Raw genomic sequence first — 114,788 nt, forward strand, 5'->3', positions numbered from 1 at the left:
CCATATATCTTTTGTTGCATTCACACTAATCAATGATACTGGAAGGCATATAAATTATTTAACAATTTCGAAGATAAATAAGGTTTAAACTTTTCATTAATATTTCAGTGATCCTGCTAATAAACAATAAGTATCTAGAGTGAAAAGTCATAGATTGTAACCTCGCTGGGTGCCACATGTCCTGAAAAGTTCACAACCTCGGACAAATTGCAAGATAATGGGGACCAGTGAATAACAGAGTAGTTAGACATGAGATAGACATCATGTTTTGAGGTTGCCCAAACCAAGTTCCTCAACTGCAGTGACAAAGAAAGAAAAATCTCCGGCTCAGTACAACATAAGCATATGCAACCAAAATCTTTTTATGTCATAATGCATCATTTAGAAAGAACTACATGCTTATAAGTTATATGTATAGAAAAAGTAACATCGTCGTCCATGGTATCCTCAAGAGTCAAGCTGCATCATCACCAAGTTAAAACTTATGCACCAAGGTCGTGTGCATTTAAATGATGTCACAAGCTATACGGAATCTCACAGAAATCACAACCCAAAACGGAAAATCGAACCATATTGCCAAGCTAGGTACTGAAAACTTTAGTAAGCAAGAGAAGAGAAATGCAGGCAACTAGGCATAGTCTTAGAGGCATTTGAGGATGCAATAGTTCACTCATCTAAAGCAAACAAGGGTTGTCCAAAAAATGTCGAAAGCAAATAATGTATTATAAATGACCTAAAGCAATTGATGTATGGATAAATTTAAAATAAGTGAATCATCAAAAATTAGTAAATCCGGAGAGAGTGGTAGAGTGAACACATGTTATTTAGATAAATAATCATCAAACTGATGATACAATGGGGAAACGAATCCCGACAGAAGTTGATAGCAAAGATAAATAGATTCAGATAAACACGAGGGTGTGTTAAGTATACATGTTATTTAGATAAACAATAATTAAAACGAATGCCAGCAGAAGGGATAGTGAAAATAAATAGACTCAAACGAACATTTGTGACATTTGTCAAGACCAAATATGTTATTCCAAGACACATAATAAAAAGTGCCAAATGCATAAACTGAAAAGCTCAATAGAAGCCTAATAGGTAAAAGACACAGATGACAGACAACAACATATAAAGGTCGCAATTCAAGTATACTGAAACATCTTATGAGATCTGCCTGCACAGTATATTGTTTTGTAGATTATGTGTATATCAACCTGGAAATGAAGAATTGTGGGCTTCACCGATCTTGTATTGTGCTGAAACGCGTAATAGTTACCTCCCTTTTCCATTTGCTTATACTCCTGTTAAAACCACAAAAAAAAAAAACAACTAATAAATCAACCATTGAATAGAAGTGCTAATTTAACTCCTAAATAGTTAATAATGCAATCAAAATACTTCAAATAAACCCACCTAGAAGAATCTAATCCTACCTAATCCATATGAAACACCAACTACAAACATGTATATCATTAAAAAAATAGTGTAGAATCTGTGGGTTAGTATCAAACCTTGTCAATGATTTCACCAGATGAAGGTATATTCTCATAATTCTTGTACTGTTCCATTCTAGTTTTTCTATACTCTTCCCTTGTTATACTCAATCTATCCCATGGGATTCCCTGGATATCTTTACCCCTCTCCACTTGTGCTGCAGTTGTATCTACTACCTTTCTCCACTGCTAAAGAAAACCCATCAATATTCAGGCCCTTAAAAAACAATTCAAATACAAATAAAAGAGGAAAAACAAGAGAGTAAAAACCAACCATATCAGAGTCATCAACTTCTGCTTCTTCAACATCAGAATCTGTACTATAGAAATCTTCATCCACAACATTAGCCATCTCTCCTTCATCAGCCATTTAATCAAACTATTTGTCCCTTAACTTAACTTAAATCGAGTTTGATTTCTAAGATTTGATAAAAAAGAATTCGATTTCAGATTTATAAGATCTTCATTTCTTCTAATTCTTATAAAAAAAATATCTTTCTTTCTTTCACTCTCTCAGCTTATCTCTCTCTCTAGGTTTTGACTTTTGAGTTTCTCTCTCTAGAATTATTACTATAAAGTTGGGATTTGTGAACACGAAGATGATGATTAAAGCAGACAAAAAAGAAAGAAGATGTTTAGGCCAAGACCCATTTATTTATTTTTTTTGTTAAGAAAGACCCATTTATTTAGTATCTTCTTCTTCTTTTGGAAGAAGTGATTGCTTCCGATATTAAATTTTTTGCTACAAATTTTTCACTACAAAATTCAGATTGTTCTTTAGTTTGTGGATCTCCTGAATCTAAGTAAATGAGTTCTGGTTTCAATCTGGTAATTTTTTGTTTTTGCTCTTCTTCATTGTCAACTTGGGATCTGTTTTTTGCTCTGAACCTTGGTTATTGAAGGACAATCTGAGAACCCATTTAACAGGGATGAATTTCTTCCTCGGTTTCTTTTTCTTTGATTGCTTCTCCTTCTTCTCCAATTTCTTCTACTTCAATTCTAGATTTCAATTCTTCTCTAGCAAAATCTTCTAAAATTTCATCTTTTCTTCGAAACCCATGTCTAAGAAATGGATACCAACTCCTTAAAACATAACTAAAAGATTCAAGATCAGATTTTTGTGAGAAACAATTATAAAACAGAGACTTTTGAAACCAATTATACCATTTTTTGGTACAACTACTACTAGTCGTTACTCCATTCTTTTTTGAGTTCTGTTTGGTGGATATTATAACTTGAACTTGACCCATACAAGTAATTTTAGGTACAACTACCTCGGACTGGTAATGACACTAACTCCGAGGTTCGCCCTGATTCAACCGATCTTGAGATGGGAAGATATTGACTCAGGATAAACTATTCGAATGGACAAAGTATTTTGGTTGGGGGTGTAATCCTAATATAGCTAAATCAATGGGGGTCATATACTAAAAATTAGGACGGGGGTATTTTGGTCAGAGATCGAGCATGTGATTCACATGACCATTACTTCACGACTATTTGAACGGAAAATGAGCTTTGGGGGTTAACGTCTAAACGAAAATATTTTTAGGGGTGTCTCCCTAATATAGCTAAATAAATTGGGTCATTCTCTAAAAAAACCCAAGAAAGATCATAATGGTTTAGACTAGTTGGGCTAGTGGGACCAATTATGTTTAAGGAAGATAAGATTATGGAGTTTGTTGGATTCATATACTGATCATTACTCTACTACCCCAGGCCATGATGTACATCTAATATCTGTGTTGTCTATATCCTCACTTGTCTACTAGTTGGGTCACTTTCATTTTTGTGTCACTACATCTACTCCACTGTTTGTTTTTTTTTTTTGATAAAGACTCCACTGTTTGTTCTATATGAATATTTTAAGGCAATACATAATGAGTAGAATGGATAATGATGAATTTTGCTATATAGCTCACTAATTATATAGTAATCCAAGGTCGATATAATTTAGTTACTTAGTAGTTGGTACGACATGAACTAGCCATACTTACAGCTCACTAATTATATAGTAACCCAAGGTCGATATAATTTAGTTACTTAGTAGTTGGTACGACATGAACTAGCCATACTTACAGCTCACTAATTATATAGTAATCCAAGGTCGATATGATTTAGTTACTTAGTAGTTGGTACGACATGAACTAGCCATACTTACATTTGTTTATGTTTCGAATAAATAAATGCATAAATATTTTCCATGACATTCTTGACATAAAGTTTGAAATAGGTAACTTTTTTTTGTTGAAATTGAAATAGGTAACTTGAATGTTCAAGTGTACCTCATGTTTCTCAACAAAAAAAAAAGAAAAAGAAAAGTGTACCTCATGTGAATGTTCAAGAATGATTTGACGTAGCAAAACAGTTAAAATTCTTATATAAGTCAACAGATTAATTTAACCTAAACGTTTAAATCTTAAACAATGAAGAACTACTATCCATAGGACCGAATTATAATAAACACAGTATACAATAAAACTTGTTTTTTTTGTTGACACGATTTTTTTACTGCATTTTCATTTATTATATTTTGTAGTTTCAAATTTTTTAGAGAAAATCAGGACCACAAAAGTAAAATTTGTTGTACAAATGTTGTAAGTTTGTTGTCTCAATAGAATGTACTCGAAAGTTACGAAATTCACTTTGTCCAAAAGTAACCCGAAATATTTAGGACTTTCTTTTGCACTTTACTATTAGTGACAAACTGAAGATTAACAAGACCCCCTAAAAACCCCCCAAAACCAAAGATAATTTCTCATCGCTAAAAGAAAATGGGTTTGCCATGGGATAGAAGTTTTGTTTGTCGCTATTCAATTTTTTCCAGTGAAACCAAAAGTCTCTCAAAACTTTTTATTTTCTGTCTGTCAAAGAGCGTCTTCATTGGGAGATTTGAGAACAAATTGAAAAGTTGTGTCGATTGTCAAAAGTTGATCTCTAGATTATCCTGTTCTTAGGTGGTCATTGAGAGATACTCAGATCAAAAATGTTCTTAGATTGTCAAATGTTCTTAGATTGTCAAAAGTTGATCTCTAGATTATCCTGTTCTTAGATTGTTAAACGTTGATCTCTAAATTATCTCTCAAAAAAGTGCTCTCGGGCGGAGTTGTTGTCCTTTTTAGTCAGTTTTTCCCGGCGCCACCTTCTATGGTTGTTCTCCTATATTTTAGGAAGTTATTGAACCATTTTTTCAGTTATTTCCCAATTTTGAATTGGTTACTGGCGGTTCTCCGCCTTTACATCCTCCTTTGCTCGATTTGGACTGTGTCAAAGTCCTAAATCTTCTAATTTATCGCTCTTTAGGGGCTTTTATGGTCGAGATTCAGTCTCTCTTTTGGTGTTTTAACAGTCTCTCTGTCAAACTCTGATTCTTATTCAAGTATGGATACTAGTGACAATCAATTCTTATCAATTTGAAGCATTAACTACGGAAGATCATACTCCACCGACGGTTGTTCAACATAAAAAAAACTCCACCGACGGTAGATGGAGAGGATATTATCAATGGGGACTTAGAAGTTATAAAGCAAGGAGTTATATGGTTCCAAAGTCCTAAAAAGGTCGATACAGACAAGCTATGTATCGACTATCTAGAATCATACATGGTCCTAACAAATTCACTATTTCTGAAGTGAAAGACAATTTGTATCTAATCAAATTTCAGACGGCTACCGAATTGGACATCGCTCTGGAAAGCTCTCATGGATTATTCAGGAAGAACTTATAGTTCTTCAACCTTGCGAACCAGCAGTTTCTCCTAATGATTACTGTTTTGACTCCGTTTAGTTTTGGGTTCAACTTCATGGAATACCCCCTAGTCACCTTAATAGTACCACTGTTAATCGTCTAGCAGGCTCTTTAGAAACCTATATTCCTACAACTCCTGAAGATGCCGCCAAATGGAGTTTTTTTGGCCGTGTTAGGGTAAAATTATGTATAAATCAGGCCTTAATTCTGAGAGTAAATCTGAAACTCTCTAATTCTAAGTTAGTCTCTATCGAGATTAGGGTCGAAAAACTTCCCCGATTTTGTATTTATTGTGATTATATACGGCATAACATAAAATTTTGTCCTGCCATTCTGGCCTTTAATGACCTTTTAAAACAGAATCTAACAGAAGCTGTTCGTAACAGGATTCTGAAAGAAATGTCTCCCAAATATCCTGAGACATTTAAGGTTCCTTTCTCCACTAGAAACCCATTAAAAGAATTGGGATCTTTTGGCCAGGAATTAATTCCCAAATTTTCTAATCTCAATATAGAAAATGATAGTGTTAATCATGTGGAAACAGTTTCTGCCAAGCATCCAAATATACGTACTAATTATGGTAATCTGATTCCTAGTCTCTGTCAGGCAAAACAAAGTAAAATTCAGACGGAGAAGTGTATTACTTCAGTGTATTCAAATGACCTCCATAAGGATTCTCAGGAAACACGACAATCGGAGAAAGAGACAGTACCAAGCACCTGTGGCTACATAGATGAGGGCATGCCTCTGGTTGATGTTCGTGTTAGAAAGCAGTTCAAAAAAACTTCTAGACAACTATCACAAGGAAAACTTGAAGAAAGTCACGGCAACCCAAATGCCGAAAGAGCCATGAGTATTTTTGCTTGGAATTGTCGGGGTTTAGGGAACACCCCGACAAAAGATACTTTGTTATAGTTCTTAGGAGCAATCCGGCCTTCGTTGGCTTTCCTCTCTGAAACTCGTTTAATTAATTATAGTCTTTTGCCTTTATTTAACAAATATAATTTGTCTGAATATTATCATGTCCCGTCTGTGGGACGTAGTGGGGGCTTACTGTTACACTGGTCTCCGGATCTGAATGTCACAGTGAACTCCCACTCTAGTAATTTAATTCATATTACTATCATTAGTCCGAATAGGGGTAAATCTTAATTCAACTCAAAATTTGATGAACGAATCCAATTTGTAAGCAAAAATTCCTTCCTGGTCTCTCATTAATTTGTCCCTCTAATCAATTCCTCCACGAAATTGTTGTTTTTTTATAGTCTTCATCACTCATTGGTGCTTTTCTTGCTTCTGGCCAAAGAGAACCGTGTGACTGTTCTCGATTACCACATACGCTAAAACCCAAGTAAACCTAAACTCATGATTGGAAGGTATACTCTAAAATACAAGCGAAAGGAAAGTTAGACCATATATGCTATGGCATCAAAAATAGTTGATACATTCTTTTATACACAATTTACTCCATTAATATGTTATTGAAACTCATTAGCCTATTCTTGAACTTCTGTAGATGTAACTTACAGTTAGAATTAAATTCATATGATACTTGAGCATAAATTCCTGCAGTTAAATGTGAAAGTAAGCGTGAAACCAACATAGTTCAAAGAATATGTCAAATTCAAGTAATATAGTACTTGCTAATCGAAATTTATTGATTTTCTTAGTAACAACTAATTCCATAGGTTTGTTGTTGTGGTTTTCGTGTGATTTTTCTTATGTGTTTCTTTGAATTAGTTGGAACAGAAATATATTCAAGTAATATAGTTTATTTAAGTATGTTAATGCAAAAGATGTCCCAATTAATGGAGAACCCTAAAAAGTAAATATATATATATATATATATATATGTATACACACGTATAATCTTAACCCTCGTATGGGCGTGTTGCCCAATCATTACTTTCCCTCTTCAGCGCATCGTGTTGTGGTACGCCGTACGTATTAACGTCAAACTTCTTGGTTTTGTCACCTAGAAACGTTTGATTTCCAAATTCTTCTGGTAAGAATAATGCTTTGTAATTTCTACCTATTTTAGTCTTTGTCCGACTCTCTATGCATATGATGTTCAAAAACTCATATTTTACATAAGAGAATGTGAAAGTACTTGCTTCGCTTGGAGGCTAGATATAGTTTACACAGAAACATGTTACAGATCTTAGTACTATGGGCTAATCCCATGGTTTGTCTCAAATACTTAATAGGTTGTTTACTGTGTTACTGTTGGTGAAGTCAATCTTTCTCATTTTTGGTTGAAATTCCCGTTTTTTTAGGAGGGTCGTAAAGAGGTAGGACCTATGTTGTATATCTTTGTATTCAGATTTCGGGATGGAATGGAAAGAGTGAGAGAAGGTAGAAGATAGTTGTTGTATATCTTTGTGTTCCAAGTTGGCTGAAACCGTTTTGTGTCCGAAGCTGTGGTATACGTGTTTGATGAAAGGAGCACTCTTCAATATGTTTAGTAAGTGAAAGTTATTGTTGCTTCATGAATCATCCTCGACAACATCAAAGACTTAACTCCAGTTATTGTTGCTTCATTAGGATGTATTTCAGTGCAAAGGATGAAGGAGAGATGATGTCCATTATAGATGATTTGCTATCTGAACTTGGTCACTGTTAACATTAAACATCGTATGTTTTTTCCAAATGTTACATATCGATAGTAATTTTTGTATATTTTGCATCATTATGTTGGTCGAACTACGAATATGTGCATCACTAAAATTCGCATGCATTATATATCAATGTCGAGTAATCTTTGTGATGAGTGTATGTCAGGTCCCAACAAAAAAATTGAGCATGATCCGGATACAATTTCATTATTCTAATTCAAATTTTTAGGAATAAACCTGTTATAAATTATATTAGTTTTTAAGTTTCATATTTTTGTTCAAGTCAGCAGTGTACGTGCCGGAGGCACGGGTCATACCTAGTTATATAATAAGATACAAACTTCCGCTTGGAAACACATATAACTTATTCAAAAAGTTGTTTTCTGTTATACTGAAGCAAGCTTGCATACGTCCGACTCCATATAACACCTATGAAGAGCGATTCATCGTCAGGACTGAAAGATACTCCAGAAATTTCTCCAAAGAAATCAATCTCTTGCCGCTTTTTGTAATCCAACTTGGTGCTGTAAACATGGACAAAATCTGCAGATTCTGCTACTGCCATGAACTGACCGTCCGAAGAAAAACGGATTGATCTAGCTGCACCTAAATTACCCTTAAGAACTGCGACGGGTGATGATAAGTTTCTAAGATCCCATACTCGGCATGTTTTGTCCTGATTTCCTGTTGCAAAGATTCGTCCGTCTGGGTGCCATGCCGAAGCAAATGAATAATCTTGATGACCTACCAAGGAGGAAACTGCCTGCAATTATTGAAATAATTCTAAGGTTACTAGTGAAGAATGAAGATGACAACTTCTTGGTGCACAAACAGGAATTTTTCTTTACATGTTTTGCCTCAAAAATAAAACTCTAGTTCGCATTACAAGGTTGAGTCCAGTAGTTCATAAATATACCACTGTGGTACTCTTCATTCGATGGAATTGCCCATGTTGTAGGCACATGTTGATATGATATACCTAGTAATCATATATTACAACTAGATTGCAGATATACCTTTCCACTTTGTGAATCCACGAGCAACCCATCGAGGTGATCTCCTACTACAGTAATTAGCTTAGCATCTGGACTCATTGAAGTGTGCTGCAACATATTTAGGTGGTATTAAATTAGCCAATCCAAATAAAAAAGAACCCGGGAAAATAAAAGCTTCGGGAAAATGAGAAGACTATTTCGATAATACTTACATTTACTGGCCAGGGGAAACGGAAGTAATTCAGAGGCTGAAATTTCTCCACATCAAATATTCGAATACCACAATCGTTAATGGATGCCATGAATTGGAGTCCACCACTGAAAAACAGTTAAAGATTAAACTATCTTCCTCCAACATAAACATAATATCATACAGCAAATTTTGACAAATACCTCAAGCCATTGTAGATATCAATGCAATTGGTGATTGAGTTATCGTCATATGTTGTTCTCGTACAAAAGCTAACTCCCTCTCGATCCAAACGCTACAACATCGCATGTAAACATTTAGAAGTTTTTTTCAGATAAACAAAACTCTGAACTTGATAAAAGTAAGGCATAAGAACTCTTCGTAAAAACTTATCGAGTAAACGAAAACTGAAGATCAAACTCACCTTACAAGTAAGTTCTCCCTGGAAACCCCCTGCAACCAGCAATTTATCCTTAACTGCAAGGGTACTGATCTGAGTTTGAGTAAAACCTTCTAACAAGCTTCCTGTGTGTTTCTAGATAACCGAACAACAAAACATTCAGCTTTGGAAGCATCAAATATAGGCAATAGTGTCCACGCAGTGGTTCAACATGAAGAAACAATCTAAAAAAAGGACAGAAGAAAGACAAAATGGTAACCATCTCCCATATATCTTTTGTTGCATTCACACTAATCAATGATACTTGAAGGCATATAAATTATTTCACAATTTCGAAGATAAATAAGGTTTAAATTTTTCATTAATATTTCAGTGATCCTGCTAATAAACAATAAGAATCTAGAGTGAAAAGTCATAGATTGTAACCTCGCTGGGTGCCACATGTCCTGAAAAGTTCAAAACCTCGGACAAATTGCAAGATAACGGGGACCAGTGAATAACAGAGTTGTTAGACATGAGATAGACATCATGTTTTGAGGTAGCCCAAACCAAGTTCCTCAACTGCAGTGACAAAGAAAGAAAAACCTCCAGCTCAGTACAACATAAGCATATGCAACCAAAATCTTTTTATGTCATAATGCATCATTTAGAAAGAACTACATGCTTATAAGTTATATGTATAGAAAAAGTAACATCGTCATCCACGGTATCCTCAAGAGTCAAGATGCATCACCAGGTTAAAACTTATGCACCAAGGTCGTGCGCATTTAAATGATGTCACAAGCTATACGGAAACCTCAATCTCACAGAAGTCACAACCCAAAACGGAAAATCAAACCATATCGCCAAGCTAGGTACTGAAAACTTTAGTAAGCAAGAGAAGAGAAATGTAGACAACTAGGCATAGTCTTAGAGGCATTTGAGGATGCAATAGTTCACTCATCTAAAGCAAACAAGGGTTGCCCAAAAAATATCGAAAGCAAATAATGTATTATAAATGACCTAAAGCAATTGATGTATGGATACATTTAAAATAAGTGACTCATCAAAAATTAGTAAATCCGGAGAGAGTGGTAGAGTGAACACATGTTATTTAGATAAATAATCATCAAACTGATGATACAATGGGGTAACGAATCCCGACAGAAGTTGATAGCAAAGATAAATAGATTCAGATAAACACGAGGGTGTGTTAAGTATACATGTTATTTCGATAAACAATAATTGCCGAGGAAAACGAATGCCAGCTGAAGGGATAGTGAAAATAAATAGACTCAAACGAACATTTGTGACATTTGTCAAGACCAAATATGTTATTCCAGGACACATAATAAAAAGTGCCAAATGCATAAACTCAAAAGCTCAATAGAAGCCTAATAGGTAAAAGACACAGATGACAGACAACAACATATAAAGGTCGGAATTCAAGTATACTGAAACATCTTATGAGATCTGCCTGCGGCTGCACAGTATATTGTTTTGTAGATTATGTGTATATCAACCTGGAAATGAAGAATTGTGGGCTTCACCGATCTTGTATTGTGCTGAAACGCGTAATAGTTACCTCCCTTTTCCATTTGCTTATACTCCTGTTAAAACCACACAAAAAAAAACTAATAAATCAATCATTGAATAGAAGTGCTGCTAATTTAACTTCTAGATAGTTAATAATGCAATCAAAATTCCAAAAATAAACCCACCTAGAAGAATCTAATCCTACCTAATCCATATGAAACACCAACTACAGACATGTATATCATTAAAAAAATAGTGTAGAATCTGTGGGTTAGTATCAAACCTTGTCAATGATTTCACCAGATGAAGGTATACTCTCATAATTCTTGTACTGTTCCATACTAGTTTTTCTATACTCTTCCCTTGTTATACTCAATCTATCCCATGGGATTCCCTGGATATCTCTACCCCTGCTCGCTTCTGCCGCAGTTGTATCTACTACCTTTCTCCACTGCTAAAGAAATTAAAATCACAACCAAGACAAAAATTACCACCAAATTAAACATTTTGTTACCAATCAATTCCATAGCTTTACCTAAATGTTAATAATATTATATCAGTTTTAAATTAAAATGATCAAAATCGAATCAAAACCCATCAATCTTCAGACCCTTAAAAACCAATCGGAGTCATCAACTTCTTCTTCTTCATCATCACAATCTGTACTATAGAAATCTTCATCCACAACATTAGCCATCTCTCCTTCATCAGCCATTTAATCAAACTATTTGTCCCTTAACTTAAATACAATAGTTTGCCCTAATTAAACCCATTCCTCTTCCAACTTCAAATTAACAGAACATCTCTCTTTAATTTCTCAACCTACAATAACGGATCGATTTCTGTACAAACATAAGAAAAAACAGACATTAAATCGATTACAAATAACAAAAGACAACTGAATCATAAACCCAAGAACAAAAAAAATCGAAAAATTAAACAAATATTACCTTAAAATCGAGTTTGATTTCTAAGATTTGATAAAAAAGAATTCTATTTCAGACTTACAAGTTATAAGATCTTCATTTCTTCTAATTCTTATAAAAAAAGAATCTTTCTTTCACCCTCTAAGCTTATCTCTCTCTAGGTTTTCACTTTTGAGTTTCTCTCTCTACAAATTATTCCTTATTACCATAAAGTTGGGGATTTGTGGACACGAAGATGATGATTAAAGCAGACAAAGAAGAAAGAAGGTTTTTAGGCCAAGACCCATTTATTTAGTAATCCAATATTAAATTTTGCACTATAAAATCCAAAGTGAAATTTTAAAAGGCCCCCCGTTTTTGTTAAAAGGCCTCCCCGCTAAAAGCGCCCCTCATTATAACTCATTTGATTATAGGGCCCCCTCTGCAAAGGAGCACCCCCCTCTTCTATATTTGACCTAACGGCAAAGTTAACGCCGTTAGGTCAAACTTAACCCAAGACCAAAATTGACCCTATCTCCTTCCCAAGTCCCAACCAGTTTCATCCCTTCTCTCTTTCTATCTCCCGCCTTCTCTCTCTCTCTCTCTCGTGCTCTAGGTCTCTCTCGTGCTCCAGGTCTCTCGCCCTCTCTCTCATTCTTCACCATTGTACCAACGGTTAGTATATCTCTCTCTCTCCTTATATCTTTCTCTCTCTCTCTCTCTCTCTCTCTCTCTCTCTCTCTCTGTATATATGTCTCTAGATTTGAGTTCTGAATTTAGGGTTTTTATTGAAATTTGTTGAAGGAGGGATAGTTTCATAATACATATGGTTCTGTTATTTCTGATGTTGATTTAGGGAAAGTTTGATTTTTACATACCCAATAGTATAGTTAGTTTATATTAGTAATAGGGTTTGATTGGATTGATTTCTGGATTGGACTGTATTAGTTGTTATGATGTTCATGATTTTTGTTTAATTTAGTTTAAGTTAGTAATTTTAATGCTTAAAAATCATAATACGGTCGTACCAGACCGTAGAGATAGAAAACCCCCAATTTTATCTTCACCAAACATAATTTCGGTTGAACCAGACCGAAAATATGACAAGTTACGGCTCGAGGTCACCGTAAAAATGCACAGTAGCTACTGCGCATTTTTACGTGGGCTCGAGCCGAATCTTGTGCACATTTTCGGTTCCAGCCCACCGAAAATATGCACAGTAGCTACTGTGCATATTTTCGGTTGGCTCGAGCCGAATTCTGTGCACATTTTCGGTTCGAGCCCACCGAACATATGCACAGTAGCTACTGTGTATATTTTCGGTGGGCTCGAACAGAATTTTGGGCATCTCACGGCTCGTGCCCACCGTATTTTGGCCAGTAGGTCAAATTTTTAGAAATTATACCCATCAATCTTTAACCTCAGATGAATGAATGATAGTAACTGTCATTTTAATATATATATAACAAGCTAGGGAGGGAGGGAGGGGCATATTTTTTCTTCTGAAATTCTCTCTCTCTCTCTTTATGTTTTTCATGATTTCTTTGTTTAAACAACAACAATCTCATCAAACCTGACCTGGGTGATAAAGTGATCTGGTTTCAAAACAACCTGCAATTTAAGACCAATCTGACGACTGTCCTTATGTTTTGCTAAGATCCAAGCTTCACGACAACTTCCTTAATTCTTCTACCTACTCTCTCCTCTCTCTCTCTCTCTTTAAAATCTCCCACTCTCTCTATATGAATCATCAACCTTGCCTCCTCAGAATGAATGAATCATCTTTTTTCTTTTTTCCAAGTTGTTTGACTTTATTTATATATCCTATTTTATCTTTAGTCATGTCTCAACGTGTCGCACAAACTGTAAGTGCGAGAAAGAGGAAGGAGGATGCTAGGAAGCAGATTGTCGACGGTTCGACAAGTGAAGCAGGTGCGGATCCTTTTCCAGGAGGGCCGACGGACCGTAGCGTTCTCAAGAACTATGAGAACCATATTGCTTACCAGATTTGGAATGGCAAGGTACGTGTATGTTTTTCTATTTTTCGCACTTATCAATGTTTAATATAATAATATATTGTTAACTTTCAATAAACGTAACTTTTATGTTTGTTTACGTAGGATCGTCCTGTTTTGAAACTACATAATCACGCAAGTGGTGTGCAAGTGGGGGCCCTTGAAAGTAAAAGTATACGGGATTCAAAGAAGGAACATGTCTGGGACATAGAACTCGAGTGTAAAGTAGTTCGTGAGAAGGTGGAAGCATCAGGACTTCTGCAAATCGCTAAATACTCTTACCAGAAACTTGACCGGGTTCTTATCACGGCTTTCACGGAGAGGTGGCATGAAGATACTAACACCTTTCACATGCCATTTGGAGAAATGACGATCACACTAGAGGATGTGCATCGTATTACAGGACTTCAGATTACAGATCACTCGGTTCATCTTGATAATGATCATGTAAATGAATGCAATCTTCTGGTGAAAGGTTTAGGGGTGACACCTGAGGCTGCGGAAGCAGAATTGAAGACGACTAAGTGCAAGAGTGTCCGAATGTTGTGGTTGAGGGAAATCTGTTCGGGTAGCTTAGACAAAGATGACGCACGGAAGAAAGACTTTTGCGTCAGAGGGTACCTTCTCCATCTTATGGGCTCGACTCTTTTTTGTAACAAGAGTGGATCGAAGGTGCCTGTTTGCTACCTTACATATTTGATGGACTTGACGAAGGTCCCTGAATATTCGTGGGGCACGGCTGTACTTTCTTATCTTTATAGGCAGCTCGGTCATGCTTCCACTAAGGGTGGACAAATGGCGGGTTATCTGCCCCTCCTCCAGGTATTTCTCACATTATTATAAGTTGATTAATTTAGGAGTCTATCTTCTTGGTAGTAATAATTGTTTTCTTGTTTAGGCATGGATTGACGAGCACTTTAAGCTTGGTCTGTCGGATTTGAAAAAGGATTTCGACATTAGGCCGGATTTGCCTCTGATGGGTAGATGGACGGAGCATGATACACATGGAAATCTAGATGACAGACTGGTTAACCTCCGAGAGATGATCGACGATTTAGAGGAGCGAGAGGTAAAATTCTATATACTATGGTATTTTGCATGTTAATTTGACATTGAATGAGCATCTAGTATAATAATTGTGTTATTTAGGTTATTTGGGACCCATATAGACTCATGGGCATTGGTGAGTCATCTCCCCCACTATACGCCTTCTACAGCGGTTGTATCGTATTTGATGATATTGCCGAGCCGTATCAACCCGAAAGGGTGTTGAGGCAATTTGGTGTGGTTCAACATATTCAGTCTGCCCCCATGAGAGCAACAAAGAAGAGAAGGAGTGAAGCAAAGGATTATGGAGAACATACATGGTATTGGGAGAACTGGGAACATCATGTCCTCAACGAGAAAGATAGGTCGCAACGGGTTAGTTCGGCTTGGGAGGTCGATGATAGATATGCTGAGTGGTTTAGTCGAATTTCACACCCGAAGGTCCAAAACCCAAACCATCGGAAGACGAACCAAGCACAAAGCTCACTCGGTTCGATTGCTTACTACGTAAGTACACATAAAGCATGTAATCTACTTTATTTAGTATTGATGGAATTACATGTTAACAGACTTGATTTTTTTTTCAGAAAGAGGGTATTCGGCATGCCCTTGCTGCACTAGATTTGTCTGGGGTGGATGCAGGAAAGGAAATTCTTCACCAAGTATTGAGGGAGGAGCAACTTCCAGAGGCACCCCAGAGGGTTCAGGAAGAAAATACAAGGAAGAGGACAAAAACAAAGGCCGTGGGCAGGAGGAAGACCTAGAACGACTTTAGATACTTTTATATTTTGAGACCTATGTCGGAAACTTTTGAATGATGTCGGATACTTTTATAATTTGAACGGCTTTAGATAATTTATCTTTTGATATGTTAAAACGGTTGGTTTTTTATATGGTTGAAATGTTATATTTTGATATGTGCCAAAAGAGAGAGAGATACAAAAGAGAGAGAGAGAGATACAAAACTCCGAGAGAGAGATACAAAAGAGAGAGAGAGATACAAAACTCCGAGAGAGAGATATGTGCCAAAAGAGAGAGAGATACAAAAGAGAGAGAGAGAGATACAAAAGAAGATACAACTTTTCGGTGGGCTCGAGCCGTTTTTAGCAACATAAACGGCTCGAGCCCACCGTATTTTTGCACAGAACCTACTGTGCAAATAAACGGTGGTCTCGAGCCGTTTATGTTGCTAAAAACGGCTCGAGCCCACCGTATTTTTGCACAGTACCTACTGTGCAAAAAAACGGTGGGGCCGAGCCGTTTTTAGTAACATAAACGGCTCGAGCCCACCGTTTTTTTGCACAGTAGGTACTGAAATTATCGGCTCGAGCCGTTCTTATTTTAAAAAATAAAACTATATCTTTGATCAAAAAACTTTACGTTTAAAAAAAAAACAACTTCAACTAACAGTTAGTACTAAAAAAAAACAACTTCAACTAACAGTTAGTACTAAAAAAAACAACTTCAACTAAGTTTTCATTCCATATCTATTGCTATTGCATTCGATGATGTGTCCCCTTCCTTCTTTATACTTGATGGAGTTTCTTCCAATTGCGGATTGAAATTATCGCCACTGTCAATTTTATGTTCGCAAATAGTCAACCACCTTCTTGCATCTAAAGTAGCGTATCGAGCCCATTGCCTAGCAATCGGAGGAAGTATAGTTTCGTTTTGTAGCTTAACATTAAGGAAATGACAATTGTTTACATAACCAATGCATACCATTGTATGTGGTTGAGACAAACCTTCGGAAGATGGTGTTGGTGGACCGGTGATTAAAGGTAAAAATGTCGTTGAATCATATTTCGCCAAATGAATCAACATTATATTAAAATGAGTGGCAATTAAATAACTCGTCTCTCCGTGAGTATACCAAAACTCATGTTCAGCTGGTATATCAAAATTGTTGGTCGAAACCAACAATTCGTCATAAAAAGACCCAAACATGGCTTTGTATAACTCTGGACGTGTTTCGAGTTCATTAAGAACACCTTTTCGGATCTCAATCCAACCTACCTCCGAGGGATACCCGAGACCAAGAGCGACGGCTCTAAAACCACAATGACCGTCTCCTGGAACGTTTGTAATAGTACTGATAAACGGATAAATCACCTCAGGCATTAGACGTAAAAATGAATCACCACTACCGCGAGATCTCCTGTTGGCTTTCCGTGCACTTTTAACCGATGGAACCGATGTTTCCGGAATACATTGTGCATACTCCCAACGAGAAGGATCTCTCTTAGTAGATATGGTTGCTGAAGGAGTTGAAGGAGATGTCCTTCGACCAAGGTGACAATGCGAACAATTTGTCGGATAGGACAATTGATGTGGAAGATCATCAAGTCCGATTGGTTTAGAGATCGTAGAGTTGTAGCTAGAGACCAACTACGATCGTCGAATTACGAAGTAATTCGCGGCTAACTTCGATCGGATCCTACAACGGGTTACATATAAGAGTGACAAATTGATCTAGGATATGACTAGTGGGAGTGAGATATAATCATGGGAGTGTCCCATAAACATATCTCATAGGCCTAAAAAGGAATTAGGCAAAGATAGTACAAAAAGGCCAAAAACAGGGTTTTTGGGCCTAGACCGGTTCGGGTACTTCTAGGACTCGGATTGGGCTGAATTTTGGAGGGTTAGTTGCTGATATAATAAACATTATATCTGCCAATTTTCGTGGTGTTTGGACACCTCCTCCTTAGAGAATTGAGAAAATACCAATAGTTGCTATTTTCGACTATTTCCCTAAATCTTATTCTAAAGGGTGTTTTAGGAAACCTAAAAGGAGGTGGATTCTTATTAGGGTTCTATATAAACACTCTTAGGGCAGAGAATAAGGTGTGGAATTTCTCTCTAAGCTTTCTTACTCTACCACATCAAGTAGAGAGGAGAAAGTGAGCTAATTCCCATTAACTATCAATCTAGTCAAAGAAGAAGGTGTTCTTCTTTTCCAACCACCATTGGTGTGCTAGCTATACAACAAGGTGGGAGATCAAATTGATTGCTCGTGTCCCAAGTAGAGGAGCTACACTTGAAGCTCTTGGTCTTCTTCAATCAATTCAACTAGTTCGAGGGAAAAGCGATTAAGGTAATCTACTATCTCCATTAGTTTAATTACTAGTTTTGCATGTGATCCTGGGAATACTAGTGTAGACATTAGATGTCATATTTCCGCTATAAACACTAGTAGAAGGGTGTAAATCCCTACAGTGGCGTCAGAGCCTCTTGCCATTAACTAGTTTTTGCTAAGAATCGAACTAATTAATATGCTTGATAGTTTGAAAATTGAGTTTATAAAAGTATTTTAAAAGGTGTTTTAAAAGGTATTTTTAACTCATAATTTGATAGGATTCAATAAATTTTCAAATTGAGAATCACATTGATGATTAAAAGTGTTTTAAAAGATTGAATTTCAAACTAATCCATGCTTGATTAAATTGATAGTTATGTTTAAAAAGAATTTAAAACATAAAATTTGATTAATTTTGAATTGGATTCAAAGATTTTTCAAAATTGATTTCAAAATTGTTCTTTGAAAAATTTCAAAAACCTAGATTTTGATCCAAAATTGGTTTGATTAAGAGTTGTTTTTAAGTTTTGGAAACTTTTGAAAAACAAAATTTTGGAATTTTAGAATTTTAGAAGAGTTCTAAAAAGAGTAGTTTTGACTTTAGGAAGCTCTCAAAACAAATTTGGAAAAATTTAAAAGTTTCTAAAAGTTTTAAAATTTTTTTAGAAGTGTTCTAAAAGGAATTTCAAAAATTTAAGAAAAGTTTTAAAATTGGAAAATAGCAACTTAGAGTTGCATAAGAAAAAAAAAAAAAATTCTTTCTTTTTGGAAACTAGGGTTTTGAAAAACCCTAGTGTCCGGCCAGGAAGCTTCCTGGCCGGACCAGAAGCTCCTGGATGCGTCCTCTGGACGCGTCCAGAGCAGCTGCTGAGACGCGTCTTGAAGACGCGACCAGCAGCTGCGACAGAAGCTTCTGGACGCGTCTTGAAAACGCGACCAACAGCTGCGACAGAAGCTTCTGGACGCGTCTTTTAGACGCGTCCAGAGCAGCTACTAAGGACGCGTCTTGAAGACGCGACCAGCAGCTGCGAAGGAGCTTCCTGGACGCGTCTAGGACGCGTCCAGAGCACTCGACCAGACGCGTCTGGGAGGTTCTGGGTGTCTCGGACTAGTCCGAGACACCTAGTGCTGGTCCGGTCCAGCACCAGACGCGTCTAGGACGCGTCTGGTACATGGACTAGCGTCCTGACTCCGGCCAGGACGAGACCAGGCCTTGATAGGCCTCGGCCAGGACATGCCGACCCTATGGGCCGTGCTATGTCCGGACCTTGTCCGGGCCCTTTTGTGGGCTTGGACCGGGACTTGTCTAGGACTTGTCCCGGGCTTTTTCGAGGCTTTTAGGACCACGAAAAGGGACCATCATTCGAGTGGGAGTTTTTGCCAAAATTTTTTCCGATTCCAACCAAATAATTCCAAAATCAATCCGGGCCATCCAATAGCCCAAAACGGATTTCTCTTTAAATTGATTTATGAAATCATTAAGAATCGAACCAATATTTTTTCCGAAATTGACCCGGGCTTTCTCGAGCCCAAAACGGAGTTTTTCTTAAAGATGATTTTAGAAATCATAAAAGATAAAACCGGAAAGCATCACTAGTAGAATTCTTCGAATTTAGACTTAAGGTCCGTAATGTGACATGTGATGTCAACAAAAGTATCTCCCAAGATAATTATGCATATATAATTCTTAGCCTTGATATATTATATGATTGCATGTGAAGTGAATGCGGGAAACTAGTATGGCCATAGATTTATTTCTTTATTCTTGTTTTAAGCACGGATGGGTGCATGCTTTGTAATTAATTTTAATTTCAAGTTTATACGATCTGCGAATCGTTAGAGTCTTGTAATTAGAGTTTAGGGTCTATGAGTCCATTGAACAAACTCGAGGATGAAATCCAAAGGCGAGTGGGAGAAATCAATGGAGGTTCAAAGATGGCGATCTAAGACGAACCAAAAGGCGAAACAAGAAGAAAACCAAGGGTGATTAGATCTTCTAGGTTAGGGGCCATACTAGGATCCATGTCTGCTTGATTTACTTTCTCGCGCGCATTTACTTACTTATTTACGCTTTATGTCGTGGATGTTAGTTAGGCTAAATAGTTCACTATAACAAACGCCAGACTAGCGTAAAAGTCCCCAAAAGTAATCTTGAGTAATCGCCTATCCAGATTAAGACACTCGTTGCGCCCTTGTTTGAGGAAGGTGGGTCGGCCTTCGCAGAGTACCTCCTCTACCTTGGGACAATGCGGGTAGGTCTATAGAAGAGGCCTACACGTCTAAATGGTTCTACTCAACGAGATCAGCAAGAGAGTCTTGGATACTCGAGGCAAAAGGATAGATTAGTCATTCATTAATGAAATCTATCAACCAAGAGTCATAAGGTATGATCAGTGAAGTAGTTCGCTCACCCGGAACGACGGAGTCAAAGGGTAAGGCCTTCGTCCGCTTTACTTCGAAGAACTGGGGTCTTGGAATCACTTATTCAATCGGGGACGATTTTATATTGAATAATGTGGGAAAACTAATGTTTTTCAAAAACGATAACGAGTTTTAAAACTTTGCCATTACTTTATGTAGTTTTAAAGATGACACAAGGAAACAAGTTCGACCTTGGAACATACCTAAGGAAGGTGTTAAACGAAAACATCCATGAAGGAAGGAATCGGGAGATACTTCAAATATTGGATGGAGAGTTTAAAAACAAGCTAAATGTCTCAGACTATCCATTTTTGGATTTTTTGACTGCTAAGGAAATAGAGCATCAAAAGGATGATCAAAAGAGGGCAGAACCAGAATCAATGACTTCTCGATTGTTATCAGCCATGGAGGCTACTCTTAACGAGAAACCTCTGAACATGGAAGTCCCCTCCATCACTCCGAAAATTGAGGATTCAATCCGAAGCAAAGCGAGAGTGGAGAGGTTTGATACAACCAGTAAATTATTGCGTCTGCGCCTCGAGAAAGGAAAACCAGTAGGTCCTCATGTTCGGCAAATGATAGAACTCTTTGCTAAACTAGAAGAGCTGGGTTCTCCTGTTAGCCAATCGGCGGCTAATGACATGATCCTCTATTCACTTCATGAAGGGTTCAATCTATTTAAGATGGAATATGCGATGAATGGATGGAACAAGCCTTTAGAGGAACTTGATGCAATGCTTCAGGCAGCAGAACGACTAACAATGGACTTGGAGCCAAAGAATAAGATTCTTGTGGCTCAAGAGAACAAGAGGCAGAAGAAGAAACCCGCGTTAAAAGGAAAAGGCAAACGTATTGCTAAACCTCAAAACAAAGGTATTCAATCTACGTCAAGATGTTTCTACTGCAGTGGCATAGGCCACTGGAAAAGAAACTGCCCTAAGTTCTTGGAGGACAAAAAGAATGGAACAGTGGCTTCCAATTCAGGTATAAACAGTTAACTTATCAAATACTGAAAATTCCCAAACCTTGGTATATGATACCTAAAATTGCCCTTTCATTGTGAATGTACAGGCGCAGCTGGGAACTGAGTATTTGGCTAAGGAAGACAAGATCCAAGATGGAGCAGAAGCCTCGACTGCTAAGGATGCTGAAAGGGATCGAAGTCTACTTTAGGCACTATTCTAGATTAATCGTTTTCTAGTTTTTTAACATCATCTCTGTACTAAGTATTATGGAGAATCAATAAAGAACTTTATTTCTAAATTGAGATGTTAATAAGTGCTAAATTTAACAAACTATACCAAAAGATTCTAAAATTGGTCAAAAACCTATAAGATAGGTTCATCCCAATCGGAAAGGGATGAGGACAACAAGTCCACTATAACCAAAACATGAATCAAATTGACAAGAAAGAAAGCCTTGAGTAAAAAACAGAGATTGATCTTCAAACGTACTTCTAACCTATCCATATTTGGAGTGTCCAAAAGGATTAAGATGAAGAACACGAATCGAACTCTATCCTCCAAAATCCATTTAGTCTAGACATAGCTTCTCACAAAACTACCAAAATTCTAACAGCTAAGCTTGTAAAAGCATTACAAAAACTAGCTAATATCTGACGCAATTTCTTTTGAAAGAAATTTGGGCTTCTTCCACAACCAATCAAGAGAACAAAGTGTTTGTTGCTCATGATAGTATTCTTCTAATAATTAGCACACCTGGTCGTCTGGGAGAAAAACACTAATTATTACAAGAATAAGTGGGAGAAAAGTACAAGTCGATTTAATTCGATCATGAAAAAAATCATGGAGGGTCATGAAGAACAATCATGAAACTTGTACAAGACGATTAAAGTCGACCAAGAGCAACAAACTGCGGCTCCTCGGAAAAGGAAAGGTTAAAGACATGATCTTATAAACCCACCGCACAAAAGCGAATGACATTCGCCGGAGAACTCTCAAAACAAGTGAAAGTGTCTCTAAAGGAATATCTTAAAGTAATTGAGAGAATTCCAAATTGTTGTTCAAAAGCCCTAAAAGGTCAAATCTCAAAGACACAGAAAATAAAGGTTATTTCTGAAGAGATAAAAGACCTGCGCAGAAACGGAAACTGACTCTAGATTTTAGCTAGAACCCAAAATCATCGTGGAATCCATATCTCGTCAAGACATGAAGCTTGATAATTTAAGTCAACAAAAGACCTAAATTGGTTTTCCAAAATAGAAAACTGAGAAGGATGGAAACATTCGTGTTTCCCGAAACGAGACAAGAAGAATAAAGATTCTTCCAATCAAGTTATGTCCACAAGCATGCTTCAGAAATCTATCGACGGATTAAAAGCACGCAAGAGTTAGAATCTTCGATTCAAAAGGCAATCAGAGAAATTTGATTCCTGGAGAATGAAGAAAATCTTGAATCACGAGTTTCAAGATGGTAAGTGGGAGTAAACAAACCTTCCGGGTCCGTATGCAGAGTACATACAAAAGATTGAGTACGACATAAGGTGTTGTATAACAGTAACGAACTGACTCAATAAAGGACCACACACAAAAGGATAAAATGCCATTTTGGGCATCTGAAGATCTATAAGCATAGATCAAAAGGATGATAGGATTAGAGAGACTCAGTACGCTGAGATGCTTGAGATCCGAAACAGAAAATCTAAGACTCGGAAAGTCTAAAAGAATTTCGACCCAAAAACTCATGACAGAGGGCGTTGCAAAACTCGGAGTCTAAAAGACACCGATGAGCTAGCACGCATAAGAGAGACATTTATGTTCGAAAACATAAAGTCAATCATGTTGGACATGATTAGCATTTAAACATCCGAATTCGGATTGGAAAACCGAAACACTACTTAGTACATCCTAGAAGGCTAAAGGATGAAGTAGTACAAAGTTGAACATGTCATCGTAGCAAACTTCCAGACATGGAAGGAAAGTAGGCTAAAAGTGTTTTAAGCTGGGAACTGTTGCAAATACTACACAAAGAATTAAAGGTCTTAACTCTAGTAAAGATTACTAGATATTATCAAGGTTGAAGATAGTAATCTTCAAATTAATTGATAATAAGCAAAGTTTAAAACCGACTACCACGGTAGTCAAACTAAACTGTCACCTAAGACATAGTATGAGATTCATACACAGTCTAAGGTATGAGGTATAAATTTTAAACCTCGACAAGTAAAACTGAGTGGGTAAAAGGAGTTTTACGGAAGAGGCTCAGATTTACAACTCTCGTTATCAGAAATAATAAGAATTATTTCACCAGTCGTCTAAACTTGGTTTAGTGTTTAAACGACAATCCATCGATAATAAAACGTTCCGAATAGGTTTGTCAGATACGTGATCTGATGAATGAAACCCTATTAAGTGAACTTGGAATATTTATTATCAAAAATCCCTGGTCCAGGTCATTGCATGGACAACAATGACTCACGAAGACTAGCACGGGAGTCGATGGGTTAGCGCAGTTTCATGGGCTATAGGAATAGTATATTCTATTCGACTACGTGGGTGTATAAAAGGTTTATACACTGGATAACCCTCAAATGAGAAGTACATCATTCGTGATGAACGTCAATACTTCTCATAAAGACAATTGGAGAGATTCCTCAAAACATGAGTGCTCCACTCATCTTATGTAAGGAATGCCCGACTTTGGTTCCGTTAAACGCCGCGCCGTAAAAGGAGGTTATAAAGACGGATACTGGGAAGGACAGGATAGACATGAAGTTAAGTGGGAGCGCAAGAATGGATTGTGTCACCCTAATCACATTAGGTACAAAGTGTCTCAAGGCCACTTGATGAGTAGCAACTGAAAATGCGTGGCCGCGCTCAAACGGATTAAAAGTTAATCGTTTGTCTTTTACAGTTGTACTCGGATATCAAGAAAGTCTGAATGATGTGACGTATCAGATGGGATACTAAATTGACACGGGAATCGAGGCATTGCACTTGTTCTAAGTCCAAGTGGGAGTCTGAAGGAGTTGAAGGAGATGTCCTTCGACCAAGGTGACAATGCGAACAATTTGTCGGATAGGACAATTGATGTGGAAGATCATCAAGTCCGATTGATTTAGGGATCGTAGAGTTGTAGCTAGAGACCAACTACGATCGTCGAATTACGAAGTAATTCGCGGCTAACTTCGATCGGATCCTACAACGGGTTACACATAAGAGTGACAAATTGATCTAGGATATGACTAGTGGGAGTGAGATATAATCATGGGAGTGTCCCATAAACATATCTCATAGGCCTAAAAAGGAATTAGGCAAAGATAGTATAAAAAGGCCAAAAACAGGGTTTTTGGGCCTAGACCGGTTCGGGTACTTCTAGGACTCGGATTGGGCTGAATTTTGGAGGGTTAGTTGCTGATATAATAAACATTATATCTGCCAATTTTCGTGGTGTTTGGACACCTCCTCCTTAGGGAATTGAGAAAATACCAATAGTTGCTATTTTCGACTATTTCCCTAAATCTTATTCTAAAGGGTGTTTTAGGAAACCTAAAAGGAGGTGGATTCTTATTAGGGTTCTATATAAACACTCTTAGGGCAGAGAATAAGGTGTGGAATTTCTCTCTAAGCTTTCTTACTCTACCACATCAAGTAGAGAGGAGAAAGTGAGCTAATTCCCATTAACTATCAATCTAGTCAAAGAAGAAGGTGTTCTTCTTTTCCAACCACCATTGGTGTGCTAGCTATACAACAAGGTGGGAGATCAAATTGATTGCTCGTGTCCCAAGTAGAGGAGCTACACTTGAAGCTCTTGGTCTTCTTCAATCAATTCAACTAGTTCGAGGGAAAAGCGATTAAGGTAATCTACTATCTCCATTAGTTTAATTACTAGTTTTGCATGTGATCCTGGGAATACTAGTGTAGACATTAGATGTCATATTTCCGCTATAAACACTAGTAGAAGGGTGTAAATCCCTACAGCTGCTTCCTTCTCTTTTCTGTTTCTTGGTTTCTTTGGGGCTCCTCGGGTTTTCAATTTTGCCAAAGGTTCTGTCATGGATGTCATTGAAGGACAAACAATACTCCTCAACCTTTCTAATATGGCTTTTCTCTCAGGACCGGTCGACATATCCCACATGGAGTACAACAATCCTAATTCGTAAGAACTCTGAAGTTCGTTATATACCTCAAGAGTAGGAATAATTGAGAGTTTAGTCCATTGTGGGTCAATGAGTGACAAAGATATCACCTCACCGCGTCTCATAATGATTTCCATCTCGTGAGCACAAGGGAGACCATACACAGACATATACACACATGCACACAAATTTGAATCAATTCCTATAGTTTTTGCCCGCTCCACCTCATCTGCCAACAGGTCAAGTGCATTGTGTGAGACATAACCCCTGAGTTCCCTAAAGGCGTTGATTTGATGAGACATCTTCACTGATGTACGACTTTTCTCGAATGTAGCTTTAATCGCAACAATCTCTGTCTCAGTCATTGAATGTATAGATTCCCCACATGTAACGAAGTTACCCTCGGATGTATCCAAGTTTCTTTTCAGCTTCGCATGTGCACCTTCAACCCTATTCGTTGTAGTATTACCCAAATGCATCACATTATCGGTCCATGCCGTTACAAAATGTTCCCTAAATGGCAACCAAGTCTTCTGAACATAAATAACATCAATGGCGTTACTCTTCGACCACGTTGTGACGAAATCTTCAACAGCGCGATTATAATCCGCCTCGGTTTCCGCAAACATGATTAGTCGAAACATTGACATGAACTTTCGGAATGGTTTGTTTTTCAAGTGTGGTTTAACCTTTCCAACCACACACTTATCTATATGGAAAGTACATAATAAACGATCTGCATGTGGGAAGACTTCACCTATTGCATTGATTAATGCTTGTTCCCGATCAGTCAAAAATACCTTCGGCATAGAGTTAGGAGGAAATAATGTCCTCAAACGATTCAAAGCCCAAGTGTATAGATGTTCTGCCTCTCCATCCATAAAAACCATAGCCGCGGTGAATGATTTCATAGTCGAAGTCATCCCAACAATCTCAAGCAATGGTTTCCCGTATCGGTTTGTTTTGTATGTACAATCAAGCATTAACACCGTGTGGAAGCACTTCAGCAATTGGATAGATTCCGGGTGTGCCCAAAATAAGTTGGTAATCTCCCCTGTTTCCTTCTTCATTGAATGCCAATAAACATAATTGTGTTGAACTAACAATTTCATCAATTGTTGCATAGGAGTTCTACCTTCTTGTTGACTATGCCGGATTCGTATCCTTTCGTTGTATATGGTACGCATTGTCGAGGTATTATCGTTGAATTTTTTCTTTATTTGAGAAAGAATTTGTCGTGGTTTTGTACCACATTGATATAGTTCTTCAACAAAAGCCTTTTCTTCATTATTCAATCTATTGGCATATGCATGCCCAATTAAGGTCACTGCAAGTTCATGATTATGGATCCCACACACAACTTCCACCTTCCACTTGTCTCCGTCTATCGGTATTCCTTTTAACTTGAAGGGGCAATTGCATTTCTTAGTACTCGTTTTTCTCTTTTTGGTGGACGGTTCTTTTGTTTTAGGAATTATTTCTGCCTTAAGATGAGAACGATACTCTCCACTTCTTTCACATCGTAAATCCATCTTCGGTTTTTTACCACCTTTCCGCGCAGCAGACTTACCAATCATAACAACCATCTTGTTTTTTATACCAATTTCTTTTGCCCATTTAACTAACTCGTCTCTCGTTTCAAACACTTGTTCAGTTCGAAAATACTCACTAACATCAATGCTGACAAAACCTTCATATGGTCTGTTTTCTTCTTGATTTTCTTCTTTCTTATCTGGAACTTCAATGTTGGGTTCTTCTTCTCCACATTCACGATTTACAATTTTAAGACATCCAAATTCCGATGATGCTTCGTTTTCTTCGACTGCATCATGCCACCTTTCTTGTGTATTAGAACCTCCAAAATCCCAAGTGTCTGTAGTAATTTGAGATGGAAGTTGAGAAGAAGCCACAACAGCAAAGCCCTATAAGGAAAAAAGAGAATTTTAGTCAAAACGGCCCGAGACCACCGTTTTATGTATTACTTTACGGCTCGAGTCCGCCGAAAATATGCACAGTAGCTACTGTGCATAAATTCGGTGGGCACGAACCGAATTAATTGACATTTTTCGGCTCGAGCCCACCGAATTTTTGCACAGTAGCTACTGTGCATATTTTCGGCGGACTCGAGCCGTAAAATGGCATAAATTCGGTTGTACCAGACCGAAAATACCCTCCGTGTTCAACAACCAAAAAATTTTCATACAACCAACGAATATATCATACAACTTGGAAAAAAGTGTTAGGATATGTTCATATACCTCTTGGGAGACTGAATCTTGTCCAGAAATTGATGATTTAGGATCCTTTGATGTTTCTCCAAAACTTTTGAAACTTGCTTCATCCATGGTGGTTTGAGAGTTTAGAAAGGGATAGAGAAGTGGTTTAGGAGTGCAACAACAATGTGAGATTGTTGCACAACTCCGATGAACTTTCCCCGTTGATGATGGTCGCCGGTGATGTTGACAATTCCGGTGGAAGAAGAGGGAAGAAGAATATAAGAGAGGAATTTCTAGGGATTTGGGGTTCTAGGGATTTGGGTTTTAGGAAGTTTAATAATTAACAACTAAAATCTTAATGTGGGTGAAATACACCCTTAAAGGGGGTTTTTTTCACCCATTCAAAGAGGGGGCCCTTTAACCAAGCCAAGTCAAACGTGTTTTACCAAGTCAACGAAACCATGGGGAGGCCTTTTAACAAAAACGGGGAGGCCTTTTAAAATCTCCCAAATCCAAATTGTTCTTCAATTTGTGGATCTGTTGATCTAAGCAAACAGATTCTGGTTTCAATCTGGAGTTCACTAATTTTTTGTTTTTGCTCTTCTTCATTGTCAACTTGGATTCTGTTTTTGCTCTGAATCTTGGTTAGTTATTGAAAGACAATCTGAGAACCGATTTAACAGAAATGAATTTCTTCTTCGGTTTCTTTTTCTTTGATTGATTCTCCTTCTTCTCAAATTTATTCTACTTCAATTTTAGATTTCAATTCTTCTCTAGCAAAATCTTCTAAGATTTCATATTTTCTTCGGAACCCGTGTGATAGAAATGGATACCAACTCCTTAAAACATAACTAAAAGATTCAAGATCAGATTTTTGTGAGAAACAATTATAAAACAGAGACTTTTGAAACCAATTATACCATTTTTGGGTACAACTACTTACTACTAGTTGTTCTTCCATTCTTTTTTGGGTTCGGTTTGGTGTGATATTATAACTTGAACTTGACTCATACAAGTAATTTTAGGTACAACTACCTCGGACTGGTAATGACAGGATCCACCCTATCATCGGAGTACAAGTGACACCTAGGCCAGAGTCACCCGCTGATTGGCTCTAGCTCGGGGAGAGTATGACCCAATCTATAGTCGAACCTCAGACTTATGAGACAGAGAACGTAACAAGGGTGAACCAACCGGAGTCACTCGTGGATTGGATCTAGCTCTGACCTCTGGCTAGGGGTGAGCATGACCCAGTCTATGGGCGAACCTCGGAGTTAGTGGTTCAACATGTAACTAGGGTGATTCAACCGATCTTGAGATGGGAAGGTATTGGCTCGGGATAAACTATTCGAATGGACAAAGTATTTTCGTTGGGGGTGTAATCATAATATAGCTAAATCAATGGGGGTCATATACTAAAAATTAGGACGGGGGTATTTTGGTCAGAGATCGAGCATGTGATTTACATGACCACTACTTCACGGCTATTTGAAAGGAAAATGAGCTTTGGGGGTTAACTTTTAAACGAAAATGTTTTTAGGGGTATCTCCCTAATATATCTAAATAAATTGGATCATTCTCTAAAAAAACCCAAGAAAGAATGGGAACGAGGAGAGAAGATATTGTGTTATTATCGCTCTTTATAGTGAATAGGGCTTCCGATGTTCATTATGACACGTGGATATTTGTATTACTGTGTTGATAATGTACTTTCAGGAGTTTTGAGATAACTTTAACTCGACCTCTCTGGGTTCACGATGAAAGTATTTTAGGTTACCTCCTAATTCATGGTGAATTTCTATGCATTACCCTCTATCTTTCATCAACTGCTTAGATGCTTCCTTTTCTCTGTCGGAGTTCGGGTAAGTTAAGTTTAACCTTCCAAAATTACCCCTCAAGGTTGTCATTCCAGTTATACCATGGTGTCTCCATCACACAATCGATGGACTGTGATCTCGCACGCGCGAGCGACACGTGATTCTCTCATTTTGACCAAGAGGGGGCAATAGTGTGGCCCATAGTTTGGTTGCCGCAATCAATCCCTTTGAATTCGTTGATTTCGAATTTAGTCTCTACGGTTAACTGGTTTACATTTTTAGACCTTCTTTTATTATAAAGCTATTTGTTTTAATTTAATGTTAATGTTATATTTATTCTTAAAAAAACCCACTTTAGTCGTTTCTTTGGTTTTTCATCCTATTGTTTCTTTCATCTAGTTTCTTCATTATTTTTTAAAATGGAGAAAAGTAAAGAATCATAATTTTTTTCTTTCAGCTCCTCACGTTCTTCTTCATCTCATTTTCATCTTTTTCCCCTTTCATCATCATTTCTTATGTCTCAACCTCTAAAGCATTTGTTTATCTCACTCCCTTATCTTCTTTTTTCACAAATCGGCAAACAATTATAGGATTATCCTTCCCTGAACCCCTGAAAAGAGGATCACCCCCTTCATTAACTAAGGTAACCATTCCTTTAGCAGTGAAGGGTGTCATAGGGAGGGTCGAAGGGTGAAATCTTCTCATTCAAGAAGGAGTTTCGACGAAGAGGACTTTCTTCGTCGTACTTATGAAATGAGAGAGACGGAGGACCATAACTTAACTTTGCTAAGATCTCTTTTTATCATATTCTCGTTTTTTTTAACCTGTGATAATTTAGATAGTAGTAGATAGACATGTAAAATTACTCCTGATGGATTTATTTTCTATTTAATATTATCTTTGGACTTAAAATTTTGGACCTAAAACCCATCCCCCGTTAATCAAATTATAACATGATAACTATAAGTTACCCTTAATTTGTTTTAGTGTTAATTAAACATCTCTTTTACTTTTTTTTTTTTTTTGTTGAACAACATCTCTTTTACTTGTTCACTACTTCACTTGATCTAAAAAGCATAAATCTCCAAAACCTATATTCATGTTGAATGAATTATCTTCATTTACATAAAGATCATAATGGTTTTAGACTAGTTGACCTAGTGGGACCAATTATGTGCAAGGAAGATAAGATTATTAAGTTTTGTTGGGTTCATATACTGATGACTGATCATTAGTCTACCACCCCAAGCCATGGTGTACATCTAATTTCTGTGTTGTCTATATTCTCAATTGTCTATTAGTTGGGTCACTGTCATTTTTATGTCACTCCATCTACTCCATTGTTTGTTCTATATGAATATTTTGAGGCAATACATAATGAGTAGAATGGATAATGATGAATTTTGCTATATATCTCACTAATTATATAGTAATCGACAGTCGATATAATTTCGTTGACGTTGTAGTTGGTGCGACATGAACTGGGCATACATACATTTGCTTATGTTTCGAATAAATAAATGCATAAATAATTTCCAATGCAATCTTGACATAAAGTTTGAAATAGGTAACTTGAATGTTATGTGAATGTTCAAGAGTGATTTGACATAGCAAAACATTTCTTTTTTTTTGTTCAGAATAGCAAAAACAGTTAATCTTTTTTTAATGGAGTTAAAATTATTACAGTATATAAGTTAGAACGAACAATTCAGTGGATTAATCTAAACTAAACGTTTAAATCTTAAAGAATGTAGAACTATTATCCATACGACCCAATTATAATAAATGCAATATACAATAAAAATTTTCTGTAGACACGATTGTTCAACTATATTTTCATTTATTATAATTTGTAGTTTAAATTTTTTTCGAAAAGACCTGGACCACAAAAATAGAATTTGTTGCACAAATGTTGTAAGTTTAATTGTTGTATCAACAGAAAGTACTTGAAAGTCACGAAATTCACTTTATCCAAAAGTAACCTAGGATTTTCTTTTGCATTTTTTTTTGAAACAGATCTATAATTTCATTAATAATCAGAAATTACATAAGAGATAATACATGATGGAATATTAGTGGAGTTCCATTCTCCATACAGATTCTCATGCAATACTAGAGCAGCCAATTCATGAGCGACCCTATTACAAGTTCGGGGGCAAAAAAGAAATTGAATTGATTCAAAATAGCTTTCATAACGTTCGATATCTGAGAGGAAAGGTTGTAACTGCCAGGGAGGATCAATGGATGTAGGTGAGATGCTATTGATGAAATTAATAATCAGAAATTACATAAGAGATAATACATGATGAAATATTAGTGGAGTTCCATTGTTTTGCACTGTAGTACTAGTGGCAAACTCACAATTAACAACACCCCTAAAAAAACCCCAAAAGCAAGATAATTTCTCATTGCCAAAAGAAAATGGGTTTGCATGGGATAGAAGTTTGGTTGGTCGCTATTCAATTTTTTCAGTGAAACCAAAGTCTTTCTAAACTCTTTATCTTCTGTCTGTCAAGGAGTGTCTTCAATGGGAGATGTGGGAACAAATTTAAAACTCTTAAGTGTCGATTGTCAAAAGTTGATCTCAAGATTATTCTGTTTGTAGGTGGTCATTTAGAGATACTCTGGAAAAAATCATCTTTAATATAAACACTCTAAAAGTCAATATTACATTAAATATTTAATGAGACATTGACACTTTAAAATAAATTCCTCTATGTCAGCGTAGTTTTTAATATAGCGTACCATTTTGTAGATGATTTTTAACAAAAATTCTATAATATCCTAGATGACACTTAAGTTTTTTAGAGTTTCACTATTGAGATGTTCTTAGAGCTATGTTTAGAAGTTTTGCGTAGGAACCTCTGGATATCAGTTAAAAGGCCAGATCTCATGTCGTTTCTCTAAGAAAACACTAGAGTTAATGGTTTCACGCGAAACCCTTTGCCTTCGTGGTTATGGGCCGAGAGAGTGTGTGCTAGATAGAGAAAAAAGGAGACGAGAACCAGTGGCGAAGCCAGAAACTTTTCTTTGTGGGGGCACTGTTGAACAGTAAAAAAAAAAAATACAGTCATTAATGACGAATTGCAGAGCTTCAATAGTAACCTCTATCGAAAATAGTTATAAGTCTAAATTGCGAAAAGAAAATCATATGTTTTTCAAACCAATGACTTCTATATGTCCATGCAATACTATCAACTAATTAGGCTACAACTAACTGTAACATGTTTTTACTAAAATCTAAACATAAATAAGTAACATTTGCAATTAAACTAAATAATGTTTGTATATATACATAAGAATGAAGAATTAATAGGACCCAAGTGTTATATGGGGATGCAAATAACTCAATCTGAAGTTGGATGAATTACAAAGAAATAGGAACAAAAGAAATTTGATAAAAAAAAATAGGAGTTAAAAAGGAAATTTGAGGTACTAACTAGATAGACAAAAATAGATTGAAAATTTTAGAAAGCCCCCTTATAAGTATTTGTCTTGAGGGAGGCTGTAACACTAAGACAAGGCACCTTTAAAAGGTCTCACAATAAAACACCTAAAAAACCTAAAAATAATAGTAAGACAATGGGTTTCAAACCCATGACGTGTTGTGTGGATGGCAAGGAACTCATCCACCAAGCCAACTACAACTTTGTGATACAAATAGACAATCATCTATACTATACCGAAATTCGACCCTGAGATTTTCACACCTAAAGACGTTTTTATCGCGGACCCGTGGGGGCCTGCGCCCCCACGGGCCCCTATGTGGCTCCGCCCCTGACGAGAACAGTGTGGATTGGAGAGCGACGAAAATGGACAAAAGGAGAGAGACATGAAGAGAGAGAGATACGAAAAGCGAGGGAGAAAAGTGAAAGTAAGAGAATGAACAAAGTAGATGGTTCCTCTCATCAAAGGGCTAGTCGGCCCCCTCTTCTTGTGATGGGTCTTTTTAAATAAAAATAAATTAAATTGGTTAGAATATATTTATTAATTTAATTCCTAAAGAATCTAGAACATTATTTGCAGTCACATATATCTCCAACTACCACTTTGATGTTGAGAGATACACTTAAAAAAATGATTATTTTATCATACGTACAAATATAAAAAACACACACCTATTCAAAGAGAACTCGATTTTCTCGGGTTGGTATTGATTTGCGACTGTATTTGATCGGGTTAAGCACATAGATGTCCTAATCATCCAATATTTTAAGTATAAATTAATAGCAATTTTTTCTACTAAATTAAAGAATGACATATACATTAAATCAATTTATTTTAGAGATTTGTGTTAGAGACACAAAGTCTTTAAAGAATTTATATCTTATTACTAGGAAAAAGAATCTCAATTGAAAGTCAGTACTATGATTTAAGTATTTCTATGGTATGATGTGATTTAAGGTTGTAGCGACAAAGGCCAAAACTGGAAAGGCGATAGCGCGACCTCAAACCCAATCATGACCCAAGGTCGGGATTTGATTTTGGATCAACGGATTAGGGTTGAGCCCACCTAAGTTGCAGTCTATCTAGTATCTATTTGTGGGGTTGTTTAAATACAGGATAGTTCTATTTTAACCCCCTAAAATGACTAACTCACTAAAATGTGCTCTAAAGACGACAACTTCCAATGTAACACATTTTTCCACTAGTAAACTCTATCCTTTGACATTTTCTTTCACTTTTTTCTTCTTTTTATTCAAAGAAAACCTTTTTATCTTTTTCTCCTCCATACCATATCCCTTCCTCCACCCAGGGCCGGCCCAAACATTTGGGAGGCCCCAAGCGAAATTGAAACTTGGGGCCCTAATATAGTGCATATTCGGAAAAATAGGTAAAAATTCTAATAATGCTATGAAGTGGAGTCGAACCCTTGACCTCTTCCATAAAGTCCATGCCCTTACCCACTAAGCTACAATTTAACTCCTGTCTAAATTCTATTTGAATTATAATTATTACTTCAAAGTATTACACAAAATTCGAAACTTGAGGCCCTTCACTACGTTGGGGCCCAAAGCGACCGCTTTCATTGCTTTGGGCCCGGGCCGCCCCTGCCTCTACCACGTCCAATGTGGAGATTTAATTTGCGATGAAATCCAGAGGTTCACTTGACTTGAAATTCTATATTTCAATTTATCGACTAATCTAAAGACTTAGGGTTTTGAAATGAACTAAAATCTCACTAAAATTTGAGATTTCACAGATTTACTTGAAACCCCACATTGTGGACGTACCCAAACATGGGTCTATAAAGATGTAAAGAGGAAAAAGAAGAAGAACAGAGAGAAGATGACAGTGGTGGACTGGCAATGATGGTGGTCGTACAACGATAGTGGTCCGTGAGGTTACGTTGGAAGTTGGTCAATTTTTATGGGAGGTCAGGGGAGGAGGGGCGTTTTGACGAATAGGTCATTAGAATTAGGGTTATTTCCCAAATGGCCCCCAACTTTAGACCAGCTTCCTGCCTGACCCCTTACTTTAGCAAATATTCCCGTATGGCCCCCTTTTTCCGTTATCTTTAACTGTCTGTTACTCTCTCTCCTCCATCTCATTTTCTCTATCTGCCAAGTCACCTATCACGCCACATCATCATCTTCTCCGGCAGGGGTTGCCGGTCGGCCAAATTTCCGGCCGGCGACCTTCAAATATTAAATAAAAAAAAAATTTAATATTTGAAGGTTGCCGGCCGGAAATTTGGCCGGCGACCCCTGCCGAAGAAGATGATGATGTGGCGTGATAGGTGACTTGGCAGAGAGAAAATGAGATGGAGGAGAGAGAGTAACAAACAGTTAAAGATAACGGAAAAATGGGCAATACGAGAATATTTGCTAAAGTAGGAGGCCAGGCAGGAAGCTGGTCGTAAAATTGGGGGCCATTTGAGAAATAACCCTTAGAATTAACATTGCCTAGAAATTGGTAGTAAGGGGAGGGGGGAACACTAAAACGGGTATTACGGAAAGTAAGGTGCTGTTTGTTTTTTACAATTTTCAGATCTGAAATCTGAATTGGAGTCCAATTCAGATTTCAGATGTTTGTTTTTTGTATTTAGTTAAATCTGAAAATTTTATCTGAATTATTAACTGTCTGAATTGGCTGAATAAAGACACCTTCATTTCAGACTCCAAAACAAGTCTGAAAAGGGAGACCAAAATCTGAAAAATGCAAAAGACGTTTTTACCCCTGCTTAACTTTAAAATACCTAATTAAATCCATCTTCTTCTCTCTTCTACCCAGGAACACAACCCCACCACCACCACCATCACCACCACAGCCACCACAGCCACCACCACCACCACAGCCACCACCACCACCACAGCCACCACCACCACCACAGCCACCACCACCACCGCCGTTAACACCACCGGACCAGCACAACCAACACCACCACTACACAATCACCATACACCACCACCACAAAATCACCATAGACCAACGCCACCACAGAATCACCATAGACCAGCACCACCACAACAATAACCACTACCACATCAAAACACCACAACAGATCTGAAAAGGACCACCACCAGATTTATTCTTTTGGAAGGAAAGGTAGAGAGGGAAACTGATGGGCCTAAAAAGTTTCCTAAATAGGTCTACACCCGCAAGTGCACGGGTGTCAAGTTGTAATAAATTCCGGTAAGACCGGTTCGTTCCTCAGAGACTAAGTGAAACCTATTCTAAGACTTGGAAGTAACTTGGTTTTTGGTTTTGATGAGGTTTTGGTAATAAAATAAAATAAATAAAATATTAAAATAAAATTACGGAAAGAAAATAATTACAAATGATACAAGGAATGGGGGAGAAACCTAAGGTTGTCGAATCCGTCCTTATAATAATTCTAACAATGATTCATTATGATTTAATTAATTAAAAAATTCTTTATATAACTCAGACTTTTGGTCCATGAATGGTCCAAAAATCCGGAAGATTTTATCGTGAAAAACAATAAAAATTATTAATAAATCGTATCGATAAAATTATTTATGAAGAACTTCATCTAAGACCCTAGATAAAAAGGTTAGTTACTCATGGACATTATATAAGATAAATTGGAAAATAAAATAAAGAGAGGAAGAAGAAAACTTAACTTTTTAGCTATTTCCAAACCAAACAGACCCTAAGGGAATAGGTTTCCTTTTGTTTTTACGATTTTCCAGCAAAACAGACCAAACAGACCCTTAGGGAAATCGATTTTCTCATCTTCTCGGAAACGATTTCCCTATGGGAAAATTATTTTCCAATCTCTTTTCTCGTCTTCTTCACTGAATTCTCTCTCTAGCTTTCTGTAATCTCTCTCTTTCTTTAATATAATCCTTTCTTTCTCTCTTTACATCCAATATAACTGAAAAGATTGAAGCTTTATTAATGAAATCAATAAAAAAAAAACAAGTTTTAGATCATAAACTTCTCTTTGTTTCTCTCTCTGTCTCTCTACAAACTCTTCCTCTCTCTGTCAACAATCTCTTCCTATCTTTGTGATATCTCTCTCTCTCACAAAGGAGAATAAGGAAAAAAGAAAAATAATCGAATCAATGGTGTACTTCTCTGTATTCCAGCCGAGAGCTTCTATATTCATCTCACTTTCTCTCTCTAATCTTTCTTTTCTGATTGAGCTTAAGAGAAGTGATCCCCAACCGAATCCGAGATGCTTTTAATCTCTCTTCCTGTCTTCTCTTATACCCGAGTCATCCCCCTCAATCCTCTAGATTTCTTTCTCTCTTTAAGTTTAAATTTGATAATATTCCCTTTCTCCCTCTACTTTCTATCTCTCTGTTCATTCTCTCTCTCTCTCTATGAAATATACTCAGCCAATATATCTCCATCTAATCCTTCTTTCCTTCTTTATCAATTTCTCTCTCAATCTTCACAACCGAATATCTTCATACCCAAACCCAGCTCTCTTTCTCTGTCTCTAGTATCAATAAAGATAAGAGAAGATAATCTCTCTTTCTATTATTTCCTTCCTCTCTACTAATACTCCTGACTTAATTTGAATGGGAGAGAGAGAAACAGAAAATAAGAGATAAAAGGAAAGAAATTGATTGGCAAAAGTCGTGGGATTGACCGACCGGTTATGCTTGGCTGTCAACAAGGGTATGATTCGATACATCACGAGACAGCGTAAGGAGGTGCAACCACCATCCGACCTGAGTTGTCCCGCTATCTGTCCGTTAGATGTGCACGGGAGTACCGTAGCTTCGTTGCGCCCCAGTACCGGATCTGGTTGCAAAGAAAAAGCCCAAGCGACGTCCCACTAATCCCGAATTCATCCCTCGCGCACACTTTGCCGTCCATCTGTCGCCATGTGGCTTTCAAGAGATCCATGTTGACCTTTAGTCAACTAATTCCGACTCAACTTTGACTCGCTCTATCTTTCTTGTCCGGACTCCGATTTAACTTCCGCTTTTTCCGATAAATTCGTATTGGACTCTACTTTCACATGAGCACTAATATTGACCAGAATACCCTTGTCATTAAAATGACCAAAATGCCCCTCAAGTATGTCTTTATCACGATGTTTTCGCATTGAAATCTGTAAATGAGATCTGAGAAAGAAAATCAAACAAATCATCAGAGTAACCACTCGAACTGTAATAACTAACCCGAGTTAAGAGATTCAGATGGGACATTTTCATGTCTCATCAGAAACCGAATTAGGAATCTACAGGAATTTCATGGAATCGATTTCTGAAACATCACTCGCCCATTTTACTATGCATTGAATCGATTTGGGTTGGGATCATGATAGGATTACTAACCGGAAAACCCGTTGGTGGTCTTTGGTCATTAGGAAAACCCTTAAAAAGTTACAAAAAGAAACTGAAGAACCAAAACACTATTAAAAGGAAAACCCTCAACTTATTAATGTCTGCTCATCCCTAAAAGTGATCAGTTCCTTTCCAAATTGAAGATTTTTGTGCTTATGTTTGGAGAGAGAGAGAGTGTGTGAGAGATTGAGGGTAAAGAGAGACAGAGAAAAGGAGAAAGAGAGAGGTGAGGGAGGGATCTAGGGTTTCTTGCTTTTAGGAATGTTTTAGCATGGGAGAAAATAGAAATTAGGTTTTTTGTTTTTTTAAAGGTACAAATGTCATTATTTTAATTCAGACTCATTGGTTCAGATTTAAAAACAAACACCAAAATTATAAAATAATTCAGCAAATTCAGATTCAGCAAATTCAGATTCAGACATATAAAAAAAACAAACAGCACCTAAGAGATATAAATAAGGGACCTGATATTAATTGTGTCAAAAGGTTGAGGACTTCTAACGCCAAATTTCTCTGTTTGGCGGGATGATATAAATCACAGTCTTATTCATAAGCCCTTCGAGTGCCGAAACCAATTAGGGCTTCTTCTTCACCAACATAATCCATGCTTACCGGAAGAGAAAGCTTGATTAGATTGATCGGAAAGCGTCGGAGGATCCTCCCCAACCGTGAATCACTCCTCCTCCGCACACATCCTCAGGCAATCTCTCTCTCTCTCTCTCTCTCTCTCTCTCTCTCTCTCTCTCTCTCTCTCTCTCTCTTCATCTCTTTCCGGTTCGGCACTCCAAGTTGATTTCAATCTGTTTATTTTTCAGAATGCTTCAGTTAATCCCAGAAATGAATCTGAAGAGGAAGTATCAAACATTGCAACAAATATTTCTGAATCCAGCAAATCTGGAAAATGTAGTTATGATGATGATAACATTGAAAAAACAGATTTTGTCACTTGCCCTGTTTGTGGAAACACCGTTCAAGGGTCGAATAACGTTCTTAACTCTCATTTAGGTATAATTTTTAATCTTAAACTAGTCTTTTCGATTTGAATAAATTATGGTTCCAATCAATTGTTTGTGGGTATAGAGATGTTTATGGTTCCAGTCAATGGTTTGCAGATATGTGTTTAAAAAGAGGAACAAAACGGAAATTAAAACAACAAACTCTTCTTCAGTTTAGTTTTAGCTCAAGATCAAAACCCAAATCTCAGGCTGATGAATCAGATAGTTTAGGAACCAATCCTGCAGCAATACTAAAGGATGAGGTTCTTGTGCAGAATAATGCGCCGAAACCTGGCCGGATTGATGATAATTATACGGGTGAAAATGAGTCGTCTTTGAATTCATTATGTGATATAGAAACTTGTGAGGAGGTGAAGGTGAATAGTTCTAGTGAAAACAATTCATATGAAGATGATAACGTGTACAATGAAAATGTTATCAAGGAAAAGGATGTGGATGCACCTTCTTCATCCGTTCCTATTGCGATGTTGCCACAGCTTGATGTAGATAAATCTGCAGATGATGAGTCTGTGGCAGTTTTCAACACTGTTATTGTTGGCCGTCGATTTGGGGATGAAGTTGAATTGAAGATAGGGGATGGCGTCTCTTTTTTGAGAGACCAGGATAATGAGAAGGATCCAAATGCTGTTAAGGTTAAAAAAAGATCATTATTTTTAATTTTTTTTACTTCAGTTTTCTATCATGGCTTGGAATCACATTAATTTTATGAATCAGGTTCTTTCTATGGACTCTGGTTGCCAGAAAGTGATTGGTTTTATACCTCGGAAATTGGCTAGGTATCTATCTCCTCTAATTGCAAAGGGCTCCTTGAGTTTTGAGGTATCACAAGTTTTTAACTGAAATGGCTGTGGCCTGTGGCTGTCCTTGAAAAACTTGATATTTTCCTTCCTTGATAAGAAAAAATAAATTTTGAATCGTGTATTATGTGAATTTTAACCTTATCAAATTTGAGTGCTTATAGTATCATGCAGATTTACGATATCTCAGATTCTTAACCCATGATAGTCACATTTATCAGTTGAAGTTTATGTTTCGTATTTGTATATTCGACGTACTAGCTTAAGATTTGCATACATTGTTGGACATACTTCAATTGAATTGTCTTTTGACATCATCAATCTATGAGATTAGAAGTTTTATGTGACCAAGTTATTGGGTTGTTTGCTTTCCGAAATGTTTTGCAGGGAAGTGTATTATCTCTTCCAGAAAATTCTCTTGATATGGTTCCCATTCAGATTGTATGCCAAGTAATTACCAGAACAGGTGAATCTAATGATCACCATGATAACTCTTTATGGGAAAATGTTCGTTATATGGTTGAATATGCAAAATCTTTCCTGCCTAGCAAGACAATGTATCAGCAAAATTTTCTCGTGATGATCCAAGAAGTCATGAAGAGAAACCATCACCTTTTCATAGATACTGAAAAGAATTTTATAGGTAAGTGATGTTTTTTATGTACATTTTATTGTACTTGTGGTCTATGTTCTTTCGATAGCATAGCTTTCTTTTCGTTTCATTCTTTATATTTATTATTTTATCATGCCACCAAGTTATTTTTTTCTTCTGTTTCACAGAGTCATTCAATTCACTCTCAGATGATAGTCAGAATCTTTTTGTTCGACTATATACTCGAAAAGGTTTCTCTCTCTTTATATCATTTTCTAAAATTGTCTTCTCACCAATTGATTGCTGCATAATCATGGTGTAAGAATTCAATAATCTGGTATTAATATAATCATAAGAGGATGCAATCAGGATATCCTTTTAAGTTTTAATCAAGTTATCTGAATTAAGTTAGGATGCATGAGTTTTCGAGGTTTGGCAATTCATGGGACTAATTGAACTTTACTGGAATGATATTGTAGGGCCATGGTTTCGGATGTCTAATATTTCTTATCCTGAAATATCAAATTTTCAAGAGGCTATTGGAGGACTTTGTGGTATTAATCTATATAAGTTTGTCATCTTTCACATGCAAGTGCAACACAAGAATCTTTAGAAGCAAATTTGCATGTTTGTTGAAAAAAAGAAAGTTTCATGTTCTGAAGTCTGAACGTTTAAGTTTTATCCTTATTACAGCGACAGGTTATTTCTGTTCGCTAGAGTCTACAAAGGAACCAAGTAAGTGTATAAATGAGGTGTTAGATGTGCTGACTGTTTCTGAACTACGAGAGATTTTGAGTTTGTCACATTCTAAGGTTTGTGTACGCCTTTTTATATCTTTAATCATCTTTTTGTAATAGAACTTAAATTTTTTGTTTTTCAATATGGAATAAATCTCAGTACCATCATTTATATTTTGCATCGTTTTACTTCCTTGGCATGCTGAGTAGGGAGGACAACATTTGGTTTGTCCAACTGTCGCAAATTTCGAATCATTTTGCCCATTGTTTTCTTGAAGTTGTAGTGTGTTGCATGGACCATTTATTGTTGTTTAGAGAATCGCCAAAACAGTACTTTTTTCTCTTTCCAGTAAGTTATATGCCTACTATTTGGAGCGTGATGGATGGGTAACATCTCAAGTCTGGATGTTGCCATAGTTTAGGCTCCTATATTAAGTTGTTGGCTTCTGATGACTGCAAAGTATGAGCTTTCTTTGCGGACAGATACGGGTCAAACATTTTTTAACCTTCTTGACCAGTATTGATAGGTTAGCATAATCATTTGGGCCGGTGATGTGATAGAATAACACCTTCCTTGAAAAAGGTTAACATCGTTTCGTTCACACAGCTCTCATTGGACTGTTTATGGACTCAGAAGTTTATGAGCTGAGCTTTCTTGGTTCACTGTTTGGTTCTCAAAGAGTTTGGGCGGTTTTCATCTTTCTACTTCAGAATCTTGACATTTGAATGCAAAGTCCAAGTTAAATGAAAAGAACTATACTTTATTTGATTCCCAGTTATGAATCTTATGGTGTTATTTTACCAGTGAGTATCACTTGATTCTGAATGAATTTAGGTGGCCACGCGGGAGATAGAGTTAACTATCCCAATTCCAGAGTTCACCTTCATGGTCTTTCTCAGTTGGAATCTCTAAACTCAAATTGTGGGTCGACATTAGTTGCTTAACACTTGTGGTCCTCTAATTGTAGCAGGGTCGTCCTTGTGAAACATGCTAAAAACTACATAATTTTGGGACTCATACGTGGCCTTGTGGATAATCCTGCTCTGTTCTTTTATATTACTTTCGCTTGATCTTCTAAAGTAAACCTTTTTTTTTTTTATGTTTCAATGACTACTTCAGAAAGGCATTCACTCAACCAGGAAGCAGGAATTGGTTTCATTATTATCATCTTCATTTAAAATCGGGAAATGGTATAAAGCTGGTCTAGCATTCATATTTTGTTATCACTGTGTTCGATGCCTTGGACATTAGTTGTCTAACATTATGGCTTCTTACTACCACTATGCAGTCCATCTCTCCTAAGCATGATTTTAGATAGGACAGGAACCTGCGTTTGTATTTCTTCAACTGCCGAGTTTCTTCTCTGGCGAATCCAGGTGTTGATTGGTGGTTCACTGGTTCCTTTACCAACTTTCAATACCTGCATTAATTTTTGCAATTCCTGAGTTTGTATTTTTATGTCCATCTTTGGTAAGTTTCCTTGCCTGTTTTGTTCACGCAGAGGCTTTTCTTCCTCAATGGTGAGCAGGATTTTACTGCCTTTCTAATGGTTGATTTGGGCAGAGTAAAGTATCCAGCTTATAACTGCATAGTTTCCAACCAAATTTTCCCAGATAGAACTGAACTACTTGCATATGAAGAGGTGATGATATGCTTCTGCTTGGATAGTTAACTATTGTGCCATTATTTTTACTAATTGTACAGTTATCTGTCTCAGGCCATTGAAGTAGCACAAATTATCGACGAATCCCTTGATCAAAACGACACTGACACAATGATGAGATGTGTGAACATATCTGACAGTCGCCTATTTAGTTGTTCGGATGAAGTATCTATGTCTTCCGCTCCAGATCTTAAGATGTCATTTCTTTCTACTTTCTCTGCTTTGTGGGTGTACTCGAAGGTGGTCACATTAGGAGTTTCATTTCTTGAGCGTGAGCGTAGGTATGGAAGTTTTTCAGTTACATATAATTCAACCTTTTGGTGTGTCATTCTTAAGCAAATAAGTAGATGATAGGAAGTGGTATAGCTTCACCGGTGCATATTTATTTCTTATTACGTTTTCAAGAAAAGGATTATTTCATCCAAACCAGTGGCCTACCTAGGTTGTCAAACTTGGACCAGTTTGTCGGAAGTATGTGCAGTTGTTTGACTGGAACAGGACATATGTACTACTGGTTAGAACTACCAAATATATTATTGTCAGATCCTCCAACCGAACTCTGAATCATTTTCAGGTACGAAGATGCAATAAGGTTACTGAAGCGGTTACTAGACGTAATAACATGCGGTAGAAGAAGAGGATATTGGACCGCACGACTATCAGTTGATTTGGAGCACATTGGTCGCCTCAATGAGAGCCTCTTAGTTGCAGAAGAAGGATTACTTGATCCATGGGTTCGGTCTGGTTCAAAAATGGCATTACAGAGGCGAATATTGCGCCTGGGGAAACCACCAAGACGCTGGAAAATTCCTAGTTTTGCTGATTCCATCAAGCGAACAATTAAGGAGGTAGTTTCATTTTTTCCTCTTCCAAGATTTGGAAGTTCCAAGATTTGGAAGTTCCAAGAAGAAATTGGACAAATGTAGTTTTATTTCTTTTACGAACTAGGTGCATATTCTGGGAAGACCTTTAAGCTGCGACATAGGAATGAAGAGCAGGTTTTACGGCGAAGATGGAGAGCAGTGTGGTGTGGAGCAGCTTGCTCTGCAATATTATGCTGCAGAAGAAGGTGGTAATTGGCAGGGTGTACATACTGAGAGTGGCATTTGGATGACCATTTTCGGGCTTCTTATGTGGGAAGCAATATTTGCAGACGTTCCAGATGTCTTCCGTAATAGATTTCAGGTAAGGAGGAGCGCTTAACACATTTTGCCTGCTATCATTTACTAAAGACCGGCGCTTCATTGACTGATTGACCCTCTAGTTGACCATCAACTTGGTTATCGACTTCTCACATAGATCCACGTCTAAAATGCCGAAAACTATTATTGGATGACCCGAAGGTTCAAGTGGAGGGTCAATTCTAGCTTCTGTGTTCACTAAATGCTCTAACGCACATTGAAGTCCTTGAATATATCATCTCTGTGGAGTGCTAGAATCATCACTTCAAGTTTTACCTAGAGTCGTAGTTAACACAATGACGGCAGCATCATACCTTTGGTTTTAATTCTTTGATACTTCAAAGAAACAGTTGATACTCTCTCATCATGAAGATTCTACAATCAGCTTTAGAGTCAAACTCTTAGTAGGACTAATGGTTATGATCGGAATTGTAGACTGAATCACATGAGCGCGAGTCTTAACATATAGTCGATTCTTGTTGCAGACATCCCCCTTGGACCTCGAGACTGATAACTTCTACATAGCAAGGAAGGATCTGATCGAATCTTGTCTACATAACATTTCCGAAGGCATGGCTGAGGAGATCCTCATCACAGCATGGGAATTACATTTAGGAACAGCATGTCGAGGTGTTAATTGGGACAGACATTCATTATCCGATTTACGAGCTGCTGTAACATGTGTAGGCGGGCCGTGTTTATCCTCACTATGCCGTCTCCTAACACAAGATTACAGGAGTTGGTCAAGTGGGATGCCAGATTTGTTGCTTTGGCGTTTCTGTGGAGAATACAGAGGTGAGGCTAAACTTGTTGAAGTTAAGGGTCCCCGTGATCGTCTGTCTGAACAACAGAGAGCATGGTTGCTTCTTCTAATGGACTGTGGATTCAATACTGAAGTCTGTAAAGTAAGCCCTTCACCTAAATCTTCCTGAAGCTGAAAGGAGGTTGGGTTTTTCTGGTATTTTCACCCACTAAAACATGGGCAAACAACAATCACCCACAGACCTCAGGCATTGGCGACAGCCACATGGAGTCCATTTGGCATTGAGGTTTCCAGACTTCGAACCCTCTAAACACCAGCGTAGGTTCTATTCTAGTGGGTAAAAGGAACGTTGTAGTCAGGGGCGGAGCCAGGATTTTGTTCTAGGCATGGCTAACTTAAAGAAAATCCGCGTATTAATTTGTATATAGAAGTGTATCAAAGCTTATAAAAGATAAATACATTTTTATTTAATCACAATTGCTTCATACGTTTATTCATTATATGATAATTTTTTCGTTTGTACTAATAGACATGTCTAGGATATCAAAAGTGGAAAAAAATATTACATTTGTAGTAAACCAAAAAAAAAAGTAGGACATAAACTCTTTTGTCTAACCATATTAAATGAAACAAGATATAATAAACGTTCTAAGCTAGTTGTCCATAAAGAAGAAATATTCAGACAAACAGGACTCTCACTTTCTCGACAATCACTGAGAGACAATAGAAAAGTGAAAAAAGACTAAGAGCCGGGAGAGAGAAACATGAAAAGAGGGAAATGGAGAAAGACGGAGAGGAAGAGAAAGATGAAATATATGAGGGAGCAAGATGAAGTGAAAGATAAAAATAACAAAACAATTAAAATACAACAAAGAAACACAAAAGCTAAATGGGGTCAAAAAAGAAGTCTTGACAAAATTGAGTATCAAAATGGCAGTTAGTCACCAATTAAGACTAAAATTATGACTTCCTTGTAAATTGGGGGCCAAAAAGTTATTTCCCTCAAATGGCCATTTCTAAAAAGAGAAAAAATCATTGCTCTCTGTGAGTTTCGAACAACGGCCCTAATGTGCGTGATACCAAGCCTTCACCATCCGGGCTATCCTCCTTGAGTGATGGTATCTAGGTGGGAAAAGCTTAAGACTGACCCAGGCTATAGCCTGGGTTAGTCTTCATACAGCTCCGCCCCTGGTTGTAGTGAAAAGCCATTACCTTATCTTGGCGATGCAGAAAAGAGTTGAGAGTGCACGAGGATTGTTTAAAAATTATGTTGTATAACTATCAGTGTTTTGGAAAGTAATATTCGAGGCGAGGTAAATTATTCTCCATTACCTGAACGAACAAAGAAATAGTTAATTCGAGCTCGTTGAGAAGGATTGATGGTTTGAAGATGTACCCATATGCCACTTAGCTTTTTTATTTTAGACCAAAAAATGGTTGATATGGGTCTCTCATTGTTTCAGGAATGTATTCAAGATGTACCCGATGTACTCATAGAAAAACAGATTTACATAAAAATCTCATTTAGCTCTCATGCAATTGTTTGTCTTTGTAGTTGTGTAATTTCCATGTTTTTTTTTTTTTTTTTGCCTCGTCTTTGTTTAGATTATTTGGCTCTAATTCACCATAAGGCTTCGTATGTCCAAAGCTTTGGAAAAATTTGATTAATTATGGGAAAGTAATTGAATCTTTCATGAGTAATTTATACTAGAATGGAGATGGCAGATTTCATGAGAAGTAATTTTAGATTTCTCTCTAGATTTTACTTTCTTTCTCTAGATTTTCTCGAACGTTTTGAATTTGGGAGATGAAAAATAGATGTGTTAAAGAGTTTTGTGAACGGGATAAGAGGGTGTTAGATGATAAGGTGATGGTGGTGCAGATGATAAGATGATGGTGGGTGGAAACTGTTGTTCTCGAAGATGATTAGGGTATTTTAGTCACTAAATTCCATCCTAACAAAACACATGACGGAAAACACTAACTGAAGGGGTAAAACTAAATTACCGTACATTAAGGAGGGTAAACTCAAGTACCAATTACTCCAAGGGGTAAAATGAAAATACCCTTTGATTGACAAATAAGAAAGTATTCCAAAACTACCCCTTATCTAAAATATATCCTCCAAATTCTCTCTGTGACAAAGCAAAAACTAATGGCTTCTCTTCATCACCTAACTTTCCCCCCAAAACCCACATACAACTCTTCTTTCCAACTCCTTTCTCTCTCATCTCCATCCCTTAAACCCTCCATTATCACTCCCAAAATCAAACCGAAAAACCCTAAAAGAATTTCCATATCAATCACATGTTCTTCTCCTTCAACTAAAATTATAAAAAACCCATCTTTAGATAGACAAATAGTGAATCAAAACAAAATCAGATTTGTTCAAAAACTCAAAACCCTAATTCTATCAAAACCTAAACATTACATCCCAATTCAAATTCTCTCAAAATGTCGTTCTTATCTTTCTCTTCCAAAACCTCGTTCTCTTCTCTCAATGATTCATCGTTACCCAACAATTTTTCAAACATTTACAATCCCATCTTCATCTACTCATCAAGATCATCTCTGTGTTCGTTTAACACCTAAAGCACAAACCCTAGCTTCTCAAGAATTAGCCCTAAAATCTTCAATTTCAACTGCTTTAGCTATTAAACTACAAAAACTTCTCATGTTATCAACTCATCATCGTCTTCTTTTATCAAAACTTGTTCATATCGGACCTGATCTTGGGCTTCCACCGAATTTTCGATCTCGTCTTTGTAACAATCACCCTGATCGATTTAAAACTGTTGATACTTCTTATGGGCGAGCATTAGAACTTGTTAATTGGGATCCTAATCTTGCTGTACCTCTCCCACCCATGATTCCTAAAACCCTAAATTTGATTGTTGATAGACCATTGAAATTCAAGCAATTAAGATTGAGAAAAGGGTTGAATTTGAAGAGAAAGCATAGAGATTTTTTGATAAAATTTGGGGAATTTCAAGAAATTTCACCTTATAATGAAGTGGTGGGAGGAGGAGAATTAGGGTTTAAGGGTGGATCAATTGAAGCAGAGAAGAGGAGTTGTTCATTAGTGAGAGAGATTTTGGGGATGACAGTTGAGAAGAGGACATTGGTTGATCATTTAACTCATTTTAGGAAGGAATTTGGGTTATCAAATAAGGTTAGAGGGATGCTTGTTAGGCATCCAGAGATGTTTTATGTGAGTATGAAAGGGTTAAGAGATTCTGTGTTTTTGGTAGAAGGGTATGATGATGAAGGTAGGTTATTGGAAAAGGATGAATTATTAGGGTTTAGAGAGAGATTGATAGAGTTAGTGAGAGAAGGGAAGATGTTGAGGAGAGAGAGAAGGAGAAAGGCTTGCAGTCCTCATTATCTTAATGATGATGATGATGTTGATGGTAGTAATGATGATGATGATAGTAATGATGATGATGAATATGGTATTGGTGAGGAAGATGGTTTTGAGAATTTGTTTGAGGAAGATGAATGGAAGGAATTTAGTGTTAAAGATGATGAAAATGATGAACTAGGGTTTGGTGATGGTAATGGTAATGAGAATTTTTGGTCTGTAGAAGCTGCATCTAGTAAGGATGGGAATGGAGTTGAAACTTGGTAATGTTGTCTATTACTCTCATCGAAGTTAGTAAACTAAACATGGTATCAGACCTAAACCCACGCTACTAGCTTCTGGTCATATCTTATTTTCAGAGCAAGTAGTTGTTAACATGGTGACCGAATCAAGAAATATTCTACGGTTTAGGTGAGATCAAACCAACTATTTGTTTGACTACAACATATTGTCAGTGTAAGTGAATTTTTTTGATGTGTTTGTAAAGTTCATTTTGATGGTAATTTACATATACTTTAGAGACAATGTAGTGAGGTTTAAGATGAGTGTGGTTGTATATTTCTATTGATGATTTAATGTCCTAATAGAAAGTTTGAGATTTCTCTTCTCTTCCCATTTTGTTGACTCTCTTTTATAGACCTCCACATTGACAATCTCAAATCAACAAGGTTATTCTCCTACTAGAGAACAAGTTTGGTGAACTGCAAATTGGGTTCATCTCTTAGAGTTACTAGAAGATAATGAATCAACATTTTTTATGGTTTAACCTATTGGTTTCATAAAATTAGGATCAAATTCCCAAAATAAGCATGCTTGGAAGATTATTTTCATTGAGGATTAACGAACTATTTGTCATCGTTTAGAGCTTAGGAGTGTCAAATATTGCCGAAATAAAATTGCAACCAAACAATAGAAACTAGCTTATTTTCACAAAATTCATTCAACAAGGTCAACACATTAAGAAACAGCCTACTGAGAGAGCTAACTAGTAGCAGAGAAATGCTTTCTTCTTCAGTTATCTGTTTTTTCTTTTCCTTTCTCATAAATAATCAATCACAACCGAAAAGAAGACAATAATGTCAGAATCTGAAACTCTGAGCTTTGAAGGAAAAAAAATTGAGCAATTATTTACAATTAAAAACCACCTCCCATGAACCTTGAACACATTGTCGACGGCGATGAATCCCCAAGATGGTTGGTGGATTCAAATCCACTATCATCCTTCTGCTCTTGTTTAGGACCAAAGTATTCTTCCTTGGGCTGTTGAATACCAAGAAAAGGTTGAACTGGGATAACTGTTTTTCCATGATTATTGAAATTAAAGCTATTGAATTCTAAGTTTGGCGATAAAGGGAAATTCATTGGGGGTAAGGGAATTGGGAAATCTGGAATCGACTGAGGAATTGAAGGTGGTTGATGAACTTCATTGATGTTGGGATTCAACCCAAAAGATCCACAAGGAATTACAGTCTGAAATGGTTGAAACTTCATATCATAACATGAGGAAGGCGTAAACTTCATATCGGTAGCAAAACTTCCAAGGTTACCAGGTCTGAAGAATTCGTTTGTGAGATTGGGTTTACTGTCAAAGTGAGGTACTAGATCATGAAGTTGAGGTTCAGGTTTTGGAATAGTGATTCTTGGCAAACTTACGGAATTTTGATTATTTGAATTTCCATTTCCGTTGCTTGAGTTTCCATGGCTACTGTTTCTAGCTGCAGGTACTTCATGGTTGTGTTTACCTTCATAGGTTGTGATCACAAATTGTCTGTCCTTAGAAGCTCTTTCGACATGCTTTCTAACATTACATCCAGCAGCTGTGCATTTGTAGTAGCTCCTGAAAATCACACGATGAGGTAAAAACCCTTAGATTCTAGTCTACTTAAAAATCATACTAGTCGAATGAGAAATAGAAAAGATGATATCCATATATGATAAATTTGTGTCTACTGAAAATCACAACCCGTTTGAGAAGCGGCTACTGAGCTAAACATCTAAAAGAAAGAAAATAAAAAATTTAAAATACAGAACGAAAAAGAAAATGCTACCTTGGGTTTGGATTCCCTTTGACCACTTTTTGCCCATATTTGCGCCAACGATAACCATCTTCAAGTACGTCAACTTCAGTCGGTGTCTGGACAACAACTTTAGGTTCACGTCCGGATCTTGACGCAATATTAGTTTCAACCACAGAACTCTCTCTCTTCCTGCAGTAGTATGTTTATATAAATAACTAAATACCAAATAATGTTTCCCACAATGTAACTAACAATTAAGATAATTCGTTGAACGCAGGGGAGGGTTCCTTTTATAGATAACTCTGTCGGAAAGATAACTAAAACTTGCTACTGAGAATACTAAATATCCTTGGGACTCTTTTTACCCCACAATAAAACAAGTTTCGGCACTTCAGTTTTAAAGTAACTTCCATTTAACGACCATGGGCCTTCATCACGGGCAAGGCATAAGATAGGTCGACTACATAATCATCCACAATCTACATCATGCAAATCTTTTCTTTTTAACAAGTGAAAAAATGATTACATATATATATATAATTACAAGAAAGAGATCTATCGGTGGATCCAAACGCAGAAATCAAATTAAAGTAATGCAAAAATCGTGTCCCAAATAATAATGAACTCCATCTACAAGACTAATTGTGTCCATTTCTTCCTCTCAGACCAAAAATAAAATTGTGAAAGAATATCCACCATAATGTTGCCATACTCAATCTTTACCCTTTTGTAAAATTGTCTTATTTCTTGATTTCCCAACTCCCAAATAATAACCTGAGAATTAAGATTTCGAAGTTTTTAACATCTTTTGCGATTGATGACATATCCATAGGACTAATAAGCAAATTAAAACCATAGCCAAGTTGTCATTGATTTAGACATCGCTAGACCCACTAGCCTAGTTTTAGATGATGCAAGGTTTTTCCTTGGCACGGGCCTGCCCTACACTACCCCAGACTTCTCCACTTACCAATCTAGCGACAAATCCTCACAAAAGGCTAGCTAATAAGCAAGTCAAGGTGTTCTGTAACAATATAGGTCTGGAAAATCTTCCTAGGCAATGTGAGATAAATGCCTTACAGAGAAAACTTCTGTTTACGTCAACCACCACCACTTACGAGAAAGCTTAGGCTTTGATACCATTTGATGTAATACTGGCTTCGATACTATTCTCATTGTCATTGATTTACGCATCACCCAGGCCACTAGTCTCCTCACACAAGGTTTTTCCTTGGCATGGGTCCCGCTTTATACCGGCCTAAGCTTTGATACCATTTGTTGTGACACCAGGCTTACTACTAGCCATATTGTCCTTAGCTTAGGCATTTCCCAAGCCCACTGTTGTAGTTCCACATGGTACAAGGTTTTTCCTGACATGGGTCTCCTTTAGACCACCCCATCTTCTCCACCTGACCAATTTAGGCGCCACACCTACCCAAAAAGTCAAGCCAATATGTAAAAAAAGGTTCTGTATTATTACCCAAGAGTAGCAAGTTTTCCCAAGAAATACGGAAACTAGTGTTTTGCACATGAAACTTCCGGTTTACATCATTAGTCTCTTTATTAGCTTTACACATTAATGCATCTATTAATCCACAAACCCATCTTCTTAAATTATCAACAGCGAGAACCTTATTTTTACACACCATCCATATAAAAAGCAATCACCTTCAAATGCACTTCCATCTTCTGAATCATTTAACTGACAAAGATGTTGTACGTCCTATATCTAGTCATTAAAGTTTCTTCTAATTACTAACTCCTAATTCATCTCCCCTACAGAACTAGTAGAACAATAAACATATTTTTTCTCGGTAGACAAGCAGGAAAAATTCAGGATTATCTCCCCCTGGAGGCCATTTAAAACACCAAGTGTCCTTCCAAAATCTAATCTCCTACCATTTCCTACTCAAAAGATACGAAGCCTTCAAACTTTCGAAGATGATTGTAAATACTTCTCCAGCCCGTTTTGAATATAACCCACTTACTCCTGTGTTTATCCGTGACAGTTTTGGAGAACTTATATCCTTAATAACCAACCCACCCAACTTCATTAGTTTGAAAAAATATCTGAAGCCACCAATGAGATTTTTGATCTTTCTGTTTATATTTTCTATGAGCAATGCATTCCTTTAATTTATCATGCCATAAAAAGCTCCTCATCTCAATTTCAATCACGCTCACCACTAATGTTGACATCAGAAACAGAGAATATGTAGGAAGTACTTCATCTTTCCATGAAGATCCTAAAAATTTTCAATGCATAAGCACAGCCTAAAGGAAGTCTGAAGTAAGGAGAAAATTACCATACACTCAAACTCAGGCGCTACGCAAATCCAAGACACTCTATGACAAGCCTTTTTCCAAATTTACCTTCACCATCAATCCCGGCTAATCCTTCTCTTTGTGAACCAATAATCTCATCATGCAAAAGTTTTCTCAATTAGGACCTTCTAATTATTCTCTAGTTTAATTATTTCACTTAAATTACAAATTATGTGTCTGTCTCACTTGGGGTTTCTAGTACCAAAATCAGGACTTCTATGTTGAATAGGATTACAATGTCTTTAGATTAGAATTTATATTTGTTTTAAGTTTAAGAAACCGAATGAGAGAGAGTTTGCTCTGCAATTATTATACTATATAAGGAGGATCGATCCCCATAGAAAGACAAATACAGTTGATCATTTTATTTGTGAGAATAGTCCCACAAGGAAGAAGGGGGATCCAGCAAGTAAGAGTATAATGTTTAGGTCATCTGCACTCATTGCCAATTGGTTGAGTCGGATCACCACAAACTTAACATGGTATTAGAGCTAGGCCAAGACGTGATAGGTTTAAAAGCCACACGTGCTCCATGTCACCCGGAAAGAAAAAAAACACGTGTTAGGCTCAAAGAACGCGACACGTGATGGGGTGTGTGAAAATAATCTCACGTGGGAGAAGGGTTATCTAGTAACCAATAATATAATTTCTAGGTCCCCTCCACTCATTGCCAATTGGTTTTGAGTTTGATGACCACAAACTTATTATTGATAAATAACCGACTTTAATAGAGATTATTATGTGAAGAAATCCAATTCTAATTAAGGGCTCAAAGCTTCTGCCTACAGTCTATGTTATATTCCTTACAGATGTAATAAATCTAAAGGAGAGAAGCGAAAATAGTCAATATATGAAAAAGATATGGAGAAGAAAAAAAAGTTACCTTCTTTTGGACTCTGATTCGCCATCATCAGCATCGTCACCAAGTGATATGCTTCCCTGTGTGGCCCTATCTTCATCATCATCATGACTAGCAAGTGTAGATGAAAGCTCTGGAGTATCGGCAGATTCAAGAATACCCAAGTGTTTCTCTTGGGCAGTAGATAATTGATCAGAAAGTTCAGTGACAAGAGATGTAGATGATGTTCTTTCCGGGCCATTGGTCTTCCAATCTGGGCCAACGTTGTTATCCTTGGATCCATGCAGCCTACTTCTCCAAGCAGGTTCTCCCTCAACTTTTACTGTAACCTCACTAGTGTCTGACATCTCATTAACTAAATATGCAGACCCAAGTGATGATCGACGATTAGGTTGAGGCTGTGCGTGATCATGATCTCCCTCATAGATAATTTCAGTTATGTGACCATCAAGGGAGCATTCAACCTTTTTTTTCACATTGCAGTCTGGATAAGTACATTTATAATAACTCCGTGGGAATTCACTTCCCTTTACTTGTTTTTGCCCATACTTCCTCCAATTATATCCATCTTCTTGTGGCCTACCCATCCCTGAGGCAGGATATGCCCCTTTCTGGTTCCCTTTAGAAAGATGTTTCGACCCCATATCCTCCCTGAGCACCTGCTCGCCTGGCTGCGTAGCTCGATCAGTAGTAATACCTGATTGTGATGTTCGTAAAGGAAGGCACTTCGAGTTCCCAGTCATATTATTAGATACTTCAATATTATAAAGAGAACTGGTGGCACAGTTCTTTGGTTCAGTTTGTTTTCGAAATCCATCTTGAGAATCATACTCCAGTTGTGGTTGAAGGGGAGAGAAAGATTGATGGTTGACAGTAGCCATCTCGACACCCAGGGCCTAGATGCATAAAAGTTAATTTGACATTCTTCAAAGATAAAATTATGGAAATTGTTTGAAGAAACTAATGTGCAAAGGAAACAGATCATGATTTATTATCTGTCAAGAAGCTAAGACACCCACTTTCCCAGAATGTCGCATCACACATTTGAATTTGTAATTTGTACGTGGTTTAACAAATATAAGGAATTATGTTCCTAACAAAAGACACTGTCAATTAGTTTTCAATGAGTAAAAGATTATGTGCAACATAGACAAAACTTTAGCTATAGCAAAAGTCCAACAAGTTGCAAATCTATCGCTTGACGCCAGGAATTGTAGGAAAATCGATTTATCGCCGCAAAGTTGAAAAAAAGAACTGCAAACTCATTGAGATGGAAACAAGTATTGAGGACTTAAGATATATGAATAACACTAACTTCAACAAGGAGTGATATTCTAATAAAACTTCAGAAAACTGACAGCACCCCAGAGAGGAATAATAAAATTTACAATTCACAATAATCATGATGGAAAGTTGGAAACTATAAGCTTTCACACAAACTCACTATTGTTTCTAGTTTACAAGATGGGAATGCTCAATACAAAATTTGATTGCACAAAACAGGGGTGTACATATATAAATAAAAAAGAACCACCACTTACCTGAGCTTCTGCACCTGAAAAGCCTTGCAGATGAACAGGATTTCCATGAGGTTTGAACATGAACGAAGAGTCAACATCCTCACCCTTGTCCTTTTCTATATTGGTAGTGGCTAAAACAGGAAATGTGCTTCCATGACCCTGGGTGGCCAATGCAAAACTTCCAGTTGTTGGTGATGATTGTCCCTGAGATGAGAATTGTTCATGTCAGAGTTGACTTATTCTACATGATGAGGTTGCTTTTAAGTACATTCTACTTTGAACATCCACTCCAAGTTACCAAGTAGTTGTATAAGTTCACCTCTATGAAAACCCTTATGTGCTAAAAGGCGACATCTACCAGTAAACTGGAGACAGTCTATCAACGTGTACGTATAATTGTTATTAGTTGTGGAAAAACTACACTAAAACATTGAGTTTACAAAAAATTGGGATTGTTGCTCCAACAATAAAAAAGGAAAAGCACGAAAGGGGGGAAAGGGGGGAAAGGTAACCACAGGTGATACATATACAATTTACAGTTCCGAACTCCTTTATCTCCAGAAGGTTAGGGTATTCCACATCATGCTTTCTCTTGTCTCTCCCTTCTATCTTGATGGAACTTGGAAGACTATCAATTAACACATTATAAGATAGTTTATTGGTCTTTCATTATAAATGACACCATAGCCTTCAAATACAAAGTCAAAGTGCCACTACCCTTGTATCACTATAAGGCCTACGTAAACAGTTCACTTTTAAGCACTGAAATTTCGAAGAATCTCATATGATAACCATTTGATGTGAATCCAACTCCAGCTGAACTATGTTGATCTTGCTCATAGCATACAGCTTATCAGAAGCAAATCAGAAACACCAGCACTACCCCATACAATTGCAATAGAAAAAAGGACTACCTCATACATGCAGTTTCCAGACTTGAAGTTAGTAGAATGAAGGAATTAAATTTTGAAATATTTCGGGCGAAATGACCAAAATATTTCCACTTTCATGCCTACCGAAATTTCCACCTAAGCCGAAACTTCATTCCTTCAGTGGAATGCCTTTTGAGCCTGAAAACTAAAGAACGGACAATGCTTTGCGATACCGCGTAGACTTGCTAAAATTTGAGAACAGGTAATGACCACGACTGACCCAGTTGAATACACACATTTTCTTTTTCTTAAGCGCTCTGATGGTGATGGGCCGATAATATGGTCAAAGGTTCAGCTGAAATCCCAATTTTAATGGTTTCTCTTTAGTTTTATTTAGGATAACAACCAAGATACATTTCTATATGATAAAATACCTAATTAAAAGTTCCATTAATAGTTATCAATTAGGTTAGTCTAACAATACAAAAGAGATAGATGTTCTTACTTTCTAGATCATATTTGAATCCATGAATTAACCCTTGGTTGCATTACTTTTCTCCTTGTTATTTAAAACTTTTTATCTTTTACTTTTAATGTCTTCTTAGCTTACTTCATGCTTCTGCATCGACTACATCACGCTCAATATGTTCTCATGCGGGGTTCAGTTTTACAGAACCCACACCATATCGTCGAGTGATTAGATTAGGATCTCTATAATCTTTACGCTTCTGCATCGACTACATCATGCAGTTTTTTCTTATTCTTCTTTCTTCTAATAAAATCAACTTATTCTGAGCTAAAAAACAAACTTACAAACAAAGATAGAAATCAAGTAGTTCAGTCATGTCATATCTGCAATCTTTAAGCCCATCCATCAATCACAAAAAGATATACAAAAAAAAGGATGACAACCAATTTTCATGATCAATACCCAAACACAGGTCACAGCATTTCATTTCCTTCCAAAAGAAATAAGAGAATGACCATAAAAACATCATCTAAAACCAAAAAAGATTGAAACTTTAAATCCTCAAATGATAGAAATTACCTGAGAATTAGAAAGCATAACAGGGGAATCAAGCAATGAGGTTGGACTGAGACCTGGAGGAATAGAAAGGTATGAAGAATTCATAGAGGGAGAAGACAATGGACTAACTGATCTAAAACGAGCCGTATTAATCCTTGATGCATCAAACCCACATCTTGCTGCCCTTCTTTCAGCAATACTCCTACCATTTCTACCTCCATTTTGATTAAAAGAATCCCCCATTAAAGAACCATCTGAAACAACACTTAATAATTCAACATTTCTGTTTAAATTCATCACATTTGTAGTAGTTGTTGTCATCATAGGATCAGTAAAAGTTTCATTGAGAATCTGATCATATGAATTATCAGATTGAACTGTAGGAAGAAAAACACCTCCTCTAGGGTTTGAAATGAAAGCTCTTAATTCATCAAATCCTCCGTTTCCATTTTCTCCCTCTTCAGCCATTTTTTCTATTTTTTTTTATATAATCACAATAATTTTCATATCTCGATTCAAATTTCCTATTCTTAATAGTAATACCTAAAATTTACTAGTACGATTTTATAGAGCCAATGAATTATGAAGAGTCAGTATCGAATTTGTCACCAAAAAAGAAAAACGAAACCTAGTTTTTAATCCATCATTTATGAATTCATTAACACGGCTCTGAAAATTCCAACAAGTTTCCACCATTAGAGAGAGAGAGATCGTTTTCCTTGTTCTTCGAAAATCGAAACCGAAAGAGAGAGAGAGAGAGAGGTTCTCTCAGATAGGTGGTATATGTGTACTAGAGTTTGACCAATTAAATAGACAAAAACACTTGGGGGTTGGTATTTAGAGAGCAAGTACAAGCAATTGATAGAGCTAGATGTTTACATAAGTATAATTTATATTTGACCCTAAGTTTAGGAGGTGTAATTTTAGTTATTAAAGAGGGTGATTAAAGAGGAGTTGGAAGACAAGTTTGAGAAGTATAATTTTAATATTTTGCGATAAGTTTTGAAATTTGTAATCTTCGCCATAAAAAGTGTTTGAAGATAAGTTTAAAATATATAATTTCAATCGTTCCAGATAATTTTTATTTTTTAGAGAATATATCATTATAACCTATTACTGAATAAAAGTTACAAAGTAGTCCAAAACAAAAATAAAACGTTACAAACCCGGACTAGACTTTATAACAAAATTAACAACATAGGATAAAAAAAGCTTTTTTTTGTTGAACGATTAAAAAAAAACCAATCTTGAAAATCAACGAGGCAAAACCGAAGCAGCAAGGACGTGGGCGTCTTGGTTATGTAGTCGGTTATAGAGTTCCAACTTTACTTGGCGTTCGGTCACCCTCCATCTAAGACTGTTGATTTCGTTAATCAATCTCCATGGTACATCAGTATCTACCTTTCGAGATAAATTTGGGAGGTGTAATCTTGATCATTGAAGAGGAGGGTATATCCTAAAAAAAATACCTTAGTCCCTTATTCTATAGATGTAGATGTTATTTTTGTTACCAAATTTTATTAAGTATTTACGAGTAATTTTGTAACTTTCTATCTTCTCTTAATCGAAAAATGTTCTTTCCAGCAGATAACTCATAAAAATTTAGTTAAAGTTCTGTAACTTTTCATTTTCTCACAACAAAAGATTCTCATTCCACCAGAGGTGTTTGTTATCCTCCCGAGCCACAATGAAGAGATATCTGAAAACTTATTGAAAACATAATGCAAGATTTATGCTCTTAGGATGTGCAAAGAATAAATCGAAAACTTCATCTGAATTTTCGTGTCACTAGTGTTTTACCACATTGTTTTGATCATTGCACATCTTGTAAAGGTGTTGAATTGTTTTCTACATTAATTAAAGTCTCCTTTTACCGTTTTTTTACTTTGTTGTACATCGTTATTCTAATTGCGCAATTACTATAGTTGTGTTTGTTTGTGGTTCAAAGTGGTTTGTATTGCCCGAACCCCACTCTTTATCAACTTTTTCAATGAATGACACTTCAATTCTTGAATATCAAATTATTTCATTAGTGGAGTTTTTTTACTATCAAATTCTTTGTAACAATGCAACTTCATTGATGAGAAAGTAGAAAATAATTTTATTTTAGTCCCTATATGATTTACAAGTAACCAAATTTTATTTCGAGCCAAAGTTGAAACTCTTTTGCTCTTTAAAGATCAAATTATGTTCCCCAAATACCAGCAGCCAAACACTTAAAGGACCCTCTCTTTCTCTCTCTAAGAAAACGTTTTTTCTCAATCTCTCTCTAGGATTGTGTAATTATTTCTTTACGGTTAGGGTTCCGACGTGTTGGGTTGTACGGTGGCTTTCATTCCTACGTCGGCGGTAAATTTTGTGGTTATCTCTATTTCAATTCTCACTATTTGGGTGAACAGGGATAATTTGACATTGACCCCCTATTGATGAGCATATTTGGACTACAATCCATTTTATTCGAACAATGTTTATATACCCTTCTTTGGACTGTGAGACTGCCAAACCGAGTTAAATGGGGAGTGTGCTTATGATAGAAGTGATATTTGACTAAACTACCCTCCGTTCTCGTATTCTCCCAAGTCCCAACCATGAAAAATCTACTTTCAAGTGAAGCACAAAGATAGGTCATGCATAGAGATCCCAACCCTAAATTGAGCAATAAAATCTTTTATAAAAAGTGGTGGAGAAACTTTACGTTTTGCGCGACCTTACTATTTGGTATACAAGGGAGATCGCTTTGATCGACCTTCTGTCATGTGAGTTTATCCATTTTAACTCCATCTATCGTCTTGTTTATAGATTGCTTATGTTCCCAGGTTCTATCGTGAAAATGCAATTCTTAGATATTGTCTTCTCTTTTTTTGTTCTTCTTTGTTGTAAATGAATCGAACTCTAACTACAATCTTTTGAAATTTCATAGACAATCTCACACTAGAGAATAGTAAATTTTGGTAGGTAGATTTAGTCATTTAGCATGAGCTTAGGTGGTTGTTTTGAAACAAATTGTACTGAAGGTCGAATAGAACGATTCTGGACAAAATTGGATTTCGCCTATTTTTGTTTCTGTCCAAAGAAGGGCCAGTAAGAGTTGCTTCAAAAACATGGGTGTATAGTCTAAATATTGTCATTAATGTAGCGTTAATGTCAAATTATCTCTTTAAACTATCAAACTAATTCAAATAATGGTAAAACAAAACCATTAATGCATTTAACTAGATAATCCTACAACGAAAGCAAATCGTTGCTACATTTCTTTTGTAAAATAATTTTAACTAAAATAATAGTCCTCAGAAGATAACGATTGTTCAGACATACGTTATAGAACGGCCACATGACAGAACGTCTAATTGAAAAATCTCAAATTACAGTACTAATAGGGGTAATGAGTCAAGAAATTGTTATTTCTATTCCAAACAAAAGTTTTCTGTAGCACAATAAAACCCTAACTTTGACATGCCAAATTAGTTACCATAAATCTAGTATAATGAAGAGCTTAATTAGGACCTTTTTAGTTACACTTTAACTAATTTAATTTCTGGTACAAAATTAATGGCATGATCCTAGTTTAAAAGTGACATGTGAACTATAGGTGCTATAAATGAGTGATAATAGACACGTTTTGATTAATAATTTGCAAAAGAATAAGAAATTTAGGTAGGAGAATTTGGTGAGTAAAACAAGAAATACGAAAGACCAATTTGGTAAGGTCATTATCATGGGAGAAGAAGAAAAGAACATTTCTATCCATCTTCTTGTGAAAAGTAATCAATTTGGTATACTCTTCCTTGTTTCCTCTGTCTTTAGCTTCTTCCATACAAACTTAATCAAGCTCTAAAGTATTTCAAGGGTTTCTTTCCCATCAACAATGAGTTTTTTTTAAATCAAGGGTTTGATTCGATGCAAATTTTTTTGAAGTGGGTTTAGTTGTTGTTTGATGGATTATCATTCAATGTGAAAAGAATATTAGTGGTGGCAAAGCTTGCTCAACCGGGAAGAGAATTTCAGTTTAGTTAATTTTAAGTTTAAGCCTTTACTCGGTCTTACGTAATGGTGATAGTTTGGTATATCCGCCACTTCACACACGATCTTATGTAATGGTGAACGCGTAGAGACTTAGGGTAAAATAGGGGATCCTCTCCCTTATCTCTTTATTATTTGCATGGAAGTCTTTAGTAGCTTCGTGAGTAGAGCCCAAGTTAGAGATCTCATTTCTAACTTTCAACAAAAAAATATCTTTCAACAAAAGAACAAAAATTTGAACAAAATTCTACGGTTTCTGTTAACCTCCACCACCACAACCACCATCAAACCATAACCAACACTATCATCATAAGACAGAAAAAAAAAGATTAGAATTTTTTCAGCTCTTTTCTCAGAGAAACATATTCTAATAAATTTTTTTCGGTTTAAAAAGAACTTAAAAAGCCACCGACTCATACGAATTCCGAACTCGCTTAACTACTTGATCGGGAGATCAAACTAAGGATCGTCAAGACTTTTCTGAACCCGAGCCGATCTCCGAGTAACTCAATCAGATTGTTCCATTCAGACTGCAAGTTATGAACACAAGTTTCATATTTTAATATCACATTATGTGCAAGGAAAATGAAAAGATTAGATATATAATTCTTTTTCTTTTGAAACACGTGTAGGCTACATTCTTAAAATTCGCTTCAAGCCTCCAAAATCTCAAGACCGGGCCTGAGAATAATGAGCGTACGATGAATAACAAAGGTTGGTAATTATTCAAAAACTATACCGGAGTAACATTTAAATGTGGTCTACATAGTGTTTTGTAAATAATAAGGCGCCTGCCCATCCATTTACCTAATAACGCCTGTCATTTTGAAGGTTCATCTGGTTAATGTGAAAAATATTTGTTTGGGTATCATGTTTTTGAACAAATATATATTGTTTTAATAAAAAAGAAAGGATTTTCTTAATAAGCTAAATTAATTAATACGTTTTTTTGTTGAAACTGTAATCGATTAGTTTCATTAATTTTTGTCTCTTTTTAGAGATTTTAATATTCAAAGAGGAATTTATCACCATTCCAAAAACTCTGGTCATTGAAATCTAAAGCATATTAAATAATGAGTCACTCAACCACAATTTTGATAACAAAACTATGAAAAAAATTGAAGCAAAATTGGTGAGTAAGTCTTGAATATCCAAGACAGTGATCCGGAAAGAAATTGACAATGGTCATTGATGGGGTTGATAACAACGGTGGTGGTGGTCGTAAAGATAAAAATAGTGGTGCTTGGTGAAGGAGAAAACTTATGTTGATGGTTTGTGAAGAAGAAGACATATGGTTTTGGCTTGGAATTATTCATATATTGACGGGGGTAATTTCGTCAAATATGACATGTTAATAAAACCACAAACCACTTTAACTTCGATTTAACCGAAAATTTCTAAAATGGGGCAACTCCCAATATCACATAATTACCGGAGGTCAATGTCGAATTAACCCAAAAATGAAGTCCTTCCTCGTTGATCTAACTATCTGAGTAGTCGGTAGGGGGTCGATCAGAGAGCGTTCAGTCATCTAAAACCCTCCCTCATCTCTCTCTCTCTCTCTCTCTCTCTCTCTCTCTGGAACAATGGCGCAAAAGAAAGGAGCTAGGGTTTCGGAAGATCCAGAGGAACTTGCTCACGTTCCTTTACAGGCCGTCCTCTTAGCTGATAGCTTCGCTCAAAAGTTTCGTCCTATCACTCTTGAACGCCCAAAGGTTCATCTCTCTTCTCTCTCTATACTTTTCTCTCTCTTGTTTTATCTGACTGTGTTTGAATGTATATATGATTAAAGGTACTCTTACCACTAGCAAACATCCCTATGATCGAATACTCATTAGCTTGGCTTGAATCAGTTGGTGTTGAAGAAGTATTTGTCTTCTGTTGTGCTCATTCCAAACAAATCATTGATTATTTAGAGAATTCTGATTGGTCATCCGTTCCTAAATTCTCTGTCAAAACTATTGAATCTCATGATTCAGTTAGTGCTGGTGATGCTCTTCGCTTCATTTATGAACGCAATGTGGTAAGATCAAACATTAGTTGTTGTGGTTATGATCAGGTTTAGGTTTAATTTCACAACTTTGACTAGAAAATTGGCAGCAATCTTATATTATTGTGTTCATTTTCTATTTGAATGTGAAGATACATGGAGATTTTGTCCTTATAAGTGGAGATACTGTGAGCAACATGTGCCTTACACAAGCACTTCAAGAACACAAGGAAAGAAGGAAGAAAGATAGTAATGCTGTAATGACAATGGTGATTAATAAGTCAAAACCTTCTTCACTGACTCACCAAAATCGGTTTGGTAATGATGAGTTGTTCTTAGCTATTGATCCTGATACAAAGCAGCTTCTCTATTACGAGGATAAGGTGGATTACTCGAAAGGAATGGTTACTCTCGACAAGAGTTTACTTGCCGATAATCCGGCTGTTACTATTCACAATGACAAAATGGTATATCTCTTGTCACGATTCTTTTCTTCTGCTGCAATTTATTCTTATCGCGGTTCAAAATTCGAATAACTTGTGTAATGTATTGTTTAACATTTATAATGCTGATATTGAATAATCAAAAAGCATTCACAGTACTAAGTTAACTTTTTCCAGCCTTTGAGGCATAGTTACCTGAAACGCGATACACTCAGGTACGGGTATGGGGTACGGATACGGGGTCCGCTAGTTAGACGTTTCCGATTTGATAGGGGGTATAATTATTCGAAAACTTGTGCAATATATATATATATATATATATACGTTTATATGATGTAAAACTTAAATTTTAAATCATAAATTATTCATTTCAGAAGTCAAACCGATGAAATATAGATTTCAATCTCTAACAAATAAATCATCTTTCATTAAAAATTTATAATATCATGTTTTCATCTTTTCTTTGTCTTGCAAATGGGTACGCCAGATTTAGCGATCTGATTCGCTACCCACCCTAAAAGGGTACGATCGAATCAGATCGGAGGTTGCTCTCCAGATGACCGAATCTGGTAACTATGAAATTGAGCCAATCAAACTGATTATGTCGATGACTAGGAAATTTTGCTTCATGCCCACTCCAAGAGGCATTCGAGTATATGGGTGGTCCTGGTCTGTCTGGATTGATGAACTAGTCTATGTTTTTTCGCGTCAGTCATTTCTGCCGTGCATGTAATATTGAGTGAAGTGTTTAGTACTAGATAGTATCACAGTGTGCAAATAAACAGAGATTGGGGGCTCTCGAGGCGTCATTTCAGGCAAAGTGACCTAAAACTAATGATATCAAAAGTCTCAAAGTCGCTCTTAACTTACATGATATTTTCTTTTGCAGGATTGCTACATTGATATTTGCTCGCCTGAAGTTCTTAGTCTATTCACTGACAATTTTGACTATCAACATCTACGACGTCATTTTGTGAAAGGATTGCTCGTCGATGATGTAGGGTTTGCTCATTATATGTATATCTAGTTTAAGTGATTGCATATACTTTCTTGAATAAGCACCAGACCATTCCAGCGGACTTTACTTTCATATGTTTTTTTGCTATATTACCGATGAATGTTCTCTCATCTAGGGAAATGAAGAGCCACATGGAGTATAAAATATGAAATTATGTTAGAACAGTTAATATTTTTATTATGCAAAGCATTTATTTGAGAAGCACCTGACCAGAGGTGAAGAATGCACAAGTGGTTAAGAAATGGCTAATAAGATGTCAATATCACCTTTAGCAGCTCCATTTTCCTACATCAATCTCAGATTCTTCTACCTTTATGTTTTCTTATTATGCAGTCACTAGCCTTGCGAAACTCGCTCAAGTATTCACATCTTATGTATTTTTTACAACTGATTGTTCTTTTCAGATCATGGGGTACAAAATTTTCACCCATGAAATTCATTCAAATTATGCCGCTAGAGTGGATAATTTTAGAAGCTATGACACCATCAGCAAGGATATAATTCAGAGGTGGACATACCCAATGGTGCCTGATGTTCAGTTTTTTGGAAATTGCGGAACCAAACTAGAAAGAGAAGGGACATATAGGGCGTCAGGTAAGTTACTGACATTTATAATGCTCATTTACGTTTTTTTGGCTGAAGACTCTTGAAGTACACAATTACACATATGGTCGATAAAAAGGTTTGATATCTTTAAGGTCACTTAGTGAGAATGTAAGACTGTGTGCGCTCTCGGCAAACTTACACTAAGCTCCTAAATGCCTAGAAATCCGTAAACCAATTGGTTAAGGTTGATGTATTTCAGTTATTCGCAGACCCTGAGTTGAAGTTGAATGCTGATAGAACTGTTACAGACTACAGTATACATATGTAGATGCACATAACGAATTCTCCATTCTTACCTTAATTGTACATGTCAAGTACAATATACAATACTACGAGAAGCTTATATACTCAAGCTTGGGAGTAACTCGGCAGCCTGCTCATCCTATTAAGGCTGCCGGAAACTCATTAATCTACCGAGACAAACTTAATTTGAGTTACTCACTGAGTCAGTGCCGAGTAGGGTGAGTTACTGGGCTATGTACTACAAGAAAAAAAGCAGACTGTAGTCGGGTCTTACTCTAGTTGCTAATGGCTACATGCTTTTAGTTTCCGACTTCGTAACTGTAAGAAGTTGTTAGGGGAAATAGATAGACAAGCAGAGCGAAGAACACGTAAAACAAAGTGGAAAAACTTTTTGACTTGGTTTCTGCTTTTAGTTTCCTTTTAAATCTTCTACTTTCTTTCATACATTTCCATTTATATTCTCTTTATTTTTTTTGAGTTTCCTTTTCACATCAATCACATGTGAATGTACGAATTGTTTTCCTTGGCGTTCTTCTTTTCCTCTCCTTCAGTATTTTATTTCAGCAATTTGTTATCTGTGTTCTAATGTGCATACTTCACATCAGATGTTGTGCAATCACGATCTGCACAAGTGGGCCCTTCCACATTGGTGGGAAGTAGGACAAATATTGGCGACAACTCTAAGATCTCAAATTCCATTATCGGTGAAGGTTGCACTATTGGAGCTAATGTTTCAATTGAAGGTTCCTACGTTTGGAATAACGTCACCATTCAAGATGGCTGTAAGCTTAACCATGTAATAGTTTGTGATGGGGTAGTTATAAAGTCAGGAGCAGTTCTGGAACCTGGTGTAGTTTTATCCTTCAATGTACGTATACCATGCTTCTCTATGCAGCATATAGTTCTCCCTTTTGTTGGTAGCAAGACATTTTCTCTGACCTTTTCTCCTTTCCTTGGCCTGTTGAACCATGAGTTAAACAATTGTTGTCAGGATTCAGCCTTCAACATGCTAGAGTTTTCTTAGTTTTTTTTGTCAATAGTTATTAACTTAATCATACACCATTAGCTCACCAGTATTTCTCTCACTTGAAGTTATATTATATGAACTCCGTAGTGAATAGCCGTATACTCATTGTAGATACTTATCAGAGCTTTCATCGCTCTAAGTTATTTTTTGAATATGAGAGATGAATTATATCAAATAAGAAAATGCATACAAAAGGCTTGAAATAGGGAGGCCAAAACAAAAGCAACAAAAGTTGCAATGTTGGTAGCAATGCCTCCCAACTCATGTTGAAATCTCAAAACGAAACCATTGCAACTCAGTTCTTTCTCTTATACCAAGCATAAAAGAAGAGAAGCAACCCAATTTAATTTGCTCGAAATGAACATCACTATCTCTTCATTCGAAGTTCTCAAAAAAAAAAAAAATCACCATCTCTAAATATACTTTGTTTCTCCCCTCCCCTTCCATATGAACCAAATCAAAGCATGAAGAACTAGTCACCAAATTTTCGTTGGTCTTTGTAACGAGGCAAGCTTTTGATCCTCAAGGCATAAATGCAGGTTATTTGGGGTGACCCATATTCCACCAAAGCATAGCATAAGAGAGTTCTTGTTTAAGAAAAAATGGACAAAGAAGTTCCAAGAGCCCATGCCAAAGGAAAGAAAACGAAAGAATAGGTGATCCATTTCCTCACACCTTTTGCGCAGGATTCAGCAGTTCAGAAAATACCTTCTCTCTTCCTAAGAAGAGTAGATGACTCCTCATCTTTGAATTGGTTTTACAGATCATGAACTTCAATAATTTTGTATTTTAGTACAAGCTTTTACCTGGTTATGTTTTCTCCACCAAATATCTTATCTTTTTCTTTGCATTTTGATGTTGGCACTTGGCCGAATTACTTTCCTATTGTTTGTGCAGTATTAGTGCATAATTATGCAATTCTAACAGTTATATTTTCCAGGTTGTAGTTGGACCTCAATTTACTGTACCCGCTTACTCGAAGGTATCTCTACTTCCGCAACCAACTAATCAAGACAGTGATGTGGAACTTGAGTATGCTGATAGCAGCAGTGGGATTCTTGAGAGTACTGGTAAATTTATAGTTAAATGTTGATATGTTTTACTTTATTGAATTCTCTCTTTTCTTTCGGCGCTTTCGTAGCAGGGATAGAAATGATGCATATCTTGGTTATGTTCATTATTTTTTTTTACTTATTTTTTTCTGAGTCAGGAAAGGATCTATAGAACCAAAATGTTCTAGATTTCGAAATTTCATTCACAAAAAGAAAGACCTCAATTGGAAGAATTTTCTCTCGGGGTAGCAAATGTACCTTTTATGAACCTTGACAATCTAGTGTGCGGAAGTTCCCCTATCTAAACTCCTCGAAGTTTTGAAACTTTTGAATCGAATTACAAGTGCAAAGAGAGTACAAAACATAAAGCTAGACTTTTGGCAGATCTATGACCATGGAACGATTTGAGAAAGATAATGTATCTTTATACTTCAAAGTTCAAATCATTCTTTAATTATGAAATACTTGTATGCCGATTAGAGACACTTCTCAAATAAATTCTTTTTTATTTGATTTATCTCAGTGAATTGTTCTAGAACTGGCCAGGGTAAAGATATAATCAATATTTTTCTTCTCCTAAATTACATGAGATATGGATTTTCCAAGAATAAAGTCAATTGCTGTGAACAACCTTTCGCGCTTTCAGGAAAAAAGAACTCCTTGTGAACTTTGAGGGTTACTATAACTTCATAGCAAATTACCATGTGATAATCAAAATTATAACCGCATTCTTTCTACTATTAGTCTGTTCCATTTCTCACATCTTTTCTTTTTAACTCGAGGCATTGTATGAGTTTCTTCTATAATTTCTAAATGGCCAACATTGCTTATTTTTCTACTGTTTCTTCTATTTGGTCTAGTGAAAATAACTCACTAGTTAATTCTGTCGGTACAAGTTTGTTGTATTAATTGCTTCTTGGGATTTTACAGCCGTGCCTACTACGCTTGATATGCCCAATGGGGAGTTAATATCCAAACCATCTGATGCGACTGAGGTTAGACTGGTTATTATAAGTATCCTCTAAATGAAGTTATTTTCCCATTGCATGCATGCATAGCTTGAAGATTGTTTCCCCAGTGTTCTTACCTGAAACTTTTAACACATATACTTTGTGGTCTAGACATTTATTTTTCGTTAGTCTTATTCTTTTGATTTCTTTTCCAGGTTGGTGTTTCAGGAGCTGGTTACATTTGGTCCCTTTCTGAAGGATGTCATGAGGAAGACTGGAGGCAGTCAGTTGCACCTATTCCTGCTGATAAACTTGATGAGCTCGTGAATGCTGTTAATGCGGACTCAGATTTGCTAACTCCGGACTGCAGTACCCTTCCACCCTCTGGGGAGTTGAGACCTGACTCTGATGCTGATGATGGTAGTGAAGCTCCTAGAGATGATTCTGACTATTTTGATAAAGAGGTCAGGGACCCATGGACTGGCAAATTTAGTTAGTTTTTTTCTTTCCTCTTGCTGCTGTACTAACCTTGCTTGTATAACAATTTTCAGGTACAAGCAACTTTTCTGAGAGCTGTTCATGAAGGTGTTGATCAAGAACATGTTATCTTAGAAGTGAACTCGCTTCGGTATGTTTCCAATTGTTTCCTTTCCTATGTATAACAATTTTCAGGTACAAGCAACGTCTGGATTCAGTTTCTGTTTGGTATCACGCATTTTGGTTTCAATTTCGAAGTGGCCATTTTACTAAGAACAATAGAGCAAACTATAGTGAGGCACTGATTTACATTTCTAAGTAGAATTCTACCCACTTGTACATTTTTTTACTCGATTATATAACTTGGGCCGCCCAGATGTTTGCAACATAGATTCTATCTACTTAATAGATGTTGGAGGTCTTTTGCGAATTCGTATCGCTTTTACCTGCTGCTGAAATATTTCAAATTTTCAACTGAATGTTGCATTTATCGCACTTACAATGTTGTTTGTGTCGTAAACAACCAACTTTGTATGTATAGCATTTTTAACTCATCCTTTCTAATAATACAGGTTGTCATACAATATGGATTCTGCAGATTGTGCTGGGGCTATATTTTCTTCGGTGATGAAATTGGCATTTGAAACCCCGCATGGTACAAATGGTAAATACATGTGACAAGTGTTAGATTTCCTCTCAATTTCGTCTCCATACTTGTAGTTGGGCTCACGGAGCGAGTTAGCTCAGGCTTAGGGGTAGAATAATTTGACTCTGACGATCCTCCATAGAGCCTAACCTCAGTATTTTACCTAGTCTGAAGTCAACTCACTAGCGAGTGACTCGTCAGTTTAATGGCGGAACTATTTTAAGATATAAACAGAGACAAGTAGGATAGGAGATATGAGATAAAGAGGAGTTCAGCCATTTTAAAGCACCTTTTACAATAATAGGTCATGGTGGATTCAATGAAGGCTCGAGTCAAGTGTCATTATCTGTTACTTGAAAAAAGAGACTACTGAGTTATTTGGAAGGTAGGCCGGGAAATAGTCCCTCGCAACTACGCAGGCTAGTGGTGCAACTGGGGTCTAGAATAACTAGGGGTGGCTTTGGTAAGGGTGATGTCAACTCCTCCCCTACTGTTTTGCTCCTATTCTGATAGTTTCCAGATCGAGGACAAGCTACCAAGCTGGTGAATTCTAAGCAGTATAACCTTTTATCATGTTTTTTAAAGAGTTAAGTTCAAAGAAAAATAATAAAAAAAGTTGCCTGAGTTTTTGTGTTCTTTGTTGCACGAAGAGAATCAGACTCACAAAAAATCAACCTTGTACTCTTCCTGTCAAAGGCCCAAAAGGTCGAACCGTGTGAAGTAAACCATTAGCAGGGTCTGGAACTGTATTGTGTAAGAATATGTGTCTTATTTACCATGCAAGACTACAATCTAAATCATTCTTGTGGTTTTAGTAACAAATGATCATCATAAATGAGTGTAAGCTTTCTTATCTCAGGTGAGCTACTCAGAAATGCTGCAACTGCAATTTCAACCTGGAGAGGTCTTTTGAGGCATTATCTTCAGTCCATGGATGAGGAGGTCTGTGTTTCACATTGCTGAGCTATGAACACTATCGATAAAATCGGTAGTAACTGAAAGTTAGATTACATTGTAAAAAGATAACTTATTTATGAGTTGGGTTTATGGTAATTGTAAGACATGGAGACCAACTAGGCACACCTTTTTAGCATGCCATGTAATAAAATTTTCAACATTAATATATAACTAGTACTCTATTCTCCATATATCGGTGAACTTGGATTAACAATATGAAGTAATTCTGCATCACTGCTCTTATTTTCTGAAGGGTTTATTTCCTTCTAAAAAATGTCAATCAATTGGGGGACAGGCACTGAGAATTCTATGGCATATCTATATTTGAATTCATGTACTTAAAGTCCAAAACCTAAATTGACATTACGTGGTGCTTGTATTCATTACTTCTTCTAAATGCTTCTATAGTTTATTTAAATGCTCTTAAATGGAAGTCCCTGACAAATATGTTTTCTTGTATTATGTTTGCAGTTTGAAGTCATACAGAAATTTGAGGATATGTGCATGGAATCTACAAAAGAATTTGCACCATTATTTGCGCAAGTACGTATGCTGTACTTGAATCTATGAATTGACATGCAAATTGCTATAAATGTGTCAATAGACAAGTGTATGTTTATTTATCGTAAGTATAAATTTAAATTGATAAACATCATAAATTCGATGTACTCTCGACATATAATTAGTAAGCATGAGCCAAATTTATTTTAAATTCGATGTACTGTCGAGTGTCGACCTCTCTTGTAGTCATCTGAAGATAGCTTTAAACCTCCTGACCAATTTTCGGAAAAATATATAAACTTGTACATTATTCTAATTTATAGATCTTTTCAAACTAGTACATCCATAGATTATTTAGCATTTATTTAGCCATTTACTATGCCTGATTCCCAAGTAATAGAAAATCTGATAGCAAGTTCATTTTTGTAAGCTGTAAGCATAAATAGTAAATACATATTTTTGGATGTGTAATCGGTTTGATATATATTACTCTGACACGTAAGATCTTTATAAACTATTTTGTAGATTTTGCATCTACTTTATGATAAAGAAATAGTATCAGAAGATGCAATTTTGTCATGGGCGTCTGAGAAAGAAGGGGCAGATGAATCCGATAAGATATTTGTTAAGCAGTCTGAAACATTCATTCAGGTAACAGCTTTCTCTTCATCTACTACTACACACTGTATTGTGAAAGTAAGTTTTAAGGGTACCAACAAAACTAAAAAACCCAAACCCTTGCAATGGTACCTCGAGTTCTAGAAGTACCTAACAAGAGTTAAGGTTTATAGTTTTGGTCGGGTGCGTAAAACTTCCTGTCATTTGGTCGATTCTTATTATTAACTGATCTCTCTCTCTCTCAAATCGGCGCATGGAAGTAATGAATGTGTTGGGTATATATGCAGTGGCTTAAAGAAGCACCAGAAGAAGAAGACGAGGACGACGAGGACGACTAGTGATTGGAATTATGAGAGTAAAGGGAACAAAGTATAGTAGTGCTAGTGTTAATTTGGAGAAATTTCATAATTTGCAAGATCATTGTGTTTTTATTAATGATGGGAGCAGGAGAGAGGTTTTTGATTGCAGAGATGAAAGGGTATCAAGTAGGTTATACATTGTAATCCATTCCCATTTATGGGATACAAATAGAGTTTATTTTTGGGTACATTTTAGAATGTTTTCTGGTATCTTAATTCTCAAGGGTAAGTTAATAGAATATTAGGTCTGAGACTAAGGTTTTATTTGCTCATTTGAGAGGTGCAATTTCTTTTTCTGATGTTCATTCTTATGCACTTCTTACTTTGAATTTAACATGGTTTATTCAAAGGAAAGAGGACTTTACGCCCCCGCCTGAATCTTGGCTACAACCCCGACTCAGAAAGTGGCTGCGATTCAGCGGCGAGACCCTTTTTTTCTGAACTAGTGGACTTGGATTACGATTACCAAGAGTATTAAACTTCAAATCCATAACTATTTTTTTTTTCTAGACATAGACTATAAGAGTCATTACAAGACATTGATGCATTATGAAGAGATAATACAAAGATCTATCAAGATTCATGAAGTGAATAAGGACTATGACGGCTTGATCTAAGACATTTTGAACCCTTAAAAGTCATTTTAAGGGTCTAAAGCTCATCTAATTTATATTTACTTTGCTTATGCTTAATTCAATAAATCCTGTACTTCCACTTCTAAGGAAATGAACTTGGGACCTCCAATTTGGGAAGTGGGTGTCCAACTAGTACACCAGGAGGTGGTGGTGGACAATCCACGAGTATCTTTTGTTGCTTTCTGAGTTACAATAAGGTGGGTGTTTATAGGCGCACTCCAAATTGCGCTTGGGGCTTCCATTGAGAGATTGACCATGTCTCCATTGACTCAAGACACCAGTAGATACCCTTCTCCGATTGACCAGTCCGAGGGTCTCTGACCCTTTGGGCTCCCTCTTCAAGCTCGAAATCTAGGTCAACAAATAACCCCTTTCTTGTAGAAATCTAGGGCATAAAGCAAACCATGTTGCTGTAGAAAAGAAGAAGAAACGAAACAAAGACAACAAATCTAGATCTCAAATCCATAAACAAGTTCAGATCTTCAAGCTCCAAGGCCCTACATTTTCCTATTGAAGGGAAAGAAAGTAGAAAGAGGGAACAAGAACGAAGAAGAGTCAAGGGGTGTGCTCGGAGGCCCCCAATAACCATTTTGGGGGCCGTACAGTGGACGCCTACAGGCTGAGGCCCGAAGAGCAATTTTGGGTGCGTGTAGAGAGTACATAGGGTCCATTAGATGGAGCTGTCCACTCCAGCTTAGAGCAGCTCCAATGCAAGACTCAAGAAAATTCTAAAAATCCATCAGCTTGATTAAGCGACTTGACACTCCGAATACGGCCACACGATTCATTGTAAAAGACCTAAACGATGGTTTAACTTAGCGTGCATCCAAATGGAAACGGAATCAAACCACAAACATTATGTGATAATTTAACTTTTCCAACATGAGTAGTTTCATTAAATTTGTTGGCATCTCTTTCACTTATAGATGATTTTGGCTACGATCCGACAACATTGATACAGAAAATAAATCACCAATTTGAAGTTAAAGTTCTTCCATTCAACCAATCTATACTCAATCTCAAGAACAAGATAGTATAATAAAGGCCGCGGCTTTGGGGAATAAAAACAATTCTCCGGGGAAGAAAAATTTAATCAATAAATATTTGACTCATTGACATATTTCTTTTTTAGTCCAGAATTTGATTTGATCAAACATTGCCCCTTAATCTTCATCTCCTCTCTCCCTATCTCTTTCTCTTTAGCTCTCTCTCCCATTGTCTCTCACCATCTCTCTCCTATGTAGATAATCTTAGAACTCTAAACACAATATTCTCAAAGAAATTCGAGAGATTGTACGTTAGAGTCTTATCAAATCTTACTGTAGCTAAGAAATTCATCTATGGAATCCAAACTAGTTCTTGAATCAAGGCCTCGTGCGCGGCAACAATAGTGGGTTGTCCACCATACATCAATGGCCACATTTTAAAACCTCCCAAAAAAAGAGTGATTTCATCATCCTTCCAAGCTGAACATAAAACCTAACATGAATACAACAAATCAAACTTCAATCCCATTAAAAGACATTTGAATCCTATCATAGAAAATGGTAGACATAAATAATGTATCTTTTACAGGTTGATCATGTGATATTGATGCTTTGGGCAACTGGCTAAATTAGCTCCTGAACGTTGTATCTCCCAACATCTAACCTGTCAATATTGTCAACGAAAACAAGACACGAGCATTCATCACCGGCAATACAGAGAGAGAGTGAGAGAGTTAGGGGCAGGGATTGAGAAAACCTGATTATCCCAAGAAGTGGCAACAAGGTAATTGCCCTTGGGACTAAAACAAAGGCTAGAAACAAAACAGTGGGAGGTTGATTAACCTAATAATAAACAAACAAACAATAAATTCAATCAAGAACTACTTGTTTTTTTCGAACAAGTTAATCTCAAAAGAGGTATTAAATCAATGAAGCTTGAATTTTTTCGTTACCTCGGTTGACTTATTAGAGTTTGGATTTAATTTTCTGTAAAAAAAAAACAGCATCTCTAGGAGAACTTTTATCAAACACCAATCGAGCATCGTTAATTCACCATTTCTAGCATACATATTGATAAGCGAAGTATGTATAAATGGATCACATTGAAGACCCACCTTCAAAACATGATTATGATTTTGTTTTCCTTCTTGGGTAGCAGGAATATGAACACAAGATTCCAAAAGGAAGTGGAAAGTATGTATAAATGGATCTCTTAGTTATAAGAAGATGAAGATTAGGAGGCAATGTTTGACCAAGCGAGTTTTTGGACCAAAATAAAATATGCCCCGGAGAATATACCAAAAAAACATAGATTCCCTAGAGAATTTATTCCCCAGAGATTATTCTTTATTCCCCAAAGCCGCGGCCATAATAAAAACAGGTTCTTTACACCCCAAAGCAGGTTCTTTATAAAAACATGTAGTTTAATATCTAATTAGATTAGGTTATGTATTCCAAATGATCAAAATTAAGTCTTTGAAGATATCTTGATTCAAATTCATGAGAAGGTTTTAGAAAGCTTGATAAATTAGGTTTAGGTATTTGAAATGATCTTACTTCAAATTCATGCAAAAATAGATCTTTGTAGCTAACCTAAAGAATAACAAGAACAAAATGAAACACAACCAACACTTTAATGAATAAAAAGACGACCGATCCGCGTTGTTCAAGCCCTACTCATTATGTTCTTAAAACACTGTCTGTTCTACGAACGAAAAAGAAACACAAAGCCTGCCTCTCCTAGTACGGATAAAATTGCCCCGATAATTATGAAAGTGTGCAGAAATGAGGATAGTCATATTACCACTTCATCATTGGGGAAGATTTTGTTCCTTCAACTTTTCAGGTATCTTAAATTGTTACAGAGGAGGTCATGGAGAAGAAAGAGAGTAACGAACATGGAAGATAGAATTACGAAGCCACAAGATCAGGTGTTTCTGCCTCCACAGATAATAAAGCAGTGTGTACTTTGCCTAACCAATTGTCCAATCGATCTCTCAATGATTTGATTTGAGGAATACCCAAAACTCTTGGTTGCACCCACGATACATGAACGGTTGCCTCAACTTGATCGATTATACCTTCTATAAGATGCACCTGCATTGAAATTCTCAATTGATGTAAGAAATCATTCGTTATTAGCGCGTACACTTACGGTACGAATGTAGATAATCTAGTTCAGTTGCGAATATGCATCAACTCTGCAGATATAGACGTTAAATGGAATTTGATTCTAATGTGTCTTGAAAGCCCTTAACTGAGATACGATGCTTGGTCCAACAGAGTTTCCACGATTCACCGTTTTAGTGGGACATTGCTTCGAATTCGATTTTGATGTTTTTAAGTGTCAATTAGGCTTGCTAAACTAGTCGGTTAGAGTTTCCAAGATTCAGCTTTTAAATGTTGTTTCAAGTCTCCACTAGACTTGCTAAATTAAAAGGACAAAGATGGTTTCATATAAGCAGAAAATTATCATATCAAATTTAAAAAGGATCAACTTACAGAAAGACTCTTCATGAGTAGGTGCTCCACGTCTTCTACAGAAAGTTTAGTGCGTTCAGCAATGATACTTAACGGGATAGTTCGATCCTCGGAGGGGCGGCTAGTAGAGAAGAAATATGGTTAGATTTGGCATTGGTTTTGAAATATAAGTGAAGAATTTAATAAGCAAACTGACACTTCTAAAAGAAAAAAATACCTGAAAATTATTTCCATTAGACAGAGTATGTTAATCTTTTCCAGTAGCTTCTTCTCATTCTGGACAAGCGCAGGTTGGGCACTTAAAGAAGCTCCGTGGACAACACAGAGTTCTTGATAGCGGACTAGATCGCCGGAGTTGAAGGCCTGAAGGATATAGTATAACCACTCCACCTTAGTCCCCAAAAGGCTCTTTATCTGCAATAGCAAAAGAAACAGGGGCTCAGATAATTATACTTTTGACACATTATATAATTATACTTTTGACACATTATATAATTATACTTTTGACACATTATAAAGTATGAACGAGGTGTAAAATAAACATGTGAATTAATATAATTAAGTACAGAACATATGATAAAGATTAACTAGTCTTTTGTATGCCAAGTAAGGGATTCCGTGGAAAATTCTTTCTGTTGCCTAAATGGCTTTCGCAGATTCAAAATTATGCCTAATAGTTTGATAACTAGAATCTAGCACATCATCTTAAGCTCGACTTAACTAGCTATCTTTGGTATAACAAGGAAAATACATCAAAAGAAAATTACGGCAGGACGTTAAATCATCATGTCAAATGTGTCAGGTAAGAAGAAGAAATGGTGTTGAGACAACTTGCTTTGCCCCTAACACCATTCTCTAGTTCTTACCTATTATCCGTCCTATGATGTAAGCTTACCAACATTCTATCTAAATTGACCCTTGACATGGTAGGATCTAATCCTACATTCGTGCCTCCCGCTAATATTTATGAAGTGTTTTTAATGCTACAAACTATGACTCTATAGTTCATATCATGTCAGAGTAGAGACTTAAGTCAGAAATGGTCCCAAAAATCAACTTCTCCAATGTAGAAGCTTTGTCACTCTTAGGTAAGAGAGAGTTATATCGAACACTTAGTAACAAGTCGGTTTCTGTATGCTTACATATACAGTTTATGATCCTCTAAATAAAAGGAGATGTACTCTACAGATTTTCTAGACTTTCAATTACCTCGAATGCTTAAGGAGGTTATATTATGCACTAACCTGTATTCTCGTGATAAATATCGTCTATAATTATGTATATACCTTAACGAATTGACATATGCAGAGGAAGGGACTAACATTGATTCTTCTATCTCTGTTCCTCTAAAAGGTATTCCCTGAACTCTTAATACTCACATAACCAACATAGATGGATGGATACATGATGCATCACTAGCAGTTCACAAATATATATAGACAGATAGAAATCATAATCTGTAGTCAGATTTATAGTGCATTCTAGCTTATGCCCAGAACTATACACTAGATGAAAAGCCAGCATCGGCGTAAAAAGAGTATTTTTTTTAATCTAACTCGGTTAAAATGAAAACAATCTAAAATACAGATTGACTAGTCTCTTACTATTGGATGTGCAAGCAGCTCCCCAAAATTGTAGATGTTATCTCCAAGCAATGCAGAAAGTGATAAATCAAATGCCAAATCCTGAAAAGGGAAAAATATGGAAACATTAGCAATAACATAGACCAACAAATTACTTCAAGGATATTTTGAACATCTATTATCAATATAATAACTTAAACCTTTCAAAGACATGACCATGTAAGTTGTAAATTTTTATACAACCCCACAAGATCTTGAAAGCACCGGGAAAATAAATACATTGCAATACAAGCAAAAAAAAATGAACAACAACGGTCTTCAATAGTTTCATATACTACAATAACCACCCAATCGTATCTAACTATTGATAGTTCAGGTGAATAGTTGCTTCAGTACAAGCGACACGTCAGGCTTCTCCTTAAGCAGAGACTTTTGTCAAAAAACGTGCACACATAAAATAAGCAATGCAACACAGTGAGATAGTAACTACATGCCGAAGTAACTCATTTATATTGACGAAGCAAGTTCTATGCAACTATGTTGAACCGCTTCATGTTTCGAGGAAATCAAGGCCATTCTACATTATGATACAAACATTAACGAAATAACATACAACTAGTCTAGCAAATTATTATTCTTCTAGGACCAAATATCATACCAGCTTGAATGTTTCAGAGAGAGATTCCACAGAAGTGTATGCCAAATACAGAAGTGCACTTTTATAGAATTCTGCAAACTCCTGACGAGATTTGTGGTACTGGGATGAAACCCAGTGGTAGCTTGCATAAACTGATGGATCTATATCAGTCATGCTGTCAAGTGTAGTCTTCCCATCATCCAAAAGTTTCTTGCACTCTTTTTGTTCTCCCTGCTCGAGTCTGAAGGCAGCAATCTGCATCTTCGCATAAAGGACAGGTTCTTCTATCCGCAACTCCCTAGTTGCTCGAAGCTTCTCAATAACCCCTTCAAGATAAGCAATGGCAGCTTCTTTTTCTGGATACTGTCGAGATACTATAACAGCAAAATGGGCAAGCTTGAGGAGATTAATTTTCGTCTCAAATTCTGTGATAAAATTGTGATACAATTGAATCAATGTATCACCCGCCTGAAGAAGATGAAAAACAAGTCCAACAAAGTGATTATTAGCTTGTATTTCTTATTTTAGACAATTCATGTAAAACCCCCAAAAGTAACTAAATACGAGAAACAGAAACAATTGCAAGTGAAAAAAAACTAGGGTATATATACTAACTCCTTCAGCTAGCTTGGTAGTTATTTTACAACATAATGGGTGTATGAATTAATTCTCCTCTTCTACATCATCAAACTAGTACTACTCTTGAGTGGAATTATGCTATAATGATAAATTGACATAAAAGATAGAAAAAAAGAAACCCTAGATGAAGTCAAGCTCTGACTACGTTCAACGAAATTCTACAACATAAACATCGAAACACTATATAAAACCCTAAATTTAACAATAATCAATGTTCCAGATGTAAACCTAGATGTGGATCTCTAAAGGTATCCATCTGTTCCTAACTTTTTGTTATTATTGAAGTACAGATCTCATAAAGATAAACAAATTTGTATATAGAGAGAGAGAGAGACCTGAAAGACGGCAAGAGCGACGAACTGATCAAGCTTAAGAGTAAGCTGATGCCATAGTTTCTTCTCATACAAATCTGCCAAAGTGTTGTACCAATCGGCAAGTTCCGGCTGCGCGTTACGTTGAGACTCTAGATACTGAAGAGCTGCCATTGATGTTTGATTGGAGATTTCCGATGAGAGAGAGAATGAGTTTGAGTTTCAGAGAGAGAGCAAGAGATTACTTGCAAGAAACCCAAACCCTATATATAATTCACTTTTTGTGGAGTTAATGGAAGGCGGTTCCGTTTTCAGTAGAACCCAAACCCAAATCCAAACCCGAACCCAAATCCAAACCCGAACCCAAATCCAAACCCAAACCCAAATCCAGCGGGGCGTAGTAGGCAGAGATTAAAAGGATAGAGATCGCCGATTAAACCAAACAAAACTTTATTCAATAAACTAAACTCCCTTAACAATAAACATAAAAGGTCTATTTATAGACTTCAAACTTTATAATAATAGAAGTCTAAAATTACTAAAACTCTAAAAAATCTAAAATCTAGAAACTACTAAAAATAAGGAAAACTACTAAAATTGAGAAACTGCTAAAAACTAAAAAAATAATCGAAATTGGGAAACTGTTAAAAATTGGAAAGTAGAAAAATAGAAAATCTTTTTGCAGGGCTGACTTGCTAAACCCAGGTCTGACCAAACAGGGTTGAGCTATGTTGTATCACGATCCCATTTATTATAAAATACTAACGCTGCTAGGTCTGCTGCATCATCCTCCCCGAGTCGGACAAAATTGGACCTCGAATTTGAATCGTCCTCATCTGAATTATCTCCAGTGTATGGTAATAAGTGTTTGGCATTATAAACATTAGAGGTACGCACATGACTTGGTAATTTTAGACGATGAGCATTTGGATTAAGCTTCTCAAGTATCCCGAGTGGTCCAATTTTCCCTGCTGATAGCTTGTTATATTCTTCCACAAAAAACCTATCTTTAGTTAAAACAACCCACAGATAGTCGCCCACCTCATATTCCACGTGGCACCTCTTCAGATCTGTTGCAGTCTTGTATCTAGCCACTTAATTTGCCAATCTATCGTTAGTTTGCTGATGAACGTGTTGCAAATTAAATCTTGAGTTGTGCCATGTAGCTTTTTTCAAATCGGGAACATGAGTAAGATCAACTGGAGCTCGAGGACTTATGCCGTAAACAATTTCAAAAGCTTAAACCGGTACTTCGATTAACCGACCGATTATAGGCGAATTTAGCTTGATGCAATTTTTGGTCCCAACTCTTTAGGTTATCTCCCACCAAACAACGTAATAAATTACCCAAAGACCTGTTTACCACTTCGGTTTGCCCATCTGTTTGGGGATGATATGCACTACTGAAATCTAGTTTCGTACTTACCATTCGCCATAGACTTCTCCAAAAATGACTAAGGGATTTAGTATCCTTGTCCGAAACGATGGATGTTGGAAGCTCGTGTAGACGATAAACCTCGCGAAAGAAAAGATGAGCAACATTCACGGCATTTGTTGCTTTCTTTGCAAGGGATAAAGTGTGTCATCTTCGAAAATCGATCGACTACCACATAGACAGAATCTGAACCCCGTTGCGTCCGAGGAAGCCTCAACACAAAACCCATACTTATGTGTGTCCATGGCTGATCAGAAATAGGAAGAGGCATATACAACCCAACATTGGTTGCCTGACCCTTGGAAACTTGACAAATTCTGCAATTCACTACGTATTTCTAAACTTCTCGCCTCATGGGATGGCCAATAGTACAATTGTGACAAAAGTTGTAACGTCTTATGATCTTATCCCTACCCATATGTCCTTTATTTGTGCAACTCTCGGATCAACTTTGTAAACTTGAATCAGGAATGCACAATTGAGTTCCCTTAAAAACGAATTTGTCATGCATTACGAAATCAGAACCCTGACATGCAACTACAGACTCATAGACTAGACCAAAGAAAGGATCAGTAGCGTATAAATCAGTAATTAATTCTCAACCGATCACCTGAGCCTGCAACGTTGTCAACAGATAGGAACAACGACTAAGATCATCCGTCACTTTTTTCATTACTCCGGACTTATGTTTGAGAACAAAGTAAATTGTTGTAAGAAAGAAGCCCATTTTGCATGTCGATCAGATACTTTGTCTTGACTATTGATATACTTCAAGGCAGCATTACCCGAATATAAGATAAATTCTCTGTGCTTCAAGTAGTTACTCCAATGCTTAAAAAATTGCACTAAAACGTAGAACTCCACGTCATATGTCTAGTAGTTGAGCTTATTGCCATTAAGCTTCTCGCTAAAGTATGAAATGGGATGAGAATCCTGACTTAGAACCCCCCAATACCTATCTTTGAAGCATCACAATGTAGCTCGAAACTCTTCTGAAAATCAGGGAGTGCGAGTATTGGTGGAGATGTCAACTTCTGCTTAATCACTTCAAAAGCTTTGGTAGCAGCTTCTATCCACAAAAACTTCCCTTCACGCATGCGATCTGTGATAAGAGCCATTGTAGTGCTAAAGTGAGGAACAAAACGCCTACAGAAAGAGGCAAGTCCATGAAAACTCCAGACCTCCAAAAGGTTTTTCGGGGTTAGCCAACTCCGAATAGCCTCTACTTTATTGTCATCAACAATCATTCCATCCTTGAAAATTACAAATCCAAGAAATAATACGTTGGTAGTCATAAAAGAACACTTCTTTGTTCCTACATACAATTTTTCTTTCCTTAGGACAGATAGAACCTCCCTTAGATGCCACCTATGTGTTTCCTTCATTAGGACTATAAATCAGTATATCATCAAAATACACCACCGCAAACTTTCGAATAAAAAGTCGTAAGATTTGATTCATAAATCGCATGAAAGCACTTGGAGCATTCGAAAGGCCAAAGGGCATTACCATCCACTCGTACAACCCTTCACGTGTGCAGTTTTCCATTCATCACCTGGCTGCAGTCGAATCTGATGATATCCACTTTTCAAATCTAACTTTGAAAAGATTGTTGCTCCACCTAATTGATCTGACAAGTCATCCAACCGAGGAATAGGGAACCTATATCTTACTGTGATTTGTTGATAGCTCTACTGTCAACACACATCCGCCATGAACCGTCCTTCTTGGGAGTTAATAAAGCTAGAACGGCACAAAGACTCATGCTTTCTCGAATGAAGCCACCGCAAAATACACCACCGCAAACTTTCCAATAAAAGGTCGTAAGATTTGATTCACAAATAGTACTTGGAGCATTCGAAAGGCCAAAGGGCATTACCATCCAATCGAACAACCCTTCACGCGTCTTAAACGCAGTTTTCCATTCATCACCTGGCTGCATTCGAATATGATTAAATATCCACTTTTCAAATCTAACTTTGAAAAGATTGTTGCTTCACCTAATTGATCTAACAAATCATCCAACCAAGGAATAGGGAACCTATATCTTACTGTGATTTTGTTGATAGCTCTACTGTCAACACACGTCCGCCATGAACCGTCCTTCTTGGGAGTTAATAAAGCTGGAACGGCACAAGGACTCATGCTTTCTCGAATGAAGCCTTTAGCTTTCAGTTCTTCCACCTGACGCCTCAGTTCTTCGTGTTCTTCAGGACTCATCTTATAATGAGCTCTATTCGGCAGTGTTGCACCAGGACAAGATTTATTTGATGTTGAATATCCCTCAACGGTGGTAAGGGTAGGTCTTTAGGGAAAACATTCACGAATTCTTCCAATATTGGATGAAACAGAATCAGGAATAACGCCATCCTCAATACTAATTTTCTTCCCAATTAACATATACCCAACATCCGTTTGTTTAACCTCCTTAACGAACAACCTCTGAGATAATAAATTTGAAGTCTCGCCTTTCTCAGTCGTAGGAGGAACCCCTCTATGTGGTAACAACACAATTTTTCTCTTATCGAATAGAAAACTATAAGTGTTCTTTCGACCATCACGAAGGGCTGACCTATCAAACTGCCAAGGTCTACCCAATGATAGATCACACTATCCATAATGACGACATCGCACCACACACTATCACGACATCGCATCCAAAAAGGAAACAAGACACCGTTTAGAAATAGTTACCTGAATTCTCTTCTTAAGCCACGCCAATGTGTAGGGATTTGGGTGTTGTTCCGTCTTTAAGTTAAGTTTAGTTACTACTTCTTCAGAAATAACGTTCTCACATGCACCAGAATCAATGATAAGCGTACAAACTTTTCCCCAATCGTACTAGTAGATTGGAAGATATTATTTTGTAATCAATCTTCCCCTTTAAGACTACGTGGTGCATAACACGCCCGCCGACCACCCAGTAAGGGACCAACATCTCCCTCCACGTATTCTTCCAATTGATCATCATCATACACGGGATCACCACCATCTTCTTGATCACCCTCCTCTTCACTAATGTTATCAATATACAACCCTTTACTATGTGGTCCTCCTTTTGAACATTGATTAGCATGATGACCAAGTTCGCCACATTGAAAATATCGAATTTCGAACCACTAGTTTGAGATGGATTAACCGGATTAGCTTGTTGTCTTGTAGTTATGGGTGTTTGTACAGGACCCGATGTATTGCCTCGTTGTTGGTTACCACCAACTGGCCTAAACTCAACACGACTCCTCCCAAACAACGAATTCCAAGATGTTCCTCTACCTTTTTTTTTTCTTGTTTTTCACAAATTAGGGCACGTTGATGAGCATCTGATATCGTGAATGGATCAAACATATTGATTGTATCCTGATAATCTTCCTTAAGACCACCAATGTAGCGAGCGACTAACTGTTCTTCGATTTCAGCAAGTTCATTGCGAGAAATCAGAAAGTGAAACTCAGTAGTAACTCGTCTACAGTACGAGACCCGTGCTTCAATTGTTGCAATTTTTGATACATTAACTTGATGTAGTTATGTGGAAGAAAATTTGCACGCGCATATTTTTTCATCTTTTCCCACGAAGTTACCTTTGATTTCCCTGTTCTGGACCGCATTACCTTGTGTTGCTGCCTCCATGCAGCTGCCCTGTCACGAAGTCTAGTAGATCCATCATCCTTTTCTGAGTGATGATTTGGTGAAGTCGGTTACCTTTGATGAACAATCAATGCATCTATCCGATGTGTCAACCCTTCTATCATTCGAGTCATCTGTTGCCGCCATTCGTCAACACCGTCTAATCGTTGATTTATAGCTTAGTTTATTGAATAAAGTTTTGTTTGATGTAATCAATCGTATTGATTACATCAAACAAAACTTTATTCAATAAACTAAGCTCCCTTAACAATAAACATAAAAGGCTTATTTATAGGCTTCAAACTCTAAAAAATAGAAGAATAAAATTACTAAAACTCTAAAATATCTTAAATCTAGAAACTACTAAAAATTAGAAAAACAACAAAAATTGAGAATCTGCTAAAAACTAAGAAAATAACCAAAACTGAGAAACTGCTACAAATTAGAAAGTAGAAAAATAGAAAATCCTCTAGCAGGGCTGACTTGCTAAAGCCAGGTCTGACCAAGCAAGGTTGAGCTATGTTGTATCACGGTCTCATTTATTATAAAATACCAACGCTGATATGTCTGCTGCATCAAGTGGGGTGTCAACGGTTCGGTTGCGGTTCGGGTATCTAACAACCTAGAACCGGAACCTATTAAGAATTACAATTCTGGTTCTTATCAATCAGTTCCAAGTCTGATTCTATAATTTAAGGATCCAGAACCGGAACCTATAAAAAATGCGGGTATCCATCGGGTATCAGATATTTATCTGTTCTTTTAAGACTTCTTATTTAATCATTTTTAACACTAACTAGGAAGGTTATACTTCATTCAAAAACCTAAATATTTTTGGTAGAATCTATTAAATAAAAGATACATGAACGAGTTATTAACATTTACGACAAATCTGATTATTCTATAGTTTAAGTTGCTATAAAATTTGTTATTAAATATAGTTTGATAATCGATTAAATAAAAGATGCATGAACGAGTTATTAAAATTTACGACAAATCTGATTATTCTATATTTAAGTTGCTATAAAATTTGTTATTAAATATAGTTTGATAATCGATTAAGAATGTTATGTTAAGTGAGAAACTCAATATAATATGATTAAGACATAATTAACATAAAATAAGTAATTATGACCTTAAATTTTTTGAAAGAATTGACTAATTACATATTAAATTCGGGTTTCGAGTGCCCGATGGGATTCCAGATACTGGAGAGTTGCCATGGCTGTTGATTCAAGATTTCTAATGAGAGAAAGAGAATGAGTTTTACAGAGAGAAAGAGATTACTTGCAGAGAAAACCCAAACCCTATATATCTGATTCCGTCGTTTAATTCACTTTTCGTACCCTATATATCTGATTCCGTGGGTGTTAATTGAAGGCTTGGTTTCATTACCTATAAAACCATAAAGAAAACGGGAATGGGCAAAATATGGATGGTTTTGGCTCTCATTTGGTGTTAGGTGTTAGTAGGGGTGTCAAGGCTTAAGGGGTGTCAATTGGGTCAGTTCTGGTTCGGGTATCTCACTACCCAGAACCGATATCTATTAATAATTACAGTTCTGGTTCCTAACGATTCTAGGTTCGGTTCCATAATTAAAGGATCTAGAACCGGAACCTATAAAAATGCGGGTATCGATCGGGTATCAGATATTTATCTGTTCTTTTAGGACTTCTTATTTAATCATTTTTAAAACTAACTAGGAAGATTATATTTCATTCAAAAATTTAAATATTTTTGGTAGAATCTATTAAATAAAAGATACATGAATGAGTTATTAAAATTTACGACAAATCTGATTATTCTATATTTTAAGTTGTTATAAAATTTGTTATTAAATATAGTTTGATTATCGATTAAGAATGTTATGTTAAGTGAGAAACTCAATATAACATGATTAGGACATACTTAACATAAAATAAGTAAATATGACCTTATATTTTTTGAAAGAATTGACTAATTACACATTAAATTCGGGTATCAGGTAACCCGATACCCGATGGGATTTCAGATACTGGAGAGCTTCCATGGTTGTTGATTCAAGATTTCTGATGAGAGAAAGAGAAAATGAGTTTTAGAGAGAGAAAGAGATTAGTTGCAGAGGAAACCCAAACCCTATATATTTGATTCCATCGTTTAATTCACTTTTCGTGGGCTTGGATTTGGTGTTAGGGGTTAGTAGGGGTATCAAGGCTGAAGGGGTGTCAACGAGTCGGTTCCGGCTCGGTATCTCACTACCCAGAACCTGTTAAGAATTGTAATTCTGGTTCCTAGCGGTTTCAGGTCCGGTTCCATAATTTATGGATCCAGAACCGAAACCTATAAAAAAGGCGGGTACCCATCGGGTATCAGATATTTATCTGTTCTTTTAAGACTTCTTATTTAATCATTTTTAAAACTGACTAGGAAGGTTATACTTCATTCAAAAACCTAAATATTTTTGGTGGAATATATTAAGTAAAAGATACATGAACGAGTTATTAAAATTTACAACAAATCTGATCATTCTATATTTTAAGTTGCTATAAAATTTGTTATTAAATATAGTTTAACGAGGGTGTAACCCGTGCCCGTGGGGCACGGACAGTTTTTTCAAATGCTTTAAAGAGCAAACCATACAATCTCAAATATTTATTGAAATAAACATGAGCTAAACACTCAAAATCAGTTCAAGTAAACAAACGCGAAGAAGAATCAATTCATAAACTTCCGTACTGCAGGGCACATTAGACTCTTTTGACACCACCACACATATCTTCATCCTCTTCATATGCCTATTGAGCTTGAGCTTGGTTCAGAAGGACCATCTACTCCTTAATGTTCACATCATGCATTGGTGTTTCCTTCCATTCGTCCAACTCCATGTTTGTCCATTATGTTACTACCCAAACAGGAAGTCTTCACTGTGCACTGGTCTTGAGTCAAATAATCAGGAAAGTTCACAGTGAATGTATGTCTAGTTTTCTTGTCATGAATGGTTCTGGTACATCGGTATTCTTCATTTATTTTTCGCCTTGAATGAATATGCATCTTACCCTGCTTCAATCCTTCGGCTGGTCTTAATGAGCAAATGCCAACCGCTCAATTGGGACAGTACAAACTGAAACCCGTAGAAGGCTTCATTTCGAGCCAATGTGTGGTCGACAAATATGTCTTCACCCTGTCTTTTGAACTTGGGGAACCCTGATGATTGTCTCAAAATGGTAAACCAATTAAATCATGTGCCGCCTATTAATAGTTCAAAGATGTATCAGTTCACAAATATAAACATAAACACTGAATTAATAAAATGAAAATCATTAAGATGCACCTACATTAGATGATCTATACTTTGCATTGGTGTTTTCAACAATAAAAATAAGTGTCAACCATGAATTGAAGAGAGTAATATGTCCAAATAGGCATAGGAGAACTCAATCAAGTGGACAAAATTCAACCCAAGAAATAAACCAAACTTTCTTATATTTATAGAGGGGAATCAGAACAATATACCCATTTATCTACTTGCTTACAACTCCTAATAATTCACCAAATCTAATGATTGAAACCCTAAATCGAGTTGTTACAAAATGAGTTAGGGAGAAAAGCGTACCTGACAGTAGTGGTTCGGTTTTGAAGTCCTAATTAGATTAGTCAAAACCCTAAACCAAAAACCGAGATGGAGAAGGAGAGAGACAGTGTGTATGGGTGTGTGTGAGAGAGAAGGAGACACTCAGACATATAAAGAGAAAGCGAAAGAGTGTTTGGTGTTGCGATAAGGAAGATGAGGTGAGAATGAGAGAGCATGAGAGATGAAGAAAGAGAAAGTGAGATATAAAATATCAGGTGTACAACATTTAATCATACCTAAGAGCGGTTTGGTGAATTTGTTGCATTTTCTCAAGTTTGCCAACGGCTCAACTGGATTGTTACCACTTGCTGCTTAAATGACATGAAAACAGATTAGTTCATACTAATATCAAAATAAGAAAGTCGAAAATTGGGTTTTTTGAACACTTACATCAAGATCTTCCGAACGACCAATAACTGCTTCTCCCATTTGTACCTAATCCTGGACTTCAAAAAATTTCATAATAGTTCCCGATAAGAAAAGCAATTTCACATTCTAACTGGGATAGATCATGGTTGTTGTTTGAAAGTTCACTGGCAACCAAGACAAAAAAATTCAGGTGAAGCAGAGTTTACAGGGATCAAATATAGCTATGGATTCCTCTAACATATGACAATCCTAACCAATACGTCAAAACATCAATAAAAGAGCAAAAAAAGGGATTTAGAGTAACTCAAATAAAATCCTACAAAAGCATATACATCTGCAATATAATGGTAGAAAGTTATCTACAAATTGCTTGAGTTCAGAGTTGTCTACAACAGGTCAACGCCAATCCTCGACAGAAGCTTGGTTTGTGATATCTCCCACTCCAAAATGCTGTCATAACTTTCCTTCCAATCCTTCAACACTTTGAGATTATTGTTGAATTAACAAATTGTCATAACTTTCCTTCTAACCCTTCAACACCATCTAAAGATTTCAGCTATGAATATGACCTAATACAATCTTTGTGTTTTTAAGATGACCTAATATAATCTTTGTGTTGGAAGCCCTAATTATCAACTAAATCAAACCCTACATTAAATTGGAAGCACTAAATCAATTTTGTACATTTGAAATAGAGGGGGAGAGACAGACAAAGAGCGGTAGGGAGAAAGAGCTACCTGCGAGGAGAGCGTGAGAGAGGTTGAGGAAGAAGGGAGAAGCTGACGCGATCTTGCTTACGATGCTGCATCAGCTGGAATGGGTTCGACTTCGAACATCTTATCTTCTGCAATGAGATCAATCTCTAACTCATCATATGGTTACAGAATAAGCATTCAAATAGTTACTGACCCATAAAAAAATTTGAAATAACTACAGATGGGTTTAATGTAAAAAGAGAGAGAGAGAGAGAGACCTCACTAAATTCTTCCATTCACTTTGAATTTATTCTTTAAAGCTTCATCTTCCCAGCTATAAAAGGAAAAACATTAAAGTGTTGTTAAAGAATTTTGGAGTAAGAATGGTTTTCTTGAAAATCCTAGAAAAAGTGAAGAACAGTACATTTAATGCATAATAGAATGGGAACTACAATTTAGAGAAACAGATTACGCATTAATTGTATTTGTGATAGATTAAAACAATAAAATTAGATGGATCTAATTATTGGCACATAAGAGGAGCGTATTTTTGAAATACCTCACAAATCATAACAATGCATCCGTAGGATAAAAAATCCACAAAAGAGTAAATGGATAACGATCAACTCAAATATTTAGAAGAGCACTTCAACTTCATCCTTTTATTCATTTGGAACTTACACTTCAAGTCTTCAACTTCAGCAAAAGAGTAAACGAATAACAGCAAAATAGTTGACACTTCAACTAAATTAAAACCCGACATCAATTTGGAAGCCTAAATCAAATATTTGTGTTTTGAGGCCCTAAATTTCAACTAAATCAAAACCCTACGTCAATTAAAAGTTGTAAATCAGTTTTTTGTGTTTGGAAGATGACCTAGAACATTTTTTGAGTTCAGAACACCCTAAATATCAACTTAATCAAACCCTATCTCAATTTGGAAGCCCTAAATTAATTTTTTTTTGTATTTGCCTATTTGGAACCCCTAAATCACCATTAATCATCATAGATCAACCTAATTAACATAAGATAAAAGTTAACAACAATTATACCTTTCGACTGGTTTTGGGAAGTGAAAGTCGCAGCGAAAATAGCTCTCCAGCAAGCTAGGGATTTGATTTAATTGCTAGTGAAGAAACCTCCAAAAGTTGTACCAATTACAGATTTAAGGATGTTATTTCATTTACAACTTCCATATCTATATTAGCCATGTCTGTAACAATGAACCAAATTAAACAATACCAAGCCCTAGAATCCTAGATCTCAACTGCAACTTTTCTTCAATCACCAAACTTTAATTAATAGTACCTTCCGCCTGGTTCAAGTGCGAGTGAGAAATTGAGAGAGATTGTGCGTCAGAAATTGCGAGAGAGAGATAGATGTATACCTTCGATGGGATGAGAGAGCGGAAGAAGATTTAAACTAATGAAATATAGACATTAGAGTCCCAAAGACAAACAAAACCTGTACTTCAAGATACAAAACACAATTTTGTACAATTCTGTAACTTAGTAGATCTGAAATGCACCAGAAGATAACTAATACTACAAAGATAATACAAAGAAATGGAATGCAGGTTAAATATATAGATAACATACTGTGGATAAGACATTTCATCAAAATACGTTGGGTGCAGAATTAAAGTTTCAATGTTAACCTAAACCTAGCAAGTTTACTTTCAGTCAAACATTCTAAAAAGTTAGCAAAACTAACACATCAAGTGAACCTAAACCTAACAGTTGGGGTAATTTGTTGTTTGTGTCAACCTAAACCTAAACTAACACAGCAAGTTAACCTAAAAGTTCACTTCTAGTTAACCTAAAAGTTAACCTTAAAACTTCAATGTTAACCTAACCTAAACCCAAACCATTATCAAGTATCATGAAAACTAACATAGCAAGTTAACCTAAACAGAAAGGAAGAAAGTTAACCTAAACAGCAAATTACCTGAACTGCTACCCTTTAAACCCTACAATGTTAACCTAAACCCAAACTATTACCAAGTATCATGAAAACTTGAAACCTGAGAGAGATTGTGCGTGAGAGAGAGCGAGAGGGAGTGTGAGAGAGATAGAGAGAGATACCTGCAAGTGGAGAGATTGATGTGAGATGAGAAGATGAGAGAAAGCAGGAGATGAGCGGGAAGGAGATGAGCGAGATGTCGAACATTTAATACAAACTCTAGCCCATCCAAGATAGAATGCAAACAACCCAACTATTTGTTTAATGAAAAGAAACATCAATTTCATTATTCCTTCTAAAGAATTGCAATTGCTATATTTGTTCAATGAATTTCAGAAAAAAAAAATATTTGTTCAATGAACTACACAAAACTAAGCCCAAACATTTTCGACAGTTATATAGGTTATCAAAACTAACACAACAATTTAACCTACAAACAATTATCAAAAGTCCTATTTAACCTAATTAAAACTACATACAAACCCAAATTTCAAAATGAATAGCTTCATAAAAGCAGTATAAAGAAAAACACAATCAAAATGAGTCAAATTTCAAATTGAACAATTTCACTTAGGGATTTCATAGAATTTCACTAAGGGATTTCATAGATCAACTCTCATAGAAAACTAAACCCAAACATTCTCAACAATAATCAAAAATCATAAAAATTGATTATCAACTAAACCTTAGCAAGACCTAAAAGTTTGAATGTTAACCTTATAGCTTCAAACCTAAACCATATCAAGTTAACCTAGCAAGTTTAGTTTGTTTTAAACATTCTCTAAAATTATCAAACCTAAACTATGATCAACTAATAACATGGAAAGTTAACCTAAACAACAAATTTAACCTAACACAATTTTTTTGAGAAGAAAGTACCTGAGCTGCTACCATTAGAACCCTACATCCAAAAATAGAAAACTTGAAAACCTGAGAGAGTCTGTGCGTGACAGAGAGACAGAAATGGAGAGATTGATGTTAGATGAGAAGATGAGAGAGCAGGAGACATTCTGTCTGTGTGAGCGAGATAGAGATAGAGAGAGAATACCTGCGGTGAGATGAGAGAGTCTCAGACGGAGTTGAGAGGAGATGAGGGAGAAAGAGGTTTGCACAAAAAAAAAATGAAAGATAGAGGAGGCTTCAGAGAGAGAGAGAGAGAGAGCGTGAGAATGAAGCTTGGGCGGGAAGATGGGCTTGTTTGTGAAGGGTATCTTTGATAGATGCTCCCTGCAATCATCTCTATGGTTGGATGAAATATCATTAGATCTAGACCAACCAATTTTGAATTTTTTTGAAACACTCAATCCTCAACCACTTGATATAACTTGTATAGATAAATCCTAGCCATTGGGAGGAGGGGGAAAAGATACCCTCCTCCCTTATTATATAGATTATCGATTAAGAATGTTATGTTAAGTGAGAAACTCAATATAACATGATCAAGACATGATTAACATAAAATAAGTAATTAGGACCTCAAATTGTTTGAAATAATTGACTAATTACACATTAAATTCTGATGTCAGGTACCAATCGGGTACCCGTCGGATATACCCAATAAGTATTCTGATCTTATTGTAACTAACCGGGTAATACCCGTCAGGTATTAAATTCTTATCAGGTATGAAAATGAGAATCCAGAACCGGAATAAACTGTTCCGATTTCGGTTGGGTTCTGGGTAAGTGGGTACCCATTGCCACCCCTAATGTTAGGTGTTAGGAATTAAGGAATAGCTAGAAGTTGTAAAGGCGCCTTCTAATAGTGCTATTTGCGCTCGCCACTCCCACTTTGACTTGGTAAATCTAGTTTGATTGCATCTGGTTAGAGGAACCCCGGATTCAGTGGTCTCGAGGCAAATTTTGTAACTCTAAAGTTATGAGTTGAAATAGGTTGATCCCATGGAATTTTGTTAAAACTTCGGGTCAAGGTCCACTGAATTCAAATCCAATATTTTAGAGTTGAAATTGATGGACATGAGTCGAATTTTGCCTGAACCCATTGATGTGTATTCAGTAGTGTTGGTAGAATTTAACACAAAACTGGTTCGAACTTAACGAATTTGGAATGGACAGACTTAAACCGATTCCGTAACAAATCGACTCGAGTCCAGCCGTTTATAGTATGAAAGAAGAAGATAGTGTCTTGTTTGAGACAGCAATTGTAACCATTTTTAGAATGTAGGGGGCACCAAGAGCAATATCAAGGGTCGTCTTTAGAACTTCAAATTGAGAAATGTCATAATCACTCAAAGTTTCACTCAATGTACCAACGACACAATTTTACCTTTACTTTTGAATAGTTGGAATTTTTGAAAAAATATAAAAATGCGTGAGCCGAAAAATATCACATCAGTTTCTAAGTCAAATTCCAAACGAACATTTCTTGTTGGAATGATTGATCAAAGGCGAGAGCGAATACTCATGATGCAGACAACAAACAACAACTTTTTAGCCATAGAGCCCATTTGCTTTTCAGTTGGCTTAGAGCATCTCCAATGCAAAACTCAAAAAAAAAAAACTCTACAATTGACTTATGTGTCAAGTCCAAATTGAGATTCTCTTTCCTATATGGCTAAATTGAGTGTCTCTAATTTAAGTCCTTCTCCAATGCAACACTCAAAAAAATTCTAAAAGTTATACATGTCATACATACATTTAATAGGAAAAAGCGGTTGAGAAAGAAAGGTTTTTTATTGGTCCAAAAATTAAATTTGATGACAATGACACTTAAGACTTTCAAAAGAGATTTCAAAAATAGAATTTGTAATTGAGACGTCTCAAAATTAAATGTTTCCGCATCTCTTAAGATCTCAATTGAGTTTTGCATTGGAGAGATTTTTTCTATAAAAAAAAAAAACTCTAAAGTCCTAGGTGAAACTTAACATGTTAAGATTGAAGTCTTGCATTGGAGATGCTCTTATGTCTTATACTATATTGGTCAGACTCCCCCTAATCTTGCTGCATAACCCTTCTCAATAATCAAGTTGATAGAGTCAGGTTTCTCGTTTACCCACAACTTGACGGAAGGTTTTTAATTTGTTCTTTTGTGCTGTCATTTTTGTCTTCCACTTCATATTTTTTTGTTGAGAATCTTCCGCTTCATAGTTGATTATTGTTATGCACTTTTAAGCGGTGTACTACATTAGGGTCGCCAACTGCACAAATACTTTTGCTTTCACTTCGGCTAAAATTTTTTCAAGTCATTTTCTGGTTTTGAACATAGTAACCCTCGTTTTATGTTTCACTTCAGGACTCTGCATTCTTAGCTCTGAAGGGACCAGAATTTCGGTTAAATTTAAATATAAGACGGGTTACACAAATGGGTCATTTTAAAGTGGTTTGTGTCCCCTTCTAAAATCCTAAGTCTTCTATTGGAGATCTGAAAAAAAATAGTTTATTTGCAAGATTTATCTCATGTAATCACAAACGCTTAATAAAGTAAAATAGTTTAGATGGGCCGTGAGGATGACTTTCAATGGTCTCTATATGGGTTTAAGGGTCGTCCGAATAACGGTTTTGAAGTTGGGGTTATTTTGCCATCAATCATAAACTAAGGAACTTATGGTAAATTAACCTAAAACAAAGTGTTAAATGGGCATTAAATGTGCTGAGTTACTTTGCCATTGCACTATTGGTGATCTCTATAATTTAGAGATTTTTGAATAGTAAGAGCAACTCCAAGTGTAATCTAGAACTCTGTATATAGAGTTTTTGAACCTTCAAACGACACTTTATTACTTTATATTTTGGAGTTTTGTGAATAGTGACTCTCTAAATTTTGGAGTGGCATTATCACGTCTCTAAATTATAGAATATTGTGAAATGTTTTTTTATAGGTATTCTTTTGGACAAAGTAACAGATATAATTGCAACGGTTGATTTTCGCGATCTTAACAGACATGTTCTTACTTTTAATTTTCAAAATGATCAACCATTAAAATTTAACAATAAGGCTACACAACCCACCTCTAGGGACTCCCACTTGAACCGCATCCGCATGTGAGAGAAATAAGAGTTTCTCTCTCATCTCACATGTTTAGTCACGTGGAGAGAGAAACAAGGTTTTCTCTCACATGCGGTTTAAGTGGGAGTCACTGGAGGTGAGCTGAGTATACTTTTTGAAAATTTAATTTAGATAATTGTAAATGTGGTTTCTGACAATAATGAAGCAAAATTTTACCTTGACACCCAAAAATACCTTTACATGTTGCTTTCTACGAATATGTATTTAGCGTAACAAAAATTTGTTTTATAAAATTTTTAGACTAGCCGGTACAATTTCATATTCTGGCTCCACTCTTAGACGATTGGATAATGATTTGCTTTTGGATTTTCTTTTTGAAGAATTTTTGAAGTTAATTTTATATTTTAAGAATGTCAATATAAAGATTATATTAGAGTAGAGACGAGAAGTATTGATGTAGAGAAGAGGATATGAAAGTTGGTATGGGAGACAAATCTATCTTTCTTTTCTTGACATATAATCATCACATTCACCATTATCAACTGTTATTAAGTATTTTCTAATGATTTCAGTAATTTTTACGAATAATCTTCCACTAGTTCGACCTATTAACCGACATTGACGGTGTGTTACTTCATGAAGTGATAAGATTGACATTAAAGAACCAAAAGTGAAGCAAACACTCATATTATAAAGAAATCGGTCGGTTGTCTAGGAGATTTTAGAATGATTTTATATTTTTGGGACCAATTTCAATTCGAAAATTATCTCCACTCTTTATTCACAAAAATTGCTTAGTTAGATTTTTAGATGTATCTAAGTACAATAAAGTTTTATGACTTTTAGGGTCTTCTTAATTATAATCTTCAGGATCTTTTCATTTTGTGACTTTTAAGGTCTTTTCGTCTTGTTATTGTGATGTTGTGCTCATTTAGGGTTCATGTCATTGATTTATTTTTGTAAGTCTTATGTCTTAATTTATTTTTGTAATTCTCGTGTTATACTGAAAGGAGCCAAAAAAAAAAAAAACTCAAAACTATGTAATACGCATTGGATAGAACTAATGAATGAAAATTGTGGTTTATGGTGTGTTTGGATGGCGGAATCATGAATCCGCGGATTCATGAGTCCTTCGGATTCATGATTCCACGGATTCATGAATCCAAGTAATATTTTTTGGCTTGTTTGGCAACTAAGAATCCTATGATTTATTATTATTTGAGTATTTTTAAACGTCTTTAGAAAAAATATGATTTTTGAAAAAAACAATGATTTTGAAAAAATAAATAATGATTTTGTAGAAGGAAATATTTTTTTGTTGATTTTTAGTTTGAAATTTAGGTTCACTAATCCAAAATCCTAGCAAATCCTAGGGGGTAGGGTGGGATTTTGGTCCAATACAAATTTTGGAATTAGGAATCCTTAGGATTCAAGAGTCCTAGGATTCTTGGTAGCCAAACAGACCAAGGATTCATGATTCCTACCAAATTCCACATTTGATAGGAATCCTAGTTAGGAATCCTGCAACCAAACACACCATTAAATTTTTTTTATTTTGATAGATGACACATTCTTCTTTTTCTGAATATTTAAAGGTCACACTTGAAAATGCTCTCAGTGGCCCAATAATTGGTAGTTAGCAGGTGGGTCAACGAACAGATCTTACATGATAATGAAACCAGATTATATATAATCTACGAAGAATAATGGTGGACTACTGAATCAACATAGTCTGTATATACACAAAATCAAACAGTTGTTCTCTAAAGACACAGAAGTCATCTTCTCCCTCTCTCTATATCTTCCATTAAGGTTCTTAACTTTGAATTCAAGGAGTTCTGAAGGTAAAACTTGCCTACCCACAATCAGATTTGTTGTTTTAATTCTATTTTGTTACTCTTTACTTTTCCAGCTTTTGTGATTTTAATTTATTTTGTGATCAAGTTAAGGAAATTTGTTTAGATTGGGATCAATTTTTGGTGTTTCATTTACCATTATGTTAAATTAGGGTTTTTTTTGGTTTTGCATGTTTCAGTTTTACACAATTTAACTTTATTTGCTGATTGAATTAGGAGAACTTAGTTGAATGAATTGGTTTTAGATTTTATATAGTTCAAATAGGTATTCTCTTATGGTTTGGGTGTAATTAGGTTTTCTTTATAGATTTTGAAACCCTAAGACAGTATTTTGTTCTGTATTTTAGGTATTTGAAACACTGAAAAGAGGAAGCATAAGATATGTTGTGATGAAATCAATCAAGAATGAATGAATGATCCATGTTATGATTGACCTAGAAATTAGAATACATTGCACTTGAAAACCTTGTTGTTATTGACCTAGAAATCAATCCAGGATGATCTGTATTACTGACCCAGAAATTAGAATACATTGCACTTCAAAACCTTGTTTTTTCTCGCTTCCCAAATGATTCATATCTCGACACGAGGGATGAATTATCGAAGATTTTATCCACCCCTTTTTGGCACTTGAACTCCTCTCCATTGATATAAGAAGACATTTGAGGTTCACTAGGATAAACCATAAGAAACCGAAAAGTGAATTTCTACTGGTTTTGATACCGTTATAGACGAACTAACTGAAATTATTGTCAAGTTTTTCGCTTTCTGGTGAAAGGATTTATTAGGCGTTAGCTCATTTGAATCCTTTTCCTTGTTCTTACAGCTTACACTCTGGGATTTTGAAGTGTTTCTTGTAGAGGATAACTAAGTTCACATTTTTGTATAGGTTTCTTCTTCGATTTTTTGAATATTTGCTGACTCTATATGGGCCATAAAGTCTCATCTTATTTTACACATGCAGTTTTTTCATTTTGAATCGGAGAGCAGATAAGGTTGTTCTGACATCTTTAATGGCATGATATCATAAAGTAATGAATTTAGAAATGGTAGTTTGGTTACTTCAATAAATGTATAATTTTTCAAAAAAAAAACAAATGGATTGTAGTGTGGGTTTCCCTTACTTGTCACTAGTTTTTGTTTTATTCTATTGTAATTTACATATTTAAACTCCGAGTCCGTGTACCAGGTAATTTTTTCACAATGGGGTTTTCAAGCACAAACAGAACGGACGGAAAAAACGGGGATAATGAACGCCTTCTTAATTCAAGGTCTAAGATCCCTGAGGATTCCTACCACTTCGCTTATATTGTCTACTTCACAATGGGAGCAGGATATCTCCTCCCATGGAATGCCTTCATCACTGCCGTTGATTACTTCAGCTATCTTTACCCTGATTCTAGCGTGGACCTAGTCTTTGCTGTCGTTTATATGACCATCAATCTCGTCTTTCTATTCTTAATCATCGCTGGTACCTCAATTAACCACCACCAAGATCAGTCGTCCAAGAATGCGGCTTCTCATCGCCGCATCAATGTTGGTTTAGTACTTTTTGTGGTCTCGCTATTGAGCATCCCACTCCTGGATGTGTTCTACACCAAGGGTAGGCCGGGTCTATTTCCTGGATACTGTGTCACCATTGCCGCTGTTGCTCTTGCCGGGGTTGCGGATGCCTTGGTTCAAGGTGGTGTTATTGGAGCTGCAGGTGAGCTTCCCGAGAGATACATGCAGGCTGTTGTTGCAGGAACGGGGTATTCTGGTGAGTGAAAACTATATTTCAATTCCACCTTCTCCTAATTAATCTACTCCATAATTTTTTCTATCTAAATGATCACATCTTAAATTTACCGAAAAATATTTGATTTGGGTTTATCTGTGTCTGACACCAGTAGAAAGGGGCACACGGTAAGTGGGAAAAGGTCAAGACGAGTTCATGTTCATTATACACAATTTCCTTTTTAGTGATTAGCTTCTTTTATTTTACTTGACATATTTGTATGCAATGGATCAATATCCGTAATGTAATTCTCTTTTAGGCTTCAGTATGGTAATAGGTGTATATTAGGGCATGAAAAACAAAGTATAACCAAGAGAAAACATACATAACATGAACACAATTACTGGCTAGAGTATCTGAATGTGACACTAGTTCGAAATGTGTTCACAACTTTTACACGCAGTGGATCAATATATCTAATGCAGTTTGCTTGTAGAATGTAAAGGAGATTATCTAGGTACCCGTTTACCAAAAATGATAACTAGGTCCCATTAGCCGAAAACATGATAAAAGAGATCTTCGAACAAAAAACTCAAACTTTCAATCGACTTTGATTCTTCAGTACATTAATTGTTGGTTAGTAGAAGACAAAGTAATTCCTAGGAAAACCATGCACGACCGATATCACATATTTTGTTTACTCATCTAACTTGACATTGCATAAACTAGATCGAGAGATCCATATTAAAGTTTGGTTTTTTTATTTATTGCAGGTGTTCTTGTTTCTGTTCTAAGGATCATAACCAAATCGATTTTCCCTCAAGACACAAATGGTTTAAGAACAAGTGCAATCATGTATTTCATTGTTGGTATTATAGCCATGGCCATCTGCATTGTCTTTCACAATGTAGCAGAGAGACTACCCGTTATCCGATACTACAAAGACTTGAAAATGCAAGCTGTGGATGACGACATAAACGGGCTAGGCCCATTAGAAAGGACTTCATGGAGATCATCCTTGGGCTATATCCTTAGCAAAGTGAAATGGTTTGGGTTTGCAATGCTCCTTATCTACATTGTAACTCTGTCGATATTTCCAGGATATATTACAGAAGATGTCCATTCTCAAATCCTCAAGGACTGGTATCCAATCCTACTCATTACTGGCTACAATTTATTCGACTTAATTGGGAAGTCCATGACTGCGATCTATCTTCTTGAGAACTTGAAAATCGCTGTCAGTGCCTGTGTTGCCAGGTTTCTCTTCTATCCTCTGTTCTTGGGTTGTTTGCATGGACCTAAAATTTTTCGGACCGAAATTCCTGTCGCGATTCTAACGTGTATTCTTGGTATGACTAATGGTTATTTTACGAGTGTGTTGATGATTTTGGCTCCTAAATCTGTCGATATTCAACATGCGGAAACCGCTGGGATTGTGATGGTTTTGTATCTTGTTGGTGGCTTGGCGGCTGGTTCAGTTGTAGCTTGGTTTTGGGTGATTTAATTTTTCGAACCATTTGTATGTATATGGTACTATTTCTGTTTGAAAAATTGAAACATTTCCATTGTTTTTTAGACTAACTTTCTTTGTGTACATTGTTATTATGTTAAATGAAAAAGCTTCAAATTGTGAATTTCATTGAAATCTTAAGTGTTTCATTATGCTCTTTCATCTTTTGGTGGTTAGATAAAAATTTGAACACTGTCACCAATCACCGATCGATTTCTTACCTGTTTACTGAGTTCTTTAAGACACAAGCTATTTCTGAGTTTCAAACTGATTTTAGGAAAGGAAAAATGAAGAACAAAAACAAACACAAATAAGAAATTCTGTTATGTGTACACCACATTTCCGGTGAGCGTGAGGTCTTGCAGTGCCAAAGTAAACAATATTTCGGAGTTTCGAATTGATTTTAAGGAAGGAAAAATGAAGAACAAAAACAAACACAAATAAGAAATTCTGTTATGTGTACACCACATTTCCGGTGAGCGTGAGGTCTTGCAGTGCCAAAGTAAACAATATTTCGGAGTTTCGAATTGATTTTAAGGAAGGAAAAATGAAGAACAAAAACAAACACAAATAAGAAATTCTGTTATGTGTACACCACATTTGCACTGACATAAAATTCTACTTCACATGGACATGTGACGAAGTGTGGTGTCATTTGTAAGAGATTACACATCTTTTCCAAATTATACATTTTTAGAATCGCGAGGTCTTGAAGAGCCAAACTAAACAATATTTCGGACAATCTGGAACACTGATCCGTACTATCCTGTAACACGATAATCTCTCTCAGGATGTAATCTCGAGATCTTGAAGTGTCACAAATTGAACAATTTCATAGACTTTTTGGAGAGAAATCTAGATTGGGCCTCTCTTATAAGAATATCTCAATCAAAGGCATGAAAGAGGTCTTCACCAAATCCAACTTATCATTTCCTCTCTCTCTACAAAAATACACCTTTCTGAGTTGAAAAATCAAAGAGAAATCCAACCAATCTCTCTCTCTCTCTCTAGAATGGCGTTATCAATTACCGGAGCTTTCAAAACTCCGATTATTCTCTGCAAAGACAACAATAATCACTCACTTGAAGCACTTCATATCCGACGAGCGGCGGAGATTGCTGATAAATCCGCCGGAATTACTTCACCACATCCAAACTTCGGTTGTGTAATTGCTAAAGGATCAAAAATAGTTGGTGAAGGGTTTTTATATGCACAAGGTACTAAATGTGCAGAGTTGCAAGCTGTCGAAGCTGCCGGTGAGTTTTCTAAAGGTTCTACTGCTTTTCTTAATATGGAACCTGGTGATTGTCATGGTGATCAAACTGCTGTTTCTTCCTTAATCAAGGTATTTCCTTTCATTATTCATCTCAAAGATCTCTCCTTTTTAGCTTATCAATCCCTTACTAGGTTAAGACCTCAAACTTTTGTCTGATTTGAAGATAGACTCTAGGTTTTTATATGAACCTGTTTGAACTTCAATGGTATCTTTTAGGACAATTTTAATGTGGGTTATTTTGGAAATCTTGTTTTAGTTTAGTTATTGAAGGTAAATCAGTTCAAAATGATATTTTTTGGGTTGGGTAATGGTTTAAGTGTTAAAGATAATGTACTCAGTATTGAGTAATTAAAACGATTTATATTTTCCGGTTACGATTTTCAGGTGTCATAGACCACTGATATCTGTACATCAGGCAGGAATTTCAAGAGTGGTTTTGGGGATGAGACATCCTTTGAAGCATCTTCGAGGAAATGCTATTCGCTCGTTAAGAAGCGAAGGGCTTAAGGTTGATGTTCTTGGAGAGGATTTGCAGAGTTCATCAATTGAGGTAGTTATTCTGATCATTATATTTCTTACATAATTACAATTCTTCATTTCTTAGCCTCATGTTTATACGAGTCTGTATGCTTCATTCATAAGTTTCGATTCGATTATCTGACCTATCCGTGTTACAATTTCTAGGAAGCTTTAAAATCATGTTTCCTTGTTAATGCTCCATTAATTTATAGAGCTGCTTCTCGAGCACCATTTGCAGTCCTCAAGTATGCTATGACTCTTGATGGTGAGCTTTATGAACTCATTATTTTGTTTATATTCTAATATTGACTAGGAAATCTTGGTTTTAAACTGAAGATTTACTCAAAACAATACCGTTAAAAGCGAACTTTTCTTTGATTTTTAAATGGTGACAGGGAAAATCGCAGCTAGTAGTGGGCACTCGGCGTGGATAAGTAGCAAAGAATCTAGGTATCGGGTATTTGAAATGCGTGGTAGAAGTGATGCAGTAATTGTGGGAGGGAATACTGTTCGACGTGATGGTATATATCTCTTGATCAATTAGAAGCTATAGTTGTTTGTAGACATGTCTTAGGATTCTAGATATTGTTGTGTGCACTCTCCGATTCTTATTTTCATTTTTAGATCCAAGGCTAACAGCAAGACATGGTGGGGGTCATGTTCCCGTACGATTAGTTATGTCTCAAACTTTTAATCTTCCGGAGAAAGCGCATCTTTGGGATGTCTCTGATGTACGCACTATAGTTGCTACGCAAAGAGGTGCTAGGAAGAGCTTCCAGAAATTACTCGCTTCGAAAGGAGTAGAAGTGGTTGAATTTGACATCTTAAACCCTAGAGATGTCATGGAATATTGCTACGACCGTGGGTATCTTTCAGTTTTGTGGGAGTGTGGAGGGACATTAGCTGCATCTGCTATTCAGTCGGGTTTCATACACCAGGTACTGCCAAATTGGCTTCATTTTGACTAATAGTGCAGACTTTTGCAGCAAATCAATTTTGTTCTGTTATCTGCTTCACAAAATGACAAAATTATCTGTTTCTTTTCGTATTTGTCGATTTAGGTTCATGCGTTTGTTGCTCCAAAAATTATCGGCGGAAGAAATGCTCCATCTCCAGTTGGTGACCTTGGGATGGTTGAGATGTCACAAGCACTAAACCTTGTAGATGTTTCCTTTGAGAAGGTTGGTACTGATAAGAATTTTGTTGTGTCGTCTTTCTGTCTTCCCATAATCAAGAATTATGTATTGTAAAAAGTCATTTCATTGGATGGGTATTAGTTGGACAACCAGGATGTTCAGAGAGATGGTGGGCACGCCTCAAAATATAAGTATCATTGTCTTTATACATACTCCACGAAAGTATGTGGGATCAAAACAATTATTATTTATATATCAAATAAATCATGGGAGCATTAGGACAGGCTTGCGAGTATGAAGTTGTTAATACGAAATACAAGATCTAACAACTCACTTGAAGTTGAAACTTTGTCAGAGCTGTTTGGAGACAATAACACACTACCATGACATGTACAAGCCACAGCCACAGCCCACAGGAACGTCAGTAGTGGGTGAGTCGAGGCCGAAGCCTTAGAGCCCAAAATAGACTTTTAGAGCCTTGGCAAATATGCCTAGGACGTTTGGAAGATGCATACAGCACAATTACTTTTTCCTATTTGTCCATATTCTTTTCTTTGTTGCTAACGTGACATAAAGTCTCGACATTTGACTTGTACAGATTGGACCTGACATGCTTATTAGTGGGTTTCTACAACCTATTCCAGACTTGACACCTGTAATCCCATCAGTGGATGAAACTTCAGCAATTGATCCAACTTTAACTTCTTATGAGGCGAGCATCATATTCTTTTACAAGACTTGGGATCGTTATGGAGCTTTCTCGAACTTCTCACCCCATTCTTTACGTATGCCTGATGAAAATGGTGGTTATCAAACATGGCCAAGCGTTGAGCATTATTATCAGGTGAAGTTCTATACAGATATTGTATAGATTTAAATATATATTCAAGGAGAGACCAATATAAGAGCTTTTATGTGTTTTATAGGCACACAAGTTTGTCGGAGTTAATGATCCTTTAGCAAGAGATTACGTTGAAGAAATAAAGTCTGCAAAGAGTCCAGAGGAAGCTGCCCGAATGGGAAGGACATTGCAGAGGACACATCCCAATCTGGTATATCCTTTAATTAGAGTGCAATGTTTAATTTCACTATTAGCAGAGTCCAACGAGAGAGAGAGAGAGGTTTCATGTGGACCCATTTGTCCAACAGTCAGAAACCACAAATTAGCTCATTCTAATTGCTTTATCTTGCATGATTTTTGATTAAATACTAGATGTCTTTACCTAAAAGCAATCAAGAGATCTACTAATTAATCAGGAAGCAGATTAGTAAAGCAATTAGAAATTATTTAGAAAGTTGCCGTCTGTTGGCCGAGTGGGATATGTCTCACCTAACCAGAAGTTCCTAGTTTCAAACTAAGTTGTCCTCAAGGACCCATAAGGTTCACAACCACAACGTAGTTGCTCTTCATGTAAAAGCAACAACTTTGAAATTTATGAACGCTTTGAAACCCTGGTTGTAAAAATTGTGAATCAATATCAACCTTAGGTCGATTAGATTGCGTTCTGATGTTAAGATATCGTTTTACCTCAACAAAAGTCTAGACTCCCATGGTATATATATATGGTTGTGTTCTCATATTGGTTTTCTCCACTGGCCATATTTGGTACTTTGTACTGATGTCGGAGCGGATACCCGAACCAGTGGTCATGTTATATATCTATTCACTGAATTCAGTTTTAATTGATCGAATGTTACTATTATTACTTGTTTGAACAAATATGTTTGTGTAAATGTAGGTAAGACCGGATTGGGAAACAGCAAAGATAGATATAATGTACAAAGGTCTGAAATGCAAGTTTTCAATCTACCCACATTTGAATTCCATGCTACTCTCAACAGAGGGATCAGTTCTTGTTGAAGCTTCACCCCATGATCTTTTCTGGGGTGGAGGAAGAGAAGGTGAAGGTCTTAATTATCTTGGCAGATTGTTGATGCAATTAAGGTCAGAGTTTCTTGGAGACTCTTCTATTTCTGTTCCTGAGTAAGTTTCCAAGATCAACCGTGATAGGGAAGCCGACAAAAGTGGCGTGAATTTGTCGTGAATCCCCATCCAACAGCTCACAATTATCTGTTTTCGTCAAGAGAGAGAAAATGGCGTGAATCCAACCGTCTGATTGGAATTCATGCCACTTTTGTTGGTGGTTGAGACATTTTGGTTTCAATATTTATTAGTACCCATTGTTGTTATTATTATCATTGGTATGGTTGTTTTGTCAGCAATAAATAACATGTTTGATTGATTAAGTTTTATGTAATTTAGAGGGTTAACATTCCTCAAATTTAATTAAGGTTAGTTGATATCGGGTCTCTGGCCACGACGAAATAAGAAAGGTGTTGTGAGAATAGTCCCACGTGGGAGAAGAATATAATGTTTAGATTGCCAATTGGTTTTGAATTGGATACCTACAAACTTACCAAGCGTTCTCGCCTCTTTATACTTATTAATGGTTATAAGGAAGTTGCGGTAGTTTTGTTATATGGAAAAAAATGTCCTCGCAAAACTTCTACTTGCAATGGATGTTCCATAAAGAAGTTCCATTTCTGCAATTTGTAGAAGTTTATTTTTGCATCGGGCATTTGAAATGCAAAGGAAAGAGTTAAATGTATTAAGTTAAAAACAAAAGTAAATACAAGATCAGGAAATTGGGTCGACGACTCAATTTTAAACTTTTTTTAAGATTAAAAGACCAGTTATATTTCTTTTGTAAAAATCTAAATTTTGTTTTTGTGAAAAACTTAAATATTTGTATTTTGTTCGTTTAAAATTCAATAACTTTTACTAAGTGTTACAAAGCTATTGTAAAGTGTCGCAAGGCGCTCCAAAAATGTCACAAAGCAGTTGTAAAAGTTGTCGTAAGGCGTTGCAAAGTTGTCGCAGAGAACTGCAAAGCTGTCGCAAGGTGTTAGAAATTTAAAAAATACTCGGGGGAGTTGAAGACTAAAAAAAATTGGCTGATCATTTTTAACTGAAGTCCAAATTTTTTAGGGAGTTTTAACTGAATTTCTCACACAAAATTTCATGTAAGTCCAAACGAGGCACTCAAATACGTAAGAAGTCAAGTTTGAGAGGTTAAAGGACAGATTGGAGTGACAAAAGAACAACAAATCTACATCTGTCCGGTGTACATTATGATCGATACTAATGGATTTTTGTATATAACAAATTGCATCTCGTATAAAACAGTATAATTTACTTCGACGCAAAAATAAGATGATAGTTTTACTTTGGTCTTCTACAACACGACTCTGGTATAAAGCGTGAACAATTACATGGAACATTACGGAGAAAATAAATGAATTAGTTACCCAAAAGGTAATCTAGTGTATGCATATGTTTTGTGGTTTAAAATATGAGTGTTTTTTTCTTCTATTTGGTTTGAAATATTGACTCATTAGTCATTACTATAGCTGGATTTTAGCCCATCAACTGTCATCGCGGTCTATTTGGTCCATATATAGTTTGGACATTTCAAAGTCTTTAGGTTCGTGTCTTGATTAATGTGATAATTAGAGATCCTCAAGAGAATAATTTATAATGTACTGTCTTCTTGAAGATCTTTATAGTTGTTAGTGCCATGTGAGTATTGATATGCAAATCTTATTGACAAGATACAAATGGAGTGTTGGGTTGGAGAACATTTGTAGCTAAAGCCTTCATTAATCGTACTTAACACTCAAGTTTATAAGACGGAGTATTGGATGGGAGAAGAACTTTTTCGTGTCCCAACTAAACTACCTTAATGACTTCCTTCTCTTCTCTTTCAGTTTCTCAGAATCTTCATATTCTTTTGTCACATCATCAAAATTTTCTTCATCTTCATTATCTTCTCGTCTTTTATATTACATCATTTTTTTGTTTATCTCTTAAAGACTGCGAAAATATCAGAGTTGGTAATTCGTGTTCACATGTGTTGCACATGTTAACGTGTCTTACACTTTATTTTGTTTTTTTGTTATTTATATTCTTAATATCTTAGTCAAGATTGTATTATTATAAGCCCAAAATCTATTTATTGATTTTTATATTTGGATGCGAGAAACATGCCGTCTTATTCTTTATTAGACATGAAGAAAGAGAGCTACTGATTTACCCGCAATAACGCTTGGGAGGACTTTGTCAGTTTTATAAAGTCATTACAAATTGTATGACGATGATTACCTTATGAGTATACGGTATAAAAAAAAAAGTATGAAGATTGGTTGAACATATGTACCACTATAATTGATATTTTGGCTATTAAAAGTCATATAGTGTCTAGTGATGTCTAAATTCTGACATTTTTTGGGCGATTGAATTTTGCCGGTGCACGGAGGAATTCAAGCATAATTATGCGAAAAACATTGATCAACTCAAAATTCTTCACTTTCTTTCGGTGCATCACTACGAAAATCACATTTACCTCTGGTTGTTAGTACTTTTTCGTCATGGTCTATCAAATGTTAGAACATTTGTGACGACGGTGTGAAAAATAACATGGTTTTAGTACCAATTGATTTTAAAATTCTTGGGAACGTTATAGGGAGACATGAGTCTTCACAATGTAGGCATTAAACATCTACGGCGATCAAATTAAATTCTATAAATTCCTAGATCTTGTTTCATTCTTCCAACAATTGAAAAATGATCTTGTTTCATTATTTTCATAACATGTATATGGATTATGTATTTGTATTAGAATTCTTAAACATGTTCTGATTCATAACCCATATATTTGTATATGCGCCAGAAGTGAAGTGCTGCTATTTCAAAAAGATAAAAATAATTGCAACATAATAAGAGAATCAATTATCCGATCCAGTGTCGAGAGAATTATTACTGGAACTTTTGGTTTATCAAATAGAAAATCAATATAAAACAAAAATATTCTAAATTAATATCTTCACAATTTTAGCGAAAATATGATATTAATTTACACTTTTACACATTTTTAATAGAATGTGCCACACCAGAAAAAGAAAAAGTGAGTGGGCGGTTGGAAATGATCGAGGATACAGAGACCAACCAACAATGCTATTTGGCCCGAGAAAAGTGGTCTGAATAGTCCAACAGGGTCGAATTTACACATGACGTGACATCAACAATATAGTTTTGATGGGCCATTCTAATCACTTTTTGTGGGACTAACATTTTTCAATAGAGATAATAACGGCTATTCTTAGCAACTCAAAAGATACCAAACCAAAGGGGAGACTAGTTGGAAGTAGGAAGGGGCCACCATAAATGCAAGTTGAGAAGAATCGACCAATTATAAATTGTGAGTGTCTAACTAATATAATGAACAAACTTTTCTTGATGAGAATATAATGAACAAACTTGAAGCACTAAAATTCTAAATCATGATTTTTAGCTCAAACTCATAACCCTAAATTGATTAAAAAAAAACAATCTTATTAGGGCTAACTGCTGAGTACTGGAAAATGCTCCCTTGAAAGTCCATGGTCAAATAATTTCTAGAGAATTGTCTTTTATTTCTGCCACAGGAACCCGATATTTCTTGGTCCAAGTCAATGATTATATTTACTAAAAGGAATATGTTGTATTATTTTGATTTTTTTTTTGATGAAGGTATTTTGATTTTGATCTAGGTGTGAAAAACATGGCCCTTATTGCTTGTGTTATAATATAAAAGAAAGAGACCTATTTTTTTTTGTTGAAGTAGAAACCTATTGATTTCACTATATCAAAATGAGATTTTCTCAAACATGGAATGGGATTTTTTTTAAGTGGAACATGGAATGAGAGTGGAATGATCACAATTCACATGCAAACATTGACATGTACACCTTTAAAGACTAGTTAACTACTACACAACGAGCTCAAGAGTTGACTAAATAACTACTACTTCTACGGGAAACGAATATGTGACCTCTTGATTTGTTTTACAACGATGATAGGGGGACTCCCTGAACATACTCCAAGTGTACTCTCCCTCACATTGACACGACCATTTTGATCTTTTCACAGTTCTGTCAGGGTGAAAAGACCAGAGTGACCTTGTCCTGTGAGGGGGAGTACACTTGGGAGTATACTCCAGGGAGTCCCCCATTCATTTTCCTTTGCTTTAACCAACTAAACTACTAGTAGATGTGACACTCTATAGACATTTGGAGAGCATAAATGGAGGTAGATGTGACAACCCACAAACCCTAGACGATGATGTTTTTCTGGATTGGAAACCCCAAATCTTATATATAGAAGTTTTTCGTCCTATTGGAGAACTCCGGAACCGTAGACAAAGCTGTTCTTCTCTGATTGGGGAACTCCGGAACCGTAGCCAAACGAAGACACCCACCTTCAAAAGTGTCTTCGTTTGGTTTGTGGGAACCTCTAAACTTCAGATGATGCCACCTTCAAATGAAGGGTTTCACGAAGGGAGGCATTTTATCCAGTTAGTGAAGAAACACAAGGGAAGATGTGAGCAGTGGCAAATGAAGTGCTGGTGAGAGAGAGAGAGAGAAAGAGAAAAGAGAGAGAGAAAAGAGAGTGCGGATAACCAAACGCTTGGTTATAAATTGAGGGCCAAAAATGACTTGACTCTTTAAAAGTTCCGATAGGCCGCGGTTCGAAGCATTCTAAAAACTCTTTGGGGAATAAAAACTTAGTCGGTCAAGATTGACCTATGGGACATATTTATTCTTTAGCCCATAAATTTACTTGATTATTTCCCCCTTAATCTTCATCTTCACCTCTCACCCACCACCACCACCACCATTTTAAGCCACCGACCACCTCACCCTCTCCCCATCTCTTTCACTATCACTCCCACCCCCTCTCTCTCTTCTCTATCTCTCACGCTCGTTCTATCTCTCGCTCGTTCTATCTCTTGCTCGTTCTATCTCTCGCTCGTTCTTTATCTCTCTCTCTCTCTCTCTCTCTCTCTCTCTTTCTTTCTCTCGCTTTTTTTCTCACAATTTCTTAATTCTATCTCTCACACCCTCTTTTACCATGTCTCTCTCGCTCTCTAAACCCTAATCCTCGAGCAGGGTTTAGGTTTCAGACCCTCGTGCAGGGTCAACCACAAAAGGGCTGTGGGCTGGTCAACCACGAAATCCTCGAGAAAGTTTCTCCAGAAATCCTAACGAATCTCTCTTCACACACTTCCTTTCGCCGGAACTATGCGTGTTTGTAAGAGAGAGATAAAGGGAGGGGGATAGAGAGATAGAGAGATAGGGTGAGAGAGACCGTAAGGAGAAAGAAAGAGAGGGTGAGAGAAGAAGAGGGAAAGACATGAGAAAATGAAGATTAGGGAAAAAAAAACGTAAAAAGTTAATTTTCTCTCACTGTCTCTTTCTCTCTTTTTCTCACAGTTCTCTCTCTTTCACCCTCTTCGAATCACTCTCACTCTCTTTTACCGTGTTTCTCGCTCCCTAAACCCTAATCCTCGAGGAGGGTTTAGGTTTCAAACCTCGTGGCGGGTCGACAATGAAAGGTCCATCGTTGGTCAACCACGAAACTTTCGAGAAGGATTTCTCTACAAACCCTAACAAAACTCTCTGGAAGACAATGAGAGAGAGAGACCGTAAGGAGAAAGAAAGAGAGAGGGAAAAAGAGGGAAGGAGAGGGAAAGACATGAAGAGATGAAGATTAGGGGGCAAAAAATGAAAAAAATTATTTTTTAGACCCAAAATAAAGATGTGTGCAAGGTCAATATAATTGACTAAAGTCTTTATTTGGAGAGACTTTTGCCATAATTTTAAAATCGTCCATTATTCAAGATAGAATCTGTCCCTCCAGGAAAGGAAAAGTTGTGTAGGTGTACTGGTGGGGAAACTAACGAGAATATGGAGATGAATGATACTGTTACCATCTTCAACGTGAAAGATATGTAGTTGAAGAATATTAGCTACCTAGTTGATAGCAGACACTAGGGTGGGTCACCCTAGAATGCAAGTTGAGAAGCAGTATGGACCCATAAACTGTGATAGTTATATATGATTTTTGATGTCTACACTACCAAATGTCTTTCTACACCACTAGTTCCATTTGATTGATAGTGATCCATATCAACTTTTACGTAGATTTATTTTATTTACGTTGTTTATGTGTTGCAATAGTCCTACAAAGGTATAAAACTTGCAGAAAGTATATATAAGACATACAACAATTATCCCACTTGATTGACAATGATTTAGCCACTTTTAGCTAACTAGGTTAGCAGGGTAGTTACAAAAGAACAATAAAGAGAAAAACAAACAGACGATGAATAATGAATCATATGTAGTTTGCTGTGATTTGCGCTCAATTGATTGAAATTATTGGTAAAACGACTCACAACAAGATACATAAGATTTTTACTCAGAATCTGTTTGGGTTTTCTTATTCTCTAGTAATAATATCTTAATGGTTATATATTGATTCTAAAATTAAGATATTTTGGAGTCTGTAAGTCATCATATGTTATTACAAGTGACATGAACAAATATAAAATAAATATATTTTCCTTTTTGTTTATATGAATTAAATCCTTAGAAATGTATGGTAAAGATCCAAGAGAGTGAAGTAGATTCATGTTTGCTCTCAACAGAAAAAAAAAAAGTAGATTTATGTTTGAAGGTTGGGGTGTGAGCCATTTAAAATGGGTGGTGGATCCATTCTCCCCCTTGCATGCTAAAATAAAATTGTTTAGTTGGTCCTACAATATTAGAAGTTAGTCGTATAGACTGATCGCTAAAATTAACTAAAGACAATGACTTATCCGAAGAATAAAGCTTATGTTTATCGTTACAATTGTGTTCTTAGGGCCACATGATGGATATGACTGCTAGGGGGAACAATCAACTTGGTGTTCCTTTTTTTTTTTGTTGAAATTGTTGAAAGAACTTGGTGTACCTTGCCCCCACAAACTTTTGTCCACTGTGGATATTAGGCCATGCAAAAGGTATATCACATAATGACTACTAGGAATACACAGAAAAAAAAAGAGAATTTGGCCAAAACTCCCTAAGAAATTATCACTTTGGTTAAAAAAGATACATCAAAGTTTTTTAGACTTCACCTCCCTTGTGGCAATTATGTAATTTTCTATTTCAGTGAAAAGACCAACCTAACCCTAGTCTAAGAAAATACCTTGCAAACACCTTGCACTACTTTGCAAACACTTTGCACTGCCTTGCAAATACCATGCAGAGCCTTGCAAACACCTTGGATAACCTTGCAAACACCTTGTAGAGCCTTGCAAACATTTTGCAGAGTCTTGCGAACACCTTGCATGACTTTTGCAAACACCTTGCATAACCTTGCAAACACCTTGGAGAGTCTTGCAAACACCTTGCAGAGCCTTGCAAACACCTTGCAGAGCCTTGCAAACACCTTGGATAGCCTTGCAAACACGTTGCACTGCCTTGCAAACACCTTGCACTGCCTTGCAAACAACTTGCACAGCCTTGCTATAACCTTGCAAGCACCTTGCAAATAGTTTGCAAATTAGCTTTTGAATTGATTTAACATTGACTTTGTTACATATTGTTATATTTTGTCTAATAGAATGTTGTATCAAAAAACTAGCTAAAACCCCTACAAAATCATAATAGTCATTTTATAAGCTCTAGCACCATCTTTTTATATTTCATCAAACAACTTTATAGCTATTTCAACCAACCCAAATCTTGTATAACTAACTAACATTGCATTCCAAGCAACAAAATCTCTTTCAAGCATTTTAGCAAACACATTCCTTGCATCAACTATACTTCCACAACTTCCATATAAATCCAACAAATAAGTTTGAACATAAACATCAAAACATCATAACTAAGCAAAAAAATTACTTCAATCCTAAAGATTGAAAACTTGAAAATTGCAACTTTCTCTCTCTGGAATTCTTCACAAAAAACTAACTCAAAACCTTCAAAATCATCTTCAAACAACAATTAAAGAGATCCAATTACAAAAACCTAAAATATATTGATGATAAAAAAAAAAAATCAGGAAATCATTTTTGACCTTATAGAATCAACTTGGAAAAATCGTCCAATCCGCCACGCTCGTTTGATTTTTTCATTGGTAGAAAACAACTTCCTAGTTTATTAGAATTTTTTTTTTTTTTAGTATTTTTCATTAGACAAAGGGTATTTCTGACCTTAAAAATGTGAGTGCCTACAAGATTGTCCTCCAAGAACATTTTGAAAAGTTATTAGGGCCTTAGCTCTTTAAAAAGATGAGATGTCTTTTTAACCAAAAAAATCCGAAAATTGGGCCTTCGACCCAATTTCCTGCGAAAAAAAAAACATATTTGATCAATGGTTCGGTACGAATTACATACCTTCCATCTTTATATATATGACACATTTAATCAATAGTCCAAGGCGAATTACACATTATATACAATAATAATTTGGGTCGATGGGTTTTAAGTCCAAAATAAAGTTCAAAAAGGGTTTAAGGTCCAATCTTCTCAAAAAATAGGTTTTTAGTCCTTTTCCGTTTTGAAGAAACATTGTTGATACATAATGTGTTATGTATAACACATATAAAAAAAAGGAATGAAAGTATGAAAAAAATGAAATAAAGTATGAAACTTTAACAATAAATAACAGGTAATTTACGAAACAAAACAAGAATCAATAAACAGAAAAACACTGTAATCTTGACATATAAACATACTTTAACTATGTTGGACTAAATATCCATTATAATTATTATTTTGGCTTAAAATCCTATATTAATATTAGGGTGGACTAAATGTGTGTTTAGGGGTAGATTTTTGGATTAGAAACCTAAAATTTGTAATAATTTTTCCCTAAAAAAGTGACAACTTGACAATATATAACGGATTACAGGGCCGTGCCTGAGAATTCGGGGGCCCGGTGCCAAAATTTAGTTAGGACCCCCTTGTACAATCAAACGTAAAAATAGTGCATTTTGAAAGGAAAATAATGGACTAATTTGTTGCCTCTTCAAATTTATAGATTTGTGTTTTATGTGGCATAAAATGAAAAAAAAATAACAAATCAATCATAAAATGTTTAAAATTAAAAAATAAACTCAGTCCAAAGACTAACTAAAGTATGACCCAAAGTCCAACTACATTATTTATTATTTATACCTTAACAATAGATGTAATTATAGAGTTAAATAAAAGCTCTAACTCTTATGATCACTAAATCTCTCTATTTCCTTCAATAGTATAACATGAATTTGATAGAATTGTTTGAATTTGAAACACTTTCTTCTGTTCCTCTTATCTGTCGAAGCTACAAAACTTGAATAATGTTGTATGTAGGAAGACTAAAGCAATCTTATTGGCTTTTGAACGAAAAAAAAAACCAATGCTACAATAGAACCCAATCTTTTTTCTAATCTAAAAAAAATAAAACAATAATTTATGTGCAGACACTAAAAACCTAATATTTCAAGAAAAGACATAATAATAATAATGATAATTAAATTAAAATAATAATAATATTTTTATAAACATAATAATAATTTTATAACTTGAAACAATGGGAGAAGTTAAAGGAATTGAGATTTTTTTTTTTCTTTTTGCATAATAGAAAGTGGAGTTATGGTTTTTTCCACTGGCCCACTTGCAGTGATGCACCAATAGAATAGGGAGAGAGAACAAATGTCCCTACAATTAATAGGTTCTCTAGAGAGAGAAACACTTTGTGAAATCCGTCCGAATCCCAAGTCCCAACTCAATCTTTCACATAATCTGATTCAACGGTCCTCATAACAGGGAAAAAAAATTGTGGGCCCATACCAGTGGGGGGCCAGTGCGGGCGCCCTGCCCGCACTGGGCACCGCACGGCCCTGACGGATTATAGTGTCTTGGTTAGAGCAGAAGTGATCGTGTGAATTCGTCGATATATATATGAATGTTGTCAAAAGTATTGTAAGTTTTGTGGACATTCGTTGATATATAACTAAATTTCC

The 114,788-nt window shown here is 36.2% G+C and overlaps 10 protein-coding genes, 4 long non-coding RNA genes and 1 pseudogene across 26 annotated transcripts in view; 5 read left to right on the forward strand and 10 right to left on the reverse strand.

The window, feature by feature from the left end:
- The window catches only part of LOC147559848 (putative WD repeat-containing protein C2A9.03), a 4,256-nt gene extending 1,629 nt beyond the window's left edge, over positions 1 to 2,627 (reverse strand). Inside the window, exons 1-4 of one of the 2 annotated variants that reach the window (XM_086661809.1) lie at positions 1,774 to 2,627; positions 1,518 to 1,688; positions 1,221 to 1,307; positions 162 to 296 (exon numbers count right to left, since the gene is read on the reverse strand). In XM_086661809.1, coding sequence (XP_086517935.1) covers positions 162 to 296; positions 1,221 to 1,307; positions 1,518 to 1,688; positions 1,774 to 1,869 — 489 coding nt within the window. In that variant the 5' untranslated portion in view covers positions 1,870 to 2,627. The remainder of the gene's footprint in view (positions 1 to 161; positions 297 to 1,220; positions 1,308 to 1,517; positions 1,689 to 1,773) is intronic. The other variant, XM_086661810.1, reaches the window with a different exon arrangement.
- A 5,456-nt stretch (positions 2,628 to 8,083) lies between these two features.
- Positions 8,084 to 12,191, reverse strand: LOC147559849 (putative WD repeat-containing protein C2A9.03). 7 transcript variants are annotated; one of them, XM_086661803.1, is made up of 10 exons: positions 11,970 to 12,191; positions 11,572 to 11,803; positions 11,245 to 11,415; positions 10,949 to 11,035; positions 9,873 to 10,007; positions 9,471 to 9,581; positions 9,250 to 9,341; positions 9,069 to 9,174; positions 8,878 to 8,964; positions 8,084 to 8,624 (listed from the first exon to the last, which is right to left on the reverse strand). In XM_086661803.1, the coding sequence occupies exons 2-10, from the start codon at positions 11,674 to 11,676 to the stop codon at positions 8,226 to 8,228; spliced, it is 1,293 nt and encodes a 430-aa protein (XP_086517929.1). In that variant the 5' UTR covers positions 11,677 to 11,803; positions 11,970 to 12,191; the 3' UTR covers positions 8,084 to 8,225. The 7 variants fall into 7 exon arrangements, with proteins under 7 accessions (XP_086517929.1, XP_086517930.1, XP_086517928.1 ...); XM_086661804.1 differs by having other exon boundaries at positions 11,245 to 11,412; positions 11,912 to 12,183; XM_086661802.1 differs by having other exon boundaries at positions 11,912 to 12,183.
- A 4,213-nt stretch (positions 12,192 to 16,404) lies between these two features.
- Positions 16,405 to 27,111, reverse strand: LOC147559850 (PKS-NRPS hybrid synthetase cheA-like). Its single transcript, XM_086659222.1, has 2 exons — positions 25,478 to 27,111; positions 16,405 to 17,209 (listed from the first exon to the last, which is right to left on the reverse strand). Exons 1-2 carry the CDS (start codon positions 27,109 to 27,111, stop codon positions 16,405 to 16,407), a joined length of 2,439 nt encoding a protein of 812 aa, XP_086515348.1.
- An 11,658-nt stretch (positions 27,112 to 38,769) lies between these two features.
- Positions 38,770 to 46,607, forward strand: LOC147559851 (zinc ion binding/nucleic acid binding/hydrolase). The gene is made up of 16 exons (XM_086661811.1): positions 38,770 to 39,026; positions 39,142 to 39,331; positions 39,439 to 39,974; positions 40,057 to 40,161; positions 40,527 to 40,782; positions 40,920 to 40,982; positions 41,211 to 41,285; positions 41,425 to 41,543; positions 42,589 to 42,659; positions 42,758 to 42,845; positions 42,971 to 43,111; positions 43,187 to 43,413; positions 43,707 to 43,980; positions 44,081 to 44,317; positions 44,799 to 45,430; positions 46,275 to 46,607. The coding sequence occupies exons 1-15, from the start codon at positions 38,931 to 38,933 to the stop codon at positions 45,243 to 45,245; spliced, it is 2,925 nt and encodes a 974-aa protein (XP_086517937.1). The 5' UTR covers positions 38,770 to 38,930; the 3' UTR covers positions 45,246 to 45,430; positions 46,275 to 46,607.
- Positions 46,608 to 47,190: 583 nt separating this feature from the next.
- On the forward strand, positions 47,191 to 49,052 carry EMB1692 (Ubiquitin carboxyl-terminal hydrolase family protein). Its single transcript, XM_086661813.1, has one exon. It carries the CDS (start codon positions 47,232 to 47,234, stop codon positions 48,702 to 48,704), a length of 1,473 nt encoding a protein of 490 aa, XP_086517939.1. The 5' UTR covers positions 47,191 to 47,231; the 3' UTR covers positions 48,705 to 49,052.
- Positions 49,053 to 49,333: 281 nt separating this feature from the next.
- LOC147559853 (WRKY transcription factor SUSIBA2-like) lies at positions 49,334 to 57,977 on the reverse strand. Its single transcript, XM_086661812.1, has 5 exons — positions 57,080 to 57,977; positions 55,181 to 55,363; positions 53,664 to 54,535; positions 50,486 to 50,644; positions 49,334 to 50,274 (listed from the first exon to the last, which is right to left on the reverse strand). Exons 1-5 carry the CDS (start codon positions 57,524 to 57,526, stop codon positions 49,572 to 49,574), a joined length of 2,364 nt encoding a protein of 787 aa, XP_086517938.1. The 5' UTR covers positions 57,527 to 57,977; the 3' UTR covers positions 49,334 to 49,571.
- A 4,470-nt stretch (positions 57,978 to 62,447) lies between these two features.
- Positions 62,448 to 72,237, forward strand: LOC147559854 (uncharacterized). The gene is made up of 15 exons (XM_086661814.1): positions 62,448 to 62,793; positions 62,871 to 63,101; positions 63,221 to 63,535; positions 64,401 to 64,508; positions 64,934 to 65,123; positions 65,984 to 66,246; positions 67,346 to 67,475; positions 68,388 to 68,452; positions 68,623 to 68,871; positions 68,959 to 69,035; positions 69,457 to 69,548; positions 70,390 to 70,472; positions 70,959 to 71,030; positions 71,514 to 71,639; positions 71,894 to 72,237. Exons 1-15 carry the CDS (start codon positions 62,665 to 62,667, stop codon positions 71,942 to 71,944), a joined length of 2,181 nt encoding a protein of 726 aa, XP_086517940.1. The 5' UTR covers positions 62,448 to 62,664; the 3' UTR covers positions 71,945 to 72,237.
- Positions 72,238 to 73,693: 1,456 nt separating this feature from the next.
- Positions 73,694 to 74,406, reverse strand: LOC147559855 (uncharacterized). Its single transcript, XR_015233655.1, has 3 exons — positions 74,344 to 74,406; positions 74,174 to 74,250; positions 73,694 to 74,079 (listed from the first exon to the last, which is right to left on the reverse strand). It is a non-coding gene; the product is annotated as an uncharacterized LOC147559855 (long non-coding RNA).
- Positions 74,407 to 75,201: 795 nt separating this feature from the next.
- LOC147559856 (26S proteasome non-ATPase regulatory subunit 13 homolog B) lies at positions 75,202 to 79,709 on the reverse strand. The gene is made up of 6 exons (XM_086661815.1): positions 79,262 to 79,709; positions 78,309 to 78,755; positions 77,672 to 77,752; positions 76,285 to 76,481; positions 76,089 to 76,188; positions 75,202 to 75,683 (listed from the first exon to the last, which is right to left on the reverse strand). Exons 1-6 carry the CDS (start codon positions 79,409 to 79,411, stop codon positions 75,498 to 75,500), a joined length of 1,161 nt encoding a protein of 386 aa, XP_086517941.1. The 5' UTR covers positions 79,412 to 79,709; the 3' UTR covers positions 75,202 to 75,497.
- Positions 79,710 to 79,963: 254 nt separating this feature from the next.
- On the reverse strand, positions 79,964 to 84,430 carry LOC147559857 (uncharacterized; annotated as a pseudogene).
- A 2,422-nt stretch (positions 84,431 to 86,852) lies between these two features.
- LOC147559858 (uncharacterized) lies at positions 86,853 to 90,115 on the reverse strand. Of its 4 annotated transcripts, none has more exons than XR_015234674.1 (6): positions 90,023 to 90,115; positions 89,249 to 89,304; positions 89,013 to 89,119; positions 88,297 to 88,439; positions 88,143 to 88,214; positions 86,853 to 87,524 (listed from the first exon to the last, which is right to left on the reverse strand). It is a non-coding gene; the product is annotated as an uncharacterized LOC147559858 (long non-coding RNA). The 4 variants fall into 4 exon arrangements; XR_015234673.1 differs by lacking the exon at positions 90,023 to 90,115 and adding an exon at positions 89,598 to 89,714; XR_015234672.1 differs by lacking the exon at positions 90,023 to 90,115 and having other exon boundaries at positions 89,249 to 89,372.
- A 518-nt stretch (positions 90,116 to 90,633) lies between these two features.
- LOC147559859 (uncharacterized) lies at positions 90,634 to 92,324 on the reverse strand. The gene is made up of 3 exons (XR_015234676.1): positions 91,981 to 92,324; positions 91,812 to 91,872; positions 90,634 to 91,054 (listed from the first exon to the last, which is right to left on the reverse strand). It is a non-coding gene; the product is annotated as an uncharacterized LOC147559859 (long non-coding RNA).
- Positions 92,325 to 96,506: 4,182 nt separating this feature from the next.
- LOC147559860 (equilibrative nucleotide transporter 1-like) lies at positions 96,507 to 100,114 on the forward strand. Of its 3 annotated transcripts, none has more exons than XM_086661816.1 (3): positions 96,507 to 96,740; positions 97,942 to 98,511; positions 99,243 to 100,114. In XM_086661816.1, the coding sequence occupies exons 2-3, from the start codon at positions 97,956 to 97,958 to the stop codon at positions 99,971 to 99,973; spliced, it is 1,287 nt and encodes a 428-aa protein (XP_086517942.1). In that variant the 5' UTR covers positions 96,507 to 96,740; positions 97,942 to 97,955; the 3' UTR covers positions 99,974 to 100,114. The 3 variants fall into 3 exon arrangements, with proteins under 3 accessions (XP_086517942.1, XP_086517943.1, XP_086517944.1); XM_086661817.1 differs by having other exon boundaries at positions 96,727 to 97,783; XM_086661818.1 differs by having other exon boundaries at positions 96,727 to 97,747.
- LOC147559861 (uncharacterized) lies at positions 97,962 to 100,131 on the reverse strand. The gene is made up of 2 exons (XR_015234677.1): positions 99,119 to 100,131; positions 97,962 to 99,060 (listed from the first exon to the last, which is right to left on the reverse strand). It is a non-coding gene; the product is annotated as an uncharacterized LOC147559861 (long non-coding RNA).
- A 567-nt stretch (positions 100,132 to 100,698) lies between these two features.
- On the forward strand, positions 100,699 to 105,212 carry LOC147559862 (cytidine/deoxycytidylate deaminase family protein). Its single transcript, XM_086661819.1, has 9 exons — positions 100,699 to 101,324; positions 101,671 to 101,805; positions 101,940 to 102,039; positions 102,170 to 102,295; positions 102,399 to 102,712; positions 102,836 to 102,955; positions 103,509 to 103,754; positions 103,837 to 103,962; positions 104,650 to 105,212. Exons 1-9 carry the CDS (start codon positions 100,992 to 100,994, stop codon positions 104,896 to 104,898), a joined length of 1,749 nt encoding a protein of 582 aa, XP_086517945.1. The 5' UTR covers positions 100,699 to 100,991; the 3' UTR covers positions 104,899 to 105,212.
- The last annotated feature ends 9,576 nt before the right edge of the window (positions 105,213 to 114,788 follow it).

Source organism: Eschscholzia californica, unplaced genomic scaffold (assembly GCF_041429995.1).
Source record: "Eschscholzia californica isolate CP2 unplaced genomic scaffold, dmEscCali1.0.p SCAF_2, whole genome shotgun sequence".
In the NCBI taxonomy this organism is placed as follows: domain Eukaryota; kingdom Viridiplantae; phylum Streptophyta; class Magnoliopsida; order Ranunculales; family Papaveraceae; genus Eschscholzia; species Eschscholzia californica.

What these genes read in the sequence shown, in the direction of transcription:
- LOC147559860 (XM_086661816.1), top strand. Translation starts at nt 97,956, where the DNA reads ATGGGGTTTTCAAGCACAAACAGAACGGACGGAAAAAACGGGGATAAT. An exon ending in TGCAGGAACGGGGTATTCTG is followed by an intron (nt 98,512 to 99,242) that starts GTGAGTGAAAAC and finishes TATTTATTGCAG; the next exon opens with GTGTTCTTGTTTCTGTTCTA.
- LOC147559862 (XM_086661819.1), top strand. Translation starts at nt 100,992, where the DNA reads ATGGCGTTATCAATTACCGGAGCTTTCAAAACTCCGATTATTCTCTGC. An exon ending in CTGTTTCTTCCTTAATCAAG is followed by an intron (nt 101,325 to 101,670) that starts GTATTTCCTTTC and finishes TCTGTACATCAG; the next exon opens with GCAGGAATTTCAAGAGTGGT. An exon ending in TAGATGTTTCCTTTGAGAAG is followed by an intron (nt 102,956 to 103,508) that starts GTTGGTACTGAT and finishes TGACTTGTACAG; the next exon opens with ATTGGACCTGACATGCTTAT.
- LOC147559850 (XM_086659222.1), bottom strand. Translation starts at nt 27,111, where the DNA reads ATGGTTGTTATGATTGGTAAGTCTGCTGCGCGGAAAGGTGGTAAAAAA. An exon ending in AGAAAAGCCATATTAGAAAG is followed by an intron (nt 17,210 to 25,477) that starts GTTGAGGAGTAT and finishes CCTTGGTCGAAG; the next exon opens with GACATCTCCTTCAACTCCTT.
- LOC147559849 (XM_086661803.1), bottom strand. Translation starts at nt 11,676, where the DNA reads ATGGCTGATGAAGGAGAGATGGCTAATGTTGTGGATGAAGATTTCTAT. An exon ending in CCACAATTCTTCATTTCCAG is followed by an intron (nt 10,008 to 10,948) that starts GTTGATATACAC and finishes TTGTCACTGCAG; the next exon opens with TTGAGGAACTTGGTTTGGGC. An exon ending in TGGATTCACAAAGTGGAAAG is followed by an intron (nt 8,625 to 8,877) that starts GTATATCTGCAA and finishes CAATAATTGCAG; the next exon opens with GCAGTTTCCTCCTTGGTAGG.
- LOC147559853 (XM_086661812.1), bottom strand. Translation starts at nt 57,526, where the DNA reads ATGGCTGAAGAGGGAGAAAATGGAAACGGAGGATTTGATGAATTAAGA. An exon ending in TTTCAGGTGCAGAAGCTCAG is followed by an intron (nt 54,536 to 55,180) that starts GTAAGTGGTGGT and finishes TTATGCATCTAG; the next exon opens with GCCCTGGGTGTCGAGATGGC. An exon ending in AAAGGGAATCCAAACCCAAG is followed by an intron (nt 50,275 to 50,485) that starts GTAGCATTTTCT and finishes TGTGATTTTCAG; the next exon opens with GAGCTACTACAAATGCACAG.
- LOC147559851 (XM_086661811.1), top strand. Translation starts at nt 38,931, where the DNA reads ATGCTTACCGGAAGAGAAAGCTTGATTAGATTGATCGGAAAGCGTCGG. An exon ending in AGGATCCAAATGCTGTTAAG is followed by an intron (nt 39,975 to 40,056) that starts GTTAAAAAAAGA and finishes TTTATGAATCAG; the next exon opens with GTTCTTTCTATGGACTCTGG. An exon ending in TTCTTCTCTGGCGAATCCAG is followed by an intron (nt 42,846 to 42,970) that starts GTGTTGATTGGT and finishes TTGTTCACGCAG; the next exon opens with AGGCTTTTCTTCCTCAATGG.
- LOC147559856 (XM_086661815.1), bottom strand. Translation starts at nt 79,411, where the DNA reads ATGGCAGCTCTTCAGTATCTAGAGTCTCAACGTAACGCGCAGCCGGAA. An exon ending in TCTCTGAAACATTCAAGCTG is followed by an intron (nt 77,753 to 78,308) that starts GTATGATATTTG and finishes TTCCCTTTTCAG; the next exon opens with GATTTGGCATTTGATTTATC. An exon ending in AGCTGCTTGCACATCCAATA is followed by an intron (nt 76,482 to 77,671) that starts GTAAGAGACTAG and finishes TTGCTATTGCAG; the next exon opens with ATAAAGAGCCTTTTGGGGAC.
- LOC147559854 (XM_086661814.1), top strand. Translation starts at nt 62,665, where the DNA reads ATGGCGCAAAAGAAAGGAGCTAGGGTTTCGGAAGATCCAGAGGAACTT. An exon ending in TGGGATTCTTGAGAGTACTG is followed by an intron (nt 67,476 to 68,387) that starts GTAAATTTATAG and finishes GGGATTTTACAG; the next exon opens with CCGTGCCTACTACGCTTGAT. An exon ending in AACCCCGCATGGTACAAATG is followed by an intron (nt 69,549 to 70,389) that starts GTAAATACATGT and finishes TTCTTATCTCAG; the next exon opens with GTGAGCTACTCAGAAATGCT.
- EMB1692 (XM_086661813.1), top strand. Translation starts at nt 47,232, where the DNA reads ATGGCTTCTCTTCATCACCTAACTTTCCCCCCAAAACCCACATACAAC.